The 144,179-nt window shown below is 39.7% G+C and overlaps 2 protein-coding genes across 7 annotated transcripts in view; one reads left to right on the plus strand and one right to left on the minus strand.

Annotated features, from left to right (window-relative positions):
* Positions 1–2,119, plus strand: part of LOC113263408 (potassium voltage-gated channel subfamily D member 2) — a 17,982-nt gene extending 15,863 nt beyond the window's left edge. Inside the window, exon 5 of the mRNA XM_044387863.3 lies at positions 1–2,119. This exon is cut by the window's left edge and continues 524 nt beyond it. The gene's annotated coding sequence lies outside the window, so the exon portion shown is untranslated.
* Positions 2,120–30,370: 28,251 nt separating this feature from the next.
* TSPAN12 (tetraspanin 12) lies at positions 30,371–92,836 on the minus strand. 6 transcript variants are annotated; one of them, XM_044387877.3, is made up of 10 exons: positions 92,685–92,836; positions 92,267–92,441; positions 91,190–91,325; positions 78,950–79,032; positions 77,748–77,883; positions 57,105–57,179; positions 52,907–53,014; positions 48,674–48,817; positions 41,078–41,225; positions 30,371–31,982 (listed from the first exon to the last, which is right to left on the minus strand). In XM_044387877.3, the coding sequence occupies exons 3-10, from the start codon at positions 91,253–91,255 to the stop codon at positions 31,843–31,845; spliced, it is 900 nt and encodes a 299-aa protein (XP_044243812.2). In that variant the 5' UTR covers positions 91,256–91,325; positions 92,267–92,441; positions 92,685–92,836; the 3' UTR covers positions 30,371–31,842. The 6 variants fall into 6 exon arrangements, with proteins under 6 accessions (XP_044243812.2, XP_026365867.1, XP_057160178.1 ...); XM_026510082.4 differs by lacking the exon at positions 41,078–41,225; XM_057304195.1 differs by having other exon boundaries at positions 92,267–92,779.
* Between the last annotated feature and the right edge of the window lie 51,343 nt (positions 92,837–144,179).

Here is a 144,179-nt window from a genome sequence, read left to right on the forward strand (position 1 = left end):
CAAAAAAAAATATGGAAAACATTTTGATAAAAATTTTTCCTGTTAAAACCATGAACATTGGCTATGATGAAGATTATTACATCTTAAAAAAAACTCATACGACACATTTGTATTGACTGAAGGAAGCCATCATAATGCATGCTAGAATTCTTTGGAGCAGTGATTTCAGTGTCCTTATGTTGTCTTCAGAGTAGGCATGATAACTATAATTGTAGAAAGGGGGAATTTCTGTGCACTTACAACAAGCTGATTGTTCATGTTCCATGGTGGGCTGTGCAAATAAACTCCTTTTAGAGCTGCGGTATTTCTCATGGGGATGCTCATTAGTAAATCTAAAGTGTTCAGATAGTTCAGTATTAATTCTCGTTTTATCCTGCACCTAGATACTGTTACAACTGCAATAATTCATTGTACACCTGTTGTATCAGGAATCAGGATTTTTTTGTTGTTGTACTTTCCAGATCTTCATAGATACAGTAAGAGCCACGTTCATAGAAACACTTCTGGTGTGGCCAGGTTTTAGATAACTTTTTAATCCAAAACTATCGTGCCATAAATGTTTTTCAGTAATACCCTTTGGTCCGCCGTGTCCCCGTGACAGTGCACTATCTGTTCTCGTACTTCTGTAGCGCCTCTCTATTGGGTCCGTCGTCAGCCACTGGACTAACGTTTTGTAGTTCAAATGACTTTCCTACTTTTTTATTCCCCGACATATTACCTTGTAAGTAGATTACTATCATCAATCCCCTTGTCAAAAATTAGGAAAAAGGAGTTGACATCTACGAATGATCTCTAACCTCTTTGCTGTTAGGGAAAAGCCCAGACACTGGATATATTGCTGTGTGTTTCAGGCCAAGAGTGGCTGGGATTAATATCACAAAATCAGTGATCCCAGAATCTTGCTTGATGTATTATTTATTTTACTTTAGATCTTGAATACATTTTGAGACTAACTAATGTGAATTGAAATGCAGAGATAAACTAGAGTGCTTGATGTAGCAATATTTGATGAAAGCATGCTTTCTACTCCATTGGAGAAGGCAGCACAAATATAGCTGAGAAAGCCTCCTGTACACTGCAAGGAGCAATTTTCTCCACTCAATCAGGAGGGCAGGAGTTTGAGGATGCAAAGTTGATCTCTGTGTACATTTAAGTGAAAAGTCTTTATACCTTTTCACCTTTAAAATATATCAGCAGACATGTCTGCACGTGACAGTGTAAAAAAGTTTTATGTCAAATGAAAAGTTTTGTTCATTCCAAACCACCACTGTAAGAAATAAAGTTTAGCTTCCGTACATGGGAAGAATAATTATCCCTCTACTATAGAGATTTTAAAATGCTTATCATAATTTATCATAAAAAGGAATTAATCCAACCATTCTCAAGTAAAGCCAGAAATTCTTGCTTCCCATTTCTAGAATAGCTTCTAGAGCAGTGCTGTGCTCATGGTAGATCTTAATAAACATTTGCTGAATAAAAGTAAGATACACTCTGCTATCTCTCGGGAAGAACTGGCTTTATTCCTAGTATGTCTTTTAAAAAGTTACTAATCTTCCTGGAGCGTGAATATTAACAATTATATTAACACCTGCCTCATGTCACTTTATGCTTCTAGAGCAAATATAGTGAAACTTCTTTGACGGCATTTGTTGAAAAAACCTTTTAAAAAGTAGACTAAGGAAACCACAATCAGGAATACTTAGGTCTTTTGATTCCCAATGAAAAGTTCTATTTTCATGTTCTTAATACTACATTTTAAAAGATGCAGTTAGATTATTTCAGTTGACAATTCTGCCTCCTTTTCACTTATCATTTATCCCAAACTATTAATTTCTTTAGATTTTTGGAAAAGAAAAAAAAACTTTTTGGTGTTTTAGGTGATTTAAAAATATACTGTGTTGGTGGTGAATGACTATTGATGACTGTGTTAAGTGCATCTGTATTGTAAGTGAAATGTAATTATTTCTGTGTACCATATGGAGTAACCGAGGTCATTGTTTTTGACGATTTTGTTTGAAATTCATATATCTTATTTCAAAGGATAGCATAATATCTGCATTATGCTGGAAAAAATAGACCTTTGGAGAATACTTAAATAAAACACGTGCATGCTTGAACAGGACAACATGGTTGGCTGTTGTTCTTTTTTCTTAGACTGCCTTCCTTTCCAAAATCTAAGGTGTGTCATACCCGTATTTGGGAGAACCTTGTAACATGTGCAAACAGAACCCATTGATTGTGAGTAACACTTGAGTCTGGTCTAAATTGGGAGAGGTAGTAGATTTCTGCCAACAATGGGAATTTAGGAGGAGACTTTTGAAAAAAACAGTTAATACCATTTAAAGATAAAAGAGTGCCACTGCTTTAGATGATCCTTTTTGGAAATATCTTGGCAACTACAACTCCATAGCTACTAACTAATTTAAGGATATTACAAGGTTTTGTTGGTCATTACCCGAAAAGGTAGTATGGTTGCGATCAGTTGTTTCTGTGTATGTGATACTTTGAGATAGAGTGCTCTCTGCAGTGTGCGACCCAGTTTATTAGCCTATAGCCTACATGCCACATGCCTCTTGGATGGTGTGGACCAGAGAGAAGTAATGCTGGTGCATGAACCTTAGATGCTTCTTGACTACCACTGCTTCGGTTACGCAAAGTGGAGCTCTGAGGTAGTAACTCTGGTCAGAACTCAATCAGATTCTTAGTCGAAGATTCTTTCCTATTTAGGGAAACAGACAAAGTGATTTATTTGTCTAGTTGTATGCATGTGTATATATGTATATTTATATATATTTATTCAGATATATACATATAGATTTTTATTCATTTTTTAAAGATTTTATTTATTTATTTTTGGGAGAGAGAGACAGCCAGCACAAGTGGGGCGGAGGGGCAGAGGGAGTAGCAGACTCCCCACAGAGCCCAATGCGGGACTCCATCCCAGGACCCTGGGATCATGACCTGAGCCGAAGGCAGGTGCTTAACTGGCTGAGCCACCCAGGTGCCAGATTTTTATTCATTTTTTAAAAACATGCTCATCTGGTGGTTTCTCTTGAGTAGGAAACAAAAAGCAAGGAAAAGTTAAGAGATTATTAGAAGAGGGAAAAACACGGAGTAAATCATTTAGTACAGAGAGTGATTTTAAATGGTGACAACTAGTGATCTTAGTGGATAGTCTCCTTTTTTTGCTTGTTAATTCTTTTCTTTTATAGTCCTTGATTTATTGAGATGCCAATCCTGCTTTAAAAAGGTTTAACACACCTCTCTATCCCTCAACTGAGTTACAGTGTTGGCTTGAAAATAGCCTCCAGGGAGTTATTTCAATGTCTGCCTGTTACTCAAAAGAATAAAAAGGGTTCTTGATATCAAATACACGACTCCTCAGAGTTTCATAAGAAAGGCATCTCCTCTTCCCTGGAGTGTTATTAGGTGTTTGTTTTATTAACTCATGGGTACAAAAATGGTTATTGCTCTGCACTGTGTAAGTTTCATCAGAATTTTCAACACAATTGCGTAGGCACACTGTATTTTTTTAAAAAAATAAGCGTTTAAGCTGGCCATACGTCAGCTGGTTGTGTTTAGGGTAGTAAAACATTCTCGAAAGACACTTTAGCTTTGTGGAATTATTACTTTTGAACAGCACATTTGCTTAAGACAATTATAAAATGTATTTACTGCAAAAAGCTTTTAGTGGAAATAATATTACCTCCATACTTTCTAATTCTTTGTTCTTTACTGTCCACTTTACCTTTCCCCTCTTTTCTCTTCAAACACTAATCATTCCTTTACTAGATTATTCTCTCCCTTTCACTAATCATTTTCCCCTCTTTTTTATGTGGAAATCCACTAGGTAACTACTGTCCATTCTACATGTAATTCAAATTCTTGAGTGCATCGCATGAGCCCAACATTGTGATGGGTGCTGGAGAAATGGAGATTAAAAATCCAAACCAAATCCTCCTCGAGGAGTTACATACTGGAAAATAGCTTGACATGCTCTCTGCTTTACGCTGCTATTCATAATCTTGCACTACAAGTATTTTTCTCTCTGCCCCATTAACGGTCCTATTTTTTCTACTTCAATCTCCTGAAAACGTGTTTTGAACAGAGGCTACACCGAGGTAGTATTCTTCAAAGTACTTCCTAAAACTCTCTCATCATATGATTAATAGGCCATGGTCCTCTTTCTATGGGGGTGCAGGGAAAGGGCACATGAATCCCCACCTACATGTCTGGAGAAAGATTAGAAAACAAGACAAGGCAAAATAAAACAGGAAAGGAGGCAGAACTTGACATTTACAATTTGAGCATGATAAAAAACTAGACTTCCACAAGTTTCCCTGCTGTCCTTCCTGCCATAGTTTCAGGGATTATAAAGAAAACTCTTAAAATAGCTTTGCAGGAAGAGTACCGCATAACACTGCTGTGAATCCTAATGCCCCACTTCAAATTTATTCATCTGATTAATCCCATTGACATATCTGAGAGATACTCTGACAACAGACCAGTAAGTCTAGAGAGAAAGCTAAGTTTATCAGCAGCAGCACTCACCATAAACGTGGGTCCATGTGGTCTGTGTCAGTTAAGGGATGGGGCTGGCTGAAGAAGGGTATTGAAGGGTGGGTACCAAAGATGTGGAGAGAAATTTGGAGGAAACCTAGAACAAAGATGGGGGTGTTGACAAGGGCTACAAGGTGGTAGAGAGAGGTGGCATCCTTGGGCTTTGATTCCAAGTTCAGCCTTCTTGACTTTTATCAATTTGGAGTTGGTTAGAGCTACAAATTGTAACACCAAAAGGTATTTATCTTAACCTGTGATCAGTTTTTAATATTCAAACATTTTATATCCAGTGGTGCTCCCTGTACAACAGAGAACAAAATCCTAAAAGAACAGAATAAGGAAGTGGTACTGAGAAATGGAAAAGAGATTCGAAAGAGCCATATATCTACCCTAGACCTTGGGTAGATGAATCTTAAATTTCCCAACCAGAGGCACTGGATACAAAATTTTTTTTTCTTTTCCTTTCTTTCTTTTCTTTCCTTTCCTTTCCTTTTCTTTTCTTCTCTTTTTTTTCTTTTCTTTTCTTTTCTTTTTAAATAGAGAGCGAGCATGAGCAGGGGAGGGGCAGAGGGAGAGGGAGCGAGAATCTCAAGCAGGCTCCACACTCAGCAGGGAGCTGGAAGCAGGGCTGGATCCCAGGACCCCAAAAGATCACAACCTGAGCCAATATCAAGAGTCCAACGCTCACCCGACTGAGCCACGCTGGCACCACTGGATATAAAATTTTCAAAAGTTAAAAATGTCATGCATATCACAAATTTACATAGGACTTAATCTGGACTTCATGGCATTATGTTTATTCCCAGCCCACCCATAGTAGGGAGCCAATGTACAAGCCACAGAAGTAAAACCCAAATGTGTCCTTTCCGATACACAGTTTCTTTCTTCTGTAGGTTTGCAGTGAATACTAACAATAATGATTATAACCATCATGAAAAAATAACAATGGTAATAACGACTGCTAACTTTTATTGTGTTCTAAATATATACCAGGCACTGTGCTCGTCACTTCTCATGGGTATCAATCCATTAGGTGATTGCATGAGCCACATTTCTGTTGAGAAAAATTTAACACTAAAAAATGATGGCTTTGGATGTTCTAATTCATATGCTATACATTTTAAATTAAATCGTGTATTTCTATGATAGAGCTCTATTTTGTAGAAATACACATGCTCTTTCTTTCTTTCTTTTTTTCTTTTTTTTTTTTTTTTTGGTGTAAAACAAAACTTAAAGAAAATGGGGGCAGGAAGAAGCCTGATTACATCCATGCTGTATTGGTTGCAATGTCATTACCAAAGACAATCAATATTTCTTCCCATTTTCTTTGTTCTAAATTTCTCTTAACTGAGAAGTATGCTACTAATAACTATTCCTGATTGACTATTGGTGAACTAAAATAAAAATGGAACCTAGCTTGGGAAATATATTGGTGTCCTAGCTGACAAAGATTTTCCCAAAAATTCCATAGTATGGCATGCACACTGAGATAATTTTCCAGTAACAGAGAGAACATTAATTATCAGGGCACCTGGGTGGTACAGTCAGTTTAGCATCTGACTCTTGGTTTCAGCTCAGGTCATGATCTCAGGTTCATAGGATCAAGCCCCACGTCAGGCTCTGGGCTCAGCACAGAGTCGGCATGAGAATCTCTCTCCCTCTCTCTCTGCCCTTCCCACTTGTGCTCTCTCTCTAAAACAAATAACTAATTCTTAAAAAAAAAAAGACTTCTATTATCTCGCCCTTGCTCCCCTTTTTGAATAAGGCCTGCCAAAATGTTCAAGGTCCTCAATCAAGGCTGTAGTGCTAACTGTAGCATCTCATTGGCCCATAATCTATACTCCTAGAGGCTTATAATAATGGAACAGAAACATTTTGGAATTAAGGTCAATAATTCCCATCCTTCGTTATCTTTAGTGTCTTCTTCAGATTCTTGCAGGCAAAAATTCCAGAGGATGACCGTGAAATTCCTATTGACATTTAATGCCACATGCAAAATAAGGTGCAGAGAGATTTGGATAGGCAAAATAACCGCCTCATTCAGTATCCCAAATTAATATGATACAATTTAAAATATCTTTGGAGTTTTACATTCTCACAAAGAATTCCAAATTTTTTCGTAGGTCCTCGGTATTTTTTTATTTGCCTCTAATAAAATAGAGAGCTTCAATAAAGGTGTAAACACAGACATTTGATTTATATAGAACTGTAGAAAATTTAATGTACCTTTTAAAATGGTACTTGGGATATAACTACTTGTCATAAAACTTCTTCTCTGGGCTTCATCGTTTGCTTGTTTTATGTTCCAAAATAACATTGGGCTATTAATAATATCTCTTTACCTTCCATCTCAATCTTCCCTTTCCTACTTCTCAATAGGTAAATGTGTGAGTCATCATAAGTATTAACAGTGTGCTCAAAACTTCTTTTCCATGAAAACTTAACTTGAAACTATGATTAAAAAGAAATGTAAAGAAAATTTAACATTACATATGATTTATCATTGTCAAATCCTACTGAAGATGATAATGAATGGTAAAAATTCTCATTTCTGGTTTTTTTTCCCCAAAGTAGGAACATACAGCAGGTAAACCCTAATATGAAAAAACCACACTGTATTTTGGAAAAGGAGATATATACACACACACACACAGTTATATATAAATAAAAAATATCAGATGGCTCCACTAGTATCTAAAAGGAAGCGCTTTATTCATCCAAGTGTGGGTGGGCCCACTAATGAGAGACTAAAAGAAATGGAGCCATTGGTGACCAGAGGAACCTGAAAGCACATACTGTTTGGAAGATGCAGAGTTTGAAGGACCAAATAAGTTTAACAGCATGTCTGTTCTGTGGCTGTCTTACCTAGTATTCAGTTCCCTGGCCAAGATTCGGAGAATGTAGTTTGATTACTCTGCATTTACTTCCTGTTAGGCATAGATTATGAATTTTGTAGGTTTATCTGAAATTAATTCAAGTCATTTCCCCCACCACCTAGAGCCTCAAATTATATTAAGTATCTCAACATACATTTAGACTGAATGCTAAAATTCGGTGAAGGCCATCAGTCAAAAAGTGAGGGTATAAATCCTCTGTGTGTCTGAGTATCTCTGATTCTTTTTTTTATAATAATAATTTTTTATTATATTATGTTAGTCACCATACAGTATATCCTTAGTTTTTGATGTAATGTTCCATGATTCATTATTTGCGTATAACACCCAGTGCACCATGCTGAGTATCTCTGATTCTAATTAAATATATTTCTATAATAATTCCTGACTCTAGTCAAAATTTAGATACAAATGAACTTTAAAATTACTATTGTTTATTTTTAAATAGTTGTGTTTCCCTTTCTCATACACAGAGAAGAATATATTCGATGCCCAAAATGTATTAGAGGAGCATAGCCTTAACAAATGGCAATTACAATACAAGAGAAAGCCAAACAGATTAGTGAATGCAAGTATCCAACACATTTTTCATGATAGAAGCATGTAAAGTAACATAAAATACTACCATAAAAAATAAGTTCTTAAGAAATGTCTTATACGTACATTTCTATTTATAATCATAGATTACTATATAATTTATGTAGTGGTTCTCTTATGAAATCTCTTTTATGTCGCCGATAAAACTCAGGAGAGAAATGTTAGAGGGAGGGGTACACACACACACACACACACACTGAAATGGGCAGAACGCAGAGTTCCATTTATTGCACTATCTGATGAAATAGAACTTTAAGGACATTTTTGAAAGGATGCTTTCTTGCAGGTAATCATTGTATCTTCTGATGCATTTTTTTTTCTTTGTTGATTGTAGAAAATTATAATGTAGCTATGTCTAGGCTTTTAAATGAATCTTCCTGAAAAGATGGATCAAAAATAGCATTATCTTTTGTTTAAAGCTTTAATGTGTATGCCTGAACCTGCATTAGTTAGTGCAAGGAGGAAATAAGATAGTGGTGAGCTTGAGAGCAGATGTGAAACTTGCAAATGTATTGAGGATCTGTGCCTTTTAGGTTACTTTTAAGTAAAGCAAAGATAGGTTTCCTTAAAATTTAATCCATTTCTTAGCTAAATTTGTTTTAAATTTGAAGATAATTATATCTGATAGTGGGATTGTGAAAAACTATTGGATTTTATTGCCATGAAATGTAAAAGGACACCAAGAACTTGAAATTCCTGTTTTTAAAATGCATCCATGGGCTTCTATTCCCTTTTCCTCCCTGCTTTTTAAGTGGCTAAACCACTTTCTTTGGGTTCCATAATTTGTAAGGGTCACAGAGTATACACGTGCCCGTGGTCTCTGGTCCACGGTAATCATTGCATGTGACACTTCGTGGAGAACTGGGGACACACCAAGGGGAAGGAAGCAAGTCCTTTGATTCAGGGGGGCTGTTAATGCACCCTGAATATTAAACAGTGTTGGTTGCAACTCCAGAAAGTTGTCTTAAGCTCCCTGAATTGGCAGTATAATAATGCCTGCAGCTTAAAATTAAACAAATGTCAAGAGATCTAACGAGAGATTTTTTTTAAAGAAATGATCTTGCATTAAACTTCAGCTATGACAAAAACAGTACTGCAAGGGGGGCACAATGAAGCTCGATCTATGGAGGTCGCCATTCTACTCATTCGCTTTCTGGGTGAGCACATTGTATGTTCCAGGCACTGTGCTGGGTGCTGAGCTAAAGGGATAACAAGGTCCTGCCCTTGTTGGTATTGTAGGGGAGGAAAAATCATTTTCCCTCTACCCTTCTGAGTTCTTGGCTGAGACGCCCTGAGACATGTTCATTCACGTGGATACCTCACATACACATGGGAGATACACAGAGCAAGTGAATAAGCGTCTGAGGTAGCCTAGAATTCGGGATTAGTTACCACGTCAGTAGGGAAAGAGGAAGGATAATGTAGGCCTTTTAGCGGACGACAGTAAATGATATTGAGGAAGGAAGAATAGATAGAAGGTAGGATCATTTGTGATGAAGTTAGTCTGGGTGTGGGAAGCAGATAAGGGGAGTTCAGAAAAGGCTCTTCTGCATTTGCTATTGTTCAAATGCCTGCAGCTCAAAGTCATCGATATACCAAAGTGGCATGCGCTGGGGTTACAAGTCCTGAACTCCTACAGTCAGATTTTGGGGTGGTGGGTTCTGCTACCCTTTAGGATTCATAGTCTACTTGTTGACTTGGACCCCAAACAGGTAGAAATGTAATTAAGCAAACTATGTTCATAGTGAGACGTATTCTAGGAAAAAACATATAGGGTGTTCAGCTCAGCAAAGATGCAGTGTTGGGGGGGGAGGTGAGCAGAGGGAATGGTTACTATGGTGTTCAAGGAAAGGCCTCTAGGAAAAGATGCGTGAGACCTGCGGAAGGAAGAGCCAGCCCATGAGGAGTGCTCCAGGCCTGGGAAGCACACGTAGCTTTGCCATGGGAACATGAAGAACCAATCTGTTCGATTTCAGTGAAATTCATGGGTTTTAATTTTTCCCTTCCATTTCCTGTTATTTCAGGCCTCTGTCTGATTTGGGGCCAAATTTTCCTAGATATTTTAAAGGAATCAACAGTTTATCATTCTTCATTCCTATTTCTTTCCCTTTCACAGTTAAGTGCCAAAACACAGGTCTTTCAGTGAAAATGACAGCTAACAATCAACCTGAGCTGAGCCTTTCACTTCCTTTCAATTCCTCTGTAATAACTTTGGAGCTGGTATGAGGATAACCATTTGCCAAGTGAGGAATCTTAGGTCAAAGGAAGTTAAACTTGCCCATGGCCACAGGACTCCTAAATGATTAAGATGGAATTCAGCCCCAGCTTTGACTGCAAAGCCCATGCATTTCCACCTCTGACAGTCTCCCATTTTGTCAACAGTAGCATTAAATAGTACTAATCTGAGTATAGCACACAACTCTGGATTTCATCACTTAAATGCAAGAAGTTTAGGAACACCTTGTGACTTGCTTGTATTTCTATTCTTGTGTTTTCCTCACGGAAGTGACAAATATAATCCGTGTCATGGCAGTGTTTGCATCTAGTTGAGAAGACTACCATTAGGCAAATAGACACACGGAGACTGTATCCCTGTGGTAAGTGCCACAACGGGAACTAACGGGGTACTGCAAAAGGGATCACAGAGAGGTCCTCAGTTATGATTCAAAGTTCTGAAAAGTCCTCTGTGAGGAAGTGACATTTAGGGGGGCCCAAAGGAGAAGTGGGGATTACCTAAAAGGAGGAGACACACATTCCTGGAAGCAAAATTGCAATCCACAAGATAGAAAAGCTCTTGTAACATCTGAAAACCTGTGAGGAGGCCCACGCACCTGGGCCTGGTGAGTGAGGGGTGGGGTGGCTGCAGATGTCAGAGACACACGGCCAGATGTGTTCGAATTCACAGACCCTGAGCACTGTAGTTGCTTTATGCCAAAGAATGGGTTGGGAAAAAAAGGCACGAAAGGAAGGTGGGAGACCAACTAGAAAACCTTTTCAGTAACTCAAGTAAGTGACAAGGTATAGCTGAGGTAGGCACCTGAGAGGAGTGGATGACTTAGGGGACATTTTAGAGTTAAAGTCTGGGAGACTTGGTAATGATCGCGAGCAGCAGGGGGAAACTCTAGGAAAGCTGTCAATTTCTGATTCGAGTCAGTGAGCGGAGGGAAGTGTCATTTGCCGAGATGATCGGGAGCTCTGCTGGAACATGTCCACGCATCGTCCAAGAGGAGGGGGAAAATAGTAACAAAACGAAAAAGCATTAGTAAATATTTATTAAATGCTGACTATATGCCAGACACAGTTTTTAAGTGCTTTAACTGTATTACTTCATTTATCATCGGACCCTATAAAATGTATACTCTGCTTCTCTAGTTTATAAAGAAGTGGAGGCACAGAAATGTTACATCACATACACAGGGTCTTTGAGCAAATAAATCGTAAAATTGGAATTGAACCCTAGGATTGACTCCAAAGCCTGAAAGCTTAACATCCAGGGACCTCTGGCTTTGGTCTCTAAGTAAGCAGTTAGAGGAGGACACAGCACTCTGTCCACAGCACAGTCCCCTGGGTTTCCTTCCCTGAGCCCCTTCCACGCATTCCTATCTCTGATTGTTGTCAGGCTGTGTGAGGAGGAGCAGGGTCTAATTGCAATAACTCTCAGGAAGATACAGATGATGGATGCAACTCCCAGGGTATTTGCAATTGAGAAGAGACCACTTAAACTTAATGAATCTCTGGAGAAATATTCTCATTGAGAGAGAACATATCTGTGGCCCCTGAGTATTCTGAAGGAAGCTGTTTTGCCCAATCTGCTTATCAATCAGGATGGCCCTGCTTACACAGAGACATACCATGACACACACACAAGCCCGCACCCACAGACACACACGTGCGTACACTCAGGTACACACTAACACAATGTACTTTATACACACCCACACAGCATACACACACACACTCAAAATGCAGATACACATGCACACCCAGTATGTGTTAATATACCCAAGTACTGTGTATTCTTTTGCATGGGATAGACCTGTATTCATAGCACGTATATTACCATCTCTATTTATCAGCCTATCATTCACTAAATTAGAGCTTCCTACTTACTGGTGTGCCTGGCTTATTGATTCCAATCCTCCTCATCAGGTTTGGTTTGGTTTGGTTTTCGGGGGGCTTTTTTGGTAGAACACGCACAAATAGAAAATCTGCTTCACTTTTACAGTGAAACTCCTAACTTCGGGTCTTCTGTTCAATTGTTTCCCATAATTACTACTCTAACTATTCTAACTTTTTGTTACAATTGAAATACGGTTTAAATTCCAGTTAAGCTTCCCCTCCCCAAATTGTGTAATATGTATGTGTGTGAGAGAGAGAGACAGAGTGTGTGTGTGTGTGTGTGTGTGTGTGTGTGTGTGTATGATTAGAATGGCTGGCTAGTGGGCAGGGATAAGGATCTGTACAAAATTCTATATCAGAGCAAAGAGTTTAGGTTTATTATTCTAAGTGAAATAGAAAGCCACAAGGAGTTTTGAATGGAGGAGTAACAGAAACTGATTTCTTTTCCAAAGTGCCACCATGGCTGTCCTATGGTGAATACTTACAAGGACCAGAGAAGAAGTAAAAAACAAAACAGAACAAAGCAACCATTAGGAGGCAACTGGAGCAGTCCAGATGGGAAGACACGTAGCTTGAACTCGAACAATAACAGCAGGGATGAAGAAAGTTTGGTAGATTCAGGAAAGATCACGAAGGAAGTGCTGACAGGACCTGCTGGGGTAGACATAAGACAAGGAAGAGCTTAGACAGCTGGGTGGACTTACTAAGAAAGAGGAAGCCAGGAGAGAAGCAGCGGCTCAGCGTCCTCCTGGCCATGGTCCATCTCCGTGCGTGCGATCTACAGGGAGACGTCGAGGAGCAGCCACGTACTCAAGGCCGGAGTTGCGAGGAGAGGTCAAGGCTGCGGACAAGTCGGAGAACTGTGAGAATAAAGGTGGTGTACAAAGCCCGACACTAGAGGACATCAGCAGGTGAGCCAGTACATAAAGGAGCAGCTGGGAACAGCTGGGGCGCTCCAGCATCTTCAGGCAAACAGAGGAGGCGGGACAGCAAGAAAATAGAAGAAACTCTCACTGAAGGATGAGAAATAGTAAGAGAGTTTTTATCAGTTTTACTAGCATCTGAACCAGCCGAAAAGAAATAAATCTATTTTACGTGCTTTCTCCTGCAAAAGCTAAGAATCAGGGCGAGGCATTGTGGTGATTTTGAAGATAGGTCCGTGAATTCTTTTATATTCCTTCCTCCAAAAAGTGGGGCTGACTTTTCCTCCCCTTGTGTGTGGGCTGCAATTAATGAATCACTTCTAATTAATTGAATCTGGCGACGCAATGCACTATCACTTCAAGATGAGGTTATAGAAAGCCTGCAGCTTTTCTCCCGGATGCTCTCTCTGGCTTGTTCTCACTTTCTCTTGGGTCACCAGCGCTGAGGCCAGCTGGGGGCTATGTGGTGAGGTGATCCATGACAAGAGGACCCGAGAGCCCCGATCCACAGCTGACATCAACTTGCCCGACGTGTGAGTGAACCAAGTAGATCCTTGATCCCCAGTCAAACTCCCAGAAGACTGCAGCCTCACCCCCTGTCTTTACAAGAGACCCTGAACCAGAGCCACCCCGCCAAGCAGCTCTCAGAAACTGTGAGAGAATCGTTGTCTGTTGTTTTAAGCCACCAAGTTTGGGGGTGATATGTGAAGAAGCAATAGGTAACTAATTCGTCAGTATATTGGAGACAACAAATGCTCTGTAACTACGTCTACTAAGGTTCCCCTTTAATATTATTGTTCCTTTACTCCTAAGGCAGAAAAAAATCAAACATGTTAAATGTGTTTGAGAGATAGAGAATTGACATCTTTTCTCCACAAAGAAGTGAGACCTAGTGGCATGGACTCTTGTTTGGCGAACATCTTCCATATTCAGCCATTTTGGTCAAAGAACTGCCTAACTCCATCAGTATTCCTGGTAATGAAACACAATCTCTAGAGGTTAGTGTCAACACACTATGAGTTTTGTGAAGTGTTCCCGAAAAGAATTACTTTAAAGCCTCCCAATCTCCTTGAAATTGGAAGGTCAAGACCAGGAGAACATACAAAGCGTAAGGAGAATGAAGAGTCGGTGAGATATAAACAGAAGCACAGAAGCCCAGGCTCTCCCTGCAACTGTCAGTGAGGACTTGGAAATGTATCCAGCCTTTTTTTTTTTTTTAAAGATCTTATTTATTTATTTGGGAGAGACAGAAAGAGAGAACACGCGTGCATACGAGCAGGGGGGGGGGGCAGAAGGAGAAGCAGAAGGCAGACTTCCCACTGAGCAGGAAGCCTCACTCATGGGGGGCTTGATCCCAGGACCCTGGGATCGTGACCCGAGGGGAAGGCAGACGCTCACCCTACTGCGTCACCCAGGCGCCCTGTATCCAGCCTTTTGTGCCTCAATGTCTGTATCTCTAAAATGAAGTTCTGCCCACTTCACAGACGGATGAAAGGGTTAAATAAAATAACACGTGAAAAGCCCTTTTAATGACAAGGTGTTAGGTTGATCACACCAGCCATCCTGCCTACTCCCTCTGCTATTGGTGTATTGATGGGAATAGCTGGATAGAGGTCACTGGTTTGTTTGAGGATAGAATATATTTATACAGGTGACCCTGAATGTTCCTCTTTCCAACTGTTCATATGTTGTACGAGCTCAGCACATTTTACTCCGAAGCACACATTTCTACCTAAGTGTCCCCATATAGCCCTAAACACCTGATTCAGCTATTCTTCTGCTTTACTTTTCTAAGTGATTATTAGGAATTTGTTCCTTCTCCTCTTTGATAGTTCTTGATATGAGCTATTTTATCTGTATTAAAGACACAGAAAATCTCAGGGAAGAGCTGTAGATTCCAAGTCAGGTTGGCTAGCAATTTTAGCACCGGGTTCCACTCTCATTTCTCTGAGCTGAAATCATTAAAAGGAACCATACTAATCATGGCAGTCAACTTTAAGCAGATAACCCTATTAAAGTTCATTTACAAATAAAACCCACTCTTCGAAAAATCCTTACAGATGAAATGTGTATAAACAAAATGTATATGCTTTTAGTTGAGTATTATGAGAACTGAAGCAGCATCAGACTTAATTTTTTCTTTCTTTCTTTCTTTTCTTTTCTGTTCTTTTAGCTTTTTCCTTTCCTGACATTTCGTATAAAGGAGAACAGCATTTGTAGGGGAACTGTTGGTCTCCAGGAGTGAAGGAATACAGCCATCCTAATGATAAGACTGATCTGCATAACTCGTCAAACGTGCAGAATTGGCATCTCTTCATGAAACATTTCAAATTAGAACATAAATTTCATCTATTTTTGTCTCTGTCATCTTAGAAGTTAATTTGTTTGTAGTCAATTCTTTTTAAGGGCCTTTATTTTAAGAATCACTTTTCTGAACTTTAGCAAATGTTTTGCAATGTGATCTGTGCTACAAACATATTTGCTCACAACTGTTGGCTTTGTCTCAATTGTTTGAGATGTAAAAATATTTTTAATATCAAATATTTTGAAAATACTGAAAAGCAGGGAAAATAAACACTACATTCTCACCACTAAGATGCAACAAATGTTAATGTTTTGACTTGTTTATTTCAGATATTTCTCTTACTTTTTATGATTATTAATATATTTTTAAATACTTTAAAACAGTACAACAGAACAAAGAGAACATTTTAAAACACAGTAAGACAAGGAGATGCTGGGTGGATTTTTAAGCCAGTAAATTGTACGTAGTGAGTCTTCTCTTTCTTGTATTAACTTATAAGCTGTAGGTCTGAATGAACTTCATACTTACTGCTTGACTAAGTCAAATATTATACATAATCCAAAGTTTCTCCAAACAGCAATGAAACTGGTCAAAACAAAACAAACAAAAAGGTGGACAGGATCAAGATGACCATTCTTCTTGGTTTAACAATACAATTTTTTAACGTTAAGGGGGAGAAAAGAGGGGCACCTGGGCGGCTCAGTCGGCCAAGTGTTGGCCCTTGGTTCAGGCCACGATCCTGGGATTGAGCCCCACGTGCGGTGAGGCCGCTTCTCCCTCTTCCTCCACCCCTCCGCCTGCCCTGCAGCTCTCTCCGTCTCTCTCAAATAAGCAATAATCCACCCTCCCCCAAAGTAAAGTTAAGGGGGTAAAAGGCCACATGCAAACCGTAGCCCCTCGGGAAGGTGGCCTCCTACAGTAGAAAGAGCAGAGTCTTACAGTCTGAGGTCACAGACAGGCCCACCGGCTAGCGGGGCTACAGAGTTCCCGCTAACCTCTCCACATTTCTGTTTCCTCCCCCTGAGAATCCGGGTACCAAATTCTGCATCATCATCGAGGGGAAGAAACAAACTTCGCGTAGGAACTGGAAAAGCAGCACAGCCACAGTGGGCGGCAGAGCGCCCTGGAGAGTGAGCCCCGGAAGCTCGCTCAGACGGTCCGCTGTGAGGTCACAGGTCCCGGGCTCCCTGCAGTGCCGCCTCTAGTCACCTCCCCACCAACAAGTCTTCCTCTTCTCATGACAAAATTAGATAGAATAGTAAAGCACTTGATCCGGTATTCTTGCATTTGTTTATTGTTTTAAGATTTTATTTAGTTGAGAGAGAGAGCATGAGGAGAGAGCACAAGCAAGGGGAAGGAGGGAGGGGGGGAGAAGGAGAAGCAGACTTCCCACTGGACGGGGAGCCCGCCTCAGCCTCAATGCCAGGACCCCCAGATCACCTCCCTACCGGAGGGCAGACCCTCAACCGACACGGAGACACCCAGGAGCCCTTCATTTGTTTATTTTAGCCAGATCTTTTTATTACCATTTACAAGTCAATCCTCTGTAAACTACGATTTTTTTTCTTCCTAATTTCCTCTTGAAATTGTTTCATAGTGCTTAATGAGTGCAGAGTTTCTGTTTGGGTTGATGAAAATGTTAGAAATAGATACTGGTCGTGGTGGCACAACACTGTGAATGTAATTTATGCCACTGACTTGTTAAAACTGCAATATTATATTAGACATATCTTACCACACCTTTTTCTTAAAGTTAAAAAAAATTAAATAGAGGGGCACCTGGCAGGCTTTGTCCATGGAGCATGTGACTCTTGATGTTGGGGTCGTGAATTTAAGCCCGACCTTGGGTGTAGAGATTATTTTTAAGAAATGAAGAATGAAGATAACAGGTGAAACATTCCAGATTCCAATTCCCTTCTTTCTTTTCCGCACACAAACCTTACCTACACTGTTCATTTATGTTTTAATAATTGTTCTATATATGTGAGTATGCGAATTAAATGAAGCCGAGATACCAGAATGTCTTTGGTGTGTTGTAGATGAAGGGATTCAAAGGCTGGGAGACAGGCATTTCCAATGTTTTTATCATATGTGACCCACTCACCCACCCAATAACTCTTCTCAAGGAAGTACCTGGAAAACACTACCTTTACCAATGCATTGAGAAATACACTGGTAAAGAGTGGTCCCACATCCTGAAAAGCTCAGGGTGCTTAAAGCCCATGATGATGTCGAGAGATGCTCCCTCTGAAATGGGCTCCCTGACTCTCAGCCTTACGGGACACCTGAGGTGACGATCAGAATGGTCAGCAGGACTTGAGCAGTAAGCAAACGAGTTTAACCCGCAGAGATCTTCGATAGCAGCTAATTGATTATGGTGTTCCTCGGAAAATATATTTGGACAGTCTACACTCTAAGAAAAAAAATATAATCTTTATTTCTTGTGAACAGTCTTGACTTTAATCAACTCAGGAGTCACGACTTGTCACACAAGCCCCATTTCTGAGCCTGATTGTAAATATGGGCTCTTTCAGTGAAGCAAGGGCCAGATCCCTTCAACGATGTGCCTGCCACACTACCCAAGAAGGTTGTGTAAATCTTTGAGTTGCCCAAAGGCACCTGCAGTCTTTTACAGTGTGAGTGTGTATGGCGGTAAGACAAGTACTTAGACTTCTCAGAGATTACTGGACTGGCTAGGAGCGAACACTAATTCAGGGAATTCTGCAAGCCAGCGTGGCCCAGTAGTCAGAATAAGGACATAAGAAGTCAGTGACCTACACTAAATGGAGTTAAGAAGCCAGATTCTTTATTACAATGCAGAGAAAGGAATACAAAATTGGAATCCATCTCACAGTGGACTCAGTGGGTCTATGAACTCACTTATGCTTAACTCTGTAGTTTCTGAATGCAAATCATACATTCAACAACAAGTATGCCCACTTCAGCTCTTTGGTCTATGGAGTAAGAACAGCAAGGCAGGAAGGATCCAATGAAAGGGGCTGGAATAACCTCTCCCTTCAAAAATAGAAAATCACTGATAATATTTCAGAAATTGGTGCCTCTATCAAATTTCAAAGATAGGGGATAGGTGTTTCTGTCCCCTCTTCCAATTAGTTCACCTATGTAGTCCATGCCAAGGACAGATGGATCTTGTAGAATGATTGTCATAAATGTAATCAGGTAGCATTGCCATTTGCACAGTTGTTCAAATAGTATGCCATCATCAGAGCTGGCAAATGCTTTTCCTCTAGACCAGTTAGTAATGATCAGAGAAGCAATTTGCTTTTATGTTCCAGGGACAGTACTATACATTCCCAGTATTAACCCTGTGCTTTGAACACTCTGTGGCTCTTGTGACAACCACGCGCTAGGGGCCTTGATCATCTCACCGTCCCACCAAACACCGTGTTGGCAGCATAATTCCAACTGACCCTGGAATGAAATGTGTGGGAACACTACTACACTGAGTGTGAATTTCTGCACATCATCCCCCACCTTGGCAGACATTACATCTTTTCCTCAGTGTCTTTGTTTTGTCCTTTCACCGGATTAAAAAAATCACGTCTCAATTTTTCCCTGAAGTGACTTCTCTTACAAGATGTGCTCATTTTTTTCTCGATTTTCTGACCGTTTCTTCTCTGTGTCTTTTTACTGGCTCGGTTTCTTCAGCACACGCACAACTAAAGCTCCATCTAGTCAGTGCCCATAATCTCTTTAACAAAATATGCTTTGTGTCAGGATTCACGGGGAAACTGGGAAATATTGGGAATATATTTCCCGGCTCTAGAGCTGTAGGAAGCAAAAGTAAACCCAGCAGGTGGCCAGAAATCGGGAAGTGATTGCTCCCTGGTGTGAGGCCACCAATGAGAAGCCAGACCACAGCTGCCACAGAAGTGAGGACTGAGCCTCGGAACTTCAGGAAAGTGGCCCTTAATGGAATGATCTACCCTCAAACCACATAAGAAGGAAATGCTGAGGAATGAGTTCCAGACTTTTTTCCTATGAAACATGGGACAACGAGGAACCAGAAGGCTGCTGAGTTGACAGAAGGGAATCCAGTTGTTTTCAAACATCTATCTCAAACCAGAGTTTTCCTTGAGAGACCTGTATTGTCCTGACTCTGTCATGATAATCTCAAACTTGAATCCAAAGCAAAATCTTCTTTACAACATTTCCGCTTTCTAGTTTTCTCTTCTGTCTCTGGGGCTGTATATTGTGAATCTCTCTGATTTATAAATCAGAGAGTCAAATTTTATTTCCTCTTCATAATCTGGGAGCCTCATTGTTTTCTACCTTCCAATGATTGGTTTCTTTCTTCCCAGCCCTGCTGCAACATGGTGCTTCAAGTTGTCATTACCCAGTTCCTTAGATTGCCACATTCAGTCCTCTCTGCTTGCAAGTGTTTGCTTTGCACTCTCTTCTGCATGCTATGCAAATGTAGACTTCAAAACTACAGCCCTGCTGATAAAAACCCACGTGGGGCTCTCCATGGCCTCAGAATAAAGTCCAAAATTCATATGAGGCCCTCCGCTATCTGACCCTGTCCTACCTTCTCCAGTCAGAACGGGCTCCTTCCTGCTGGGAACACACACGCCGCTAATGCACGTCTCTTCTGGCTTATTTATAATGACCCTAACCTGAAATATGTTTCTCATTTTTTTCTCCTTAAAATCTGTCCCACCGTGAGCACAATTTTCCCATGATGTGCCAAAACGTCAGCCTGCTTTGATGTCTTGCTTTCTCTGCAACCCTATATCTGCACCACAGACTTTTGCATTTAGCCTTATACAAATTTTCAGTGTCGTTGATTCATTTCACACATTAATGAGCACCTTCAGCGGCCGGAAACTGTACCGGGCACGGGTTAACTAGTCCATATCCATTTGTCTGATCTCTCCAATTACACCGTGAGTTTCTGGAAGCAAGGATCATAGTTTATTTTTTTTTTCTGATCTTCCCAGTGTCCAGCCCAACCTATTCTACATAGCAGATGTTCAGTGAATCTTACTAAATTGAGTTGAATTGGTCTCAAACTTGGCAAGAGAAAGTAAGACGAATTCCAAGGAAAACTAGGAAAAGTAGAAGGGAATTAGGAACCATGATTAGAAATCTGATTGTCAGATTGATTCATAATGAACCGTAAGCAGAATAATAGCACATTATACCTTCATCACAGCAATTTTCTTCTCCAATTTTGTCAGAGCACAGCTTTCCAGAGGGGAATAGATTTTTAAGCTATGCATGTGTGAAGAACTTAACAACACAAGCGCAGTTAAATTCTCACATACTTCATGCATAATATATAAAAGGTAATAGTCCAAGGCTTAGTTTTTAATTCTGGAAAATACAATTTTTTTCCACTTTAACTGTTCTAGCTTCAGGGTCCTGCCCTTTGACAAGCATTTGAACAATGAATTAGAAAACAAAGGGAACTTTCTCCTGCGCCAGTAGGTAACAGATGCCTTCCATCTTCCTCACTAGAGCAATCGAAGATCATTATTTATTGGCCTACTTTGTTAAAACTTTTAAGAAGAGGAAAAAAGTATGTCCTGAGAGCCCAGTAGAGATGCCCTGGTAGGAGTAGAATGAAATCCCTGAGAAATGAATGAGACGCTGCATCTGATTGCCTCACTCGCCGAACCATCGCGAGGCTCTGATGGATCAGCTGTAAGAGCAGGCTCGGCATTTGATGTGTTCAGCTCTGTTCAGGTGAGATCTCCTCACACTAAACGGGAGAAATTTAGTCAAGCACTAATGACGTATTAACTACTAGACACTGAGATTAGGAAGTTGCTCAAATGGTTAATGACGAACTGATACCAGCAAAGCTCAGGCCAGCAAACCTCCCTTTCAAGTAGAAGCAAGGCAAGAGGGGACGAAAGCCCGGACAGGCAAGTAGGGACCTACCCTCGCCTCTACATGGTAAGAGTTTGAGACACATCATCCCCATGATCATTTTAATTTTTTCTCCCTCCCCTTCCTACTTGAGGCAACCACTGATCTGCTTTTGTCACTATCGATTAGTTTGAATTTTCTGGAGTTTTATATAAATGGAATCATGCAATGTGCATTATTTATTGTTTGACTTCTCTCACTCAGCACAATTCTTTAGATTTTTACCCATGTTGTTGTATACATCCATAGGTCATTTCCTGTTGTTGCTGAACTGCTTTCTCTAGGCGTAATTGCTTTGAGACGTATCCATGTAGTTGCGTGTGTCAATAGGCCATTCTTTTTTTTTTTTCTTATGGAGTAATATTCCATTATATGGATTTAATGTAATTTGTCCATTCACCTGTTCATGGACATTTGGCTTGTTTCTAGTTTGGGGCTATTCCTGATAAAGCCTCCAAAAGCATTCATGTATAAGACTTTGTACAGAAATATGCCTTGCTCTTTCTTTAGTAAATAAGTATCTAGGAGAGGAACAGCTGAATCGTAGGCTAGGTGTATGTTTAGCAATATAAGAAACTATCAAACGGTTTTCTAAAGTGATCGGACCCTTTTTCCGTTTGCACCTGCGGTGTACGAGAGTTCCAGTCCCTTGACATCTTCATCAACACTTAGTATTGTCAAACTTTCTAATTTTAGCCTTTCTAGAAAGTGATACATTGTGATTTTAACTAACATTTTCCTAAGGAATAATGAGATTTAGCATTTTTTTCAAGTGCTTATTCTCCATATGCACATCCTCTTGGTGAATATTTTTACCCATTTTTAAATGGGATTTGTTTTCATAGTATAGAGTTATGAGAGTTTTTATAGATTCAGGATACAAGATCTTTATGAAATATATGTTTTGTAAATATTTTCTCCCAGTCAGTGCTTTGTCTTTTTATTCTGTTAATGGTGTCTTTCAATGAGCAGTGTTTTTAATTTTAATAAAATTCAATTTATTATTTTGTTATTTTATAGATTATGTGCTGGTATCATATCTAAGAAATCTTTGTCTATTCTGAGGTCATGAAGATTTCCTATGTTTCCTTCTAGAAATATTATTGTTTTAGTTCTACATTTAGGCCTGTGACTCATTTTGGATTACACCATTTTATCTTCATGTAATGGTCTCACACCTTTTTTTAGTGGTGCTATGAATGGAACAAATTTTGGGCTTTTATTTTGTTTTGTTGTTTTGGTTTTGTTTATGGATATCTAATTGGTCCAGTACTATTTGTTGAAGGGACTATCCTTTTGCCACTGAATTGCCTTTGCATCTTTGTCAGAAATCTGTTGCCCATATACGTAACGTTTATTTCTGGACTCTTCTGTTTCAGTTCTCTGTTTGTCTATCTTGACATCAGTGCCACACGATCGTGAGATCCAGTAGTATTAGCCCTCCAACTTTGCTCCTCTTTTTCAACTTTTTAAATATACTTTAGGTCTTTGCATTTTCATATATATTTTAGAATAAGCTTGCCAATTTCTACAAAAACACCTGCTGGGATTTTGATTGGAATTTGAACCCAAAGATCAATTTGGGATGAATTGTCATCTTTAGACTATTAGGCCTTCTGCTCCATGAGCATGCTCTAAAACTTCATTTACTTAGGTATCCTTTACGTTCTCTCAGTCATATTTTATAATTTTCAATGCACATGTCTTGCACATCTTTCTTCCCAGCTACATCCTTAAGTTTAGTATTTTTAATGTAATTGTAAATTGTGCTGTTTAATTTCGTTTTCTGATTGTTAGTTGCTAGTGTATAGAAAATAATTTATTTTTTCATATTGACTTTCTATTATTCATTTTTACCAAAAATCACTTACTAGTTCTAGTAGTGCTTTTGTAAATTCTATTGCATTTTCTACATAGACAATAATATGGTCTTCAAATAAAGACAGACTACATGTTTTTTTTTTTTTAATTTCTTTTGCTTCTCTTGTATGAGAAAAAGAAAGTCTTATATAATACCCATGTGGTAGCCCCTCCATTATCTTTCAACACTTCTTGTAGTATAGTCTGCTGGTGATGAATGCTTTTCAGCTTTGGTATGTCTGAACAATCTTTGTATTACCTTCATTGGAAAGCTATTTTCACCAGATAGAAAATTCTAACTTGACAATTTTTGGTCCCCTTGCCATCTTTCATGCATTGCTTTTTCCAGGAAGTTGGCTGTTACCTTGGTGCTTGTTCCTCTGTATGACAGGACTCTTCTTCTGGCTGCTTTAAAGATTTCCTATGTATCACTGGTTGTGAGCAAAGTGATCATACTGTGCCTTGGTGTAGTTTTCTTCATGTTTTTGTGGTTGAAGTCCTTTTATGTTCCTGAACCTTTTACAATCAAGCTTGGAAAATTTTCTAACATTATTTCTCCTGGTCTTTCTTTTGCTCCTCTCACTTGAGGACTCTGGTTACATGTGTATTAGACCACTTGATGTCATAGCTCAGTGATGCTTTTTCACTGGTTCTAATTTATTTTTCTGTCTCAGGTTTCTTTCATATACTTTATATAGCTATGTCTTGAAACTTGTTAATCTTTTCTTCTGCAATGGCTTATTTGCTCTTAATTATATGCAGTGTATTTTTTATTTTTCATGTCATGCTTTGTCGTTTTTATCTCTAAATGTTTGATTTGATTGTTTTAAAAATATCTTTCCTATCTCCACTTAATTTTTTTAACACATAGAATACCACAATAATTACTCTTTTAATATCTTCATCTGCTAATGTATCTGTGCCAGTTCTGGATGTATTCCAAGTGATGTTTTTTCTCATTATGGTCATATTTTCTTGCTTTGTATGCATGACTGGTAATCTTTGATTGGATGTCAGACATTGTGAATTTTCCCTTGTTAGGGGTTGGTTATTTTTGTATTTCATGCAGTTATATTACATGGAAGGAGTCTTGCTTTTATGATTTGTTTGGGTGCCAGTAGAGCCATATATATTCTAGGGCTGTTATTCCTCACTACTGACGTGGGACTTTCTGTACTCCACGTGCTGACCTATGAATTATGGGGTTTCTAGCCTGGCTGGTGAGAATAACATTATTTCCAGTCTGCTGTGGGAACTAGGTACCATTTGCTCCAATCCTTTTGAATGTGTTACTCAGTACTCTTCTGAATACTCAAAGGGAATATTTTACGTATCTGTCGAGCTCTTTATCCATGTATTTCTCTTCTCCATTACTCTCAAACTCAACTGCCTTGGTCTCCCTATATTCTGAGATTCATCTTCTAAATATTGAATCCAGGATCTACTTAGATTCTCTCTACTTTTACCATATTCTGGAAGTTCTCTCAAGGAAATAAGTTGGGGAAACCACAGGGCTCACTTCCTTCCTTACCAGCTTCTTAAAGATCACTCTCTTTATTGCCTAATGTTCAGTGTCTTAAAAAAAAATCACTGTTTCAAACTGTTGTTATTGTATATTTCAAGCTGAAAGATACATTTGACCTCTATTATTCCTTCTTGGCTGGAAATGGAAGTCCTATTTTTACATTCTTAATGTTGATAATAAACAGATTTTTAAAAAATTTTAACTCATAGAATTAAAAACAGGATGTATACCTTCTAAATTCTCAGACTAAAATGAAATTGAAAATAAATATATTTATAGGACCCTAGCTTGTCTTTGATACAATATCAAAGATAAATGAGTTCACACACAAAATAAATGAATATAACGTTTGAATATATACAAAAAATTCCTAAAGAAATAGGAATTAGCAGAATTCAGCAATATATTAAAATAACATGTCATGACCAAGAAATTGAGAATAATTTGGGAAATCTGATAAAATAGTAGCTCTCTTGTAAAGTAGTTAAGAGCATGGACTTTGAATTTAGACAAACCTGGTTAAAATCACACTTGGTGTGTAATTTTGGGTATGTTCCTTGAGATCTCTGACCCATAAGTACCTTTTCTTTATTCTAAAACTTACCTCATTGGTACTATGAGAAGAGTAAACGAAATACTGTATTGATGCACTCAACACACAAGTTTTGAATGCCACATATTTTTAAAGTTACTTTCTAGAATTGCATGAAAATTGCAAAATTAGTGGTAATCTGCTACAGTCCTTAACTCTCCACAGAGATTTTTTTCCAGTGATGTGAACTCAGCTTTTACTCTGTACATTCCCAGTTTAACAAATGTAGATTCAAAAGTTAAGGGGTTTGGGGTTAGGCATAAAAGTATTTTATAAATCTAAGACACTATTATATTATTAGACCACAAGTACAATCTGATAGTTCACTCAGACATTTATAAGACATGACTGAGCTCTGACTGCATTCTGCAGATCCAATCTATATCCACTTATAGCTAAATCAGTACTTAGCCCATGATACCCCAGTGTCTTCTATCCCAGCCAAGAACAGATGGACTCCTTTAGAGTAGTTTCTTATTGGGATCATTTTGGACAATAGCTTTTGATCCATTTAACTAACTCATAATTCACGCATGTATTAATTCATACACATAGTGAATAGATATGCACCGATACCCAAGAAACACAACCCAGCCCTATGCAAAGTGTTGAGTGGGATAAAAAATAGCATCTTTGTTCTCAAGAAAGACCAAACATACAAAGAGAAAATAATAATATAAATGAAAAATAGGCTCAAACTAGACATCACGACAACTAATAAATGCTGAGCTTGGAGGAGGAAGGTTTGCTGTGGCCGGAGCAGTCAGGAGAAGCTGCACATAGGAAGTGGCCGCTGAGCTGGGATTTAAAGGCTGAGTGTAGGGGAGCCTGCGTGACTCAGTCGGTTAAGGTTAAGCACCTGACTCTTGATTTCGGCTCAGGTCATGATCTCAGGGTCCTAGGTTCCTGGGATGGAGCCCCATGTGGGCTCCACGCTAAGCAGGGATTCTTCTTAAAGATTTTCTTTCCCCCTCTCCCTTTGCCCTTCCCCTGCTTGTGTTCTCTGTCTCTCTCTCTGAAATAAATAAATAAATCTCTAAAAAAATAAAATAAAAAGGGCTGAGTGCAAGGTGAGCCTGTGGATATGAAGGTATGTCAGAGGAGCACCATGATGTGAGCAAAATCAAGGGGGCCCAAGATGCATTCCCCAATGTTAGAGGCAATGAGTAGACCATGGTTGGCCCATGTGGCTGGCATATACTAACTTGTGGCAAAGTACGAGGGGATAGGTCTGGAAAAATAAGTTCAAGTGGGAGATTTTATTCTGCAAGCATTGAGGAATGTGGTAGAGTTTGTTCACTGACACCTATAATTACTTCCCCTCCTTTTATGGTCATAGAACTTTCTGATTCAACTGGATACATGGGTTTCTGGAACAAAGACTCTCCCCTCTCCCCCTTAGAGCTGTGAGATGTGAATGGACCCGATGTGTGTTTCTGGGTATGCCCGTAAAGGGAAGAAGCGTGTTTCCTCCCATTCCACTCTCTCCTTTCTTCAGCCTGCGTGTGCAAGTGGAGTGTGCCATGTGGGACCACGTGAGCCAGGGAAATGCCTTAGCGCAGCGGAGCAGCAGGAGAGAAGGGCCTGGCTCCTTGGAGATACTGACCTACGACGTTGAGGAGGATTCGGCTTTTCTACCTAAGGCAGCAGCAGAGCTTTACCGCAGGCTGAGGGGGATCCCGTGTCACAAAGGCAGGAGGTAGAGGGGCGCCTGGTGGCTCTGTCATTAAGCTTCTGCCTTCGGCTCAGGGCGTGATCCCAGAGTGCTGGGATCCAGCCCCGCATGGGGCTCCCTGCTCCGCTGGGAGCCTGCTTCTTCCTCTCCCACTCCCCCTGCTTGTGTTCCCTCTCTTGCTGGCTGTCTCTCTCTCTGTCAAATAAATAAATAAAATCTTTTTTAAAAAAGGGGGAAGAGGTAGAGCCTTGCCCCTTATGAGTGAAAAGCACCTCCTCAGTCTCTCTGAGTCCCTCTTCTTCATTTGTAAAATGGGGATCACGATGCCTACAGATTGCAAAAAAGTTGTAGGGAGCCCAGAAAGTCTGTGTAATACACCTAGCACCCTGGGGCCTGGCCCCTGGTAGGCACCCATGAACGCGTGAGATGAAGAATGATTGCAATGACGTGTTCTAAGGGAGAATAAAGGAGTTTTCAGGATGGTGTAACAGACCCTCCCATACATGCTTCTAAGAGATGCTTGGAGGTGAGGAAATAAGAACTCAGTTAATAGGAAAGATGAATCTGCGTGTAAATCACAGGAGGATAATAAGAAGTGGGGTTGGATAAGCAACATAGCGCTTGGCAGTATTTTTTTTAAAGGGGCGGCTCCTTTTGCCACAGAGGATTCAGTGGTATATTCATTTCTCTTTTCTTTACCTCGCTTGACTCGTTCACAAGAGTGGGAGTTCAGACAAAAGGAAGCTCTCGGAGCATCCTGCTTAAGATTCTCCTCATATTAGATTTGGTTCTCAGCCCATTTTCTGTCAGGCTTCCTGAGATCAGAAAGCAATGCATACAAATTCTCAGGCTCGACAGCGAACTCTCTGGTCTCCAGACTGGAATTTACAGCTGCCTGTAGACATCTCCATCTGCATGTCCTGCGGGCATGTCCAACTCAGTCTGTCCCAAACCAAATTAATTACCCTCCCACACACCCGCTCCCCCTCCAATCTTCTATCTAGGTTAATGCCATTGCCAATTTACCAGCCACAAAATCTAGAAATTTCGGGTCTTTAACTTCTCATTCCACAATCTGCTGCCAATTTTTGTGGATTCACCCTGTTGTAAACTGCTGCATGCGTTCCATTTTTTTTTTTTTTTTTTTTTTTACTTCCATTGTCCGGGTGAGGATCCTTCTCTCTCCAGGACCACAGCAACAGCAATCTAGCCAGCCCCCCTCCAGAGTCTGGAGTGTTCTAGAATTCCAGAGTGGCCAGTACATAAACACAGGTAAAGAATGCCCGCCCCATGGGGTTGCATAATAACTGCACCTGTCTCACTGCCATCAGTTTCTCGCGGTTAAGTTTCTGAAACGCAAATCACTTCTTTTGAAAATACTTCAATGACTCCCCATTTAGCTTATGAAATGAAGTCCCCAAACCTAAATTTCACCCATTTCCTTTCCCAGGGTAGCTCTTCAAGCATCCTGTGCTCTGTCTAACCACATCAAAGGACAAGCTCTGCCCCCCAAATAATACATACTTTCTAACTTCAGAGTCATGGAATGTTCTCCATGGGTTAGCTAAACACTGCTCTTCCTTCCTGACTCAGCTGGAAGGCCGCCTTTTTGGTGTAGCTGCCTTACTTCCCCTCTTCTCAGTCTCCTCTTCCTCACCACGACCCCACTCCCTGTGTCTTCTCCTGTGAATTTTGTCTGTGACCAGCGCAAGGGTCTCGCAACCAGATTTCACAGTGCTTGAGAACAGACACCGTCTCCTAGGGTCATTTCTGAATCTCCAGGGCACTCTGAACGGACTCTTAACTGGCCTGCAAATAATCTTAAGTTTTTACTTCAAAAATGTGGTGATTTTTAGGAAAGAAAGCTTTTGAAAACTCCCAAAGAAATACTTAGCAATTTTGTTTGCAGCATACCCAGTGAACTCCCTCAGCGCTCCCATAATCAATACACTTTCTAAAGTCTCTTGCGGTTTTAATTTTTTATAATTTTATGATTTTTTAAAATATCTGTTATTTATTTGACAGCGAGAGAGAGGGAGAGAGCACAGACAGGAGGAGCAGCAGGCAGAGGGAGAAGCAGGCTCCCCACTGAGCAGGGAACCCGACATAGGGCTGGATCCCACGACCCTGGGATCATGATCTGAGCCAAAGGCAGTTGCCTAACCACCTAACCGACTGAGTGACCCAGGCGCCGCTCTCTTGCAGTTTTATGATTCCAGGCGCAGGGCGCGCGAGAGGCCTGTGTGGACCGCGGCGGGAAAGGCCGTCGGTTCCCGTTAAGCCAGTGCCGGCTCTGGTAGGTGGCGGCCTGAATCTATGCTGGCTGACCTAGAGTACCGAACCAGGCGCTAGAGCAAAATGTCTGAAGTCTAAAAATGTAGAAATTGACTTTTATTCATAATGTGAGGATTTTTTAAACTGCGGTCCATACATGTTTGTTCTTTCTGTGCCTGAGACACATCAACAAATAACGCAGGCCGCCAAGGGGCGCCGGGGTGGCTCAGTCGGTCGAGCGGCTGCCTTCAGCTCCCATCGTGATCTCCGGGATCCTGATCTCCGGGGTCCTGGGATCAAGCCCTGCTCAGCGGGGAGCCTGTTTCTCCCCCTCCCTCTGCCTGCCGCTCCCCCTGCTTGTGTTCGCTCACTCTCTGTCAAATAAGTAAATAAAATCTAAAAAAAAAAAAAAAAAAGAAGCAGGCATTTGGAGAATTTGACCATTTTCCAAATAATTCAAATACTACTCATGGCTGTCTCAATTTTAGGTGAAGTTATGGGGAAGTGGGTGTTGAGGAAATTATAAAAAGGGATGCTTTTGGTTCTGATTGAGGAAAGGATTTACTCAGTTTTCAATTCAATCTATGGAAGAGATAAAATCTGGCAGTTGATTTCAAATATTGCATTTTTTAGACTCATTTTCTTTTTTTTTTAAAGATTTTATTTATTTATTCGACAGAGATAGAGACAGCCAGCGAGAGAGGGAACACAAGCAGGGGGAGTGGGAGAGGAAGAAGCAGGCTCCCAGTGGAGGAGCCTGACATGGGGCTCGATCCCAGGACTCTGGGATCACACCCTGAGCCGAAGGCAGACGCTTAACGACTGAGCCACCCAGGCGCCCCTCGACTCATTTTCTTCTAAAAATTACTTTAAGAGACTGGGATGTGAAAACATTGAGAAGATAAACTAGCATGAATGTGCATATTTTTATAGTATAGCAAATAGCCACATTATTTATCATTCAGCTCAAAAACAAACCTGAAAAGTAAATGGGCATCTTTTCGTCTTTTCTCACTGAGGATACATCCTCTTACAGATTAGTTCCAGAGTTTGGAAATCATTATTGTTACTTTACTCGGTCATTTCTTCCCCTTGCTAATCCTGTTGAGTGGTAAAAGTGCTTATAATGTATAAAAATTGGACACAAATTATTACTCTCTAGAAAATATTTATTGACACATTTTAATTTTCTTTCCATTTTCTGAGAAATAAAAGTAATACACAAAATACAGTAAAATGCACTCTCCCCATTTCAAATAAATATATTTTACTCTTGTAAAAAATTTAATAATCTGTGTAATTCACCACAGTATCTTAATCAGTGAAATAGAGCGAAGACTATCTCTGGTTAAATTGTCACTTATTTTAATGATTCTCATGGCATTTTGTTGGAGAAAAGGAACACTATTCTCTGTAGAATTATATTCAGACTTGCGGACTATTGCTCTTGTTTGGAGAAGACAAAGGTAAGCTCATTTTAAAAAGTGTTGAGTGTCAAAAAGAGCCTTAGTTTAGGAGAAAGGTAGCATCCAAGATTTTGCTGAATGAACTACATTATGTGTAAGCTTTCTTGTTAATACTTCCTAGAGACCTGACTGCGTTCTGAATTATAATGATTCCTATGCATCACACAGGCAATTTTTCAAAATTAGTGGTTAAGTATTTAAATTAACAGTTATGTACGTAATATAAGCCCAAGATGGAATTTTAAAGCTCTATTAACAGGAAAGGTTAAAAATAATGGTGCTATACAGGACAAATTTATCCTTTTCACTCACAATTGTTATTCATAACATTATAAGAACTGAAATCTACTGAATTATACAGACTCAACACAGACTGTTATATACACATAGATCCCTGATCAGTTTAAGACAATGTGTTAAACTTGCTCTTGTAAGTAATAAGAATATTTTAGTAACCAGAAAAAAATCACATTTAGGTAGTCACCAGTCTTCAGAGTTTTCTTATGTATAATCTACCCACTCTCAAAAGAATATGTCACCAAGGAACACAGTTCATTAATAGTGCCTAATGTCCTGTGTTCGGAGTTCATTGGTACATGACACACTAGCAAGCTGATGGAAGGAGATCAAACTTTACTGCGGCTCCAAACCCACCGTAGCAGAACGTGTTTGCATGGATTCAGAGACGCTGGTCAGACTATGCCAAAGCATAAGCCTCAAAGCATAATCATGTTCAGTAAAAATCTTATACAGGCTATAAAGTGGGTATTAGATCTGTCCTCCGCATTATAAAGGGCATCGACCCTTGTCCAGGTGGTGACTTATAAAATGGAACTTTTCCCTCTTTATTTTCAAGGGCAGAAAATTATATGCTTAGTCATTCCTTTATGGCAACATTTTTATTTCTACCCATTTCTGAAACAGATAAGTGTGTGCTCAAAAATTCACAAGTCCAATAAAATAAATTTGTGGTTTCCTCCTTTGACATTCTCTATAATTCCTCCATCTCAAAGTGTGTAGTAAAGCTGTTTGCCATAGACGTGTGTTCAAAGATCCTCGAGAGGCTTGGTTTCAACAGTTCTACTGAGTGACATGACAGGTGCTGCGTCGTGTCATTCTTCAGGGACATCATTTGGTCTGTCCCAGGCTCCCTTCTATCATAATAGAGAGCCCAGAGCAGAGTAATGGTGAGAATCATGGCCAAGATTTGTGTCACTCCAATGGAGATTCCCAGAAACCTTAGCACCTGCAGTTGTTTGGTTCCTCTCAAGAAGGAATACATTTTCTTCCCACAACCCTGGAAAAGAAATAACACAGTATTACTTTGGAGGTGTTACAGAAGGTCAAAATAATGAAAACAAACAATCCATATCAGTTAATGGAACCAAACGATTTGAATCATAAAAGTTGAACACGGTGACTCTCAGCCAGGAACGCCCATGAGGAACTAGAGGGCAGATGGAGGTGAACCCTTTTTGAAAAGCCTGCCCAGGTGATTCTGATGAGCTTTCTCCTTCTTCTGTCTTCCTCACAACCGGAAATTGAGAGCCACTGGCATAAAACACAACTAGAGCAGGGGTTGGTAAACTTTTTTTGTAAAGGGCCAGACAGTCCATCTTTTAGGCTTTGCTGGCCATATGGTCTCAACAGCAACTGCTCATCTCTGCCGTTGTAACCAGAAAGCTGCCATAGACAGACTGATCCAAATTTTCAAAAATAATGCTTCCTTATTTATTATTTGTATTCACTGTGAGATGATAGCTCATTTGGTCAGAGATTTTTCCCCAAGGACCAGGAATGTTTGCCCAGTCTACTGCTGAAATATGCTGGTGGGTGGAAGTCCATCTCTTCCCTTTCCCCAACCCCACATACACACACTTCTGCCCACTGTCTGTAGAAGAAATACACATGGGGGGTTTCTGCCATGACATCAAGTTCTAGTTCCACCAGGTAAGCATTTGAAAGAATCTTTAGCTCCCCTACATGCTAAAGACACCTGACTTTGAATGAAAAGTTAGGTTTTTGTTAGTTTAGTTTTAAGTATAAAAAGCTAAGGAGTGCCTGTGATAGAAGAGAATTCTGAAAGAAGGGGGGGGGAGAAGAAAGGAAGAAAAACTATAACCAAGGATCATGGGAGGAGTGGGGCAAAGGGGGGGAGAGAGAATGTGACTAACAGTTGTCGTAAGTCACTTCTCCAGTGAACAAAGCCTGGAGAACATTCCATGTCTCCATTGAATCCACAACAAAGAAATGATAATTCACTCTTCTAAAGGAAAGCTAATTCTAAATGAAGGTGAAAATCTAGGAAAGAATTTTATAATAATAAATTTCAAGAACTTAGAAGATTTTGAGATTTTACTCTATTTGGAAGCAAACAAATTAGCCTGTCACAGTTGCATGGACTTCTGGCAGAAGACAGAGACCAGACGTTATTACTCATAGCAACAGCAATGGCCAGAGTACGAGCCAGCTCCTCGAGATCCAAGGGCAACACGGAGACAGCGGATCATGCCTGCGGATACAGTGGGTTGCATTATGGAAGAGAAACCTCAAGTTTAGGGAACCCTAATCTTTCATAATGGACAGTAAACATACTTGTCTTTGCTTTGGAGAAAGACATTATCTTATTATACTGGACAGTAAATAAACCCATCCTTTCCTCTGGAGGGAGACACTAGCTCTACCTTCAAGGCTGTTTTCTGTGCAAAAACCCTTGAAAAGAGGGGCACCTGAGTGGCTCAGTCAGTTAAGTGTCTCACTCTTGATTTTGGCTCAGGTCATGATCTCAGGGTCATGAGATCAAGATCCCTCTCTGACTCCAAGTTCAGCATGTCCCTCTCCCTCTGCTCCTCCTCCCCCTCGTTCTCTCTCTCTCAAATAAATAAATAAATAAAATCTTTAACAATAAAAAAAAAAAAAGCCTTGAAAAGATAGTCCAAAACAAAAGCATCCAGTGCTTCCACTCACAGGGCATGCAGAAATGCAAGAGACCCATGGAAAATGAACTCCCAACAAGAAGAACTTGACTTTTCAACACTTTTCTTCTGAGTTTTTGGTAACAGTGACTCGGTCTGCTTACCCTATTGAGGCAGCTACTTGAATAAAAGGAAATCGATAATTACTTAGGAAATTGCTTCCTTGTTTTCTTCTCCAGATTCCACAAAGAACTCAACTAAATCAAGGAAAGCAAGACTACCGAATCACTTGTTAATATGTGTGTTATATTGGAGGCGAAGAATGAATAATGAATAATACATAATTCTTAGATTTTCAAAGATACTGATCAGTAACTTTACTCCAGTAAGTCATTATTCTCAAGAAACAAAAAATCATGTAAAACTAATCATAGATATATTTAAGAGCTTTTTCTGGTCAACCACGTAATGCTAATTAACAGCAAAAGATTAGCAAAATGTCATTGATTTCACCAAAAGCAAAATTAAAATATTTAAAATGTAATACTAATTAACACTGGTTTAATAAAATCACTTCTCTGGCCATCTGGCTTTTTTAGTACACACACAAATATGCACGTACATGCGTGCATACACATACACGCACACACATATTTTGTGTGTCACAAGGAAAATTCACCGAAGTTCAGATCCTTTTCAAAGAGTTTCACTCAGCTAGTCCATCAGAGCCAACTCACTCTTATGTTTATGTGTAATTCTAACAAGCATCCTTGCATGACACAGGATAGAATAATAGTTAAACCACAGAGCCAGAATTCTGAATTTTAAATCCCTGCTCTCCTACTTATAAGCTATGTGACTTTGGGCAAGTTACTCTCTCTGTGCTTCAGTTTTCCCATCTGAAAAAGATAATAATAGTGCCTACCTACCTGGGATATTGGGAAAATTAAATGAATAAGCACACTTAATACTTAAAGTGGGGTCTAGTACATGGTAAGAGTCCAATGGGTGTCAGTTCTGATCTGATGTGCTGGCCACTGGGCATTGACGCGACAGCCCTTGCTCATAAGAGCCACGGTGGCTGATGTGTGCTTCAGGATAGTGAAGTAACAATCTAAAAGGATTATTTGCTACTGAGACATTGATCACTAGCCTTCTCACGAAGCAGAGAGGTATTTAATATAGTTTGGAAAGGGTCACATTCAAGACAGTGAAATTTAAAAGGTTTAGCTCCAAACATTTGGAAAATTAATCTATATGGATACATTATTTCACCTCATTGCCGGTACCAGATCACCACATCCATCTTTAGAAAAAAGAAATTGATGTAAAATGGCTGTAGATTATGTTTAGTTAATTCCTTACTGATATTCTCAGTACTAAGAATAAAAATGGATGTTTAATAAGTAAATAAATGATCAGTTAGAATGGACATATCAATAATCTGGCAATAATAAAATGAACTTCCGAATTAAATGTAAACCATTCAAGAAATACAAATAGTGATGTTTCAATCCTATGAAATGCTTTAAGTCAATTATCATTTGATTTTTACCTTTTCAGTAGTCACTGCTACTTAAATTTTACCTAGACAGTTCTTCTTCTTCTTTTGTGATACCATATTATGAATGAGGCAGTGTATTCATGATATATAATTCTTCTTATTGGCATAGATCTCCTACCCCTTTTGACTAATTCATTCTAACTTAAAAACATACAGGAAAGGTAATGTTTCTTTTTCAAATCTGTGAGTAAATTCAAGCAGAGACTGATAACTAAACTACAGTCTATAGTGTTTCGTATTTTGGCTTTGGGGAAAGTCAGTTCTAATTATATTTTAAACAACCACATTTATAAAGAAAGGTATAGTAAATTATACCATCCAGGATGGTTTGGGGGATGGGATATACTCACTGACTGTTCTAGAGTGGGAGGGGACTTTGGAAATTAATGAGTTCAACTTTTTAACCTTTAAAAATAAGGCTAAAAAGCACTTCCAGGACATCAGCAAAACTGGCAGAGACAGGACCTCTAATAACCAAAGCTTGTAGCAATCTGAGGAGCATGAATCCAGAAAAGTACCTAAGTCTCCGTCAGAACAGCGCTCTCTGCCACATTTTAATTACCCCTCTCCCATCCCCTCTCCCCAGCTCTGCAGTAGCCTAGAAAATCCCATACAGCCCATAATTACGGTGAAAACCAGTGGCCTGGAAGCCAGAGGCAACAGAATAGGATTGGAGCTCCTTCAAAGCCCCATTCTCAGAGAATCTTCATTATTTGTCCTATCTCGGGGTGCCCTGGAAGACCTCATTTGCAAGGCTGTTTTTCTTTGAACCTGAATTGGACCTCCACCAGCCCAACAGCCTTTTCCCTGAGGGTGTTTGTCAAAAGCAACCAGAGGAACACTGAGGTTGCCTGAGGCAGTGCATAATAATTGCACACAATGAGCTAGTCAAAAAGCTTAAAAAGAAAATCTGGGGGAATGAGAAGTCCACAGGGGCCTTGGCAGAGCTCTGGGATACTTGTGGGGTCTGCCCAGGGCTGGGTACATGCTAGGGAAAGACCCAGGAAGGCACTAAGCGCTTACCTCTGGGTGACTTTGAGGCTCTGTGCCCCCTTGACAGAGACTGCGAGGCTTACTGGTTCCAGGCATCTTAAGGAAATCTCTGTTCATTCATTAACTGACCCCTAAGTTAACTGAGCAGACTTCAGTGGCCACACGTGACAAAGAACACAGAGTTTACAGAATCCGTTCAGGAAAGTTATTAAGGAACAAGCAAGCAATAACCACAGCAAACTTTGGGGAGGGAGGAGAATCTGATTTCCAGGGCTGCCACACTGTATTATTTAAAATGTCTGGTTCTCAACAACAATAACAAAAGTTACAAGATGTGCAAAGAAACAAGAAAGGATGGCTCATAAACACACAAGAAGAGCCTTCAAGGAAAATGCACTTCTAATGAAAGGATTTCCCTGCCTCACTAGACAATCCTGTCCACACTTGAAAACACGAATTCTTCAACTTTTCCTTATTGGAACGTGTCTTCTTAATAAGATGTGTTGGTCCGGGTTCTGCTTTCAGGTGATCTCTTTTCCATAAGGCGGAGAGCGTATCTGAAACCATGAACTATTCTCTTCTCCTAACTAAATATTCCTAATTCCCTCAACTTTTCTAAATATATACACTGCATCAGCCTACTGAGCTCTTTCTGGATTGTGCTGATTTGGTCAATGTTTCTCTGAAAATAACACTGATTTTTAACTTAAAAAAACTAGAAAATGCAGTAAAATATTAAGACAACCAGGGCTGTTCTGAAGGTTTGGATTCCGGCCAAAAAGCTTTTCAGGTTCCCTGGAAGTGTGGACATGCGGTTGTAGCCTGTGACACATAGTCAGGACCTGGCCTCCTTCCGGATCTCGGGAATGATCCCTAAAGTTTATCTCTGCGTTGAGATGGGCAAGGGTTGTTTATTCAAAGCAAAGATCTTAGAATCTTTGTTTTTTATAACAATATGTCAGCCCTATCACTACCTCATTTCGTTTACAAAGTACATAGATAACCCCTCAAACAAGACAGAGTTTTAGGACTTCGGTTTGTCATTAGAATTCATTAAATACAGGGGCGCCTGGGTGGCTCAGTCAGTTAGTGGCTGGCTACCTACCTTAGGCTCGGGTCATGAGCCCAGGGTCCTGGGATGGAGCCCTGCGCAGTGGGGAGCCTGCTTCTCCCTCTCCCTTTGCCCCTCCCCCTGCTCCTGCTCTCTCTCACTCCCGCTTTCTCTCTCTCAAATAGATAAATAAAATCTTAAAAAAAAATGAATTCATTAAATACAAATCTTTCTATACTGCACATAATTTAATATTTTTTGATGCTGACCCAGAAGGCATTGTAGCAACTTGTAACATATCAAGCATCATGCCGAATATCGGTGAATCATTTACACCATTACTTAAAGTTAGGGATTAAGTTTCCAACAGAACATTCCTCTTCTTGAGGGTACTATTTTCCCAGATTCCTGTGTAAGCACTGTATAGAAGCCCTGTCCTCCTCAGCCACTCTCAACTCTTCACAGAAACAGCTCCCGGGCTGAGGGTTCATTCCACAGCATCCTCATTGAAGGAATTCAATCTGAACACAAGTTGGGAGCTTATTTTCAGACAGTCAGATAATCATGCATGAGGTTTACACTTTCCAGCGAAACTTGGAAACTTTTGTTGAAAAACAAGACACCAGGTCTAGAGAAAAAAATACAGATGTGTCTCTATCTACCCTATTGTACTATTCATAGAGACTCGGTTGCATAAACAAACATTTCTGTTGAGTGAGTCAAAGAGGAAACAGAAATGTTAAAGTTCAAAACTGCATTCCATTTCACAATGGGGGTTTTATGCAGAAGTGGAAAGAACTGAATTATACTTATTTGCTTTCTCAAAATAAAGTACTCTAAGTTGATTTATCTTGAATATTTTTCTTCCTAAATAAAGCTATGTTAGTCCTACATTAATAACTTCAGAAAATTCAAAGGTCTGAATAAGCATAATGGCTAACCTAGTTTACTCACTGAAATATTAAAATTCTGGTCAACTATTAACTGTAAATAATAACTACTTTTTTATCAGAGAAAAAAATCACTAATCCCTACATTTCCTAGAATCTATTGGAAGGCATGTCAGGATTCCTCATTTCACTTGAGGAAATGATATACTTGAACTTATGCTCTGATCTATCTCCAAAATGATTTTCTAACATTGGAAGAACCCGTCGGCTTTTCAGTATTCAATATTCACAGGCCACATAAAAAAATTAGGCAGACTTCTAATCAGCTTATGAAGATAAAGTATAAATAAAACCTAGGTGCCAATACACGCCAGTATTCATATTTTTCTAATGGATGTTTGGTAATAAACATGACTCTCAAGTTTGAAATGACTGTGTTAATTATCAGGTACAGATATATCATCTTCAGCCTTATTTCTTCTAAAATAAAAAAACCTGAATGCAGTTAATGGGTCCATGAGCTTTACACAGGTTGCATCAAATGTTCTCCACCGATAATCATAAATGCTGCCAGGAAAGAAATGTTTCTTTTAAAAAAACATTAAATAGCAAGTAATAAAATTCACTATAGGACTTTTTGTTCTCTTAAGACTAAGGCTAACCAAACCCATGCATAGGAAATTCAGTAGAAAAAGTCTTCCTATTTCTTTTTTAAAAGATTTTATATTTATTTATTTATTCATTCATTCATTCATTCATTTTTGAGAGAAAGAGACAGCAGAGAGAGAGCAAGAGCAGTGGGGAGGGGCAAAGAGAGAGCGAGAAGCAGATGACGGGCTCGACCCCAGGACCCTGAGATCGTGACCTGAGCCGAAGGCAGACACTTAACTGATAAGCCACCCAGGTGCCCCAAGTCTTCCTATTTCCTAATGACAGTCCCTTATATCTTGTTTAATTCTCACAATATCCCCATCGGAGAGACAGAATCACCAATTTAAAAGACTGCATCTACGGAACATCTTTCATTTTTCAAAAAGATGTGGTTGTAAAGAGACTCTAGAGTCAGAAAACGCAGCCAGTGCTGCTCTGGTGTGTGGGGCGAGCTCCAGCAGTGGGCGCTCCCAGACCCAGGGAGCAGAAGCAAGTTTACAAGCTGCTCCTTCAAACTGTCTCTCATTGGGCCCTTTGGCCACCTAAATTTCGTCTGTAAGAAGCAGGAAGGTGTTAAAACAAGCGAAGTGGGAAACCACGTGAAGTTCCCAAACCTTGACCTAAAAATCTACTTTCAGCCAGCACAAACGTATATAACTAGAAAATGCATACTTTTCCTGTATTGACTCGCAAAACTGGGTGCAATTTGGCTAGTTAAAAATCTAATCATAGATCGTTAATTGTTCTATTTACTTTAATAAATACATTAATATATCACAATTATTGTCATTGCTGTCATCAGCTACCACCATACATTGAAGATTAATGTTGATTATGTGCCAAGTGGTTTGCTAAGTGTTTCTCATTAAGAAGCCCGATGTATCTTTGTACTACTAGAATGAGGTAGGTACTCTTATTATCTCATTACACAAATAAAGACATTGAGGTTCACAAGTGAAAAAGAAGCTGCAAACACTCAGCTTGTTCCTCACCGTGTTATTCCACATCTCAAAATCTTTGTGTCTAAAAATATGGGCTTTGGAATCAAATAGGTCTGAACTCAGTCATTGACAAGCTATTACACGGGGTTAGATCACTTAGCCTCTTTGTGCCTCACTTTTCTTACCTGTAAAATGGAGATAACAATACTGTGCCTTAGTAGAAATAGTTTAGGACTTCAATAAGGTCATGCATGTTTACAGAGCTGTACCAACGTGTATCTTATTTGAAAAATCCAAGGTGTACTTTCCAGTCCCTAATTTACTTTACTTCTCAGCTATGACTCCCCTCCACTCCTGGGATTTACTGTAAACAGGCCCTGTTCTAAGGGCTTTACAGATGTTAACTCACTTTCCAAAGGAGGCTGACAGGGGTAATTTGGTTATACGCATTTTGCAGCTGAGAAAAATGAAACAGAGACGTGAAAACCTTGACCAAGGTCACACAGCTAGTAAGGGGCAGGGCGAAGATTTAACCTCCAGAGTCTGGCTTTGGAGCCTAGTCTTAACCTCTGAACCATGCTTCCTCACTAAGGAAACTCATTCCTAAAGACCTCTCCTTCCTTGACTTCTAGGACACTGCTTTCCATTTCTCCTCTGTCTCCAATAGGTGGGTCTCCCCTCTGTCCTTCCGTGGCGCTGTCCCCTGACTTTGTCCTCTGCCGCAGACATCACACCATCTCTTTGTGTGACCTCGTCTCCCCCCATGCATTCATTGCCTCATCTACACTGACAATACCTGTAAACTGCTAGTCCCCCCACCTGCTCCAGTCTGTTCTCCACTTCTGCACAGTAATCAGTGTTGTCTGTGGGAACACAGCCTCCCAGCCAGAGACCACACTTCCCAGCCTCCCTTGCAGCTAAGCAGGGCCAAGTGAGCCCTTGCTGATGGAATGGGAGCAGAGGTGATGAATGTAGCACTGAACACGTTGGGTGTTCTTCCTATGCCCTTCTTCTTCCCACTGACTGGAACTGGAGCAAAACAGGGGCAAGTTTGGAAGACTATTAAAAAAAGACGAAGCTGTCTCACTATCCTGGGTCCCTGGAGGAACCCATGCAGCACAGGTGCCCGGCAGCCTGGCCCCTCTACCTCTTCATGAGAGAAAAATAGACTCCCACCTTATTCAAGTCACTGCGTTTGGAACGAGTGCTTTCCCTGTGCAGTCCACACAAAATCCACCTGTCTAACTGAATGAGGTCTACGGAGTGTCGTCTGATGGCTCACATGGCTCACCTGCAGCAGTTTCCCACCCCTGCTCCCTGCCTGGAGACCCAGCCTTCACCTGCGCTCTGCTTCGCAATGCCCACATAACGATTTTGAAGCACACACCTGAAACTGTTACTTCGTGCAGGGCTTCTTTCGGGCCAAAATATTGTAATGGCTTTCTTCTGTGTAAAAACTCTAAAGGCAACATTTGCAAGTCTTCCTTAACAGAGGACGAGAAGAGATGTGGAACCGTGAATAGGTAACAGGAAACCTACAATGGAGCGATGTCAGAAAGAGAGGGAAAGAAAAGAATACACTTGTATACCTGCAGCAAAACTGGCAGAACGTTCGGAGCCCGATTAGATCAAGCAAAGCCCAAAGATGAAAGGTATTTTCCCCCTACCAAGCACAAACTGGTCCTGCAGGGCTCTGGGTGATAAAACAGACATCACCCCGAGTCAGAGTCGACCCGACCCCCACTGACAGTTGCTGAGGAGATAATGGAGTCTGCCGAGAGGCAGGAGGGAGTGTCTTTGACTTCATATAAAAGAACCCCGAGAAGGGAACTTCTTGGGGATATTCCATCTAAATAACCACTGAGCCTGAAAGCTGCTGACCGATTACTATCCGGGCAGGAGGCTCTGTGTGCATATCTGAGAACGGAGTTTCATTATGAATAAATCAGAATCCCACGACTACTCAGTGCTAAGCCTTCCTTTCATAATCATGCCTCAAATTTGTGAACGTGCTTGCCTTTCTGTTTGGAGAACTACTCACAGACGTTAGCATAAAATGCATGCGGTAGCAGGATAGTCAGGCTCTTCCTAACGTAGTGCCTGCCCTGTCCAGCCCCGTCCAGCCCTGTCCAGCCCCGTCCAGCCCTGTCCAGCCCTGCCAGGAGGCCCTCCTCGCGCCCCCTAATCCGCTGAGCTTCCAGCTCCAACTTTGCACCACGGACCTTTTGCTTGCAGTGCCCTTTTCGGCCCCATGCCACCCAAATATTTGCTGCGTGTGTCTACCCCGGTTCATCTCAACGAATGACAAGCCCCTCTAAGTTCCCACATTGCGCATGTCAAACATAAACGCAATGGTAATTAAAGATTGCCTACCTTGTGTCTGGCTCCTTCTTGTGCCCAATTTAGGTTCATCTAATTCCTGTCTCTTATGCTAGCCACTGATGTGCAGATCCTTACTATGCAGACTTGCCTAACTTTATGTTAATGCAACTGGCCAGCACCTGGCCGGGGGCCTAAACTGTGACCTCTTGAGTCCTGCCCTGCACTTCCCCTTCAACACTCTCCCCTCATTTGTGTGTGTGTGTGTGTGTGTGTGTGTGTGTGTGTGTGTGGTGATTTACTTGGTCATAAGAAGAATCCTACTAGTAATTTAAGAGCCGGGTAACCTGGGAGAAAAATAATCAATCTCTTGGGGCACCTGGGTGGCTCAGTCGTTAAGCGTCACCTTCAGCTCTGGTCATGATCCCATTGTTCGGGGATCGAGCCCCGCATCGGGCTCCCTGCACAGCGGGAAGCCTGCATCTCCCTCTCCCACTCCCCCTGTTTGTGTTCCCTCTCTTGATGCCTCTCTCCCTCTGTCAAATAAATAAATAAATAAAATCTTTGAAAAAAAAAATCAATCTCATCACTATGTAGAACTTGCCAGAAAGCCATACCCCTATCTCCCACCAACTTCTTTTGTATCTACAACCTTCTGTCATGCATCTACCGCAGAGAATTGCTAAGGAAATATTTATGTTTAGGATGTCGTGTGTCAAAATTATAAAAATCAAAGTTGTTTCTATTAGTCGAAACAGATATATAGTATTGACTCAGCTCTCTAACTGTTAACAGGAGAAGAGTGTTAACAGAAAGTGTTGAGGGCTGAGATGTTGCCCAGGAAAAAAAAAGGGGCGTAGACTATAAAGCCAGTACCATTTGCCAACAACAGCAGGGTACCAAGGAGATAAGGAGGAACAGACCTCCAACCTGTGAGGGAGGACAGCATGAATTCATGACCCTCAGCTCGCATAGTAGATAACACACAACAGAGAGAACAAAAACTTAAAACGGACCATCCGAGGGGCACCTGCATGGTGCAGTCCGGTAAGCGTCTGACTCTTGGTTTCAGCTCAGATTGTGATCTCACCATCCTGAGATCGAGCCCCGCGGGGGGGGGGGCTCTGCACTCAGTGCAGGGAGTTGGCCTGAGATTCTCTCTCTCTCTCCCTCTGCCCCTTCTGCTTGTGCTCTTGGACGCGCCCGCACAAAAAATGAACCGTCCCACATGGTTCACTGTGAGCTGCCCCACCTCTAACTGGGATGAGGCGGGGGAGCCTCCCTATATGTCCACGTACCTCCTGTGAGCACTGCAGACCTATACATACTTGTCACCATCTGGGTCCCTCCTCCTGTAAACCAAGGCTCAGAGAGATCTCATCCCTTCACTTCCAGCCCCTGCCCTTCCCTATCACGCTGTTTGTAGATGTTTTCTGTTACTCAGAGAAGAAACAAAGAACCACTTTAAAGAGGCAGAAATGGTTTGGGGCAAAATTACTTGTCACCAAGGGAATCCTAAAGACTATTTGCTATTCAAACCCAACACCACATGGAACCTATAAAGACTAAGGGTCTGAAAGGAAAGTGTTCCGAAGGCACTCAGCTGTGTGGAAACCGTCTCTCTGTCCAGCCCTCGTATGAACTGCTGTGACTACTACCTTTCTGAAGGAGCAGTCAATATCTTTTCATAGCGGTCTTTCTTCTAACTACAAAACAAAGAAATTTGTCTATGGGGGTACACTTTACTATACTCTCTGTTCCTCTTTGTTTTACGTTTTGACGTGGTCTATTTGAAGTAGGGCCTGTCGTGCACCTGTTTACTTCCATGTACTCTCCTTGAAGCGGCATACAGAGGAGGAAAATGGCATTTCAGTCCCTCGGAGGAGATGTTTATGCTTCATTTCATACCTGGGGTAGCAAACACTCAACTATCTCTACAACTGTGGTTCTTCACACTTTTAGGTATGAAACCCCCAGAAAAGCTGATGAAAGCTATGGACGCTAGTCACGGAAAAAAACGCATATAAAATATTGAAAACAATTTCAGCAATATCACCTTTCCCTTGAAGCCCGTCCCACAAGAGCATAGGTCCACGGGCAAGAGACTGGGAGTCCCTCTCTGCAAAGCCTTTTTCTCTGCTAGCCTTTCTTTATTTTTCTGTCTCTCTGTTTTGTTTTGTTTTGTTTTGTTTTGTTTCTCCAGATCAGGTCTAGACAGAGAACTTTAGTAACGATATGGTAGAAAACTCAGCAAGTGAGAGAAGAAAGAGACGCATCCCAGTCCTGTATTCTACCAACTTCAACTTGGTGTCTGATGTTTTGCTGAGGTCAGGTCACGCACCTAGTATTTCGAGAGTGTCGTTACACAAACAATCCCAAAGAACTAGGTAGTAAGCAGTCAGTAATCACTGGTCTCGACTAGCCCTGGGTGGGTTGTGGACTTATAGTTTCTTAGGGTAAAAAAAAAAAGTCTTCAGCGGATCTTTGCATGGCTGCATCCTTCCCATCAATCGCTCTCAGTTCAAATGTCACTTCCTCAAAGAGCGGGTTCCTAACCACTCCTAACCATCCTAAGTAGCTCCCTCGCCAATAAAGCCATTCTCCAGCACACGACCCTATTTAGAGTCTTCAAAATGCTTTTACCACTTCCTGGAATTATTCTTTATTGCGGCTTTTATCTTGCTAAATGTCTATAGTCCTAACTAGAATATAAGTTATACAGGAGAGATTTTTGCCGGCAACATTCTCTGCTATATGCTCAGCATTAACGAAAGCACCCAGAGCCCAGGAGGCACTCACATCACATTTTGACTTAATAAATGTGATGGAACCAAACTGATGATCAGCAATACTTTCATCTGTGATTCTTACATCTATGCTTTATCCAAGTGTGTAGTTCATTACAGGCACTGGAGAACATGTGTACCACATCCGACAGTACCTCTGATGGGAAGGTTTCTAAAATGTGCAATTGTCGCTATATTTTTGCTCTGTCATTTTTCACAGGTTTCAAGTGTGTCATAAAATATTATTGGGTCAGGGACCATGCAGGCCACCAGATGGTTGCGAATGATTTATTTCCTTGATTTCAGACTACTGAAGAAAGATTGCAGGAAGAAAGCCAGTTCTTATCTCTGAGCTTACAGAATATGAAAGATAGAAGGGACCTTGGAGTTCATCTAGTCCAGATCCACTCTTAATTTAAAAACCCATCCTACCCGCCAATGACATGGTTATCTGACCTTGACTTTCATATTTTTAGTGATGAGACACTCATTATTTTACAAGAGAACCTGTGTCACAATTGGACGGATTTTGATGAGCAAGGTCTTCCTTGTATTGATTCAAAATTTCCTTTCTGTAATGTCTGGCCCTTGGAGCAACAATGAGTAAGTCTAGTTCCTGTTCTGAATGAGGAACTTTGAAATATTTGAAGACATCTAAAATATCTCCCCTTAGTATTTGCTACTTCGGAACAAGCAAAGTAAATACCTTCTGCTGTCCCTCTCTTGTTCCTCCCTGTTAGACCCCTCATCTTCCAGGTGCATGGTGTCTGCTGTCCCTCTCTTGGGGACCCTGTTAGACCCCTCATCTTCCAGGTGCATGGTGTGTGGGCACTCTTCAATTAGGAAACATATGTTCTCCAGGGCAAAGTGGAACTAAGTCCTATTTTTAATGATGGATTTAATTGTACTTGTGCCATAAAGCTACTAAGTGATCCACTTTTGTAAGTCAACTATGCATATAATTATGCACTATATCATTACCAATACCAGCATCTGTTATTAATTATAAAATGTAAGAGCAGATTTAGTCTGATATAATGAACCTCTATCTCTGCAGGAAGTCTGTCTAAAGAACATCTCGTAACTGACAATGCCAGCTTGCTACTGAAAGTCTTTTGATGAAAATATGAAAAAGCCTTTCAAGTAATCTGGTTCCTCAACTTGCACTTGCACAATCGTGTGGCTACTTTCAATCTCAAAATTCATGCAACAAGATTTTATAGACAGCCTGAAAGTAAGGCATTCCATGATAAATACTACTAGTGGAAATAATCTAAGACAAACTAGTAAAAATGGATTGCATTTTTACAGCAAGAAAATTTTATCAAATGTTCAACTGAACGCTTTTCAACTAAACAAAGTTCAATTGAAGTGACTCTGCCCATATTCAGACTTTATGGGAAGATCTGATAAATGGATTCATGTTTTGCCATTCTTATGATCAATGTTGGTTATAATCATATTAACAGTATTAATCCCTAAAGAAGGTAGAGATTATTATATATGGTGGTGTAGCCCAGTGATTTCCCATATTGACTTGCCACTCCTAAAAACTAACAGAAGTTCGCACTAGGAAAGTTGGAAAGGTTTCAATTCACGTCTATACTTACATCTATGCTGTAATCCTCTGTGTCTTTAAAACCTAGTAGTGAGTTATAATGTATTTGAAAATCCACAATTATGTTTGCATTTAATGATATCTTGGAAATGTTCGGTACTGTTTTCTGTTTTATGGAATGAACAGCTTTAACTGTTAAACTTGTTAGTTAATCATCCTTACTTCAAACTTTCACCCAGAAAGAAAGATGTAGCATAATCACGGAGAGTTCCGAGACATTGACCCAATAATTCTTTGATTATCTTTTCAAATAAACAACCTGAGTAATTGAGTTGTTTCAACAATTTTTGTTGAGTTGTGTTCCCTCCAAATGTATGTCCTCCAAATGTCCTAATCCCCAGAATCTCAAAATGTGATCTTATTTGAAAATAGACTCATTGCAGATATAATTGGTTAAGACGAAGTCGTCCTGAAGAAGGGTGGGTCCCTAAAGCACTCTGGTGTCCTTATGAACAAGGTGAAATCTGGAGATACACACGAACAGGGAGAATTCCATGTGAAGATGAGGCAGAGATCGGGTGATGCTTCTCCAACCAAGGAACACCCAAGATTGCCATGAAGCCATGAGAAGCGGAGAGACGGGCTCAGAGTCTCCCTCACCCCCCTCAGAAGGAGCCAAGCTTGCTGACACCTTGATCTCAAGCCTTCGAGCCTTCAGAACCATGAAGCAATAAATACCTGCTGTTTAAGTCACTCACTCTGTGGTACTTTGTTACAGCAGAGCCCTAGGAAAGTAATACAGCTCTGAGTCTCAAAAAAAAGTCCTTGGCGCACTTCTCTGTGGCATGTCTGCAGAGCCCAAAGCACTTTATTTTGGATCTGCTTCATGTGGCATAGTCTTGTCCTCTGAGATGAATTTTTTAACAGCCAAAATCTACTCATATCTAAGATATAAAGATGATGGATCATTCGTGTACGTAATCTACCATCTTTTCCCAATAGTTCACACCATAAATTAATGGACCTGATTTTTGTGCATCTCTATAACTGACTTTGGCAGCCTAAAAGATGTTTTGAACAATAATAGTATTTCTAGGGAAAAATGTATAACCTTCTAAGGTAACCATCTTGAAATACATATACATATAAATGCGTGTTTTATAAATCATGACATTCTGTTTTAAAGTTTCATCCTTATAGAGCTGTATTATGTACGTGTGTGTGTGTGTGTGTGTGTATGCACACGTATGGATGATATATTATGAATAGTATGAGTCGCTACTTTATGGTAAGCCAGAGGTTTTCAATAGCGTTGTCTGATACCCAGATGCTTGACTAGATGTTTCTGGGAAATGATCCCAGCCCCTCAGCCCGAGCAGCTCCCCCTCCATCTGATTTACATTTTGAGCTTCCATTCTAGATCAAGACTGCAATAAAATTTTCTGCAATGTGGAAATGTCTTATATCTGCATTGTCTAATACAGAAGCTGCTAGTCTCAAGTGGCCTTTAAGCGTCTGAAATGTAGCTATTTCAACTAAGGAAATGACATTTTAATTTAATTTAATTTTAATTTTAATAGCCACATGTAGCTATTGGCCACTCTACTGGATGGTGTAGTTCTAGATTTTAATTTGAATTAAGATTCCGCTGCTAACAAAGTTCGAAAACCACCACCAAAAATGAAGGAATAGGAAAACTTCTGCTAATAAAGGAATAACTGATGATTCGGATAAATTCTCCTAGAAAACACAGACATGCAACTTTCTTGGGCATGTGATGATTGATTTTAAACCCAGTGAGCATTCAACTCCATTAAACCTGCCAACTAAAACTAACATCGCTGATCATTAGCCAGTAGGGGGAACTGAAGAGTAGAGGACAGCGTTTTCCCTGGAGAGTGGGATTTATTATTTTTTTTCCTACATATGTTTTAGTCTACGTGGAGGCCCTAAAATACATATCCTGTTTGGGAACTCCAAACCCTGTCTTCCCGAATATCCAGAGTTCTTTCCACACCCTGGGTGGATCTGTTTTTAAAGGATCCCTAGGACGCAACAGAAATTGGTTCTAGACGATACAGTTTAAAAGCCAACTGATTCTAAACCTAGTCTTTCCCAATTTGCTTTGTTAACATGTGATAATGGTCAGATTTTTATATTGATTTTTAGCTTTCTCCTGTTTCTCCACATACCAGAGAAAAACTTTAAGGGCCTTTATATTTAGAAGAGGCAAATTTCATTGCCAAGTTGTTGATTCTTTACTTAAAAGTCATTATAAGAAAACTCGTATGCATGATACGTTCACCACGTATGGCCATACCTCTTGATAAAGGTCGCTGAGATCTTCCTGGTGGGCCTGTTTGGAACATCCTGGGAATTCCCTAACACAACAGGAATCCGGGGGCCAGTCCATCTCTGTCATTTCCAGCCAGTCAGTGAAGTACACCACTCCACAGCACTTAAACTGCAAAAGAATGACTGGTCAGGCTCAGAAACTACACAAATATTTTCTTAACTTACAGAAGATTAAGCGTTAGATTTCTTAAATTTTTGTACCCAGAGCTAAACTCACTTCTGTCATCACCTAACGATACGTGTACATTCTATATTGACAAAGAAATGCAGTGAAGGACTCCATCACGGAACAATTCTGAACAATAATGCTCATAACCCGAGAAACCGGATGAGGCATGACCGAGTCTCTCCCCAACTGTGCAGTCCTCTACAAGTGATCAGATAGCAACAGACTCAATATGCACAGTAACGAAACAATTAACTAGAAGACTATAGTTATCATTAAACTTCTAGCCACGAAAGAATAGTTGACCAATCTATTTGTGTATCATCTCGTTACCAATTTAGCTGCTTAAAAAATTCAAAAATTAAATGAAAAGTTTTAGTAATCTCTGGAGAAAGAGTTGTTGACCAAAAGCACACATCACAAAAATTACCCAACTTGACTTCATTAACCAGTAAATTTTCAAAAAATGTTTGAGATATAGGGGCGCCTGGGTGGCTCAGTCGTTAAGCGTCTGTCTTCGGCTCAGGGAGTGATCCCAGAGTGCTGGGATCGAGCCCCACATCGGGCTCCTCCACTGGAGCCTTCCTCTCCCACTCCCCCTGCGTGTGTTCCCTTTCTCGCTGGCTGTCTCTCTCTATCAAATAAATAAATAAAAATCTTTTTAAAAAATGTTTGAGATATAAACACAGGTTTGGCCAACACATTTTTATTTAGTTGAATGGGAGTCTTGAAATAAAGTATCATATTCTCTCACCACAATCTCAGAAGAAATGATGTGCCTTTAGCTTGAATAAAATTGGATTTAAGAAAAACTATGCTGTCTTTTCTTGTTTTTTTTTTTTTTTTTGTCTCATTCCACCAAGTTTTAGCAAAAACTTTCTCTGGTCAAAGTTTAGAAACACTGCTTAAGGACATATGTAGATTAGATTCAGAATAATTAACTATGATAATTTTCTGCGCTTGGGTAGAGGGAGTTACTCTTCCATATAGTCAAAAACAAGGACTCTGGGCAATCACCGAGAAGAACTTTGCCAAGAGTGACTGGCTCTGCAAATTATGTAGCCCAACAGACCAATCTGTGTCCAGGATTAACACCGTATCATAAAATATCACAATCCACCATTTCAAAATCCAACTAAAATCAACTACGGAGCATTCTGAACTTCTTGTGTAAAATGAAACAAAGAAAATACTAAAAATGATTTTACATTTGTCATTTCCCTAAATATCTAATTTTTAAAAAGAAAAAACCATCTTAAGAGTATTATAAATGATGAATTACTGATGTTATGAGTAATACTAAAATTTTCGGAGAAACATTTTTTGTATTTTTAGTATTTTCCTTTTGTAAACTTGTTCTAAAAGCTACAGATATGCCATAAACATCACACATTAACTCACACATAATTTGACATCATGCATTTTACATAAGTCATTGAATATCCATAGAAAACATATGTAGTAAAAAAGACTTCACTTTCTAAAAATCATAAACTACTACATTTCCAAGCCAGGCTTTTCAAGTCCTTGCACTCAGAGAAAACCTACTTCTCTCATTTCCTAAGGACATGTGTTTTTCTATGTTGATGACAAAAGTACAGTTCTTGGAACTCAAACTCCATCCACAATAGAACAGCCCATTTATCTGGCCTTGTCAGGAAATGAGGTGCTCCACAGAAATGACTTTTCCAAATAACTTAAGCATACCATGTTCAGTGCCAAATATTTTTTTTATTTTAATAAGTCGCTGAACTATTTCTCTCTTTTTACATAGTTGTTTTTCTTTGTCAACAGAAGATACTAGATTGGTAGTGAAATTTTCCCTAAAACTCCCCTACACGAACCCACCATTATGCCTCACACATAACTGTGGTCTAGACCTCCTTGCAGGTTTCCCACCTCCTTTAAAATCACATTATGAGATAAAGCCACTCTTGCTAGCGTCATGTCAAATTGGAAAATACCACCACCATTTTACCTACAAAGCAAGTGAAGTTTTCACAGGTCAAATAACTTGTGGAGCCCATAGACTAGCGTGTGGCACGGCCTATTTATTCCAAAGCTTGTTCTCCAACTGTGAAGTTAAAATAAGTAAGGAAATACATTTTTAAAAATCAGTTTTTTAAAAAGATATTAAAGAAAGATCCCTAGGGCTTATGTGAGAGTCCTCTACACTGAGGTTCGTGCCCAGAACTACACTGAAGGAGTCGTCAGGACAACGGGGGCCTGATGATGTCACTTTTAGCTCTACAATTTATTTTGGGAGCAGGGTGTTGTGGGATGAACTCTGTTCTCCCCCTCCCAAAATGCATGTGGAAATTCTAACCCCCAGAATGTGACCATGTTTGGAGATAGGATCTTTACAGAGGTAATTAAATTAAAACAAGGTCGCAAGGGCGGGCTCTAATTCCATATGACGGATGTCCTTATAAAAAGAAAAAATTTGAACATAGACACATATAAAAGGAAGACGATGTGAAGACACAGGGAGAAGACTGCTGTCTATAAGCCAGGAGAAAGGCCTCTGAAGAAACCAACCCTGCACACCTTGATCTCAGACGTCTAGCTTCCCAAATTGTGAGCCGATGTTTTGTTTCAGCCGCCCAGTTTGTAGTTTATTATGGCCACAGCCCTGACAAACTAACACAGGGGGCTTTTAAAAACTCTTTCAGGTGCCCAGAGCTCTTCCCCCTCCTTGTGTAATGAAATAGGCTTATGATATGGAGGAGGGAACTTACCATGCAATAAAGCTAAAAACATATGTACTACCATTTGCAACGCTATACATTGTCTATCAAGATGGAGCCCCTCGAAAAATTTGCTTTGTTTTTTTAACGTGGATTATCATGGTCTACTACAGAAATCCCAGAAAATAAAGAGGCAGCTTCCACCCAGGACAGTAGCTGACCACAGCTTACTATAAATTCCCTAACATCTCACCTATTTTCCCTTCATGTTGTTTTTAGTACAAATGAACAGTAAACAAACAAAGCCAGGAAGCATTTAAATAAATAGGAAATCTGTGTCACAATGATAATTTTCACCATCTCAACAACTGTAACACAAAGAGCCAGATTTGGAGATTATCCTCTGCCCATATCCCAGACAGAGTCACTGAGCAGAGGGGCGGATATCCATCCCGTAAGACACCGGCTCTCACAGGCCTTGTGGCCCAGCTCAAAACAAAAGGAAAGGAAATAGGTATACTTGGTCACCCGGGAATCTCCAATCACAAGGAAACTGCTTGGGAGAGGAGCTTGATTTGAAGCAAGACCAGAGGTGAACTGTAAGTCACCAGATCTTAAACATCTACATAGAGTCCGTGTTTGAGAAGATGAGTGGGCTATATGCAAGTTAGGTAAGAAAATCAAAAAGCACCTACGCTTTAGAACGCTACAGTCAATAACCACAAGCTAGATGAGATCAAACTCATGGTCCCATTTAATCTTCTCAACAACCCGAGGAGGCAAGTACTTGCATTATCCCTGTTTCACAGATGAGCAGACTGAGGCTGAAGGAAGCTAAGTAAATTATAGAAGCTCGTGGAATAGTAAGCAGCAGAGCCAGGATTTGAACCAAGATCTTTCTGACTAGAAAGCTCATACTTTTAATGATAGACTGATGTTTAATTCCCAAACAAGAGCCAGTATTAAAAAAAAATGTTTTAACTGTTTAAAATAAAGACAGCTCTAAAAGTCACGAAAAATTATCTATTCAAATAAAACTTGGATATTTATCAAGAAACACTCATAAAAAAGGAAATTTCATAGAAGTTGAGCAAAATGGCTTTTAAGAAATTCTTCAAATGTATGTGAACCACGTGAGATGAGGGGGAAATGGTGTACACAGGAAGACAAGCAGGGCACGGAGTCACCTAAGGAATTTCTCCATAAAGAATTATACCAGCGGTAACCGAAACACAGGCTTAACTTTTCAGCACAGAGAGAATGACCAAAGGCAAAGCTTTGAACATTTGTTTTGAAAGTGTGCCATTTATTCCATACCCTCGACCTCAGAAATTGTAGCACTTACCTCTCTCTGGAAAAAATTCCAAGCGTGAGTAAGCCATCGGTATCTAGGTAAGCCATAATTTGTCATTCTGGCTTTCAAAGTGACCATGTCTGACCACTGAACTGGGACCTGGAGACAACAAACAAAATATCAACAACTGGAAAATACAAACACATTCAGACACACACACATTCCCACATTCTCAATATAATCACTCACACTCGCACGCATAGTTGGAATGTATTGCCATTAACAAGCACTGTTTTAAATTTATATTTGTTTGCGGCCTAAATTAAGCTCAAGGTTATTAGCTACTCATTGAACAATCTCCATATGTAGATGTTTGCAGTAAACGAGGAAGTTCTTTACATTAAGCAAAGAAAAAAGATTAGATCATTAAATGCCAATGTCAAGCTGAAGGAAATCACACAACAAGCAGTTTACTGTCTATCCTACAGGCCCAGCTGAAGAGCTCCTCCTAACAAATGATCCCTGCCCAGAAATGCCCTTGGAGTTGATTTCCTAATGCTATGGAGTCAGTCTTTGAAGGGACTGCAAGGGCGCCTGGGGGGCTCAGTCAGTTAAGCGTCTGCCTTTGGCTCAGGTCATGATCCTGGGGTCCTGGGATGGTCCTGGCATGGTCCAGGGATGGTCCGGGATCGAGCCCTACATCAGGCTCCCTGCTCAGGGGGGAGTCTGCTTCTCCCTCTCCCTTTGCCTCTCTCCCTGCTTGTGCTCTCTCTCTCTCTCAAATAAATAAATGAAATCTTTCTATAAAAATGAAGTGACTGCAGATTGTAGTACCAAAATAAAGGGAAAAGAATTAAGAAGGGAAAGAATTCAGTTCAAGTCATGCCTCACTCTGGAATAAGTGTGTAAACATCTTTCCAAAAACTGGATTTTGGACACATGCTAGAGATTTAGGAAGAATGCCTCTCAAATTAAAGCACTTTTTGTGCTTCTAGTCTCAAGTCACCTAGCACCGTGTCGTGTCCCTTAATAGAGTGTTTAATCATGACAGACCTTAAGGTATACAACACAGCGGCCCGCTGGAAATCTCGTCAGCCCATCACGCAGTGCTTTATCTGCAGCGCCCCGGGGGGAAATGGACACATACGCATCCTAGTCTCACCACACATGTGCTATTATGTTTAGAATACGTAACTGGGAAACGGGACAGATATCCATATCTGATGTGTGTAGTAATACAGACGAGGCTTAGCCAAGCAAGCTTCACACTAACTCAAGATTAGGACTATTTTGCAATCTTATTTTAAAAATAGCAGTATCAATAGAAGTAGTTTAAAAATTCCTGACCACTAAAGTTCTTTGTTGTTTTCCTTTGTTAATTTTCTTTTTTATTATTTGGAAATGTACATACAAAAGAAAATATACCAACACCTGGGCACACAACTTTTTCCCCCAAAAATGGTCTGACTGAGTGTACTTCACATGGTTTCAACAAAGTTCAGGGAACTAAACCAAAATTCAAGCTACTCACTATCAGTTATTATTTCATATCCCTTTGAGTATGAAATAAATGGAAATGAAGTAAATCTCTAGAAATTTATAATCTGAAACAGTTAATATTATTGACAGATTTTTCTGAAGAAGGAATAATGAATAGGAGGTGGCCATGCATAAACAACAGAAATAACGGGGAAACAGACTGATTTCAAATCTCTTGATTTGGTTATTAGAACAGTCTTATTTTAAATTTTATTTTACAAAATAAATATAAGTCGTTTCCCTCTTGTAAACCACAATCGATGTGAGACCAAATATGGCAAGAAACAGAGGAGATCATTGAGGTTCTGGCACAAAATACTGTGATTTGGCCATAAAGGAAAACACACACTTAACTGGCTTCTTGCAAGGAACAGCTAAGAGCACAAAGCCCATTCTATGCAAAGGCTGGGTTCTGCAAAATTTACCAGCTAATAAACTTTAATGGCACTTTTCATTCACACTGCTATTAGTGCAAAAGCAATAAAAAAATTCTGACAAACTTTTTTTCCAAAGGACTATTTTCCACATTTCACTTCAAAACAGCCCCAACAGCCCTTGCTTTATCCTGGTGACTTAATGGGGAAGGTTTACATAAGCTAACAGTGATGTATGCATTCAACTGAAATGGCAGCATGTACCCATTTAGTACCGCTATGATACCCGGAAGATATTTGCAGATGGCCCCCAACAAAAGAGAAGAAAGTATCTTCTAGAATTAGATTATATTAGAATCAAAACATTTCCTTTCAAATCCCTTCAATTAATTCATTTCATATTTGTTATAAGTTGGGAGATGTATCATATAGTAGTACATATAACATAAAAGCGATTCAAACTGTTTCAAAATCCATAGAAAGTAAACTCATTTCTAAAACCCTTTTAATGGTCAAAAAGAACATAATCAAAAGCTGTGGTGAAGGGATCAGGGATTAATTCTACTACTACTGTCTATTGCTTGAATGTCAAGGAGATACATGTACTTTCTGAAAACAAAAAATTTGAAGCGACCATCTTTTTATCAATAAAATCCAGAAACTGAGTCTGGAACCAACTACTCTTTCACTCTCCGAAATACGCGAAGTTTCTAGGGATGGCGTGAAAATACGATTCTCAAAGACAGCAAGAACATTCCTATTTTAACAGGAGATTTCATTTTGAAGAGAGTTTTTAACCTGTATTAAACAAGTCAGAATCTGCCCTGACTTTTCAATTTTTAATAGAGAAGAACCCATAAATTCTCTCTTCTTACTAAGAGCTGTCAGACATGGGAAGCATGAGTGTTTTCAGCCAGGTTCAGATGTGTGGCAGCACCAAAGCATCGTTTACATGCAAATTAGAGTATGCAAAGCACCCATTAGTCTGTAATTACTGCTTAGTATTCAAAACAGTCTCACAGTACAGTAACACATTCCCCACAGAATCTTTAATAACTGTATCAGTACCGAAAGGACTTCACTTTTAGCACACAACTGCTAAAATGCCTCTGAAACAAATACAAAAGAATCTCCCTCTCTTCTTCAAAGTTCCTACACATTAAAATGTCAAAGGGTTACGTGGGGAACTTGTCTCAAATGCGAGTGCCCCGTCTCTACCCCTTCTTCCTCTGCCTTTCCCTCTATTCTGATTTAGCAGATCTGGCCTCTATTGTGCCTTTTTAAGAACTGCCCTGGGTGACTCCTCCTGTAGACAGTCCAAGGACTACTTGTTGAAAAACATCATCTTCCCGAAACAGAATTTCTCTATGATGCCTGGAGTGGAAAAATCTGGCCGGCCATCATGAGAGCAGCCAGCAACCAGACATGTAAAGGGGCTCAGCGTCACCGGTGATAAATGCACCAACTGTCACCAATGAAGTGGACAAACATTAAGAAAGTAATAACGCCCTGTGTGAGCAAGGCTGAAGCTTGACAAACCCAATATGACTGGTAAAATCTTCAGACTGAGAAACCCTTATCCGTGTTCATTCTCACATAGCTCTAAAAGTTGATTTCAACTGATAAAATGAAAGAGAAAAAATGCTTAAGAGCTGTTTTCATGTAGCCAAGTTTCAAACAGTGTTTCTAGGCTGAAATGAACACACAGCAACTCTTCAAATATACTTCTTAAAGAAAGATGGCTCAGCCTGTTGGGAACCGAAGATTCCTGCTTCCTCGTCATCAGGGTACAGCTGAGGTGGGCATTTTATGAGGCTTACATGCAGATTTCCAAGCTTTCCCAGATCTTGTTGTAAATGCGAATTTTTCCTATTATACATTCAGAAGTTGGCAAAATTATTTTTTGGACGCATATTATTTCTAGTCTATTATATCCATGTTTAAGCAACCTGTGGAATTCAAGACATATAGTACAGCAAATAAAATATTACAAATTATGATTTGGAACTATGCTTTAGACACAGACAAGAAAATGTTAATTTTCAGAAGTATTGGGACCATCATTGTTATCATACAGTATAAACATTCAAATCAGGGGAGCTGGGTGGCTCAGTGGATTGAGCCTCTGACTTGTGATCTAGGCTCAGGACTTGATCTCATGGTCATGAATTCGAGCCTCACATCGGGTTCCACGCTGGGCGTGGAACCTACTTAAACAAACAAACAAAAAACATTCAAAATCATAACCATGTGCCTAAACAACTCCAAAGTATATGGTTCAGAAGGCTGAACTGGATATTGTTCCAGATCATGACTATTTCCCACTTTGGACTCACCATAATTTCCTGCTCATATGTCCAAACACCACAAGCCAGTTCTACACAGAAAATGACAAGCAAACTTCCAAAGTACTGTAGAAGAACAAAAAATTAATGCTGTTAGGATAGAATACAAAAAAATATGGTCATCAGAGACAAGCTAAATATTATTCAGCATCGTTCACTCAATGGACAAGAAAACAGAGGCACATATTTAATAAGCTCCCTTGGGAGGTGTTGAGAAAAGTGTCCACAAATTTAGAAAAATGTACAGACAACATTCGATACTCACCTAAATGGGCCATTTGACTAGTGCTCTATTTATCAAGCACTTTCCTAATTCACTCACTCAAGGATCTTGTGAAAGGGATAGGACTACCTCATTTTACAAATGACAAAACTAATGCAAAAAGTAGACAATGTGAGCTGCTCAAAAATGTGCATAGTAAATTTGGGGGGGCTAGAGCCTTGCGGCTGTGTTCCTTGTGTCGCACCTCCACACCCCTCCAGCTGTGGGGGTACCTTTGCAGAAATAAACAGTAAAAGCGGAAGAAAGAATGGGCTCCCTGAAAGTTCTCTTCACTAATTCCGGCAGAAATAATGGCGTCATGGATCTTCCACTCCTTCTGTGTCACTAGGTCAGGGTGGGGGTACCTGGTAGTGATGATTATTGACTAACCCCCTGTACTGGAATGACATCTCCCTTGAGGGCAGGAACTTCATTGTGACAAAGTGGGTGCTAAGTAAATATTTGTTACATGAAAGGATAAATGAAAACAAAGCAGAGCGATATCCTAGTAGAAGACTGGGAGCTGCCTTGGGCTGGGTGATCTTTACGAAGGTAATTTTTAAGATGAGTCAGTAATGACAAGGAGAAGGCAATGCTGGTAAGATTTGTGGAAAAGCAATCCAGGAACAGGAAATACCAAATGCAAGGCCACGTTTTGGGTCAAGCCAGTTAGTTAAGAACTCAAGGTAACTGGAGCACAGGAGGGGGCGGGGTGGGCACAACCAGTGTAAGTAGATGACGATGAGAAGATAAAGAGCCAGATCTCCAAGGGCAGTAGAAAGGATTTTGGCTTTTATTCTAAGTGTAATCAAAATCCAGCAGCATGTGACGGTCTGACATACATTATAAAAAACATAATTCTGGCTGTTTTGTAAAGAAACAACCTGTAGGAAAGCAAAGATGTGGTCAGGGCAACTAAATAAAAAATTGCTGAACTAGGATGGTAGCAGGGAAATGGGGGGGGGGTGGAAGGATAATAGGATTGTGAGCCGTCAAAATGTGAACGCTGAGTTTCTTTGCTCATGATTTTTGCCAAAAAAGGGGAGGAGGAAATAAAAGATCTAGAAAATTGAGCTTATTTGCTACTACTTTTAGGATATATCCCTATGATTTAAAAATATAAATCACTGCTATTAGTTTTAATTTGCTTCTTTCATATAAAGACATAAATTATATATATATATATATATATATGGCTGCATAATATCTTAGATAAGAACACAGTTTGAAAATCAAAATTGGTTCAAAAGATAAAGTAATATTTCCTTAAGGGTATCCCATTCTAGAAGCACTTTTATTTTCAGTATATGCAGTACTCTTGGTCAGCTTCCATCTACTCAAATCTCATTGCCTTACTTTAAAGATTTTAGCCTTAAAATGATGATTAGAAGAAATTTTGTGAACACAAGTACTCTCAAGTCAGTTTTCCTCCAAACTATCATGGTTTATGTAAGAGATTTTTAAACATGAACAATACCACATGTGCACCTTATGTTACAAAGAGACCAAATATTCAATAACTGTACGCTAGATCCATTTTTTCTACCTTTGATAAGACCCTACAAGACAGTAAGACTTCAGAGAAAAATTACACCATGGGATATTTTTGTTTTCCCAAATCCCTACCCTATTTTTTTTTCAAAATTGATGTTTGCTTATGATGAAAACCAAAGCAGCCCTGAAAAGGCAACACATCCCTAAAATAAAACATGAACATGGCCGCTAGTGCTGGTCAGGAGATAACTTTACCGTGCCTTGGGGATCACCATGCAGATTTCTGCATTGATTTTATACCCTTTTAGGTCCCTCTTGAGTCACTTCTCTTGTTTCTCGCCTCCTGGAGTCACCGGCCAGTTTACGACCTCTGTGCTGTAGGAGCAGAAGGGCCCCGAGCACAGAAGCGAGGGCAAAGTGCCCGGATGTAAGCAATACTCGCAATACCTGAGTAACTCTACCAGGCCTTCGGATCCAAACCGTGTAGTAACCACGTGCACGACAGCACCTCCGATTTCTTACAGCGAGCTTTGCCATGGGTTAGCAACACCGTAACTTAAGCGTCCCCAGGCATGCATAAAGTATATATAACAAAACAATCTCTCATTAAAAACTCAAAACGAGGGGTGCCTGGATGGCGCAGTCGGGCTCCACGCTCAGGGCAGAGTCTGTTTGAGATTCTCTCTTCCTCTTTCCCTCCCCTCGTGCACTCACGCGTGTGCGGGCTCTCTCTTGCTCTCTCTCTCTCTCTTTCAAATAAATAAATAAGTCTGAAAACAAAAACAAAAACAAAAAACAAAAAACTCAAAACTGAAATTACCCTTCATGGGGAGGAGGGTGTCTCCATAAGCTGGACACTCCTTTAACTCTGGGAAAACTCCAAAATGATTTTATCTTTCAGATTTCCAATGATGTCATTTGATGCAAGCTCTTCCGTATGAAACAGTTCTCCTGTCTTTAGTCTACTTATACGCAGGAGCACAGATTATTTGATCTTCAGATTGAAAATACAAGTTCCAACCACGCTGTAAAACTTTCTTGGACCAAATTAAATCTAAACTTTAATTCAAATCATATATATGAATATGAATATATATATTATTTTGCAAACGATGCTACAGCTTCACGGTCAGCTGCCCTTGCTCTGCTGTCATTGTGTTGGCCTCACACATCCAGTCTTCTAATTCCAAGGAAAACATTACCCCAACTTTTTCTTTTCCAGTGAGCTCCGAGGCCTCGATGGTCATCCTCCTATTGACTAGCCCAGAGAATCACTCTGCCACGATTTCGTTTAGGGCTGGATCTGAGTGAGGCATTGATTAATCCGTAGTTTGAACAGAACAAAGCTAGCAAAGAACAAAGCAACAGCTCCCGCTGCCCTCTGCTATGGTACCACGCGCACATCCATATCGTGTTCCATGGCGAAGCCATCCGTCGTCCTCGGCAGTACTGGGAACATGGACGTGTCTGCCCTGACAGTGTCAGCCTGTGTCTCTGGCGCTGCTCCTTTCCCCGTGCACACGCCTGGGTGAGATGGTCTGTGCCAATCTGGTGTGCAGACCAATCTGCCCCTTTCACCTCCTTGGGTGCTGTCCTTCCTGAGTGGTGGGAAGAGCTCAGAATTTGGAGTCGGAAGACTGAAGTTCAAACCCAGCTCTAAACACGCTCTGTGACCTCTGGCAAATCATTCAGCTGGCCTGGCTTCAGTTTGCCCGTCTGTGTCACAAAGATAAAAATAAAGCCCTCTTCGCTATTATGATCAAAGCTGATGTGAAACATGGGAAAGTGGTTTGAAATTTTTTTAATTTTAAATTTGTAAAACATATACAAATGCTGTCCTGAACCATTCTGTGCAATCCAATCCAATATCGACTTGTCCTCTCTGCTCGTACAGACAGGGCCTGCATTCCCCACAAAGCGACGCGGTTTCTTCCTCATCATCGTTCTCCAGCGATTGCCCTCTCGTTCTTTACCACTTGATTTTTCTCCATCCCTCTGTGTATAGCAGGGCTCCCCTGCCTGCTGTGCACCAGGCCTCAGAGGCTTTGGCTTTTAAACCAGTTGGCTGCCTCACACACAGGCCACAGAGCTCACTTAACTGCCAGACCATCGGTTCTGGCTGGCAGGGCTCTTGTTCTTAAGCACTATTTTATCCCCAGTAAGTACCTATCTCTAAGCAGCACCTGTCACACAGCAAGTCGTCAATAAATGTTTGGTGGAAATAATGATTAGTTTACCAACTAAAAAGATTTCCTTGAGATTCTCTAATTTGAACGGAGTTTCCTGCAAACATTTGATTCCCTTTGACTTCTGCTTACACATTTAACGAAGTTTTAAATATTGCCTTTTCTGTTTTACTGTTGTCCTCCTGGCGGATTATTCTATGACAATCCAGTGTGCCTTTAAACATTTGGGACAATTTAATGAAGCTAAAGAAAAGGGGCCGTGTGCGGACTCCCCTGTCTTTCCTCAGCTACTAAGGACTAAACATTTCAAACAAATGAAGGATGAGAAACTGGTGTTTATACAAGGAAATTAGAATGCGATCATTTGCATGACAAACTATTTTATTTGCTTGAAAAATTATTCAATACAGAGTTCCTTAAAATAGCTAAGTTCCTCTACTGTAATTAAACTAAAATTTGTGTTCAACGAGTAAGTTTTTTCTTTAACTATTTGTTCATGAAAATAAAACTGCATCAAATGAGGCAAGCAGACAATAGGACATACCCCCCAAATGATGCAATTAATTAGTGATTTTTTCCCCCACCAAATCTCTCACGCTGAGACTAATTACCTTCAGTTAAAAAATGAGAACCCTCTAGAGGCACCTGGGCGGCTCAGTTGGTTAAGTGGCTGCCTGCAGCTCTGGTTATGATCGCAAGGTCTTGGGATGGAGCCCCCCCCACAACCCCCACCCCCCCCCCCCCCCACACACACACACGGGACTCCCTGCTCAGCGGGGAGCCTGCTTCTGCCCCTCCCTTCTGCTCCTGCACCCGGCAGGTGTGCTCTCTCACTCTCAATCTCTCTCTTAAATAAATAAAATCTTTAAAAAAAAATGAGAGCTCTCACTGGGTTGGATAAAAGAAGATCAAATAAAACATTGTCTGTGAAATTGCTTTGTTGACTCTTTTTAAACTAGACAGATGAGAAGAACATGGGCTCTGACATAAAATAGACTTGGCTTTAGATTCTGGCTCCTGTACATATCAGTTGGATGAACTCAGGCAAACCACTAAGCCTCAGTTTCCTGATTTGTAAGATGAGAACACTAAGAATTACCTTGCGGTGTGGTGCTAAGGATTCAGTCGGGTAGAGTGCTGTTGCGTGGTAAGCACTCCCTAAATAGTAGCTCTTATAACCACATCACAGCATCTGTTAGAATACAAACTCAATGAGGACAAGAGGTACCATTTTGGCTTAAATACGTAGCATGCTGACTGGCGTAGAGCAGGTCCTCGAGGCCCGATCTTGAATCGGTGCGCTGTGATCAGCGGGTGGTGCTAACACTGTTTATCTCCTTTGACCAGGATCAGTGACACTCCCGCTAAGGGACATTTAATCCCACAAGCTATTTGACAAAATCTTTACAAAAATCCCTATCCAGTGAGAATATAGCTGGCATTTTTCCAAACATCTTTATTAGGAAGCCAAGCAGGAAGTGGTGGGTGGGGAGCCTAACTTCTTTTTATAAAGGACTGAAACCAATTTGTATTTTTAAACTAAGACTGGCCAAGAAATGATAAGAAAGGCACAGGTTAACCACTCCGTTTGTCCACTGGAAGTATTTGAGGAGGAAGAGAAGGACATGAAATCCCACCTTCCTCTTTAAGCCCTTGGTGACTTGCAGGTAAATGCATCCCCAATAGAAACAGAGAGGATTTATTCCTCACTATTAAAGGTTATTTCGTCTGATTATATGTATACAGACAAAACAGTAAAATCTCAAGGAGGTCCCTTCTTAAATAAACATTTACTTATAAAAATGATTTGGTTCCCTGATACCACCCACCCCAGGATTTCCTCCTAAAGAAAGCAGATTAATAAACATATGCCCCTATTCCTTCACCCTCCTGAAATTTCGATAAAATTAAAATAAAGGATCTTTTTTTTTAAGGCATAAGCCCAGGGATAAAGGAAAAGGAGACAGCAAGTATAGTTTGGAACGTGCAGATTTCTCAGCAGTCCCCCAAAAGCTGAAGGCTTAACCCGTAGTGCGGAAAGTTGAAAACAACAGAATCCCGCAAATGCTCAGACATTGGCAGCTAGGATACCTCTGGACGTGGACGAAGGTGGGGCTAAAAATAGAATGACTTGTTGCAAACCTTTTCAGGAAGAAATTAGACCCCAGGTCCCTTTCCCCACATGAGGTAGCTGGGTGACTACCCAGACCCATCAGTACAGAAGGTGAGGGTATTTATTCTGTGGAGACAGGAAAACACAGTCGCAGGACGGGGGACCCTAGATACAGTGGAGGGTAAAGCATAGAACTGGAAAAGAGAATTGAAGTTCAAATTTACATACCTTTTCCACAAAGGTTCAAAACTCCAATCAAACCAAAATATGCATTGGATTTCTAGTAGAATACTAGAAGTGAAAGGGCAATGGAGGAACGGCTTCAACATTCTGAGGGAAAAAAACTGATTTCTAACCTATAATTCCATCGCAATTAAAATTATCATGAGAAAGCAAACAAAACCATTTTTAGCCATATAGGCTTTTAAAAATTTATCTCCTCTGCGTGCTTCGTTAGGAAACTACTGGAAGATGTGCTCCCTAAAATGTGAGACTGAACAGAAGAGGACAATGACTTGGAATCTAAAAAACAAGGAATCTAAACCGAGAGACAAGCAAAGGAAATCCCAGAATGGTAGTAATGGGATAGCCCATGATGGCAAGGGTTTCAGCAGGCCTAGACTGGAGCAGGTCTAGAATGTTCTGAGACAGATTTCTTTAAAAAAAAAAAAATCAATATATATTCGAATATGTAAAGAGAACAGTTACACCAGCGTGAGTTCAGAGTTGAATTACACAGAAATACACAGAAAATAGAGTTATGCTAATTCCAAGAAAAACAAAGTATTATTCCAGAAAGAAAAATTAAACGCAGTACTTTCCTTGGCCCAGCTGAGAATAGCATTTACATAGTTATAATCTTAAAGACTGATCTATCCAGAGTTATAACATATCTGTGTTGAGGTGTGATAGGAAGTTTGCACGAGAAGTTGGGGCACGGGGGCAGGAAAGGGTGCCAGATCTCCATCTTAAGAAGTTCTTCATCGTAAGAAGTCAATGGGTAGTGCTTAAAGCTAAACGCTCAAAGAATGAGAAGAATTACATAAATATGAGATTTAGAGATGGGGAAGTAAATTCTAAGGGCATCTGCTAAAACAAAATTGAACGTGGCTGCCTCTTGGAGTGGAAAATCGGAGGGTGGAAGACTACTATTTCTCATAATAAGGCTTTGAGAATTAAATTAACTGTAAATGATGAAGCACTTCGGTAAAAGTAAAAGCAAAATTAGAACAAACAATAGTCCCCCTGAAGCCTTGACACCAAAGAGAAGGAGGTTGGAGGCGGAAGGATTATCTGTGTTTTACACAGAAAAAGTTATTCAAAAGGCTGAGAATGATAAGCGGCGCAATTATACTTCATGGTTACTGGAACTAAAGGGGGTGGGTGGCAACTGGAAACTCTATGCTCAGGCGCTGTCATCCTTTCGCTAAATGTACCTTCCGTAGCTCAAAATAGGAGTGCTGTAATAAAATACAAAAAGTGTATACTTAAATGTGACTTGGAGACCCAACCCGGCGGTATCTCTCGTTCACTCGACCCTCTTTGGCAGTTTGGATCTCTCCTGCAATACTGCTCATTGAAACCACACATGCGGTCTGCTTAAATCAGTGTGGGTTGGATTATTTTCCACGACAGTTCATTTCAGTCACAAAATGATGAAGCTTAGAACTCTATGTTATGGACAATTTCATTCGATGAAGGAGGCCTGGATTTAGTTCATTTTCTGGAAAGAGATATATATGTTCGTATATTCAAGTATGGTGATTATAGAGCAGTAAAAGTATATAAAGTGTATTGAAAGTATGTGAAAATATACTTCTATAACTATATGCTTGAATCTACTATATGTGCAAATATGTGTGAGTGCACAGATGCACATACATGCATGCACAAATAATTTATTGTGCCACAGATTTACATGCACTATATAATGTACTCCTTAAAAAATGTTACAAAAACATCATTATCTCTATTTTTTAGAAAGAGAAAATGGAGTTATAGGCACATTCATCCACAACGGAGAGGCAACAGACCACTAAGTCTTTCAGAGCACAGGCTCTGAAGTCGAGCATCCTAGATTCAGATCCCAGCTTTACCTCTTAATAGTTGGGCAGACCACTTAACTTTTCTGCGTTTCAATGTCCTTATCTGTAAAATGGGGATAACAATAGTGCCAAGCCCACAGTCTGGTTAGCAGAATTTAATGAGCCAATACATGTAAAACGCACAACAGTGGCGGGCCCATTGCACGTGTTCTGTTAGGGATGGGGGGGGTAGCAATACCTCATGAGCCACCATCTCTAGACCCCCAACTTCTGAATATGTTCACGCGTGTTTATACAAAACCTCTCTTACCTTTGAACTAATGGGGAATGACTTAAAACCTTATGTTCCCATCTTTGATCTCTCCTAGTTGGAAAAAAAAAAAAGAATGCCAATAATATCACAATTTTAAGGATAGCAAAAAAATCTCCTTTTTCTTTCCACCTCTGATGACTAGTTAAAGGCACAAATGCTGCTTTAATTGCTATGTAAAATCCTTGACAAGTTATATCAAAAATTCCATCTTTTCTTTTTATGTTTTGAACTTATATTAAGTCAGTCAGACCAGCTTCTTCCCCGTAGTAAAATTAATTTTTCTTCTTATTCACATTTTACAATTTTATAATAAAGTCTGGAGCTATGTAGCCAATGAGGGCTTAACTGTTCATTAAATGGAACTTTCATAAAAGTTCTAATAAATGAAAGTGATTTATTTTCTTTTTACACCTTTAATTCTTCACTGTTAATAACCAATAATGATAAAATTTCTAAGAAAGTAATATTTATTTTGTATAAAATATCAAATAATTTTCACTTTTGGGAAAATAGATTAATTTTTAAATTTTCATTTGTAACTCTTCTCAGTCTAATAAAAACATTTAAAAGCAATCTGTCCTAACAAACAAAGCCAATCAATGTTTGAGTGCTGAAATTCGGAGAGTATTAAATTTTATAAGCAGTTGAGAAATATAGGAAAAATATTTTTGATTACTAAGAGCATTTGTATAAAAAATACATTCTATTAATACAAAACTTCTATATTCATTCTATGCAGCTTTATTGAGAGTGAAAGCATAAAAAACCCCTATATCCAACCTACCACAAATAGACCAGGCACTTATTTTCCAAACTGCTTTTCTATGTAAATGCCAAGTGGAAATTAATTTTTGCACTAAAACAAAATTGTCATGTTTTCCTTGAATACGTTTACCTAAGTCTCTCTGTGCAAGCAAGCAGATAATCAACCAAGCATCGCAGATTACCTTCAGTGAGAACATGTTTCCCTGAGAAAAAAGTAAAAATTATAAACACTGTGGAAGTTATTTTAACCTGCTACTTTATTAATTTATAAGTAAAAACTCAGGTCATTTTATCTTAAATAACATTCAAAACAATTTGAAACCAGAAAGTCAGATTTGCTTATCTTGGAAAATTAGTACAACCTGAGATTCACCTCCCTCCAAATAAAAACGATTTCAAAATATAACGTCCTTTACTGGACATTTTAATATTTTTAAAACACGGTGCCTTTTGACTCCTATCTACATGCCACATACTCAGCACTTTTAATAAACAAAAAGCTTGATTAAAAGCCTGCTTCATGAAATGATAAATGATAAATTCCAGTCTCTACCCTGTCAAATAGTAAACTCTGCAAGCCTTCAGGGCTAAGTACCTCTATGTCAGTTGTTTATTTTTCCTTTCCTGGTGATTGGAGGTTTAAAAATATTATATTACTTATAGTTAGTAAATAAGAGAATTCCAGTGCCAAATATTTGTACAAGATAATGGAACAGCCGACATTCTGTTAAGAATCCGCTGGGACAAAACTACTAACAGTCCAAGAGTACTTGCTGCTTAAAATATACACCCACACAAAGCCTCTGTTTAAGCCTGGTCTCAAAACGATGTCATAGGCTTGGTACTTTCTGACGGCCAATTAATTATTCACCGTGTCCTATGCCTTTCTACAAATTCTTCAAAGAAAAGGCAACATTAAATATTCTTTCTTCTCAGAATCATAAATAGACTGAGAGCAGTCTAACTTAGGAAAAAGCCAGAACTATAAACCCATTTTTGAAGAAACACAGTCTTGTAACTCCTGAGCCCATACAGAAATTCAAGGTAAGGTATAAAAATACGGGCATGCTATGGTTCTTTTTCCTCCTTAGGATTGAATAAATATAGAAGAATATTTCTAATAACACCTTAGTTTATGCTCCCTTTCAATTTCATTTACACTGGTAATTGCTGATCTAATTTCTTTATCAAGGATGTTGCTGAAGTTCAAATTAGTACGTGTTTGTCTCATGCACTATTCAAACTAATTGAGAAAAATGTGTTATACCGCAGTCTGAGGGACTTAGCCAAGGGCTACGAGCTCCCAGGGTCAATGACCTGTATCATGGGAGGTAAAGCCTGAAGGGTGAGGCAGTAAAGGAGTTGGGTATGATGGACAGGTTACCATGTACACAGTTTCTATTGCTTCGTAAGCTAGGTCAGCTCAAGTGCGCATGCTCAGCCCTCACTCCAAAGACTTACAGGGTGTTACTGGTCTCTGAAGTCAGGGCTCTCTTAACATAGTAAGGGGCCATTCCTCAGAATTTGAGACAGGACTTCCCATCACCAGACCCTGGGCAGGAAAGTGCAAACGGGAAGGAGCTTTAGAAATATCCTGATCAACAATTGCCAAATGAACACCAGACTTAATTCTTATCCAGACTGTGCTTCTCACTCAGACGGGTCCAAATGTGGCTAGACCCCTCCCCAAAACAAGAGAGGCAGGAGCTCCTCATCGCAGGCACCTTTGGGACAATACCTTTTACAAGACAACAGGTTAGGAAATTTGCAATTTTAAAAGATGATGTTTTATTGGGCAGAAAGAGAGTTTATACTTTAATATCAGCCAGTAACTTTTGAACCTATCTGTAATTCTATGTCTGTGAAAGTATCTTCTTCTAAATCACAGTCTTTTAATTATTTGACCTTTATTTTCAGACAAGATAGGTACTTTAACTTATTTTTGTATATTCTCCAGAATAACCACAAACCCTATTTGTTAAAAAGGGTATTAAAATAAAATGTTCCCTTTAAATTGTACAAATCCATGTATATAAATATTTATTATAAGTACAGAGGTTTGCTTGTTTCTTGTTTTGATAAATCTATTCAAGTAAAAATACTTTCTTCCTAAACCAAAAATATATTTTCTTCCTTAAAAGAAGAAAGTATATGAGCATAACTCAATTCACAATCATGCTTAATGTTCGGGGAAAGACCATGTGTGAATAATGATAAAATCTTTAAACTCTCATCAAAGTTGTTCAAACATCAATAATTCAGTCTAATTGATAGAAGGAATAGTTGAAGTTAAATTGCATGAATTACAGAACGATTTTAAAGAAATGCACCCTTGTCACAACAAATATTTGAGCTATACCAATGTTGAAAAGTAGAGACCCTCCAAGACCTGCTTTTATAAACAGACCAACGATTATTTGAAGGGAGCGTATCCATTATCTGTGGGTAAATGATTCACACGCTTGAGAAGTTTGTTCTCGAACAAGTGAAGCAGTTCTACAACAATCCTCTGATATCAGTCAGTTGTTTATGTAACTTTTTCCCCCCGAGGCTGGCAAATTGCTGCAGCCCTCCAAAGAACTCCTGTTCTAACCCTTCCCCAGGAGTCCTTGAACCTGGCTTGTCTCCCTAAGGGCATCTTAACCCAGCACCCAGTTTCCTGGTATTTACTTCAGCTTGATAACCATATTTTTGCTATGACCCCTGAACTAAACACATCTAGATTAACATAACTTTTTTAATAACATATATCTGAAAAAAAATTCTAAGACCATAAGATAGACTTCCCCACCTGAGTACCTTTATTTCTTCATCAGTAAAGGCACACTGTTAGAATAAAGCATGTCTTCCATTCTCTCTCCTATCGTTAAAAAAAGGTTTCCTAAGGGGTGTCTGGGTGGCTCAGTTGGTTCAGCATCTGACTCTTGATTTCAGCTCAGAGTCCTGAGATCGAGCCCCATGGTGGGCTCTGCGCTCAGCACAGGGTCCAGCTCGAGATTCTTTGTCTCCATCTGCCCCTCCTCTCCCCTCACCGTGCGCACGTAGGTGCTCTCTCTAAATAAATAAATAAATAAATTTTTAAAACAAACAAACAAAAAAGTTCTCTAAATGCGAAGCTCCTTTAGCCCAGAGTGACAAAACCATGCAGCTATTTTCTCCCAGGTAGATGAGCAGAAGGCTCAGAAACAAGCAAGAACAGACGCTGTTACCAGCATTAAGTAGCCAAAGATAGATCACAGGACTCTTAGGCTCACGGAACTTTCAACTGCAGAGTAGGAATGCGTGACATTCAACACTCTCCATAATTTGGCCCAAGCTCACATAGCCAACTCTCTGCCTCGCATATCTGGCACACATTTACCATATGACTGACAGATGCCTTCTCCAAACACATCAGGAGCTCCCAAGTCTTACCACAATTGCTCTCTCCACCAGCCTTTCAGTTCTTCCAAAGTATCTTCTCCCCCCGCAGGGACCCTTTGTAAACCACTGCCCGCCTCTGCCCCCCAATTCACCCATCATCCGCCCCCCTGAAGAAAATTCAGGGATGACCACTTATTTTAGAATAACTCAAATGCATTGCTCCACAAGTACTAAGTGACACAGTATTTATACATTTCAAATACATTTCAAATAAAATTTAAATCCGTGTTTCTGTCCTGTGAGCTGAGAAGCTCCATTTTAATCTGAGCACCTGACCAGGGCCTGGTATCTGGTTATAAGGGATATTTTATCTGATAAAAGGGGAAAACATGTGGATCACAATCCTGGAAAAGTGTTTTAAATTTACGAAATTTCATGAAAAAAAACCTTAACTTTAATTCATAAGCTATTATGTCGTCGACTTCATGAGACACTGCATAGAAAGTAAATATTAAACATCATTTTTCTAAGAAGTGTATCTGAAAGCTACTTTCCTCATTGGTTGAAACGACACTTCTCTCACCTTTTACCTGCATTCATCTGCCCTCTTGTTTTAGCTCTGTACTTTTCGAGAACCGTCTCCTGACTCATCTCAACCCATAGGATTTAAATGAATGTCCACTGTTTTACATTTGCCAAAGGAGGTCAACCGACTGACAACGTGGAGGCAGATGACAAAGCAAACCCACGGCTGAATTTGCCTCCGAGGTTCGGTTTGCGGCGCCCGCGCTCACAGCGCTCACAGCTAGGACGGACCGTTGAGCGGCCTGTGTTGCCACAGAGACACCTGCCCTGAAGCGCTGTGCAGACTGAAGCCATTCACCAAATTAACGCATGTACACGTACGTGGCTTATACGTAACGGAGGCTATCTCAAATGTATATCTTAAGCAACAACAAAATGTTTACCACGACAGAGTATGCCTACATCATGCCCGGGTCAGAGATATAAAAGCTTGAACCCCGGGGCACCTGGGTGGCACAGCGGTTAAGCATCTGCCTTCGGCTCAGGGCGTGATCCCGGCGTTATGGGATCGAGCCCCACATCAGGCTCCTCTGCTATGAGCCTGCTTCTTCCTCTCCCACTCCCCCTGCTTGTGTTCCCTCTCTCGCTGGCTGTCTCTCTCTCTGTCAAATAAATAAATAAAATCTTTAAAAAAAAAGGGGGGGAGCTTTAAAAAAAAAAAAGCTTGAACCCCAAAGTAAGCAAAGACTCCAACAAGCACTCAAAATCCTGTCACAAAGACCCAATGCCAAGGGCATGAGTATCACACAGTTGTCCAGGGTCCCCATCTCAGACACATGACTCATTTACTTTTAAAGACATCTGCTTCTGTGCTTTTCTGGGGCATAATTAGAGGCAGTCAAACCAACATGACTGAAGAAACCCAAGAGGTCGCGGAACACTGGGCTGGGGTTCTGTGCATACAGAAGCAAGTTGTGAAAACAGAAAGGCCTGCATCATCTTCAGTTTCCTCTGCCTGAGACCTCTTGTGAGTTTAACAACTAAATTGGAAAACTATAGCTTTTAAAGAATTCTGGTTGAAATGTCACAATAATCTGCATGTGCTGAAGAGATGTGTTTTGATCATATGAAAAGCACCTACGCGTGGAGTAATACCATCATTTCCTGATGCCAAGTAATACAAGTATTACTAGCACGTGCAATTAAATGTATCCGAAATTCTAGTTCAGCAGGGGCTACTGGATTCAGCCACCTTCCATCCAGTCCCCAACATCTTAGTTCAGACCCCAGCCATGGCTTTGAAGACTACTGTGTAACCACTAACAGGGCTTCTCTGGGTCTCCAGCCCTAAATGCTAGAAAAACCCATCGGCTCTTCATTGCCCAAGGGACAACATCAGACTCTCTCCCACGAAGATCTTCACAACTGGACTACTCATGTGCTTCTCGCCACGCACTGACACTATAGCCACTCGGAATCTCTAAGTTTTGCCTAAACTTGCCATGTTCCTTTATTCCTCTGTGGCCTGCACACTCTTCGTGTTGTTCTAAAGTCCCTTGCCTCCCCCTCTCCGCCAGAAACCTCTGACACACTTTCAGTATCTTTTCAAAGTAGTTCAAATAAAGACCTTCCTTCAAAACCTGCCAGAAGTCTCCAATCCCTCCTTAATCTGTGTTCCCACACTGACTTATTTATAACTTTAATACTGTATTTCGCTTTGTTATTATTATTTTTTTGTATTCTCCCCTTTGACCTTCTATCTCCAGTGTTGACCGCAGACTGGGTACTTGATATCTGTTTAAGGAGGGAAAAGGAAAGGGATGGGGATGAAGAGGGAAGAAGGGGAGAGAGGAAAGGAGAAACGGTTGGATCCTTTGATAAAAGAAGAAGGAACTCTGGCAGAATTTTTAGAGTTCCTTTTATGATAAGGACATTAAAAGATTATATTTTTAAAGGTTAATTGACTACTGAATGCCTTGGAATTATAAATGAAGCATATTTAAGTCTTACAGAAATAATGCTGTTAATTAATTAAATGCATTGTAACAGTAGCTGGTGGAGAGAAACAGGCATGGGCTCCTAGCAAGGGGGCTGTATTTGAATGCTAATGATGGCAACTAGCGGCTGTGTATCTTTGGGCATCCTTCTTTCCCTCCTCTGCAAAATAAGTCTAACCATATAAAGTTGCTGTATTTTCTGAGAAAATAGGGTAAAACACTGAGCAAATGCTAACTATGCAGTCAATAATATGATGGACCTTGACCGAGGAACATAGTTGCTAGGTTATCAACCAAAATCATAAACAGAAAATAATAAAGATATTGAACTTAATAGTTTAATTTTAACTTAATTGCATATGACTAGCTATATAATTATAAAATGTATAACTACTTGTAAGAAGGCCTTAAACAGAGAATCTGTAGAAAATTACTATTTCAAGATATTCCAGTTTTACATTATGATTTCAACCAACAAAAGAATTTAGGATGGTTAATTTCCTCAGGGCCATTAAAAATTTACTTGATTTCCATTAAGAGAATCATTTCAAATCTGATTCAGTCACTGTATATTTTAAGAAAGCTTTACAAGTGCTTCCATATAATCACTAGCCATATGCGAATGTTCTGGAATAATAACTGGGGAAAAAAAACACCTTCCCTTTGAAACACAAGGTCCTTGGTCTTAAACCTATGAGGTGCTTCCAAGGTTAAGTTCTGACCAGCGCTTGACTAACTGTGGTTTGCTGGACGTGGAACGTATATCAGCATCACACCCTGACAAGTGACGATCTCCTGATGGGGACATTCAGCTGTTGTCGATATTGTAAACATGTCTGCTCAATCTGTTTACATTCCCCTGAGCTGGCACTGCTTTCCTAATGCCTACGTTAATAGCAAGGTAGGACTGCAGTAACAAATGAATTTCATTTAGTCTCCAGCTAAAAGCCTTGGGAGTACCCAACTAAGGCTTAAAACCAATTTCCATTTAGCTTCAATTTCTCTTTTAAAAAGAGAAGGAATTTCTGCTACGAAAATCACTTTGAAAGTCATGGCATATTCAGGTTTATTTTCTTAGTCATGTTTGGCTTGTTTTCCTAATGTAATTAGAATTTAATTACTCTTACAAATACAAAAAATATATTCTTACAAATACATAAAAGTTTCTCTTCTATGACAATTTCATATTCATTAAGAACAAATGTAGTTAGAGTAGGGTTGCCAGATTTAGCAAACAAAATTCCTGGATGCCCATTTAAATCTGAGTTTCAGATAAGCAATATATAATGTTTTGTAGATGTTTATCCCAAATAGTGCCTGGAACATGCTTCTGCTAAAATATTATTTGTTGTTTATCTGAATTCCAAATTTAATTGGATGTCCTGCTTCCAATATGGGTACCTTATATGGGAATCTTGAATTAAGATATTTTAACAACTTGCATCTATAATTCAATAGAAGGGTCAAAGTTCATGACCAAAGTTCACCAGAAATGTTTTCCTACAGGTGGCCTCTTAGCCTGTCCGGTTGTTGGTATTTTGGGGAGTGGTGTGAGGGGAGGGCAGGTTGGTTATAAAGACCTGTTTTGAGAGTCTCCCACTTTGTCTTGATCAGCCAGTGAATAATGTTGTTCTGACTGTTGCAAGAGCAGCGCCATGGCCCAACTGCCAGCTCTTTTTTTGGTAATCATTCAAAAGATATGGCAACCCTCAGTGATACCGGTTGTCTTTTTGTTTTGTTTTGTTTTGTTTTGTTTTGTTTTGTTTTGTTTGAGATACTGGTTGTATTAAACAAAACAAAACAAAACAAAAAGCTTCTTCCCGCTAGTCTTATTTACACGTCTTAAAAGTGAAACAAGACTTAGAATACAGGAAAATGAATGAGTTGGAATGAATGCATCGGATTTCTTTAAATATTAATTAGAATAATAAGCTAAAGGGCACAAAGGAAGAAAACATAAGAGTTGCCTTGCAAATATTTGCCAAAGACCTAACATCCTGTCGTATTTTGCATTAATGCCCCTCTGCTCCTTTAAGAAGCCATTTCCCTTTAAGGATAGAGAACAAACTGAGGGTAAATGGAGAGAGGTGGCCGGGGGAGGGGCTAAATGGATGGTGGGGATTAAGGAGGGCACTTTTTATGATGAGCACTGGGTGTTATACATAATGAATCACTAAATTCTATTCCCGACACCAATATTACACTATATGTTAACTAACTAGAATTTAAATAAAAATTTGGGGAAAAAAAATAAAGAAGTCATTCCCCTTGAAGTGGAGCCCTATCTAAGTGTCAGGCTCATCCTTTATTTCATTTTATTTTATTATTTTATTCTATTTTATTTCTTTTAAAGATGATCATTTCCTATGGGGTTTTAACAATTACACTATAAAGTCAATCAACCCTGGTGTTCAAATAACATCCAAAGATAAGGTGACGAGGCAGCAGTTTATTTCTTGCACTAAAATGAAGATCTGCTTCGATTCCAGTGTAATTCCAGTCTAGTGGGTCAGTCTCCTCCTTGCAAATCTCAGTCTGTTCATGCCTTCCTAGCTCCATCTTCCCTCTGAGATGCTGGCTGCTCCTACTCGCACGGTTCTAATGTCTTGTCCATTATTCAAATTGATAAACATTTATTAAAGCTACAGGCAAAGTGGATAGTTCATATTATCAAGTTGTTTGTAGTCCGATAGTTTGAGCTGGTTATAAAAAATATTTATAACTAGGGAAATGCACAGGGCTTCAAAGGTTGAGAAGAAGCATCTACTAGAGACAGCAGTAAAGGCCCAGTGAAAACGGGCTTGACAATTAGAAACATTGAGGTTTGAATCAAAGCTCCACCCATTATTGCTGAGTGACTTTGGACAAATTACTGAACCTCTCTGAACCTCATTTATAATTATCTACCTTAGATGATTGTTGTCAGGTTGAAGAAATGAAAGATCACAGGGAAAATGTTTTATATAATGTGAGAAACATTTACAAGCACTTAGGAAAAGGCAGCAGCTGTAAAGTAAAATAGCGAAGCTGTTAAAAATAGATTGTACTGGACTGCCATGGTTTGAATAGCACATTCTCCATTTACTAGCTAACTCAGACAGCTCAGCCAATCTGTGCCTCATTTCCTCATCTATATTATGGGAATAACAATACCTATCTCATTAGAATTGTGGAGGAGACAAGACTGATTAATTCATATAAAACTCTTCATATAAACTACTTTATCATCATCATCTGTGTCATTATTATGGTTTCAGTCCCCATGTCACCTTTGCAACATCAGGTTCTTTCCAGCCTCACAAACTAGACTCTCATCACAGGTATCTATGACTCTTCCTGCCTCAAGCAGAGACCAAATTACTTGGTTCTTCATCAACTTGCTTTACTAGCATTCAAGCAGCCTAACGGAATGCATAAATGGTCCTCAAAATGTGTTCTTAAAAGTCTTTGAGGTTCCATGAAATATGCTATCCCACCCCACCCAAACCCACAGTCCAGGGGCCATCCAGAATCGCACAAGTTGGAGACAGGAAAAGACGAGTTATTCTTAAATTGTTGTGTAAATGGGACAGCATTTTAAGATTGTAGGTGTTGTTGGTTTTTTTTAAGATTTTATTTATTTATGTGACAGAGAGAGAGAGGACACAAGTAGGTGCAGTGGCAGGCAGAGGGAGAACTTAAAGCAGGCTCCCCACTGAGCAGAGAGCCCGATGCAGGGCTCCATCCCAGGACCCTGGGATCGTGACCTAAACTGAAGGCAGACACTTAATTGACTGAGCCACACAGGCGCCCCTATGATGGTGGTTTTAAGAATGGGTTCTGAGAGTGGGGCGTCTGGGTGGCTCAGTCAGTTGAGCATCTTGGCTCTGGCTCAAACTGTGATCTCGGGGTCATGGGATCAAACCCCAAGCGAGGCTCCATGCTGAGTAGAGTCTGCTGGGATTCTTTCCCTCTCCCTCTGCCCCTTCTGCTCTCTCAATCTCTCTCTCTCTCTAAAATAAATATATAAATAAAATCTCAAGGGAAAAAAAAGGATTCTGAGATTTTTTTTTAAGTTCAAAATACCTTCTCTGTCCTTTAAACTACAAGTTTCATATAAAGTAAGTCCTTGAGTTTATGTTTAAATTATTGTGCAAACATATTAAACGGCAAAATAAGGTTCCAAACCCTTCTGCCATTCTCCTCACTGTATAACGAAGTGGAGAGAAGTAAGGTCACGGGCATGCTCCCCTTCTCTGAGTGTGGTTTCTTTTCTGCAGCATTTTCTGTTTCCCACTCATGGACTTGAAGAGACCACGAAGCCAAGACTTATCCTCCAAAAAGCCAACTAATACATTCACACAGGTTGTTCCTGTGAAAGTCAAAGCTTTAGTTCAGCTTCACACTAAGATTCGGTTTTAATTGGCTGGGGGTGGGAGCCAGTCAAGCGCTGGTGTGCAGGAGCGGACTCCTGAGAGCCAATTTGTGCGCCTCTCTCCCCAGCTCTGCGTTCAGGGATACCACTTCGGGAGCCGGAAATCGACCATGCTGCAAGTATTTGCCCCACGGAAATCTCCAAATGCTACAAATCAGGATTTTTTTCTGCTCAGATATCCAGCATATTAGCACCCCATTAAAATGTGTTTTTATGTTCCCTACAAGAAATTCATGCACAGCTAGCATTGAGAACTACTGCAAAGAAAGGAATATATCCAATGAATTAATTCTTCCAGAATCTGAGATGTCTGCTATTACATGGTAGCAGCCTCACTGTCTCATGCCACTAACAGGCAATGTTTTATACACTCAGTGTGCATCAGAAAAAAAAAAAAATATATATATATATATATACGCACACAGACACATATATATACATATGCATATATATGTGTGTGTATATATATGTATATATAAGCTGTAATTTAAATGGACTTAAATGCTTAATGTTAAAAAGATTTTACTAATTTTTGAAATAGAAGTCAAATCATAGATTTTAGAATCATAGAATTTGAGTGCTGAAAGGAACTTAAGAAGCAATTTGGTCCAACTCTTTCAGAATCAAAACAAAACACAAGAAAAACCACTAAGATTATGGAAACCAAGACTCACTTTTACCCACTAACCTATGTAAAGGCAGTGCTGGGATTTTAACATCTATCTCTCCTTCACCACCTGAATTTCCACATAGATTTTATGGCAGGTTTGTTAAAAAAGAAGAGAGAGAGAAAACACGAGTGCTGTTGTAACTTCTTTGTTCTAGTCCCGAGGGGCCCATCTGGGTGGTAATAAGGCCCATGACACAAGGAAACAACTCATACTTTCAAATGAAAATGTCAACACGTAGCCTGAGTGAAATAATTAAATAGCGTACATATTTCCATACCTCATCGTTCGAGTACAACAAATACTTGTACTGAAATCATCTCTCATGGAAAGAACGCTTCCCTTCTCACAGGATGTTGAACAATTGCCACAGATTAGAGACCTGCCATCACGGTTCCCTAAGCACGTAATCCTGTGCACTGATGAAAAAATAATACAGTACTGGTTGATCTTTTCACCCATAATAAAGAGAAGATGTAAACACCATACCCATGCAAGAAGCAACAGATTTCTTTTCACTGTTCCACAGTATCCTAACATCCCCACGATGATAAGGAAACAGCAAACAGCAATCATGACTGGATGAACGACGGGAAAATAAGTCAAGATGACAGCCTCCTCTACCCTGAAAGAAGAACAATGATGTCATATTATACATAAAATATAACCAAAATGCACCGAAGACACAGTACAAGACATAACTGAGATTCGTGTTCATAATCCTTTAAATCATCATGCCTCAAAGCTGACGACTGCGTAGCTATTTTCAAAATCACTGATTTGCTTGCTTATTTTTGTTTTGTTTACTTTTTTATACAAGTGGTAGCATTTCTACCTCAACTCATTTAAAATCTCTTACAAGATAGGGGTCCCCAATAAGAAGCCCGTCTACGATTAGCTCTGAAACCCTAGCCTGAGGGAAAGTAACAGGCCCCGCTGTGTCCCAGCTGAGAAGAGTCTCCCTCCTCTTCTCTGACCCGGCCAGCGCCTTTTCTGCACTCTGACCGATCCTGCCCCAAAATGCAAAAGACTGCTGTGTAAAAGGAAATCGGTCTCTATTAAAAGAAAGAGGAAGGGAGGTGATTTCTGCTGGAAAACTATGAAAAAATCATTAACTAGAACCATACTAGTAAGAGTAATAACAAAAATGAGCCATTACTGTTTACTAAGCTCCACCGTGTTAAGAACTTTACAAACATGTTCCTCGTTCATTCTCCAGACATTTTAGAGAGATAGATGTGGGGTCCCCATTCAGAGATGAAGAAATGGAGGCTGGGAGCAGTTAAGTAATTTGCCCCTTGTGATATTAGTGGGCCAACCTTCTGACATTTGAGAAGAATGTGGCAATGTTGAGTTCGGTCTTCCTTAGCTGAGGGATATGAAGGGAAGAAGGCTGGCAGTAATTTTCTTATAGAAAAGTAGCTATGCTGTCCTTTACGCATACATATGACACGGCTGACACACTGTCCAGAGGACAGTGGACTACGGACAACTGGTGTTACCATACCCAGGAATGTTCGCTAGGACAAGTGGCATACCTTAAAGAGAGGGATAGCAAATGCAAATGTCTGTCACAAAGTTATCGATTGTGGAGAAGCACTACCATCTCAACAGCCCAGGGCAAAGCTACGTAGAAACTAGGGTCTAAGGAAACCTGATGAAAGAAAGCAATCGTTAATTATAGAGCCTACCTTGTTTCTGCAGTTAAAGTCAGAACATTATTTAGGTAATCCCTCATCCAAGCAGAAACGGCCAACACACTGATGGACATTAACTGCAATGGAAAAAGATGCAAATGGTGATCAAGGATTTATGCAACATTCTCTGCACGATTAATCATTAAAGCAATTAAGGATTTTTTTTGTTACATAATCATTATGCCTTTTCCCAATTACCATTTAGAAATTCACTATTACTATAAATAGCTGTCTTTCATTTCGTAATCCTGTCATAGCCACTAACCAGAATGTCATCAAATAGGACACAGGTAGCTAAACTGTTAAATGACTGATTCCAGGTTCAAGACAGGAATTGCACAAGACGAAGAGGCCACAGAATGGCTAAATTATCAGATGTACAAGATGAGCCTAAAACATGTCATATACAATAGCAAGGAAGCAATCAAATCCATACTACTGATGTTGCCAAGAAAGTCACAGGAGAACTTGAAAAGGCTTCCATTGGCTCACGGTCAAACAGTTTGAACATCAAAATAATAATAATAATAATAATAATAATAATAATAAAGCAATTATTTGAAATATCAAATATGCTAAAATCTATTAATGCATAATACTTAAAACTCTCTTGTCACCTTTGTAGGATGGTGGATACTCAACTCATTATTCAGAAAACTGGTAAGAATCCAATTTTTATCCTACCTTTCCTATACAAACTAAAGAAAAAGCCAAATACTTTATGAACGTTTTTATAGAATTTCTGCTAATGCATGCAGAAAACATAAAAGAGTATCACTATTTAACAGCCCCTACTGAAATAATGGATCTCTAGGCAAAGATCCTCAACGATCCTCAACGACTACCCAAACTATGAGGTCAGTAGTTCTTAGTCCTGCCTGTGCATCAAAATCACCTAGGACTCCTTAAAAAAAAAAAAAAAAAAACAACCCAGAACCACTCTGGATGAGCCTAGAACCACCCTGGATGAATTCTTGAAAGTAGGACTGACGCATGAGAAATGAGTAAAGGCTCCGCAGATGTTCTAAAATGTAGTCAGGGCTGAGAACCGCATAACGTGCAAGGCTAACTTCTAGAATGGAGAGATCAGGCTGAAGTAAAAGCCCAGCCCCCACTGATGCGTTTTAGTATCACAAGAAGAGACAGTGTGTCTCCCAACGGGCTGCAATCAGAAGTACACAGAGATACCTTTGAAGCATTTTTACCAAACAGTCCAACCTGGATCTAACCAAGCCCCCGCTCTAATGATCTGTTTATAGGAGATACAGGGAATAGATCTGAACTTGTTAGATGCCACCATGGGGACGCGATCAGCAAAATCGAGAATATGAAAAATATCACAGGACAAACGATCTGGTTTCCTTAATTAAAAAAACTGGCCAAGTGGAAAAAAAGAGGGAAGGAGAAACTATTATAAATTAAAAGAAATTTAAAAGATTACCCAAATGCAATATATTGACCTTGTTTGGATCCTGATTCAAACAAAACAGCCACAGGGAGACCTTTATGAGATGACAGGGGATATTTTCACATGACTGGAAACTTGAAAATGTTAAGAAGTTACTGTTTTAGATATGACAATAGTATGAAGATTTTTTTAAAGGATCCTTATGTATATGTTTTAAATTGTCCATAGTTATTTAAAAAAAAAAAAAAACCTTTTTTTAAAGCAACAGCGTAAAACATGTTCAAATAAGTGTTCCTGGGAAGCTTTTCCAAAAGTTGAAGGTTAACCCCTAAGTTCTGAAGGTCTTTCCTATTTAGATGGAAATTTTTCTAAAGTGTGCCTTATACTTATCTTAAGAACTTAATTTGAATTTAATTTGATTTTTAATAACTTCTGGCATCTTAATGAACATCAATTACCATTATATATTATAGATTTAGCTTTAAATACTGAAATAACGAATATACAAGGTAGGAATTGGTCTATACTAACTCAAGCAGTGCTCATGAAAATGCCTTTTTTTTTAAAGATTCTATTCATTTATTTGACAGAGAGAAAGACAGCCAGCGAGAGAGGGAACACAAGCAGGGGGAGTGGGAGAGGAAGAAGCAGGCTCCCAGCGGAGCAGGGAGCCTGATGTGGGGCTCGATCCCAGAACTCTGGGATCACGCCCTGAGCCGAAGGCAGACAATTAACGACTGAGCCACCCATGCGCCCCATGAAAATGCTTTCTGGATAAAGGCTCCAAGGCAAAGAGAACAGGCAGATCTCTGTGACCTCTTGTACAGTGAAATATGACTACCTGCTTGGAAAACCAGGTAGTGAATTCGCTCATTCTTCATTGAGATGCAAAAAGGTATTCGATACCTGCTATCTGTCTCATACTGTGGTACTAGATTTGGAGACCCAACAATGAACACGGGATGCTAGATCTCAGCCTTGGTGAAGCTTCTTGTGGGACACAAGGAATAAATAGATAAGGCAGATAAGTACGGACCATAAAAAGTACCATGAAGCACCGAAAAGTGAAATAATCTGTTCAGGTTTTATAGACTCTAAATGGCAGAGTGGAGATTCAAATCCAAGCCTTTTGTCCTTGGAGCTTTAGGCTTAGTCACTAACTACCTTCCAAGTTCAGAAATGAGCAGATTAATTTCCACAGGGAAGAGACTAGCCTGCACAGCATGCAGGGTTCTTTTTTCTAAAAGGGGAGGATGGGGGGTGGTCAGTAGTGTCCAGGCAAAGTCTGAATGTCTTAACTATATTCTTTGGTGAACAGAGTCTCAGAGGTCAATGGCCTAAAACAAGTTGGTTTGTTTTTTTAACAGCTTTCTGAACCACAGTTCAGAGAAGAGTAAGACCAATTATTCCTATCCTCATTGCTGGTGGGAATAAAAACAGATTGTAAACCTAATACAAGTTACCCAGTGGGTCAGCCAGTTTGTGAATCATGCTTCTAGCTCCTGTGCATTGACGCTCTAACATCTGTTCTGCATGTTCCAGCTGGACACACCTTGGTTTGAACAAACTGATAATGTGCCTGAGCCACCTTGCCTTGGCCACCTGCCCTCTACCACCCTTGGGAGGAGTCCTTCTCCCAGGTTCACACTTTTCATTTTCAAATACAAACCAATCATTCCAGACCCCACATCCCAACCACCTCTTTTATTACTCGCTCTCACTCTGGGCCCTTCTACACCTGCCGTCATCACCCCAAGGTCCAGGTGCCAGACAACCAAGGATAACCCCTGTACTCCAGAGGCTGCTGAACTCATTTAAACTAGCCAATCCAAAACCTACTTACTTTGGCCTGTTCCTTGTTGATGTAGCCACAATAAAATTACATGCCCAGTCCCTTTCTTTCTGCCTTGAGATGGACCCCAGTGCTTCCCCTCTTGGTGATGAGACATGTACTCTCTCTCTCTTGCGATCTGTGAGTAGAATAAACTATCTTTTCAATGGCAGTCCGATCTGTTGGCTTCTCCATACCCAAATAATAATAGAACCTATTAAAACACACAGGGTTAGCAGGGGACCCTGGACCACGTGATTAAATCTGAGCCTACATGTTCTCCCTCTGCTTGGCTATATGTGGACCTTTAAATACCTTGCGGATCTCATGGGGGGACAGGAAAGTCTATTAATGTGACATTTTATTTACCTCAAATTCTTGTGCAATTACAAATAATTCTCTCCTTTCTTTATCATTCTTTAAAGTAATAACTGATCTTGGTTTCTCTATCCTCTAATTTCTTAACAGGCTGATTTTCAATATCATTGCTCTGAGACAGGTATCGGTAAATTATCAGACTCTTCATTTTGGTATCGTCTATTATCAGTGGTCATTATACACTGTTCTTTCATTTATAACAAAAAATGTGGAATTCTTTTAAGTGGTATACTCCAAAACATTTCTAGTAGCATAGAATCGTTAAGTGCATGGGTTTTGAAGTAATTCTTTCATTCAAGAAATATATACTGATCAACTGCTCTTGGCCAGGTCCTTTGTGATGTGCTGGAGATACACGGGTAACAGTATGACAGTAACAAGCACCATCTCAAGTCTGTGGTGAAATTGACTAAGAGGACACACATTAATCAAGCCATCAGTTACATAAACGTGTAACCGCAAACTGTAGTGAGCACTGGGAAGGAATAATACATGTTGCTCTAAGCCTCCTTTTTGTGGTGCCTGACCTATTCCATGGAGTCAAAGGGACTTCTCTCAGAGAGGAAGATCTGAAGGATAATTATCAAGTTCATTAGGGAAAGGGCGGTTGAAAAAGTACATTCCAGTCAGAAAGAAAAGCAAAAATCCCAGGATGGAAGCAACATGACATGTTCAAGGAAGGGAGACTGGCACGTGGTGAGAATGAAAAGCCAAGCAGGGACCAGATAACACAGTCCTGGAGGCCATTTAAGGCAAATGGGTTGGCCATAATGACTGTAAGAAACCACCAAATCCAAAAGCCTTGATTGGAATTCCACCTCTGCCCCTTTTAGCTATGTGACTTTGGGTATCACTGAATCTGTCCTAAGCCTGTTTCCTCACATCCAAACTGTTCTGATAATAAGCCTGACTTCACAGAGGATTTATGTGATGAAAAGACAGAGCGGGATTCTTCTATATATTACCTACTACTACCTCCAGTCACTTTTGACCTCAGAGCTTTCTCTTAATCTTTCTCAGTCAGCTTAAGAGACAAGATGACTCCTAAATCAGTTCAGAAATGGAATCTTCAGATATTTGAAGGTCTAGCAAATGGATAAGGGATAAAGCTCTGTGATACAGCTGCCTATTGGACTTGCATGGCCATTCTCAATTTTGACATCTCTGGAGCTGAACTCATTTCCATTCCTCTCAAAACCTGTGTGTCCCTCCCACTGTGTTTCCTATCTCAGTAAATGGTATAATCAACGCTTCAATCGCAGAAACTGGCAACTTGGCAGACAGCCTGAACCTCTCCCTCTTCCTCAGTCCTACGTCTAATTACTTTCAAGTTCTACAGACTGTTCCCGCACCATGGCTGGTGAAGGCCTCCCTGCTTCCTGCCGCTTCTGGCTAGTTCAGGCCCTCAATCTCTTGCCAGGTAATTACAATCACCTTCTGATGAACTCCCTGGCTCACAGATTCCACCTCAAATTCACTCTTCAGTAGCTTTCAGAAACGCAGATGGCGTTCTTCTGCTCACACAGCTCCCACAGCTGCCCCAAGGGCACCTTCCCGGCTCTCACTTCCAGTACCCTCAACTCTTTCCTAGAGACTCAAGTTTAAACATTTCAGCAGGGCACAGAGGCCCTCTTCAATCAACTTGAAACTGTCTCTTCAATCTGTTCCCTGCCGGCTCCTTCCCACATGCATCCGGTACTCAGATGACAAAGAGCTACTTGCACTTCTCCAACACGCACCATGCAGATCCCCGCAGGCCTCTGTGTCTCTCCCCATGCCGTTCCCTCTGCCTGGAATGCATCCTGCCCCCGCCTCTCCATCTTCAGCAGCAGAGCAGAGCAACCTTACCCTCTGAGACCAGCTCAGATAGCTAGCACGGATAGATCTTCTCCCAACTCCCTCCTTACCTACAGCCCATGTTCTCGGACAGACTTCACAGAGCAATTATCGATTTCTATTTTCACCAACCCATCTCACTCCACAGACCACTGCTTACAGCCCCATCACATAGCAGAGTACCAGGCCCAACAGTGAGGCCCACGAGATATTCAATGAATAAATGAGAAAATAATTAAATTAAAGGGCAATGATTTCAACTTGCTAGAAGAGCTCTAGAAGAACATTAACAAAATTAGGAGATGCTTTCAGAAGAGCTAAGGTTTGTACCACTGGAAGTTTTCCAGGAGAGAGGTGCTTGCTGAATTACAAGATCAAAGATTTATAGATCGGGTCAGAAGCTGGCTTAAGTGTTCTCCAGTGTCCTTTAAACTACAAACTTCTACTGGACTCTACTGTTCTTTTGCACGGTAGTCACCCAAGCATTGTAGCCGTGCCCGGAACATTTGTCCAAATAAAGAACGTCAACCCAAAGCCTTATCTTATGGCGAACAAGCAACTCTGAGACTAAACTGTTTTTTATTATGACATTATTTCCAGCTGCATTAAATGTCTGAGAACAGTTTCATTCTCAAGGAGTGATGTTACTCACTGGGGTTGAGAAAATCAGAGCAGTAACAACATACAGACTGCAGGCCACAGCAAGAAACTAAGCTAACATGAGATGAGGTCACTTCAATACTAACCTTGAAGTTATTAAATCTAGAAGCACAAATTATGCAAGCCATTCCGGACTCCTTACTAGTAATGGTATTTCTTACTAATTTCCAAATTAAAATAAAATAACTCTTCAACTGTCATTCATCGTGATTAAATAATCAGGAACACTGTGACTACTATATGTAACTAGGCATATAACTCCTTATTACGTTTTCTCCAGTATTGCAAAATATTGTTTGTAGTTCAAGAAAATGCTTCGAAAATAACACAAATGTTACTTTAGAGAAATATATTTAATATACTGCTTAGTGGGACATTTGCCACATTCTGTTTTGCAAAACATTTAGAAAATGCTAGCTCTCAACAAATATTTATACATATGAAATTTGCCGTGTTGGAGACATATTCTGGTTTTGCTCAAATCTAATTATGTAAAAATAAGGATTGAATCAAGTTGTTTTCTAAATAAGAATTTTATGTGTGTGCACATTCCCTAAACTTATTATGAAATGTATGCTATGCCTATAGTTTCCACCAAATAGCAAGGGCTTAGTCACAAAACAGACTTTTAAGTCCTTCAACTGTCTCCCATCCATAATATATAGTCTTATATAAGGTAACAGTGACACCAACAATTTCTATTCAAGGCTGACTGATGTTTAAAACCACCTACCTGAACTTTCCTTTTTATGTCCAATCTGGTAGCAAAGAGCAGAATGCAGAAGAGAGATGGGGAACTTAGTTACAGTTCTATCTCTACGGAGACTGTGGACAAGTAATTCAAACTTCTGGAACCTCTGCTCATCCTGAAAATGGAGAATTGGACTAGATGCTTTTAAAATTCCTTTTTGTCTTAAAAAAAAAAGGATTCAAATTGTAATTTATTGAAATATAAAGGTAAATCAGTTCTTAATTATTTGGAGGCTGGCAGCCCAATGCTGGTACTGCTCAGGTCTGCAGCAGGGATGTGTGCAGAAGAACCCCCTGTGCCCTTCTCCGAAGGCTGGTCCTTATGAGCCACGTGATGGCTCATCTTTGCTCAGCTGGGGCCACACTGTATACAAAGCACATATCAGCTTTGCCCCTGAGACTCAAGTTTATTTAAAGTTTATTTTTAAAAAGCACTAACATTTGGGGCACCTGGGTGGTGCCGTAGGTTGAGCACCTGACTCTTGCTTTCAGCTCAGGCCGTGATCTCAGAGTTGTGGGATGGAGCCGTGTTGGGCTCTCTGCTCAGCGTAGAGTCTGCTTGAGATTCTCTCTCCTTCTCCCTCTGCCCCTCCTGCTCCTGCACACACTCTCTCTCTCGATAAAATAAATAAATCTCAAAAAAAAAAAAAAAAAAGCAGTAACATTTGTGGGAAGGCTCTCCCCTATTGCTTAGAATTAAAGAAAACTTCAATGACTTTCAGGGTATAAAGTTAAGGGCATCAATTTAAAAAGTTGTATTTTTAATGACTAAATAAATGCCACGTGAACACAAACGTCCACTTGCCAAGATCTCCTCAGGGTCTGCCATGAGTCAAACAGCTAAGGTTCACTACCTATGGCCAAGGAAAAAGAAACAGAACATTGACTTTCTGCTGTTTCATTTGCCCCGCATTTATACCAAAGTGTGAACTAGATTCCCTGTCCACTTCTTAGGTTTCCCTCTATAAGTTTCTTTTTCTAGCTCATTGAGAAGTTTATCTCTATTGCTACTATCCTTAGTAATGGTAGGTGAAAAGCAATGGCTCTTATTGGACTTAAAAACTAAAGATGGGATATTATATTTTTAGAAAATAGTAAGCAAACATATTTGGTAAATGTTAAGTGTTCATCCACTGCAGGAACTTCCAAAAACAACCATATTTATCCATATTTGTACTAGCAGAACATTACCATCTATGAATGGCAAGGATTCGTATCAGAAAGCCACAGAAGCTGTCTCTCAAATGGAGGAAAGCTTTTATTTACTTAAAATATGCCATTTAAACCGTAAAAATGGGATGCATCTGAAGTAAAAATAACTCATTTCCTTGCTTCTTTGTGGCCAGAATGTGAATCATGGTTTCAAAAGCATTCTCGGGGCGGTTTACTCACGTGCAGCATGTCCCCAGTGACTTCTCCCGTGACAAACCCACAACAGTCATGAGAAACCTAGAAGGTCCAGTATCTGTGTGCCAACTCCCAGTTCAGCTGTACTGGGATTATGCTTCTTCAAAACATGGGAAAGCCACTCAACAGAGGGCAAATCAAGCTGACCGGAACCATGGCAATAGAGAGAAAGCAGTGCATTTGTGATCTGCTTGCGTCCTCTTAGACGGGTCTATGCCTCATATTTAAAAACATACTCAAAAAACAAAACAACACCCACTCTGTTTAATTTTCAGCTCTCAGAACAGCAAAACAAAACTGTATAGGTCCTCAGTTAAGATTTAATTTTCTTTTCCCTAACATTCTTTTGGGTAGAGAAGGGGAGATGGTAGCAATACAGTAGAAAATAGACAGGGAAAAAAGAATTTCAAAAAGCCGAGTGAAGAGTAAAAGCCTACAGCTTTTGATCCCATGTTATGAGGGCAGGTTTCTCAGTCTTGCAAAACTAGAGGCAAGAACAATCCCTCTCCACACTCCGAATGTGGTCTATTTACGTAGTTGGGCTTATACGTTATACTGGTTTATTCTGCCTCTGATTCCAGGGAGAGCTCATAGCAAGGACCGCAGCCTTGTTCTTCAACACGTGGCACTCAGACCCACAATATCACAGAGGAGCTTTTTAGAAAAGCGGAACTCCAGGCCCTACTCCCGAGGTCCTGAATCAGAATCTGCCTTCTAACCAGATGCCCAGGTGATTGGTTGGAGAAGCACTGCTCTAGCGGACTTGGAATGAGGAGGTGGACAGCTAACCTTCCACGGAGGGTGTCTGCCTCTCCGCTGCGAGTACATTCACCACCGTGTCCAGCAGGACAACTTCTATCAAAACTTGGAGAAAAAAATTGAACCTTGAGTCCCTGTTCTGCCACTTACTAGCAAGTTACTGAACTTGCTGAGTAACCTCTCTTTACCCAAAAAACGAAGAAACAATTTTCCAGGACTGTTGTGAGAATTAGATGCGTGAGTAGTGTAAGAACGCCCAGGAATGCGCCTGGCACAAGGTTGAAAACTACATCTGACTCAGTAAGGAAATACAGCATCAGCAAACACTGTCTTTACACTGAAAGAATAATGCCAATTCCCCCAAAGTTAGATATATAGTTCATACAATTCCAGTAAAAATCCCAGAAACATTTTTAATTATATAAAATAAGCTTAAAGTCCACAGGGAAAAAGAAACCCTAATGAAAACAAGAAAGGTGGGTGCCTTGAAAGAACAGAGAGTATGAAAGAATATTTAAAATCCTAGAGAAAAATTCTATTAAAAACAGCAAAATTTGTTTAACTACTGTATAGTAACAGCATAAATGAAATCAACAGGCAAACAATAAGGCAAACCTATATGGTAAATAGGAAATATTTAGTGAACATGAATTATGAAATGAAAGAATATATATGAAATATATATAGGGCTAAAGAAAATTATGCTTATGCTCAACTGGGAGGGGAGGAAAAAAAATAAGCAACAGTGAAATAATACTTTAAACCTTTCCAACTGACAAAAATTAAAAGGTGCCGTAACACCAACGAGGTGGCAACAAACATTTGTGCGCATATAATGGGGTGTATTTGTGTTCTTTCTAGGGAATAGATTCCCAAGACCGGATTTCTGGGTCAAAGAAATGTAGCAGTGGCAGGGGTATTAATCACAACAGTAGCAATTGCTGCTATTACGAACACAGGGGTTCCTTTGAGCAATCCACCTCCTGATGATCTCCTTGAGGGTCTTTACTGTCGTAAGAGTGGTCGCGAATACTCCTACCTACCGTTACTACTGCCACAGAGCGACCACCATTACCTGCAACTGTTCCAAGCACTTTGCAGACAGTAACTCTCATCCGCACAACAACTCTAATAAGGAGGAACTTTCATCCCTGTTACACAGACTAGGAAGCTGAAGCACTAACTGTGCCCGGCCAGCGTAAGAAGAACTATATAAAGATGAGCTATTTTGCTATTGTCGCTATCACCTATCCTCCAATGTAGCAATCCCACTCCTGTGACTACATGAAAAAAAAAATTTAACAAAAAAATATTGTGAATGTACATATAAATGCCCATGAATGGGTATATGTGGACAGGTATGAGTAAATACATCTTTGTATGAAATAAAGAAAAATACAGAGGGATCCACATGAGGCGGTTAACGTGGATTATTCTGTTGGAGGGGGAGTTGGTAGAAGAGGGCTGGAGAAAGGGGGAAGGGATCTTAACAAATAAATATGTCAGAACATGCACACAGAAAGTACAGGATAACAACAAAGACATAACATTTTACATTCTTTGGGGATAGAACGAGCCCTGAAGGAATTTAAGGAATAAGTTTTTTAAAGCAAATTCATTACTCAGAAGGGCAATATTTTTTGTTAAATGATCGGGGTTTCCCCCCCACACACACATAATACAGATTATTAAGAAAATCCAAATCATTATTCTTTGGACAGCAACAAAAATCCTAGGAATTCCAAGATTGAGAACTCAGTAATTATCCACGTAAAGGCATTATCTAGGAGCAAGAAAACTGAGTGGGGCTCTTGATTCTGTCACCATTGGGCCATTTAACCTCTGGCCAGTCACTAACCTGCACTTAGTTTTCTCATTCACAAAGTAAAGAAGTTCAACCAGGTCATCTTTAAATCCCCTTTTAGTTATAAAAATGTGATGATTCTAGAATTAAAAAGCATAAAGTCAAAAAGTGAAATACTAGTAAACAGAAGTGATATTATACATTTAAAAAAATTCAAAATCTTAACCTTATAGCTAAGCAGGTGATTTAATGACCCATTGAAAAAGGTACGTATTTAGAATCAAAAACTGCAACAAGATCGGTTAGTGATTTTACATTTCCAAGTGGTGAATTTAACTATTCGATGCTTTTTAATTTTCATGTAGAGAAAAAAGTGTTGCCGGTTTAGGCATCTTTCAGATTACTCGCTGAAGTAAGGCTTAATTTGTCACTTTAAAATGGAACCACCCATAGACCCTAGTTCAAACCAAAATGTCATCCTCTAGAGACCACATGTACCCACCTTACGAAAAGAGGCTGGCAAATGCCAGCCAGTCAGCCAGATAAATAAATCACACATTAAAATTTCTAATAGAAAATGATGAATATAAGTATTAACAGAATACAAAATTTGCAAAAAAAATGATCCTCTTAAGCATGACAGTTTCTTGAAGCAACAGTTTGAATTTTTATACTTCCTCGTAAGTTTTATAAATAATAATGTGATTATAAATAACACTTAAAGAAAATTTATGTCTGGGTGCAAAGCATAGAAAGTCACTAGCTCATACAGCATACAGATTTCCATGAGCTTGTTAAATTTTATGTATTTTATTTCCTTAAATGGTTACGGGATTTTCCAAAAGCATACACAAAATTCCTTAAAACTTCGCCAACTTAGAAATAGTTACATGAAAACCACCTTTTCAGGCTGTATGGAATCTCATAGAAAAATTTACCCAGTCTTTTGATAGGATATCTGTGTATGAATTCCTACAAAAACACAGTAAGACTGCTTGCCCCAACCCGATTTTATAGGCTAGTATGAGGTAAGGAAACAATTTATGGCTTGGACGGTTATCTGAAATTCCTGAAAACAAGCAGTTCCCTAAGTAGCATGTCATAATTTTCTTATCTACAAGCACAAGCACGTGCATTTATTTATATCCCTAGATTAACTTCAAGTCTAATTTTACTGCCACCGGTATCCAGGCGTCGATTTCTTTTTTTCTAATTACGAATGGCACTTGAGCTAGATCAAAGGCATTTTAAGGTCAAAATTTACTTCTCTGAAAAATACAGGGTGCGATCTTATGTAATTAATTAATGCTTAGCCATGCCCTTTGGCGCATTAAGTGGTGGCTGTAGGAAACCGAGTCCAGCCGTCCCCACCTGTTGGTGCAGTGGAACTGTTCGACTTACCCAAAAGAGCAGATTGAGGGCGTAGAGAAGGCAGCGCAGGCACTTCACGGAATCCTCTCTGGCCATTGTGAGCCCCGAAAGGGAAAAGCCCCATCCTTTCACCACATCCTACTCCCGCCGGCAAAGTAGCAACGATCTGCAGGGGCAGAGAGAACAGGGGACTTATCACCGCTCTCCGCACCCCCAGCCCATCCCTCCCTCCTCTGCCGGCCCTCAGCTGGGTCTCGGGTCTGGTCCGAAGCCTAGGTCATTCGAGACATCGATTCATCCAAGATCATTTGTTAAAGTTGTCATTGTAACCTCAACTCCCCTAAAGTTCCAGACCGGCTTCAGATAACACCTGCTGAGAAGAGAAAAGATTGACTCCCGGATGAATGAAGGCACACAGTAAACTCCCGTTCTCAGGGGACGTGCGGCGGTGTCCTCTGCATTCTGATGAGACGCTCTTTAAAACCTCCCTCAGTCCACGCCCCTCCTCGGGGTCAGCTCAGCTCGGAACTGTCCCGAAGGTTGGAAACCACACTACCCCCGGGAGACGTCACAGGCGCCGCCGGCGAGTCCGCGGGTGCAAGTGTCCCTCTCATTAGGACAGCTCCTGGGCCCCCCTACTCCGCATCCCCCACCCCATTCGCAGTTCGAGTGTGAACACGGGGCACTGGGGGGCGCGGCGCTGAGCTGGGATTCCGCCCGGCGACTAGGGTTTCTTTGGGAGAACGTGAGAAATGGTGCTTCGGCCCGGAATGATGGATTAGCCCGGGGCGGGGGCGGGGAGGGGCGCAGGGGAATTAGGGCCGGTGCAGCTGTGCAGACGCCGGGTTAGTTACTCACATCCCCCTCCCCCGGCCCCGGCCGCTGCCGCGACCCCGCGCTCCCGGCCGCCGGAGCAGCACAAAGCCGAGCGCGGTCCCCCGCCCCACCACCGCGGCCGCGCGCCCCCGGCAGGGCGCGGGGGGAAGCGCCGGCGGCGGGGAGCCCCACCGCCAGCCTCTAAGTAGTTTAGCACACAGCGCCGAGGACAGCCGCCGGCGGGCTGGCGGGACAGCTGGCTGGAAAGACGGGAGACGTGCGGCCACTCACCGTCGGCGCTGGGCTCCGTGCCCCACTCCCGCCGGGGGACGGCCGGGGACGCACTGCGGGGGCTCATCAGGGCAGGGACGCTCCTCCCGGAGAGCCGATCGGCTGCATGGGCTCGAGCAGGAGACGCTTCCTTCTCTTCCTCTCCCCCCGCCGCCGCCGCCGTCGTCGCCGCCTCCTGGGAAAAAGAAAAAAAAAAAAAGAGTCCTGGGCAGCAGTTGCTGGAAAGTCTCTGCTAAGCCACCTCCCAGCGCCGCTGTCCCTCCCAAGTTCTCGCCAAGTCCGGACGAGGCAGCGGCGGCAGCCAGGGCCAGCTGCACAAACTCTCAGCGCATGCTCCGGCCGCTGGCTGCCCGGGTTGGATCCGAGTGGGTGTTTCTTGTCCCTTCACCCGGCGTGAGCCCCCGAAGGGACGCCTCACCTCTGCAAGACACGGTCCAGAAAGAGAGAACGCCTGTGGACTTTGGGAAGGTCCGCGCAGTAAACCCCTTTAAAATGGTGGTGTCCGAGGAGGGGAGGCTGGGTTATAACCATAGGGAAACAGGCTTTTATTATATGAAAATATTTGTGTTTGAGAAGGGGGGGTGAAGGAGTGGCCCAACCCAATTCCTGCAATGAGAAACTAGTTTTCACAACCTTTCTGGAACCACCTCCTGTGATTTGTCACTAATATGGTGCCCTATGATCCTTCTTACTGCTTTGTTGCCCTCCTGACTTAAAAAAACAAAAACAGTTCTTTCCCACTTCTATGGTGCACTGATAGAATTTATGTAAACACCAGTCTAAACGTGTCTGGGTCTGATATCCAGAATAGAAAGAAAGAACGTTTTTTCACTCTTTCACAAGTAACCCAAAGTTTCCAAAATTTTCTCCCAATAAGGTTGTCTGAGTTTTAACTGGATGACTTAACTTGAATTGTGTACAGAGTAATGGGTCTTTGAATTTGTTTTTACACTGGAAATTCAGGAAGCACTAAAGTAATAATAGGAGACTACCCTTCCAAAATACCTTCCCTTTTGGAAGGAAGAAGTTTCACACTTTAAAAAAATCACTCAATCATAGTCCTCATAAAAAATTTTGATGTTCTATGCCTCATGATAGTCCACATTTCTATGATTACTTCTGTGCACGATGTGTGGCAAATAGAACTATACTAAGAAATACAAATTCCATGAAATACAAGCAACATCTTTGAGAAAACCTAATAATGGGAGGCCTCCCTAAATTTCTTAAGGGGAAAAAAGAAAACTGGAGTTCTGTATCCATCATCGCCTGAATGGAGTCGGTTGTTGCATGACCAGAGTGGCAGTGAGACACACACTCTCATTTGGGTAGAAGTAAAATCAAGACTAAAAGAGAACCTGAGAGTTCTGGGTTAGGGTTAGGAAAAATCTTGGTAAGCAAGTCCCTAAGCTGAATGTAACGCAGCAAGCCCAAAAGAACACAAGATAGACATCCACACAGAAGACCAAGAAAAACCTGCAGTAATTCATCAGATGACTCTAACTCTGGCAATAAAGTATCTTCTGGAATCATGGAGAAGAGTAAAGAAACCCATTTTTTATCCTCTATCAGTGTGTGCTCAAATTAGGCTGTACACCAGCTCTCAGCAGAGGACTGCTGGGAAACCTGCCGTCTGAACACTGTTGGTGCGACACGTTCCTCTGAGAGGTAGAACCATGCCCCTTTGAGGGGAGTCTATGACTGCCATTAGAACTGACCAAAAGAGTGCAAAGAATTCCCACGTCACTGAACAGAGATCCTCCTCTACTTTGAGAAAGTAGTTAAGTTGCCTTTTCATAATTCATTAACATTAAAAAATATATTTCATTTATTTATTTGAGAGAAAGAGCACGACTGGGGAGAAGGGCAAAGGGAGAAGGGGGAGAATCTCAAGCAGACTAGGTCCTGAGCTCAGAGCTCGATCCAGTGACCCTGAGATTATGACCTGAGCCGAAATTAAGAGTTGGTCACTCAACCAACTGAGCCACCAGGTGCCCCATAATTCATAAACTTTTAAGGGCCCCAGAATAATAAAATTTCGGAGGACAGTGCTTTAGAAATATGTATATCCTACCTCCTTTTAATAAATAAGAAATATGGAGCCAAGAGAAAGAAGGGAAAGAAGTAGCTCAATGTTACATCTCTGGTTAAATCAGATTCCAAACTAAAATCCAGAGTCCTAATTCTCTACTATGTTAGTGCAGTGATTCTCAAAGTTTCTGTACATTCGAATCACTTGGAGAGCTTTGAAAAAATCCTAATACATAAGCCATACCCCATACCAATTAAATCAGAATCTCTGCAGATGTGGCCTAGGTATCTAGATTTTTCCAAGTTCCCAAGTTAATTTTACTCTGCCGTGAAGTTTGGAAACCATTGAGTTTTACAGATGCTGGAAAACCAGCACAGGAGTCTGCTCAGGCTTGGCTGGATCAAATCCTTCCCCTCTGAGCTGATAAATTGGGATTAATATCTCCATTTTACAAGTTCAGAAGAACAAAGCTGCTATAATATTCCTGCTAAATGGTCATCAGAGTTCATGTCGACACTCCTATAGAGGAGTCCTCCCCACATTGGAGGCATTGCCCTCCTGGGCAGTTCTGATTGTTCAAACCTGACCACGCCTCCTCCGCTTATCTTCTCCCCTTCAACTCTAGCTCTGCCTTTTGGAGTCCACAGCATGAGCAATCGTCCCATCTGACAGCCCTTCAACTCCTTAAAGGCAGCTGCTATTCCCTCCTTCTCCAATTCTTTTCTTCACCAGGATTATAAAAGCAAGGTAAGATTCTCTGTGAGAATAACTTCTTTTGTGCACAAAGGGAAGATAGAAAAAATACCAAAGGGGGCATGACAATCTGAATATAGAGGAACACATTAGAAAGATTGCATGGTCTATGCATTGCCCATGAGGTAGGAGCCCAATCTGCTGGTCCTGTATGCTTCGTTATGTATGTTTTGAGTGTGTGGCACTACTGTGCCCCATGCTGGAGATCCTAGGGAAGAGATGGGTCTCTATCCTCCAGGAAAAGGAAAAACTGTTCTTTTCAGTTAAAGTACTACTAACAGCTACTGTTTACGAGCAATCTCATATGTGCCAATCCCAGAGTTAGGAGTAAAACTCAGCTATGCAAATAAATACATACGTACGTAAATGAAAAAGAAAAAAGAGTAAAACTCAGCTATGCAGTAGGGTGATACAAGGTTCTCGCCCCACAAAGCAACTCATTTGTCCACATCTATCACGCTCACTCTGCTCACGTTGTGCAGAGGGAAGGAGCAGCATAGGTACTTGGTAGGAAGCATGAACTTCTAGTATCAGATTCTTCCAAGTGCACCTCAGAGAGCTCTTTACAATCAATACAAGAGGGAGACTTAATGCGTTTTAAGTAATATGTGCCTGACATAAATGGGGCTTCTCGAAATGTATCTTATTAATTCTTCATAACTACATAGTGAGATACTGAGACTCAGATGGTTGATTTCTCCAGCTCCATACAGGGAGTAAGTAAAGAAACTGAGATTTTAGGATCTGATTCTTTCCTCAGTTAATCTGCATTTCAGTAATATTTCAAATTGGGGTAAGGATTCATTGACAAGTCTCATGAAGAAAAAGATTTTAGACATTCTGTTAGCTCTTGAGAATATGAGGTTGAATTCTATAAATATGTATGCTCAAACTATAATTGGTAACTCTATTTTCACCTCTAAAAGAATGTACCCAAATGGACTGAGAAAAGCCTTTCGTTACTGAATTAAGTAAATTCACTATTAGGTAAATTGTTCTCAACTACAAGCCTAATGTTGGCAAATAAAATACAAGGTGCCCAGTGAGACTAGAATTTCAGAAGGACAACAAAGAATGTTTTGGTGTAAGGGTGTCCCAAATACTGCATGGGACAAATACCGCACTGAGCATACATATACTAAAAAACTATTCATTGTTTATCTGAAATTCAAATTTAGCTATGCATCCTACATTTTTATTTGCTAACTCTGGCAGCCCTATGCAAACTAGAGAATTCAGCTGAAAGTGCCGCAGCAGTAAGGATGTAAGTAAATATATTACTCCACATAACAGGAAGTCCGAAAAGAGCAACTCATCCACTTGATAATGACATCAAGGAATCAGTTCTTTTTCTACCTTACTCTTCTGATATACACAAGGTATAAACTAGCGTCCTTGGGCTTCCTCTTCTCATGACTGCAAGATGGCGGTGCAATTCCAGACGTTGCATTGAGTTATTACTTCTTCTAGAGGAGGAGGAAACTGTTCCCTTCTATGGGTCTCCCTTGGGATCAAAGAAACCTTCCCAAAGTTTTGTAGCAGGTCATCCCTTGTGATTCATTAGCTAGAGCCCTGTCTCATACCCATGAATGCGTCAATTATTGGCAAAGAGTGTGAGCCTGCCGTGACTGATTTAAAACAATCAGAATGCATTCTCCGTGTCTCGGGTAACACTTCTCTGGAGCACATGGCCAGACAGAGGAGGAGAGATAACTGAACAGAGGCAGAATTCTGGTTGAACTTCAGAGTGGAGAAAAGAATGGATGCTGCCATCGTCTTTCCTATTCACTGCTGAAACAACCCAGCTCTCAGCCAATTATTTCTTGGCAGTACTCAGCAAAGGCCCTTAGTTACTGAGAGAACCACTGAAGCAGGAACTTACTGGCAACAGCACAAGATCCTAAGAGAACCCCATCACATCATTTCCATCTTATGACATATGCCTGCATCTCGCACCTGTATTTGCCTTTGTACACCATACTATTGATTAAAGGATTGCCCAAATCAGCACCCTCATAAAAGCCCCTGGAAGACTTTCCTCTTGAAGTTTATCCAAACCCAACATCTGTACAAAGTTCAGAGATTTGGACTAATTTCATCAGTTGACATTGGTACAAATAAGCTCGTCTTATTTGATAAATATTTATTGAATTGTTACTACAAACTCAGAATTGTGGTAGGAGATACCAAAACTTCTTACATAGTTTTGACTGTCAAAGAATTTATAACTTCATTAGCATACCTCTCTTCAGAAAGCAAAATTTGTAGAATGTGAGAACTCTTTCCCTTTGTAAGAAGTCTTAATTTACAGTTCTTTGAAACAAACTGTACAGGTTGCATTTACAAACAGCTGCTAAAGCCTACCTTTCTGACAAAGGTCCCTCAGGAATTATTCCATTATCCCACCACATCAAGTTCTTGTCATGCCCATAACAACGAGGACGAAGCTAGCAACCATGGATATTAGACAGTTGTCTTCATCTGCTGTCCCTTCCAATCCACTGGCTGTGCTTTAAAGCCGTCCAGTGTCTCCAAAGGTGCATTAATTAAACATTTAGTTATTTACACTAGATTAAAATATTTAATTTTAGAACCTATTTTCAGTTAGCTAATTGAAACTCACTAGTGTCCTCACCCTACCATGTACAAACCAACCATTTTCTATGACAAAAACAATTGTGGGGGTGCCTGGGGGGCTCAGTCCCTTAAGTGTCTGCCTTAGGCTCAGGTCATGATCCCAGGATTCTGGGATCCAGCCCCTGCATTGGAGTCCTTGCTCAGCGGGGAGCCTGCTTCTCCCTCTCCCTCTGTGCTCTCTTTCTCCCTCTGCCTGCCGCTCCCACTGCTTGTGCACGCTCTCTCTCTCTCTCTCTGTCAAGTAAATAAATACATTTTTTTTTAAATTGTGATTTTATGCTGATAATTCAGCTTTTACAAAAGTTTTACCATTGCAACTTGGACTTTCTGTTCTTATGTTATTATTCGTATGCATGTGTATTCGCTACAGCAGGATATGGCAAGCTAGAGGTGTAGTAAATTCTCATTTCATATTTCATAGTATGAACGAAGAAATGACCAATGAATAAGAAAAAAAGCTAGTGTCTCTGCTTTCTTTGATGACGATCCATTTTGTTCTTTGTAAAGAATTAACAACGGCCATTATGTTTTACTGTATTTGTATTGTCAGTATTCTTTCTTAGAAGGCAGCATTAAATGACTACTATTCATGGTAATAAAGGAAGAGATACCATGTCAGGGACATAAAATATCCATATATAACGTATACAAGTTTTAAAAACTTACAAACATTTCTATCATTTTAATGCCTTTCCTAGCTTTGTCATTGCTGTAACTGACTAGAAAAAAGACTTGGAAGGTAATAGGTTTGATTTAGAAAACTTACACACATTTTCCCAAATGACTAGTAGAAATTAAATTATATGTTTTTTGGTGTGAGTTTCATACTGATGGTGTTTCATGAACCCCTTGTTGCATTAGCACTGGGTCACAGAGGGATCTTTCCGACCTGCCAATGTGAAGATGAGTTGGTTCTCTCTTCGGGGAAGGTGGTCTAAAATGTAACGGCAGCCAACATGGGCTGCAAGGCTGACCATATGTTAACTTAACTAACTAAGTCCCGACAGCCATTCCTCGGATCAGACGTAAAAGCTGAGCCTGTAGCAGCCAAAACCTTACGTTACTTAGGTGTACTCTGTTTCTCGATCTTTTCTTCCTTTTACTGTTCCCAACTTGCACATATACTGAGAGCATGATAAATCATGTCCCCTCTTCCCTCCCTTCCACAACCTCCCTTTCAGGCTAGTGTTGCCAACTATCCCATGAACTCACCACGTTTGCTACACATGCAAAGTTTCACAAACGTGCCTCATTCGGTTATGGGAGTGGGCAGGGATGGCCAGAACCTAGAAACTAGACCAATCGATTAGGGTGTGACTGGAACGTGAGTGAAGACCCATCAAAAGGCGATGTAAATTCAAGCAGCCGAGCGGAACTAAGTATGAGGGGAATGTGTTGGCAAGCGGGAGGTGGGAATCTAGCAGGAAGACAGATGGCGGCATCGGAGAGGCCCAGCAAATGGGAACAGGCAGGCGCCCTGGCAGACTAGCAGAAGTCAGGGGCACAGGAGGTGGGCAGCAGAAAACAGGAAAAGGTTCACGAAATCAAGGAAAGCTGCCCACCTTCATCAAGGTGATTCAGTCCTTCTCTGCCAAGACGCAGTCGGGAAGGCTGGTCCAGGCAGATGCATACAGGTCCTCAGAAAGGCGGGATTCGAGAACAAGAACCCCGGTCCCGGAGCAATTCCTCTAGTCCCTAGTTTGAAGAGTTATAATATTAAGATTAGAAAAGTTTGTGGTGTCCAGATTGAGGAAGATCTTAAATTCTGGGCCAAGGAGTTTGCACCTCATTCAGAAGCAATGACAGCCACAAAAGGGTTTTCACACGAGCAGAAGGATAACAGAAGAAATCTATCTGCTGGGTTTTGAAGTCGACCTGGGTTTGAATGCTGGCTTCACCGACTTGCTAGTAACGTGATAATGAGCAAATGACCTTACCTCCATAAGCCTCACTTTCCTTATCTGTATACTTCCCTCTTAAAGTGGTCATGAGTATTACGTAAGGTGTGAGCGGCCTAAATTTAGCTGGGGTCACACTGTCCTTTGAGGTTTGAATAGAATAGGTGGAACCTCTTTCCGGCAAGCAGTGGGCAAAGTCGTTCTGTTCTCCCCCTTGCAATCCCTCTGGGTATCATTTCGATGAAAAATAAGGGGAAACCCTTCTCCTAGAGTTCTGAATCAGTCCATGGATCATCCTGTCATCCCACACGGGCTATTCTTTCCTCTGAAAGGTGACAGCCCTCAAGGAAAGATACCTTCCCTCTCAGAGCATGGCCAGCACAAGCCTACATTCGTAGCTGCCTTCAGCTGAAATCTCAGAGACCCCGAAGGGATTTCCGTAGCAGCACTACAGACAACTCGAAAACGAGTATCAGAAATTCTCTGGCTACTCCGGCACCACTTACTGCTTCCTTGTCGCCTTTCTCTGAAGTTTCTACGTTGACTGACCCTCCTCGTCTCACTGCTTATACTCCAACGTCAAATTCCTGGTAACTTCTCATGCAGACGACTAGCTATCTATTTTGTTTTATGGCCAACGTTGAAACTACGCCCCAGGGGTCTCGGCTTTCACACAATTCTCTCCCCAAGCGACATTCTGGTGCAAGGCAAGTGAGAAGAGATCCACGGATCTAATGAAGATAGAGTCTAGACAATAGACAGCTAGTTTTCGGAAAAGAGCCTCGGATTAAGACAGTTTGGGGGAGTCATTCTGGAATCGAAACAAAGAGTAAACACGGACCCCAGAAGCTATTCCTTTCAAGAAAAGGCATTTCGATGGTATGACTTTGTAGAGGAACAGAAGCCCAGGGGCATGGTTGGAAACAATACCAAAACTGGTAGGCAATTAGTGGAATCGACCAGCTGGCTGCGGTCAGGGGAAGAGAGGGCGCCAGCCCTACCAGGACCACGGTCACCCCAGCGTGGCTGCGGTACACCCCCCGCTGAGCCTCCTGAGGGGCAACAGCAGACACTTACCACCAAGAAGGGGGGAAACGCACGTCACTAAAATAATCCAGCCAATCGCTAAACAAATAAACGAGCAAATAACAATAACAAGCCCCAAAGTGGGAGGGAGCAGCCAGGACCTAGAGTTGCTATAATGTATTATCTAAAATGTCTGGTTCCCAACGAAAAAAATTTGAGGCCTGAAAAGAAACAGGAAAGTATGACTCATCCACCAGAAAAATAAGCAGACAACAGAAACTGCCTGTGACAGTGACCTGATGGCAGATCTAACAGAAAAAGATTCCAAAGTAGCCATTTTAAATATGTTCACAGTACAAAAGGAAGTGTGGCTTAAGAAGGAAAGGAAGGTGTGATGGCAACGTCACATCACACAGAGAATATCAGTAAAAAGCTAACAATTATTGAAAAATAACAAAAATAACCAAATGTGGCTGTATGTTCTAGACCCAATAGCACACTTTATAAGAACATTTTATATAAACAACTATGTGTGTGTGTATGTGTGTGTATCAATACATTATATATAGTTACACATGTGTGTGTATGAAATGTGTTGTTAAGCCTAGAACACATAGAAATATAATATAATTGTAATACACTTGCCAGTAACAGCACAAAGGATGTGGTGGGTAGGAGCAAAGCTGTAATGGTCTCAGGAAATGACTGTGATAAAAAGGTGATAAAGCAATAATTACATAAAATAGATAAAGACGAAAAGAAGGAAGGAAGGAAAGAAGGAAGGAGGGAAGGAAGGAGGGAGGGAGGGAAGGGGAGAGGAAAGGAAAGGAAAGGAAAGGGAAGGGAAGGGAAGGGAAGGGAAGGGAAGGGAAGGGAAGGGAAGGAAAGGAAAGAGAGAGAATTCCTCCATCTGCCTCTTCCAAAATAAAGATACGAACCCCTATCTTCCTTAGCACTTGCTGGCTAAATTGCCACTGGCCTTCTTCGGCTTGCTCACCCCCACTCCGATGCTGAAACAAGCCCGATGTTGCAATGCAGATGCTATAACAGGAAAGGCAAGCTTATTTGCTGCCAGGGCTTCCGAGAATGCCTTTGTCCTCTAGTTGCAGCCTATCCTTATTGGCCCCATTGGTCCGGTACTAATTATGGGCTCTTGCTTCTGCTTTTCCTACCTGACATTCCAATTTAGAATTATATTTAGAATCAGAAATGCTTCCCCAAACCCCTTCTTGGTTAGGCCTCAGTACTAATCTTAATCTCTCCCTCCAGAGGCTAGATCTTGTTCCCTATGTTTCACCTGCTTTCTTACTTTTCTGAGACCTATTGGGATTAGACCCTTAAACCATCACAATGTTACCGCCTGCTTAACTTGGAGTTTTCTTGATGTTGTGTACCATAAGCCCCACCCCCACCCCCACCAACAGCACTCCACACACACACACACACACACACACACACACACACACACGTGCACACACAGTGTTGGACCTCCTTAATTACGAAAACCAGCACAGCACGAAGCAAGTCTAGGTCTTCCTGACCCTTCCAACGTGTCCCTCAAGCCCTTGGGACAGTGTCCAGCCCTTTCCTACACTGACCTGTAGGGATTGTTATGGTTTTTGTGTCTTTGTATTGGTTTTGCTTAAACATGGTCAAGTTTTAACAGTGAATGCACCGGCAGTGTGATCTCACAGCTTTGGGAAGTAAGCAGGTTGTTAGCTTTTCTACTGGGTTTGTAATATTACTTTCTGTCTCCTCACTGTCAGGCTGGTCTTTGCTGGCTTGTTTGTTATTTTTGCTGGTCAAAGTGCGCCTGCAACAAGCTACACAGCTCTCCCCTTCCCTGTTTCCTGCTCTCCTATCAAAAGCAAAGGAACACATTTTCTAATTTACTTTCCGGGAGAAACAAGATGATGGAACGGAACTCAAAATCGTGGAATTATACTCTAATGAAAGTCTAGAAAAGTCCCTGAGCTTTAGTGTAAGGATTTTGTGATGTCTGTTTTTTCATAAGGATTTAATGTAAGGATCGTCTGTATAGGTGTGTATGTTTATGTGTTTTTTACTCATCTGTGTTCTGTGCATTTAAGGTTCTAAGATCGGAGGCCTCTGGTCATGAAAGTATTACTACATTAATCTTTTGAAAAAAAAGACTTTGAGAAAATATTTGAAGGTAATTTTACTTGTCACAGATCATAACAATATTTCCAAGTCTAATTTTGTATCTGAGCTACTTCAGACCTATGTAGTGAGTGAAATGACCACTGAACTGGGAAGCAGAAGACTGAGGCTCTAATCCAGATTTTTCCTGAGCCAGGAAACCTAGAGTTGTTTAATGGCTTTCCATCTGGAGGGATAAGAAAGAATTTAACTTAGGGGTGCTTGGGTGGCTCAGTCGGTTAAGCAGCTGCCTTAGGCTCAGGTCATGGACCTAGGGTCCTGGGCTCAGGTCATGATCCCAGGGTCCTGGGATCGAGCCCCGCATGGAGAAGCCAAACCTGGCTTCTCCCTGCCACTCTGCCTACTTGTGCTCTCTCTCCATCTCTCTGTCAAATAAATAAATAAAATATATTTTTTAAAGATTTTATTTATTTATTCGACAGAGATAGAGACAGCCAGCGAGAGAGGGAACACAAGCAGGGGGAGTGGGAGAGGAAGAAGCAGGCTCCTAGCTGAGGAGCCTGATGTGGGGCTCGATCCCACAACGCCGGGATCACGCCCTGAGCCGAAGGCAGATGCTTAACCGCTGTGCCACCCAGGCGCCCCAATAAAATATTTTTTAAAAAGAATTTAACTTAGTTAATTTTAATAACATAGTTCCAACTTTGAACAATTCAATCACATTTAAAATTCTGTCCTTCATAGTTCTAACAAAAGTTACTACCCATAGTAATTTTTTTAGAGGTAAAACATTCATGACTTCACATCCTTTTCTTAAATCTAAATACTACATGCTGATAAGGGGTGGGGGGGGGATGTCCTTCAATTTTATTGATAACAATAGTTCAGTGATTTGATATTATTATGACAGACCACATCCCAATTGTTAAGGTTCAAAGTTTGGTTTACAATATTAGTTTATATATTGTCTCTAATTTAAAAAGGAAAAACAATCTCCTGTTTCTAAAAGAGCTTTAGAAATGGTCCTTGTGTTATATAAACCAAATACTCATCTCCCTTCTAGGCGTACTTAGGCATTATAGATGTTAGATTCGCTTTCTTTCTTATTCTCCTTTTGTGTTTCAACTTGGAAGATGGCTGTGATTGAAACATACAGTTGTATTATGCACCTACATTCATACTTAGTCCTGTAATTTTTTTGTTCATTGGACAGTCATGGTAGGCATAATTGTACTTTATAAATCTGTGCTAATTCGTAGTTACTAATTTCCTCTGTTAATTCAGATTCAAGACCATAAATCATGATGCGTTTAACCTACTATTCTTTCATTTACAGGATAAAAATGACAATGTGATATGATTTTTATGACTTGACAGTCATCACAAAATAATTAGTATGTTAGTAATCAGTAATAGCTCAGTATAAGTACGTTTGAGATTCTCAATTGAATAGAATGGGGGAAAGGTGGTTTTCAAAAGACATGTTTTCGGCTAAAACTAACAGTACTGCCAAATGTTTTAGAAATTTTTGCAATGCAGATAATAAAACTGCAGTGAATTGGACTAGAAATATCAAACTCATTTCAAACAACTGGCTCATTCCTAAGTCAGACCCCCCACTTTGCACTAAGCGCCCTCTACATGAATACTGACGAAGAAACACTTAACTCGCCCTGATGAATGCAACAATTATAACACAAAAGAAATCATTAATGCATCAGAACAGAAGAGTATGGCCTGTTAGCATCTAATTAGGCTCCTGCTGTAATTATCCTCCATTTGAGAAATTTTCTTAATGTAAAAATGATAAAACAAATCATAAGTATTCACTTAGTTTAATTAGCAGCTCTAAGGCACATTTTTAAAATCTGTATCCTTTTTCCATATTTTGTTGTAATGATCTCAACTATAGAAAAGCTGAATATTTTACCACTTTAAACTTTTGACAATACCCACATCATAAACTCTTTCTTACACACTCTTGTCTCCCCCACAAAACTTACTAGACAAATGTCCAACATTGCGCCTGGTTATTTGTGCTGAGGTGCTAAAGGAGGAGGGAAAGGGTAAGGAAGCATTGTGTGGCTTGAGTTCCAGCAGAAAGGGAATGAGGGAGGGAAGGAACAGGAAAGGGAAGGGACGAGGGCAGGGGAGACATATTGAGAGAGGGAGGACGAGAAGGAGAAGGGAGGGAAGGAGAAGATTGAAATAAAGAAGGAAGGATGAACCAAAAAAGGAAGCGTTAAACAAGCTGGCTGAGATAGAAGCAAGAACACAAAGACTGCGTTCATGTTTCATTGGTGATCCAACTGTGATTTGAAAAATTATCTGTTTAGGGGTGTCTGGGTGGCTCAGTCGATTGAACATCCAGCTCTTGATTTCAGCCCAGGTTATGATCTCAGGGTCCTGGGATTGAACCCCATATGGCGTTCCTCGCTCAGCACTGAGTCTGCTTGAGATTCTCTCCTTCTCCCTCTCCCCCGCTCCTGCTCTCTCTCTCCTCCTAAAATAAATAAATAAATAAAATCTTTAAAAAAGGATAAAAAAATGTTTATCTTTTTTTTAAGATTTTATTTTTAAGTAATCTCTATACTCAATGTGGGGCTCAAACCCATAAACTGAGATCAAGAGTTGCATACTTTACCAACTGAGCCAGCCAGAGGCCCCTGCTTATCCCCCCCCCGCCCATCTATCATCTTTCTCTATTATCTATGTACTTGGCAATGGTTTTTTTTTTAAGTTATCCTTCTTTCTCTGGGAAAAAGCACATGAAGAGAAGACTAAATTCTGCCTATGATTCTCAAAAAAAAAAAATCTCCAACTTCCCCAATAACGTTTTTTCCATTTCTTCCATAACTAAGAAAACTTTTAGCCACCCAGCTGGACCAAGTCAGTCTTGATTCTTGGGATCACAAGTTCTTACTGTCTCCTGGAAAATACGGCCCTTGGTCAACAAACAGAGGGCTCTTAAGAGGGTAGGAACAAACTTCATCTCAGCACCGGAAAGCAACTTAAGGCGCATGCTCTATTTTGGATAGGCAGGACAACAGTCCATCTAGACATGCTGGCTGAATTGAGCTGTAGCCAAGTCAGTTTCGTCCCCTGTTTGCATCAGTGGAAGAAAAAAAAAATCAATCTTTCCTACTAGTAATTTTTTTTTATAATTATGATCAGCAAAGTTTATTTGCTATTCTGATTACATTTTTAAAAACCATGCTTGGAAAGGCTGTGCTAAATGAGTTCTTCCCAAATCTTTATGTGTAATGGTCCTGAGATATTTCAAATGCATACATACATTAAAAGATTTCAATACATGAATGAAATCTTAATTTGAACATATCAAAGCCATTTGATAATAATTCAATTTTGATTATAGAGCTGAGGTATAAAGAAAGTTTCAAAATAAGGAGTTCTAAAATTCTTTCTATCATCAAAATTAATGTCTAGTAAAATAAATACTTGATGAATAATCAAGGAAGCATGCTCAGACTCATTGATTGAAGGAAAACATAAAAAATATGCTGCACACCATTGATTCAAGTTTTTAAGACGGAAGAAACATTTGAGAGCTGTTATTTAACTTCATCAGTTGATATTCATCTGGCAAGCATTGATACTGGTCATTAAAATACTAAATGCTCTGAACTACTTGGTCAATAGTTGCTGCTCTGAGCCCTTGACTCCCAGCCACTCAGTTCACTCTCCCATTATCTTTGCACCATCTAGAAAATAAAGCATTAAAGTTGGGGCAGCATGTGCTCTCCAGAATCTGTCCCAAGGCTTTGGAACATTCATGCTAACTTGTTGCCATCTGAACCACAATGGTATTAGATGTTTTAAATATAACCTCTGAATGGGATTTGTGCCACCAGCTTTCACCTCATGAGAGAATATGTTTGTGGGGGGAAGGAGTGATATAATTACCATAGTTTTTTGTTTGTTTTTAAACTGCAAGCTGTGTACCCTTCTTTCCTTTAAAATGGTCCAGCCTCTTTCATCGAGTGTCTGGATATCATTAGAATTTTGTTGTACAGACACAGGTGCCATTATAGTGCCATTATAGTGACTCAACTTCCGTGGCCACTGTTGAGCTCCGTTTCAGTACCCTGTTGCTCCTGGTCCTGGGCGCAGTCATGGCAGGACCACCTTGCGATTGTGCCTCCTTTCTTCCCACCGTCTTTTCCACTCTTCCCTTGGGTGAAGAGGGAGAGGATATGTATGTGGAGGAGTGAGCTGATCCTTCTCCCACCAGCATACTAGTTCTTTTAATAGGTTCATGATCAGAGTGGTTTGGGGCCCCAGTATTTTCCTGTATAAATTGTTTAACATGAGTTCTTGATTTATCTTCCCCGGGGCAAGCGTCCTTTGGAGGTGGGTTAGAGGTGCCACAGCCAATGGAAATCAACCCTTCTCACTAATAATTACATTCTCAGGTCTCAAATGAAACACCTTTACTTTCTCCTTTTCAAATTGAGCTCCCCGGGACTAGGACCACTGTGGAGAGAAATCCATCTCTGCTCCGGAGGCTCATCCCCAAAGCCTGTTTTCAGCTCTGGCATGTCCAGACATCACATCTCCTCCAGGTGGTAAATAAAACCTTCGGGGCGCCATCTAGGTGTGAGATGATGCTTGCGAGATAAAACGCCATCTGGATCTCCACTCTGTGACATAGACACAATGCAGTGGGCTAAAGAATGTACTTCCTCTCTCCATCTTCCTTACTACATTTAGCATCTTCTTTTTAGCTCCTGTCCTAATATTCCATCCTAGTCACAGAAATGTCCAAAATAATTGGGGGGCTTCTATTTCACATGAAACGCGACAGAGGCGCTGAATAAAATAACACCATCTCTTCTTTCCGCATTTGGTGAGAAGAAAATATTTTGCTGATGTAAACTCTCCTCATTTCAGTTTCATTATTTTGTTTTCTCCCTTTTCTCTGAGTTAAAAGGGCCTCAGGTGAGAAGTGATCGAACGTTGATGTGTCACATGAAACTTTCTCTTTTCCACTCAGCACTGATGAAAATATTTGCCTTCTACTTAACTAACAGGCCTTTTCTTTAAAACTTGCTGAACTTGTTTTTTAACCAGGTAACTTCAGCACAGACCATGAGAGGGATGCTTTAGATTTTCATCTCTTTCTTCCCTCAGGAAAAGAAAAAGAAAGGTGGGGGGGGAGTCCCGAATTTTACAAGCTGAATAAGAAAAACAAAGACAAGCTTCTTAGTCTTTAAAATAGTAATTTTAAACTCTCATTGGCTTATTAAATTATTGCTTTCCATTAAATACCAACCAAAAATCACTAACTATCCCCAGCATAATATATGTAAATTGTCGAGGTACTTTAATTGTATATAATAACAATGTGGAAAGCACAAATAGAAATGAGCATTCATCATTAACAGGTATATATAGTGCTTTAGAATTTTAACAGTGATGTTTGTTCATTGAGCTAACTCAGACTTAACATATGGCATAACTAAGTGTTTTACACCTTAAAAACATCTCCATTCTACCTAGAAATGTCCTTCTGTAAGTCCGCCCATGCAATAAAGGTATATACAATCAGCATAAGAATATTTTAAACTGTTTTATCTACTCAACAAAATTATTCCACTAAAGCTAAATAAATAGTCATCAAATTACTACCCAGAAGACTCAGCAGCTGCTTCTATTTAAGGCTTTCATATATGTCTTTACTGTCCCCTCCCTACTCAGCCAAATTAACCAGAGAAAGAGACAGTCGGATTAATTTCAAGAGCTCTTTCTCCCTGCAGGGCACTGGAGATGATGGAATGGGGAGCAGCTGCATTTCCTGAGCCATTTTGTCCCTTCTAGTTATTTTTCTTCCTTTTCTTGCCCGGCACAGTCTTTCCCTTCCCTTATACAATCTCAATGAGTTCTCAAGCTTTAAATTACATTTCTATTTTGATGACAACTGTAAGTCCTCTGGCCCAGGCTCCCTCTACTGGGAACTCCAGATTCTAGTATTCAACCAACTACAGACTATCTCAAACTTCATGTGTGCAAAATGGGGCCCGCGGAGAGGGAACACCACACCACTTCTCGATTAGTAAGTGGAATCACCGTTCATTCATTTTTCAACCAGAAATACAAATTTTATCCTTGATTCAAATTTCTCTCTTATACCTGTTCTTAATTCACTCTGATGGAAAGTTCTATTAATTCTACTGCGAAATACACCCCAAATCCAGTTCGTTCTCTGTCTCCATTGCCAACAAACTATGCAAGAAAATGGCAATCTCTCAATTGGACTCCTTTGTCAGCTTTTGTCACATCAATATTTGCTCTTCTCAATTCATTCTCCATAAAAAAAATAAGAATTATTTTCCTCTTGTTACAAATAAGAAAACTGAGGACCCTAACGGTAAATGAATTAGCCCAAGTTTACATGGCAGTAAAGGATAGCACTAGAATTTTAAGCCAGGTGAACCAGCTCAAGGTTCAACAATTTATTCAATTTCATGCAACTATAAAATGGATCTAGCTAGTTCCAATTTTGAGTTCTTTTTACGAAGCTATAATGATCCTCTATATGTAATAGAGTAGTGACCAGAGGAATACTTTTTATGTCTCTCAAATTAAAATGGACCAGGAAACTCACGTGTGTGTGTGTGTATGTGTGTGTGTGTGTGTGTGTATACATATATTGTAGAAAATGTCAAAATGCTAAGAGACATTAAGAAGGGAGTAAGAGAGAGGTCCAATTATGATTAATTTATTTTCTGCTTCATAATTTTCTATTTCTGTATTTTCCTGAATTTTCTACTAATAACATATACCAGTTATAATCAGAAAATCACAATGAAGTTTAATATAGGTCTGGATATAACTAAAATATATATTTTAAGTAAACTAAATTAAACTGAAACACTTGACATTTTATATTGACTTTAGGACCAAATTTTCATTGCTTTCATAATTTTTATGACAATTTTTATTAATTTTATAAATTGTGTTATAGGGATTAGTCAAAATGTTCTTTGCAAGTGAGATTAGAAATAATAATTTCTTAAGACTTTGCTTCCTTTCTGTATTTTCCTGACCAAATCTATCATCAAAAATCTTTGTTAATTCTTAAGCCACTCTAAATAATACCTATGCTTGAATGGCATTTTCACGTGCGCTTGAAGGTAATCATAAGGAATAGCATAGCATTTACATATGAGTGACAAATGCTTCTTAGAGGCCTTTGGCTTTTTCATGATTGTAAATAGTCCCTAGAGTTCCATCTAGAACCTTTGCTTGCTCCAAAATTGCAACACCACCCTTCCAGCTTCTATTGACAGCTTGCTCGCATTTTCAACACAGTACACCCAAAGCTGAACACTTTGACAGCCCCAGGCTGAATTAAGTGTCCCTCATTGACGATCCCATAACACCCTATGTAACCTCTTGTAACACATAAATTGTGTGTCATAATTACCTGTTACTTTACATTCTCCACTAGATTGTAACCTCCTTAAGAGCAGTCTCGATCATTCATTCCCTCAGTGTCTAAAACTCATCTATAGGGTTGCTGTAAACCTGTTTTTCAAATTAAAAACTTAACTTCTCTAAAATAGTGTAATAAAAATAGTTCTACTCAACCGAAATCTACATCATGACAAGAAGCACAATGAGCTCTTGAAGGCAATTTAAAGTTAGTCAATCAACATATATTTCAGTGCCTAAAAGATTCAGTTTCCTCTAGGGCAGACTGGGAAGGGTTTAAGGAAACGTTTTATCTGCTGGAAAATTTTGGCTTTTGGCATACTAAGGAGAAGATAACAACAAACTGTATTTGGGACGATGGGAACGTATTTGATTTCAATGTTCTTTAGTTCACGGAATTGGTCCTCAGTTTTCCTCTCTATTTCATTAGATCCCATCTCTGTGATTCCATTTAGGTGTCTGTAGATATACAAAGACTTCATTGAAGAATAATGAATTTCAGTAAGGCTGAAATAGAGGGGATTGTTTCCCTTTCATACAGCTCTCTACAAAGCCTCGTTTTTCTCTTTTTGTTATCCAAATATTGTCAACATCTTTGCAAGCTCTCTCTCTCTCTCTGAATTCTAGGTCATTGTATTCTATTCTTTTAATGTTGTTTGGCATTAGCCCCTGATATAAAATCCCACTTTCAGAATTTCATCAACCACAACTATGTATAAAAGCCAACCATTTTTTACAGTTTCTACAAGAGTTTCAAAGTCTTATATTTTACATCAAATAATAATTTTTTTTTTATGCAAAAGGACCCAAGCATCCACTGGCTATACGAACAAAACTAACACCAGGGCATTTGGCTGGTGAATGAAGGAGATCTTAAGGAATTAAGTAGGCAGCCCCAAATCTAGTATCTGGTAATTGTTGGTCCTAGAGATTCTTCTCACTCCGATGAATATAGGATATGTGATCTCTGGGAGATTGTATGAGGCCAGAGTTTCAACCCCATGAAGTCTGAAGTTAGAGTTCTTGCAGGGTATCATTTACACTATGCAGATCATTGCCTAACATTGTACAAGGGTCTTTGGAGCCTCTGTTTGGCAGCCAGCCATGATTCACTGCTGCAGCATATTGTCCAAGCAGCTGGTCCTCTGTGTGTACACACACACACACACACACACACACACATGACCCACTGCAGAAATTAACCCTTTCTCACCTAACAACACATTCATACCCTTGACTTCACACTGCCCATAAGAATCATATCTTACTCATTGAGGGCCAGTCGTGTACCAACTCTTTTCATATGATTCCTCTAAGCTTTACAACCCTATAAGGTAGGTATTACTGTCCCCAGCGTACAGATGAGAAACTCAGAGGTTGAATATCTGCGCAAGTTTTCGGAACTAGTATAAGGCTTAAGTTATTTCAAGCCAAGATCTGTCTGGTTCCCAAACTCTCTTTCCATTGAAAACTAGTGATCTATTCCTATGTCACAACGAGACCTAGAGAAGGGGCAAAAGCTTTTTTGAAGTGCCAACTCATGAAAAGCCATTAGGAAGGTAGGTAAATTCTATTATTAAACTTACACGCCTACCTTCATTATTATCAGAGCTGACTTGCTTGAGAACCATAAGAAACTATGATTACTTAAAGTGTGTGCTTTAATCTCAATGATATGTTGTATTTTAAATACTAAAGAAATAACTAATTTTAATAAAGCCCTGAAAAAGTTGTAGAAGTTCCAAAAAAGGAAGGGACTTGCCAATAATGTGGTCAGAACGCAGTATGGTAAAGGTCATTGACCGTCTCCCAAAGGGCCATCAGAGGTTGGCATTCTCTAGTGAATTTCCCATGGCCTAACTGAGGCACTAGCCTCAACTTTATGCTATCAGGAGCTTGATTTGTGTCTGATACTAAAAGTTATTTCTATTAAATAAGAGTTTTGTTTCCTCCAGACTGGTTTTTATGTGGGGGGAAAAATCATTAATAGGCTGTTAGTTTTTTAAATATTCAATTTATTATAGTTACAAGGAAAAAAGGATTAGTTCTTCTTTACTGTTGTCAGTTCGTTTTATAAACCTTATTATCCCATGTAGAAAGCTAGCAAATTTTCACACTTTAAAGGAAGCCTTTATTACTATCTAAAATGAGTTATAAACCTTGTTAATTAAACTACTTTTAACATTTTAAACTGCATTAATACATTTAACACACTCAATTTCTTCCAATACATAAATAAATCATCTAACAAACTTTCTCAAGTATTTAAGCAATACTTATAAAATTAACAAATGAAACTTTAAAAATGGTTTCCTGTAAGTTTTCTTAAATGTTCAAGTACTGTATATAAAATTAATTATATTCTATATTCGGTCTAGATGTGCAATTATAAATCAGTTTTTAATCAGCCATTTTTAAATGGTGTACAGGTTAAAGTCTCATACATTACAATATTTAATATCACAAGTATGCACACTTTAATTAATGTGAAAATAATAATCTTAGGTTTGGATCTTTAAAACATTTCTACAATTAATTCTAAATCTTCCTAGATATGTACCATTCTTTTCCACAAAGGAAACCTACCATCTCACAAAATTTTAGGGGTTAAATCCCCACATAACTTTTGGAGCTGCCTTCTCGCCATCTCAATGAACTGAGGCTAGTCCTGTGATAAGACTGGATCCTGTCTGGGGCAGGGATGGAACATAATGAACCCTGTAGAATATAACAGACTATAATAAGGACTTTAAAAGTGAAAGAAGAAAACATCCTGTGGTTCATAACCATTAGAAGTGAATCACATCATTATCTAATTTTCAAGTCAGGTTAGAGTCTATAAGTCCCACCCAGGTGGCCATGCCTCTTAATTGGATTTCGCTTTCCTTGGTTCTTAAGACAAGTAAAATGTGTTCACATCTAGGTGTAAAGAGATTTGAATGTAAGGCATTCCTGCATTTTCTCACGTTAATCAAACCACCCAACTCTTCCTGGTATTAAAACCATACTGGATCGAATCCTGAAATGTCTTGGAGCTTTCTTCGTCTGACTATTTTGCTCGCAATGTCCAAGGTCGTTCTATTGACAGACTCGTCTCTTAAGGGCAGACGCGCAGTAACTGGGCTCACAAAAGTGAAGCAGCAAAACAACATGCCAGTGTATCAATTTACAAGGAGAAGTAGGACTGGCCAGGAAGCCAGACACTTAAAATCCTCTGGGGTACACATTATCTTCCTTTAATCAGGCCTCACAAAGAGGTGAGTTATTACCTGAAAGTTGCCTGGTGAGTATGAATCAGAACAAGAGAAATTAAATATATGATTTGGATGATTAATGACATCAGCATGAGAAAATCTCATCTACCTGCCAGGGTTTAGAGGAGCCTAATAGATAACATCCCTTCTTACCCCAAAATTTGGTACCAATTATAAGGCAAATATGGAATCAAACAGATGGAGTTCTGATGAAGGCTAGAGACACGGCTTTAGCTATGCAACTAAGTGCATTTGGTGATATTTCTTCATTGAATTAGACCAGCTAGCCCTGTTATTAGTCCCACTGCTTGATCCCTGTTACCCCCATAGCCAGGCCCCTGACTACAGGGAAGTAGAGAGACCAAAATGCATGCATCCTGTGGGAAGGCTGGTTTCCAAAGAGGGAAGAGATTGAGAGAGAGAGAGAGAGAGAGAGAAAGGCAGTGTACCATTTCTCTCTTCCACATTCCATTTACTAGATAAGATGTTTCTTCTGCTGGAAGGGGTGGGTACACAGGGGAAAGAAGAGCCAGGAGTGCTCCTCTTAGGGAATCCTTCCACAGAAAGATTGGGGAATAAACGCTCCCCAAGCCTTGGTGACATCCATCTCCCCAGGAAGGAGTGATCTGAAATGCCACAGGACCAGGAAAGGATTGTTTGTATACCTGGACCAGGACTACTTCTGCCCCTGATGGAGTCAGGCTAAGCACTGCGAGCACATACCTCTGGGATTCTCATCTTCCCATGCTTCTATTGCAGATCAGTCCCTTTTCGCATTTGCTGGTGGTTGGGTTTTATTTTGCTTTTGTTTTTTATTTTTCCTGTTAATATATTAAATCAGGTTGATGTCAAGTTCCATGGGGCCTGGAAGTTATTCTGCCTTTCTAAACGCTCTTTGCGTGTCTCTGCTGTGATCCATTATAACTCAATCTTAATCCTCTCAATTCCAAATTCATGAAGGATGACCTAGTCCCCAGGAAAATCATAATAGATTCTGTGGAGCTAAAACTGCTCTGTGAGATGGAGAGCTTCTTCTCTGTGTATATCCTCCTGGGAACTTTCATTTAATGGCAGTAATTGCTTTCTTTTTACAGATACATCTGCTTTGCTGCTCAGTTTTTCAAAACTGAAAAATAATTGCTTAGGAATAAAGACATAGGTGCTGAATCTATTTTTTTAAGAGAAGGAAGATTTGTATAAAAGTAAAAGAAATGTAGTTACTAATGGGAGAAGAGGAAGGGAAATGCAATTGGGAAGGGGCACAGGGGACTTTCTAAATACTGTGAACGTTCGATTCCTTAATCTGAGTGGTGGGTACGCAGATGTTTATTATTGTCATGTATACATGAGTTATGTGTCTTAATATTTTTGTATATGAACCATACATTTCAAAGAAAAGGTCACTTATGCGTGATAAAAGTGGCAAGCGTATGATTCTATTTATGTAAAATTTTATGTGCGTGCATATATGTATAAAAGGAGAGATGTGTGAAATAACAATCATTAAAACGTTAATGGAGGATTTCTTGAGATAATGAGATTTCACACGGTTTTTGGTTTGTTTGTGTTTTTTTTTCTGAGTTAATGTTCTTAGGTTATGAATATAATTGGAAAAGTCAATAAAGCTATTTTCATTGAGATCCAAAAAGAAACAGAACTGCTGCTCGCAAAAAGTTATTGAATGAAGTTTTGTATGTAGCTGTGTGTTTTGGATTCAATTATTTAATTGCATTTCGAGGCACGTGTTTTTCTCTAATTAATGAAAAGGTGATACTTGGTATACTGTGCGCTGCATGGGTTCAAGCCTCGCTCCTGGTACCCAAATCTGCATGATTTTCCCATTGTTGCTGTCACAAGTTACCGCAAACGAAGTGGCTTAAAACGGCAGCGATTTATTACAGCCCTGGAGCTCAGAAGTCCAACACGGTCTCACCAGATGCTTGAAATCCAGATGCTTGCAGGACTGCATTCCTTTCTGGAGGCTCTGAAGATGGCGTATTTCTTTATCTTTCGTTGCTTCTAGAGACCATCCATACTTGCTTATGGCCCCCTTCTTCTGTCTCTCTCCCCATTCTTCCCTCTGGTTCTCTCCTCAGCCTGCAAAGTCCTAGTAAAGACTCAAGTGATCAGGTTGCGCCCACCTATATAATCCAGGATAATTTCCCCATTTCAAGGTCTTTAAGATTAATCATATCTTCAAAGTCTCCTTATTCATGTCAGGTAATATAGTCAGAGGTTCTAGGAATTAGAACCAAAACATCTTTGGGTGGCTATTATTCTGTCTACCATATCTGTCTTACAGATACAGAAATATAATTCTGTGTTTATCTTTGTATAATTTTTCTCTAATTAAAACATCGAGAGAGAAATTTATTTTAATATTCAAGAAACATATCATCAAATATGGACATAATTTATTTATTCAAAATAACTTCTAAACAAAAAATGGAAAACATTGCTTATGGTAATGACTCAGTTGAAAAGTAGATACATTTTTAAATTATCAAATAAAAATGCAGTCATGTAAATACTGAAAGCCCAAACCTTATAAATAATTTAGGGTTGCAAAAAAATAAGGTTTCTTCAACAAACTTTTAAGAAGTCTATAAAATCAGACTGCCGCAAAACAGGAGTAGGAATTATCATACATATTATGTATATCCCTCATCCAGGGTCATCTTCCCACACATGTGGTAAGACTGCCAGTGGGAGGGGCACCTGGCTGGCTCAGTCTGTACGGTGCATGACTCTTGATCTACAGGTTGTGAGTTCGAGCCTGACATGGGGTGTAGAGATCACTTAAGGGAAAAAAAAAAAAAAGAATGCTGGTGGGAGCCACTTGCTGTGCACAATCCAGGCCTCTTTTGCACCTCATCTATTGCCTGTATTGAAAATTCTTCCAATAAGGATTTATTCCTTCGGGCTCAAATCCTCTATTATAATGCCAGCTCTCAGAATATAAGCTAAATATTGGCAAAAACCTTGGCCTGAATTTGTTAAAAACTAGGATAAAACTTGACATTTGAGGAAGGAAGTGCACCAGAAATCTACCTGAAGCTAGGAACGGGTCATTGAAATGGAAAATACAACAATCTAACTTTCCCTATTTTCTATTTTTTAAATGCACCATCCTGTACCAATAATGACAAGTCATATCAGCCAGCCAGGGACGATAAAATATAAGAATATAGAGGCATTTTGATTAAATTTAAAAAATTTGATGCCCTGCCCAGGGAGGACAGTGACATGGGATTCTTGATGAAATAATATGAAAGGTATATGTAATTTTCAAGAAATGGAAACAGATAGAAACAGCCTATCATAAATCACTGATCATATTTATGCCTAATATTTTATAACATTTTCCTTGCAGTGCCCATTGTTGATTCATATTAACCAAAAATAACCTGAAATTAATGCCGAATGCCCGAGGAAAATATTGCAAAGAAAGGATATTACTTACAAGATTACTTCTGCTTCTGCTCAAAAGAGTTTGAAAGCTTTATATCACTCGGTGGCATATTTCATTTTAAGCAGGCTTGTCTACTTTCATCTCTGTGCTATGTATAGCATGCTGAACTATCTTCATAAGATCAAAGGGAAACTCAGTGTACTTTATTTACAAAGGCAAATTTAATGGGTAACCAAGGTACTTATTTCACTAAACTGACTAGTCCCTTTGAACTAATATCTTCACTGATCCATAGACCATGTTCAAATGTGGAGAAGGCTTCCTTGAATATGGAAAATGATCTTAGCCTAATTGGTGCACTTTCTTTGAACTGCATGCCATGGATTTCACTATGCTGTAAGTGCACGAGAGAGGTTTCTTCTGGACACCTGAGGGCGAAAACCCTCTGGAAAACAAAAAACAAAGCAACAAAAAAATGCACCGACACTGCAAAGTTGAAAATATTTTATTTTATTATCAACGGGTAAAAATACCTCCCTCCAAAATACATGAGGATGTTATTAGGAGTTGTTATAATAATGATTGCTGTTATTTGCATGTGGCCAGCTCTGGAATAGCTTACAATGCTGCATTGATTTAAGTGGAGAATGTGTTCTGTGTGTCACATTAATGTAAATATGAAAGGGAGTGTATGTGAGGTAAAGTCATGCGACGGAGAGAGTAGAGATTGAGGAGTCTGACATTCCAATACCACCATTCTAAGAACACAGTGGTTTTGCCAAAGTTGTTAATATCGCTGATTCTCAAATTCCTCATCTTCAAAATAAGAAGCCCTCTTTCTTGATAGACATCAACGCTCTGCACCAGAACTTCTGGGTCTTGTGCTTTGGGGCACAGTGGAGAATTGCATTCTCTTGCCTGTTGAGGTGATGCAGGGTGTTGTAACTTGCTTTGGCCAAAGAAATATGAGGAGAAGTAACATGTCATTTCTGGGAAGAAGTATTAATTGGCATTGTGAAACTTTACAGAAGAATATTTCTTTTCTGGGGCCATCTTGGAAACATGTATTGAGAGGATATGGGGTCCCAAGTCTGAGCCACCACAGGGAGAGGAGCTGCCTTTGAGAATTACGTGGATCTAAAATCTTGCTGTTTTAAGCCACTGAGTTGTTACCCCAGGAAAACTCACCCTATTCTGGGATTAATGAAAGGATTAAGTAAAATCATATAAATAAGGCACCTCGCTGAGTGCTTAGCACATAGTAGTTGATTCATAAATGCTGGTTCTTTTTTTTTTTCCCCTTTTCCCTAATCTTGTCTACTTTTTTAAACAAGTGAGCCTGCTGTCACAAGCTTACAATAATATAGAGTGAATCAAGTTTTCCCCTCACCCTTTCCATCCTTTCTTATTATCTCTTCACTACTCCTGCCTCTTTTCCTAGCTCATAGCAACCAGCTTCTACAGGCAGAAGTGAAAACAAAAACAAGAACAAAAACAAAACAACAACTTTATAACCATTTCCACACTTCTCATAGTGGCAATCTCGAAAAAGAGACTTTAGAGATTGGTTAAAATCACCTGAAATTACTGTTTTTGTCCTGCGAAGGTAATCTTCTCTGGATTACCTTCCTCTGATGCTATCACCTTTGCCTACTTTCCAAGCACCATGGAAGTTCTGGAGAATATTTCCCATTACATTTCCTTTAATATCACAGTTTCCCTTGGTCTAATTGGTTTGGAAACTAGCTGTATTTCTGTTTAGCTTATCCTGGTCTTACGTTGAGTGTTTTGTTTTGTTTTTTTAATTTACTGCAGGACCTGGAAAATGGAAGCACACTGAAGTCCATCAAAACAAATTTTCTAGTTCAGTGAATGCAAGAAATGGCCCAGAACCTAATATCATCAAGGGCTAACATATATAGACCACTTTGCTAAGCACTTAAAGGCAACCCTTTATGCAATGCTCATGGCCCTACGAAGTAGGCACTGCCATCGCGAATGATAAAACTGAGTTTAGAGAAACTAAATCACCACCATCCCTAGCTACTAAAGAGCGGAACAGGACAGGTGTCCAAGTGGTTTGACAGCAAAGTTCATACCCTTAACCAATTCCCAGTACCCGTATCATAATATCGGTGTTGCCCATAAGGTCATTCTGTAATTTACTAAGTCATGTGGTTATAGAGGTATATAAGCAGATCATTCTAAATTGATTTCTTACGTACCAAGCGCCATCCTTCAATCCCCCGAAAACTGACCACATCCCACATTCCTCCACAATAAATTCATTGCCTGCATATACATACAAGAATATCACATAGAGACTGTATGTATCTGTAAATTTTCTGGAAATCAGAGGACAAAGAGGGGAATACTTTTATTTTCTCTTTGTCATCCAGAGCTCAAGTAGTAACTATTTGTTTATTACACTCTTTGATTATTTACAGAAGACATTCATAAGGAGATATTTTAACCCATATTTATCTAATTATTGAATATGGTAGTCTAGAAGACCCCATACTAGGAATATTTATGAACTACAGAGATCTGATTCTTGCCTCCCCGAGCTCAGTTTTGGAAGAGGAAATGGTTGAAAGTTTCACTAGATTTGTTGTTGTGCAGCTGTGGGCCCTTGGTGTAATGGGGAAGAAAATAACACAGCTCTAGGTTTCTTTGTATAATTTGTTAATTTTGTTCCATATTTAAGTTAATTAAAACTGTTATGGAAAATTACCTCTAGTGCCTTCTGTTCTCACTCCTTTCTGAGAGGAAAGAAAGAGAAAGCATTCATTACTTTACCCACTAATTTCCTCAATGTTAATTTTTTAGTATAAGGAAGCTGCTTAGAATCCTTTAGAAGTTCTGAGGTAGAAAGGAAATATTACATATAATATAACAACTGAAAGAATAGAGGGATAAAATCAAGGAGCAATTGAATAGTTAAAAATATGGTTTGCTAGATTAGCAAACAATACTGCTTTAAAACGGTAACTAGCTGCAATATTTTCTCACATCATCTTTATTTCTATCTCAATTTGCACATATATGTTCCGACTATCTGTACATACATGTAGGAAGAATGAAGGATTCTCAATTTGTGCATATATATTAATTAATGAGAGCTTTCTAATTGAAACTTCCTGAAAGTCTGTCATTCACTTGACTCCATTGTAAATTTCTAATTCTACAGAGACAGAGTTATATGGGAGAACAATATTTGGGGCCAAAATGTGTCATGTAGTTTCATATAATTTAATGTGGATAAGTAAATATATGAATATACGTGTATGCGCAGAGACAAAAAGAATGTGAGAGGACATCTAGTTCATACCATGCATCTAAGTAGAGGAGTCCTTACATTATCAAAGGCAGACAGCTATTGAAAACTTTGCTTGATCAACCATGAATTTGCTACAGGGAGAAGAGCTACAGATGGAGGGATAAGTAAGCTGACACTTCCTCAGACAGCAATTTAAAATCTTAATTTTGATAAATGCCTATAAATTATAACACTAACATATGCTAATTATAGCACCTGAATGAAGCAAAAGGTACACAAAGATAAAGGAAGATTCCCGACCCCATGCTTTAAATACCCTTCCGCCCGCCTAACAGAAATAACTGCATTTCCACGTGGTGGTGCAAACCAGTGCACACACACGCTCACCCTCTCTCCATCTTTCCTCTCTCTGTCTCTCACATGCACACCCTCACTGGTTTTGTCTACCATTTTACAAAAATGAAGTAATATGTTCATCAACATATATGCAATCTGTTTTTCCCTCTAAAAATACATCATATGCATCCTTTTGGGTCAATAGAGTTCATACTTTTGAATAGCTGCATATGGAAATATATGAAATTTATTTACCTATCCTTCTATTAATAACATTCAAACCTTTTGTAGTTTTTAATCATGAAGAAAGTTTCAGTAGAGGTGCTTGGGTAGCTCAGTTAATCGTCTGCATTCCGCTGGGCTCATGATTTCAGGGTCCTGGAATCAAGCCCCACATCCCAGTCCATGGGCTTCCTGCTTGCCAGGGACCCTGCTTCTCCCTCTCTTTCTCTGCCACTCACCCCCCCCCCCCCCCCGCGCTTGTGCTTGCTCGCTCTCTTACTCTCTCTCTCTTTGCCAAATAAATAAATAATTTTTAAAAGTTTCAATAAATATTCTGATGCACAAATACTTACAAAGTGATTATTTTATATTTATTTATTTCTATATAATACGTTCCTTGAGGTGATTTCAGCTTAATAACAATTTTGTGTAATAAATACTCCCAGTATTAGTCGCAGCTCTGTGGACCATGGCTCTCTAAATAGTTCACCTAATGCTAGCTTACCTGTAAGTATTTCCCTTAATGATCAATTTGTCTGAAAGTCGGAATGAGGCACATGGTTTACCATGTAAGCTCATCATTTGTTTCCCCTTCTTTAAATATTTGTTCAATATTAACTTCGTGGGAGAAAATAATTGTCAGTTAATGAAAGTTAAATGCCAACTTTAGGATCAAAAGAAAGATTTAGTGTACATCTTACATATCACAAAGCATCCTAATTTTTTGTAAATGTCTTTCATTTCCAAATTCCTTTCCCATTATTCTTTTAATTGTATTTTTCTTTCACTGTGAATGAATTTCTCCAAAATAATCAACTTCCCAGGAGGTATTGTAAAGGTTTTTAAGCTTACATAATAAAATAAATCACGTGTTCCTGGGCATATGATGTGTCTGAAGAATTAGGGCATGGAGAATTAAAATGGAAAGAAGATAGAAAAATATTTAGTAAGTAAGAATGTGTGACTTATTAATGTGGGAAATGAAGCATAATATGGTACACTGATGTTTCTTTCTTGGGCTCTTGCTGTATATATCTATCTATCTATATCTATATATATACACATATATGCATATTGATGCATTATTTTTTTATTTTATTTTTCATCAGATAAGTGTATGATGTATCATTTTTTTAAAAAAATGTTTATTGAAACCATTATTCATGGCGCACTATTCTACATGACATCAAGTGCATGTAGCTTAAAAGATACAGACGCAGTCTCACATTACTCATCTGGGCAAAACTCTCTGCATTGCCTCACATAATGCTAACTTATTTTCATCTTGGTCAGCTGTTCTTGGAAAAAGAATATACTAGCCTTCTTTTATGTGTCTCTGATCACTTTACCCTTAAATGCTATTTCTCTTAGGTAAGGGTCCTCTGATTCCTATCATTTTGTTTGACTGTTTTTAAAGAGCAAGCATGGAATTATTTTAATAGTTTATATTCATGATATGTAATCTGAGGACAACTGCGTCCCAAATGGGTGAGGATTACACTCTAGGCCTAACCCACAATAGTGGAGAATTCCTAGATGACAAAGATACCAGACAAGAAATACTTACCTATACCTTGATCATAGGTGATATATTACTTTTTCAGGAAAATACCTCCAAAAAAACTGTATTGTAATGCTTTGATAGGAGGGAATTGTTACAACCATTCCCATCCTCACTTTATTTTTTTTTTTAAGATTTTATTTATTTATTTGACAGAGAGAGAGACAGCCAGCGAGAGAGGGAACACAAGCAGGGGGAGTGGGAGAGGAAGAAGCAGGCTCCCAGCAGAGGAGCCTGACATGGGGCTCGATTCCAGAACACTGGGATCACGCCCTGAGCCGAAGGCAGACGCTTAACAACTGAGCCACCCAGGCGCCCCCCATCCTCACTTTAAATGGGGATTTAAGAATACAGTAAGAATAAACTAAATGCTTACAGCAGTTTTATCTACTTGTCAACAATTGGAAACAAGCTACATGACCTTCAGATGTACATCTGTCAATGGAATACTACTTAGTCGTTCAAGGGAATACATTTCTGATACACGCAGAAACATGGGGGAATCTCAAATGCATTATGCTAAGTAAGAAGAGGTTGCTTAGTTGTCTCAAAGAGTTACATAGTATCTGATTCTGTTTATATGACTTTCTGAAAGCGGCAAACTATAAGAATGGAAAACAATTCAGTGAAGAGTTTTGTACACCAGCCACTGAGTATGGGGAGTAAGGATAATGACAAAAGGGACATAAATGAACTTCGGAGAAGGATGGAACTGTATTATATCTTGACTGTGGTGCGTCTTTCAAAATGCAAAACTAATGACTTGCCTTTGATGTAAATTATACCTCAATAAAAAACAAATACCACCACCACCAAAAAGGAACATATTTTCTCTTAACTACAAAATGTACTATGGTTAAGTGAACATATAATCTAATGAAACCGGATGTATTAATTTTTATGGATTTCCCGAATGTGAAAGAGGTAACCATAGTTTGGGACGGAACTTTTTTCGGCATTTAATTCACAAATGCCTATGTGTACGTGATATAAAGCTCATATGTCTGCTTCTTTAAAATGTGTGTTTTGTGTGGCTTCAGCAGGAAGTTGATGGCTTTGCAGCTGTTGGTGCTTGTTCGGTTGTCCTTACTTGATGCACGTGGGAAATCAATCTATTCTTTTGTCAGAAGTTGCAAAGTTTCCAGTTTTATTAAATAATTAGTTTAAATAATATTTTTCAAACTGGAAAGACCAAGAAAAGTTGTGTCATGGTTTTTAAAATAAGGGAATTGATTAAACATTGTTTTTAAACGAAGCATGCATGTACATGTACGTTTTGGTGACATAAAAATTGAATCTTTCAGGACAAATTATTATAAAATGCAAATAATTGCTACAAGATACAAAAGATAGAGACATAAAAGGCCGTCATTTGAGAAATTTATTAGGAAAGTAGAAGGATCACTTTAGAAAGATGAGATAATGTGGAACGAGGCTATCAAGAGTAGACATTCATGGGGAGCCTGGGTGGCTCAGTCGGTTAAGTGTCTGACTCTTGATTTTGGCTCAGGTCATGATCTCAGAGTCCTGAGATCGAGCCCCGATTGGGCTCTGCGCTCAGCGGGGAGTCTGCTTGAGATTCACTTTCTTCCTCTCCCTCTGCCTCCTACCCCCTGCGCTTGTGGGCTCTCTCTCTCTCTAAAATAAAGAAATACATCTTTAACAATTAAAAAGAAATCATCAGATTTCTGGAATTTCTGACCCCTTTCTCTCCTTCTTGAACTGATTGTGTGATCCATTGTTAGCCAGAGCCTCAATCCATACAAATACAGAGCAGTGAATATCGAATTCTATCCTGCGTAATTTTTTCTAGCAAAGCACCCTTAAGAATACTTTAATGACTTCTCACAGTGATATTCAGAATTATACCTAGGCATGCATTTATCTTTTTTTTCTTTTCTGAGTATGTTCTTAAGAAATTTATCAATGAATTAACTTGCTTAAATGAAATAAAATATTGCTAGCATGTAGCTTCATTTATTATTTATTTCTGATTGTGATTTTCAAAAATTTTATAATCCATTTCAAATAAATATAGATCAAGTAAATTATTATGAATCTGTCCATTAGCAAGTTGATTCCAAGGGAACTGCACCAAATCCCAAAGTATGTGATAAATGAAATTTCTTATGTAAATTGAGCTCATTCATTAGATTTTCAATTTCTTTAAAAATAAATTCATAAAGAATGTTAATTCTCATTTTATGACTTCTTAAGCCTACATTTAGTTATCTTTGTTTGGTAATAATCTTTTCAGAAAAGAGAGGATGGTATATAAAATATAAGGAAATGATTCTTAAGGAGACAGTGGAGAGAACGTGGTGATCCAGATAGCCTTTTCTGTGCAACTGTTTTAAATTTAACAACATAGTGAAAACAGGATATATGTAAGTGACTCAGCAATGCCACGTTAATCACAGAAAAGATGGTTAGTCAGTGGTTACTCAGTGGTGACTGAAATTTAGACCTGAGTAATTCATGGTTCACTTAAGGAGGGAGAATCTGTGGAATGTCTCAGTCTCTCAGTGTTTGCAAGTCCTAATACAGCAGAGAAAGTCTGAAGGTCTGCACACAGGAGGTGCAGGGAAGGTGCCCATCGGCAGATTTGGCCCCACTCCACTTAAGTAGAATGCATGGTCTCAGATCATTGTACCAGTTGGAAAATACTGATGTCGGCCAGCAAAATTCAGTGTAAGATAACACTATGAACTTCTGAGTGGCATGGCTCCCTTCTGGATAGAGGTATGGAAGCCATAGTTAAATATCATGGTGGCATTTACTTTTCTTCCCCGAAATATCACATACACAAGGAAATGAGAAATGGGGGGAAATGAGAAGGCTGAGGGAAAGGTAAGGTGGCCTTGGGAAGCAAAGCTAGACACACACACATTCATTAGAAGACTGACCAAAGAAACAGAGATTATGCTTCTAGGACAAAGGTGCCCACAATCCAACAAGTGTTTTTTGGGAGAAACAAAAGCCTCTGGGGTTTGAACTGCATACTCTCAGGAGGGAAGGGGAGAATCATTTGTGATACTATATCTCTCCCTCATCAAAGGTTTCAAAGCTGCGCCAGTGCTAGAGTGGTCCTTTAAGCGCAATACAGGGGTCAGTCCCATGCTTCTGTCCAAGGCTGAGAAAAAACAACTAGAACCCTATCTAAAGCTATTCCACTAGTCCCGAATTCTCAAGATAGAATATCATCTGCCTGAAAGTGACTTTTAATTACAATTAAGGCTGAGGCAAAAGATTGTATTCTTGAGGGTGTGTGATGAGTAAAACTGATCTGAGCTTGTAGAGTTTCCTCAAGGAGGTTCTGATAGAGGCCACTATGGGACTTCCCAGGGACAGGTAGGAATTTCAGTGTAAAGAAAAGCACTTGCCAGGGGGAGTAAAGAGTTCATCTTGGTTAACTAGTTTTCACTTGTGGCAAAGCAAAAACTCCAGGGAATAGGTTTTCCTGGGACTTCTCACAGTGCAGATCAATGAGTCTCACTATCTTCAGGAAGTTTCCATTGCCTTAGAGGATTGAAAAAAGCAAGGATTTCCAACAGCAAATTCTATGTTCATAAAATACACTAGAGATGGAAATTCAGTTAAGTTTTATATCTATTATCAAAAGCTAAAAATAAAAACTTTATCAAGGTTGACATCATGTTTGGGACTAATGGAGAGGGCAAGCTCTGAAGCTGCCCTTGATATTGACCCCTTTTGAACCACATCCTTGAGTCACAGAATATGGATGCAGATACAGATGACTCATCCAGTCTCTACTGACAAGGATTCTGTCCACGTCTAAACTTGAATCAGGCTCTTCTGAGCCCTTTTTCAACTAAACCTTGACTTTGGGGTTTCTGGGTTCATCTCTGCTTTGTCCAATTTTAGCAACATTCTTGTTAAGTTGGTTTAGCCAGAATCACCTCCCCCCATCCCTGATATCTGATCACCCTCAGTATCTAATCAGGCTCCTCATCCTCCCCGACCCCCCCCAGGTGATGTCTGATCACCCTGGCCTGCCATCCCCAAGAGTCCTGCTAGGTCAGTTTAGCCAGAATTCCCTCTTCCTCCTGCTCTTTCCCCTTAGTAATTTTCCTTCCACCAAACCCCAGCCCGCTCCTTGGGTAAAAATTCCCACTTTCTCTTGTTATCTTCAGAATTGAGCCCAGTTCTGTACTGAGGTCCCTTTCCCCTATTGCAATAGTTTTTCTGAATAAAATCTGGTTTTGCTGCTCTATGTACTGTCCAGCTCTGGTTTTTCTTCAACAATACGACCTCTGATAAGACCACCTAGTTCATGAGAAGGCTGCTCTACGCTAGGTGTTGTTATTGTGGAACAGACCTTGTTAATAACTCCGGGTTGAACCTGATCAGGCGCCTCCAAATGGTTGCCTCTCTGGTAGGGCTCAGCCAATGCCAGCTCAATGCTGAGATTCCCCTGCAACATTTTATGGCGTGCAGAGTCTTTATAGATTTGAGATCCAAGTAGCCACAAATAGAGCCTCCGGAAGCTAGGCTCTTTAGCTATAGCTAGGTCTCTTACCAAGTTTACTCAACTCAGATTGCAACAATATTCAGGTCGGTTCTTGCCAGGACATCTAGGCCTTTACTAATTATATTTTAAACCACAGGATCCTTTTTATAATTGCTAAAACCATGAGGCTCACAGAACTGCTATCAATTATTTGACTTTGGCCAAAGGACATGCATTATTAATCTGTCTTATTGCCACCTTTTTAGCTGTGCCAATAAATAAGTAAAGTGTGTGTGTGTGTGTGTGTGTGTGTGTGTGTGTAGGAGAGAGTTACAGAGAGGGAGAGAGAAAAGGAGAGACTGGGGTGTAAAGGCATATCTGTATATATGTCTATTTGTATGTTGATGGTGTGTCTGAAATTTATGTGTGGAAGGAGAGACAAAACTGTATGGTTGGGGCGAGCAATAACATTTATGGAAAATAAAAGTTTTGCAACTCTAATAGTAGTTCCCTAATTGTAGACGTTACGTCTTTGAAAATTCCTGTGTAGGATTATTTAGTTGAGAAAAATAGACTAGAGTAACTGAAGCCAGGAATTAACCGATTAAAGTTGTTACACTTTTATGTTCACTACACAAAACAGAAAATAAACTCTTACCGCTAAGGATAAGATCAATAACGATTAATGAAAGCAAATTACAATTTGTTCTCTACTATTATTTTTGATTTACCACCTAAATCACTACCAAGTCTCCTCTTCATTGCACCTTCAACAAGATATATGCACAGCTGTTCGACGTTTATGGAATCATAGCCCATGAAGTCCAGGCTCAGATCAGCAATGCAGTCAGAATGCAACCAAAGAGATAATTTTAAAATAATTTAAGCCTTTCACATGTATTTCTTAAACTCCACGAAGGAGGCATAATTCTAATGCAATATTTAAAATTCCTCCCTCACTCATCAGCTCCTCTCTCATATTCTGTGCTACTATTCAAAATGCCTCTGAAAAACTTCTGTGAGAGTTTTAATCCTCAAACCAGTTTATACTCAAATTCAGCCCACATTCCTTCTTCTCATAGTTCATCATGAAAACCCCAAAGACAAGTGGAATAAGACAGGACCTTTTTTGGAGATCAGTGGGGGTGGGGAAGCGAGGAAGTGACTAGTTGAAGCCAGAATTTATTTTAGTAGATAGGGGGAGGAGAAAAGCCAGCATCATTCATTGTTTAATAAATTTGCCATCTCACACAGAGAAGACTGTTCCTAGACCCTTCTGATTGGATGACTTAGAGATGCGGGCATCTATGTGCCAGCCCCTCCCCCAGCTTCCCTGCCCCCAGAGCCCCAGTACATCCCCACCAGCTTTATTTTGTATGTGACGCAGCTCACACAGGCCTCCTCTCAGAACTAAGTTTTCTTCCTTTTCACAGTCTTTCTCTTTTCCAAGGCTTAACCGCAAAAAAAAAGCCTTCTCCCCTTTGCATGATTTACCTCCTTTTCCTACTCCTAACTCTAGTTCTTTCTTCTTTAATCAGCAAGAGTGATTTGAAAAATCACATCCGCGAAAATCCTGAGTTGGGTACTTGACACAAATGTATACATACATAAATTAACAAATTTTCTAATTTCACCAAGGAGAAACTTTGACTGAGAAATGGCTACTGTATTTCCAGGTCTGCTTTGGCTTACTCAGTCAATTGTTACCCAAGAAGATTATGTTTTGTTCAAGGCATTATTGCACGACTTGAACTTGGTTTGTACAATTTGCTGTGTGTTTCTTCTGTTCAACGATGGCAAAGACCCCCTTGCAGCCACCGTAACAGCTGCTTCAACATCCTGTTCACAGCGGTGTTGGGTTGCACGGCGGATCCCTGAAATGCCAGGGGACTGGCTGTGGTCCAGAGTCTTGGTAGTGGTGATATTATCTCATTGCGATGATATTATCTGGTCATTTTAGATAAACTATGGCTTCCATTGATGGTGACAAAATAAAATAAATAAGATAAAGTAATTATGACAGATGAGATCCCACAAATATGCAATAGGCCACAGTCGGCCACTGTTCTTTACGCCTTTAGTTGGATTAGGAGTCTGAAGCCAGTACCCTAGACGACCCTGCCTTTCAGCCCAGCAGATTGTGATTGACTATTTCAGTTAGCGCATTATTTCACAATGTGTGCCTAGGCATGTACGTAGTGATAGCTTTAATTTTCATGGGCTAATACAGATGTTCAATACATGTAATGTATCTGTGTATCCAATGCATGCTACACTAACCCTTCGAAGTGGTTGGTTAGCATTCAATGATATTGCATGTGTCACATGCCCGAGGACACCTGGCCAAAGCCTAGTGGATGGTGAATAGATCATTGCCTGACCCAGAGAAGACCTGCCCAGCAACTTCTAAGAGCTCTGCTAATTAGAGAAGCTGTGATTTGGATAGGGACCAACTATGATTATATGACTCCCTCTTCGGAAATCTGAATGCAATGAAGAGCCTGCCGTGAGTAAAAAAAACAGTAAGAGCAGACATGTATGTAGTAGAAGTAATGGAGACATGAAACCATACAGCCAAGTTCAAAGAAAGACCTTGCCGTTTACTAAGACTGCAAGTAGGGAGGAATAAGTGGGCAGCCACGAATTGATGTTCCTTGACTGGCTTTCCCAGGGATTAAGATTTATATCCATCAAAAAGACACCGGATTTTATGTCACAAAGCATGTTGATCATGGCACCATCTATGATGTTGACATATGAAAAGTTTTTTCCAAAAATATAAAAAACTTCAGAAAACCTCTAAAGCTTTTTAAAATGAAATATTTATATGTTAATTATACATTTTTGTAGTAAATATACATAACCTAAAATCTGCTATTTTAACCACTTTTTTTTTTATATATATATACAGGGAGAGAAAGAAAGAGAAAGAGAGAAGAGAGGGGAGAGGTAGGGGCAAGGAGAGAAGGAAAGAGAGAGAATCTTAAGCAGGCTCTGCCCCTGGCACAGAGCCCAGTGGGGCTCCATCTCAAGACCCTGAGATCATGACCTGAGCCAAAATCAAGAGTCAGATCCTTAACCAACTGACCCACCCAGGTGCCCCACCATTTTCACCATTTTTAAGTGTACAGTTCAGGAGTATTAAGTGCATTCAAAATGTTGTGTAAAATGAAGAGGAGCAGGAGTGAGAGGTGTGAGGTTGGTTTGAGTAACCTCCAGCCCATAACTTTTATTGTTTTGTATCCAGAGCTTTTGCTATTAAGCAAGATTTGAAACTGCCACCTTTAAAAAATACTTGTGTTAATTAAGCTACTTATTTATTATTTAGCCTGTGGCCTGTTTTTATCAAACCAAAAATTAAATTTATTTTTGAAGAAAGACTGTGCTGGAAGTTTTGATCAAAAGTGTTTAATTCATATATATTTTAACTACATATAAATATATCCATATAGTCATTAGGAGAAACAATTCAGACTCAAGTTTTTATATTTTTACCAGTAGATGTTTCTTTTTTTTTTTTTTAAGATTTATTTATTTGAGAGAGAGAGTGAACGTGAAACTGAGGCGGAGGGGGGTACGGGGAAGAGGGAGAAGCAGACTCCCCACTGAGCAGAGCCCAACTTGGGGCTGGATCCTAGAACCCTGAGATCAGGACCTGAGCTGATGGCAATACTTCACTGACTGAGCCACTCTGGTGTCTCAGTAGGTGTTTCATTTTTAAAAAATCAAGGGCTTTTTAATTGATTGGAGAATGCCTTTTCAAACAATTAATTACAATTAGAGAACTTGAGATTCCTGAACAACATTTTAATTTTAAAAACTATATTTTTATAAATCATAGTGCTAGAGGGCTCTTTTGAGACACCAAGGCCTGCATCTATAAAATAAAGGGAGCTTCACATTAAAACAGAATGGCTAACATTTATACATATTCAAATTTCAGTGTCTGTTCAATATCCCTTAGACTAGTTGGGGTGGCACATACAGTTTGGAGGCCCCCTTTAAGAAAAATAACAGAAATATTAAATTAAACACAAAAATCAGTATTTATATAAAGTATGTAACTTCACACACTTACACTAATTGCTCACAGTATTACTAAAATTGGGTGCCCTAAACACAGGAATTCTGATAAGGAAAACTTAGCTTAATTTCCATATTGAACAAATATACATTGTGCATTTATAATTCTATCTGTTGTATTATTAAGTATATTCTGGATAAGAGAAAACAACAACTTCTTCTTCTTCTTCCTCTTCTTCTTCTTCTTCTTCTTCTTCTTCTTCTTCTTCTTCTTCTTCTTCTTCTTCTTCTTCTTCTTCTTTTAGACGAGGCATTGATGAGAACTAAATCTTTTGCTCATTGTTTCATACACCAAATAATTGGAAGAAGTTTCCACATATTAACTTCTTGTTTCACAAATTTAAGCCCTCACCTCTTTTATTTGACTTATATGCTTTCAGTGCTGGTTGCTGTCAGACACATTCATGTCATGATATCCTTATGACCCTGCAACTTTGTATCCTGGCACTGTGCGAGTCACTCTGGTGGGCACAGAAGGATTTCTGCAAGCCATCCCTACACCTGGATGCCAGCAATAACTTAGCTGTACTTACAAGTGACTACAAATACATACATATATCCTTCTAGATTCACATTAAACATTTGTCCAGCTCAAATTCCCATCAGATCCTCAAATTGCTTACAACTCCAAAGCCACCTAACACAAGAAAAAGTATGACAAAGGAAACATTGAAGTGGAAAGAGACATAAGCCTCAAACAAATGCATTTGAATCATCTTTTTTTGCAAATTTTGCAAAAACGTACAACCATATGTAGTGGCGCCCAAAAGATATAGCCATGTTCTAACCCCCAAACTTGTGAATATGACCTCATCTGGGGAAAAGAGTCTTTGCAGATGTAATTAAGTTAGAGCTCTTGAGATGAGATCATCCTAGATTCCCCAGGTGGGCCCTAAAACAAATGACAAGCATCCTTATAAGGAAGGGGAGACAGAGACACAGAGAAGAAGCCCATGTGAGGACAGAGGCAGAGACTGGAATGATGGAGCCACAAAAGATGCTGACAGCCACCAGAAGCCAGAGAGGCAAGGAAGGATTCTCCCCTAGAGGCTCCAGAGGGAGCGTTGTCCTGCCAACACCTAGATTTCAGACTTCTGGCCTCCAGAACTGCGAGACAATAAATTTCTCTTGTTTCAAGCCACCAAGATTTTGGTAATTTGTTATGGCACACCATTTCATCACTAGAGTCCTTTCTGCGGCCTTATAAGAGGTCCCATAAGACAAGAGATTTCCTCTGCCTTGAAAAAAAATAGGACAGCTGAACTTCTTGTGTATAACTATTTTGAAGTTTATCCTTCACTCAGATTCCCCAATTGTTAGTATCTGATGACATTTTACCATATATGTGTGTGTGTGCATATATATATATACTTGTGTGTATATATATAAATCTATATATTTATGTGCGTGTGTGTGTGTGTGTATATATATATATATATATATATATATATATATATTTGAACAATTTAAGAGTAGCTATAGACATGAATCCCTCTGCCCCAAACACTTCAGCATGTACTTATTTCCTGAGAAAAAAAAATCACTCTTACATGCCTATGGTACAATTATGAAAATCAGAAAATTAACAATGATTCAGTATCATTATATCAAGATCTTTTTCACTTTTCCCAATTCTCCTCGTAACATCTTAATTAAGGAAAAAATCCAGTGCAGACGTAATCAAAGATCATACGTGGCATGTAGCTCTCATGTATTAGTCTCTTTTAATCTGGAACAGTTCCTCTGCCATTTTTCTTTTGTCTGGCATGACCTTGACAATCGTTGAAGGCTATAAGCCAGTTATTTTGTAGAATATTCTTAATCTGGACTTGTCTGATATCCCCCGTGATTAGATTCGGGTTCTACATTTTTGGCAAGAATACTACAAAAGCAATTTTGGGTTCTTCCAAAGCATCATGTCAGGAGACACATGATACTGGTTTGCCTCATTTCTGTTGATATTAACATTAATCATGTGTGTTTAGGTAATGTCTGCAAGATTTCTCCATTGTAAAATTATATATTCCCCTTTTAACTAATAAGTACTTTGGGAGAGATTCTTTGAGACTACTTAAATATCTTAGTTCTCATCACACTCGTACCCACTTATTCCAGCATCCATTGATGATTGTTGCCTGAACTGATTGTTGTCGAATGGTTACTTTCAAACTCCATCATTACTTCAACATTTAATAGTTGACAGTTACTCAAGAGTCCTTCCTCCTCTGTCATGTATCTTCCCCAGCTTTGGCTAGGAATCTTTAAATTAGTTCCTAAAGAGACTTTAAACTTTTTATGGTGTCTAGTAGGAAAGATATGAGATAGGTAGGTGTGGCATAATAAAAAATACATTTGGTCTTTGTCCCTGGTTCCTGATCCAGAGCTCCTAAAACTCTTGGATTTCCTGAATGATAGGAGATTCTTTTGTTATTCATAACAAACTCCTTTTAACAATACCTGACTTTTACTAATGAGATGACTTGGCAGGCCCCTAGTCAGCTTCAGGATGAGGCTGATTACAAGAAAAATCAACCAGGTAATTAGAGGGTTAGAACTTTTAGCATCACACCTCAACCCCTGGGCAGGGGAGAGAAGCTGGAGATTAAGTTCAATCACCAAGGCCAATGATTTAATCACTCAAATCTATGTAATGAAATCTCAATTTTAAAACAACTACAAAAAGCTAAACAATAAGGCAATCAAGGTGCTGGGAGGGCGATGTGCCCTGAGAAAGTACGGAAGCTCCCTGCTACCCCCAACACTTGTATCTTGACGCACGGATCACTACCATGTGGATGTCCTTGAGTTGTATCCCTTATAATAAACTTGTGAATGTAAGTAAAGGGTTTTCCTTTTAATTCTAGTGAATTCTTGAGGTGAGGTGGGTTGGGGAGTTGTGGGAATCCCATAATTTCTAACCAAGTCAGACAGAAGTGCAGCTAGCCCAGGGACTTGGGATTTGAGACTGGCCTCGGAAGTGAAGGGCAGTTTTGTGGGACTGAACCCTTAAATCTGTGGAGTCCAACGCTCACTTTGAGTAGTTAGTATAAGAATAAGATTACATTATAAGATGCTCAGTTGGTGTCAGAGATTGTAGAATTGCTTGGTGTCAGAAAGACCTCAGAGAGGAATTATCCAGTCTCCCAGGAGTTGGACACAGAATTAGTTTATAACTTTTTGCTAAAACAATGCCTTTGAATAAAAAACAGATCTAGGGTGAAAACAGCCTCAACAACCTAGGAGAGTAGAGGGGAAGCTAGGAGGCTGAAAACAGCGGGGAGTTCTACCTTTCATAGCCAATCCTCAACCAGGTGTTCCCTCTGCTCTTTTCAGGACCTGACGATCCTCCCAAGTCTTCACCAAATGGTCGCGGAAAATAAGCTGACAGGCTCAAATTTTACAGCTGGATGTTGTCAACTACAAGGATGCCAGAATGGAGGAGATGCACACGATGCAACGTGACTGTCCACAAACCTCGGTTGCTGAGTTGGGCTTGCTGATGTGCAGCTTATACTCCAAAAAGAATCAAGGGATTTTCTTTAGGTACAGTAAGTCATAAAGCAAATTGATCATGGCATTTATGCTAACTTATGAGGGTGTGGCCAACTTGGAGAGTTATCGAAAAGAGTGCTGATGAGGGCTGACTGTGCATTGAAAAGAGGCCACAGTATGCTTATCCAGGGAAAGTCACACACACGGATCTTATCAGTTCACTGAGCTCGTAACTACGTACATGCCTATGCAGTTTGTACCATTACAGAGATTGAATTCTTCCTCTAGAGAAGAGAAGAAAGGAGGCTGAGTCCCAGAATGAAGAAGCCATTACACAAAACAGAGCAACTTTTAAGGGTAAAATTACTGTGGTGGTTATTAAGACATAATGTCCGCTAGGGAAAGTGTCCTGGAATGATGTGGACAAGAGTTTTCCTGATAATCCCCGAATCGCCTGCTTCCAGAGTCACAGCCACTAATTTTACCAAAGGAGAACTTTTGTTTAATTTGTTTAATTCTCTCAATTAAAGGGTTAATAATTTATTGTTAGTAATAAATTTATTAGTGTTACTAACAATAAATTACTAAAATAATGTATTCTCTAAATAAAAGGCTTAATTCTCTAAATTAAACCGACCTTTGTTTGGTTATAGGTTTATAACAAACTATTGGGTTAGCATAAGATTACATGATGCCACTTTGGTTGATCAATTTAAAGATATTTTATTGGTTGATGTAGCCTCCTTTTTTTCCACTCTATTCCATTCATACCAGGCTACTTGCTGTTTCTATAGCCTCCTTCGGGGCTTTTTACTATTTGTCTCCTCTGCCTAAAATATTCTTCCTTGACAGATCTGCCTACATCCGTCAGTTCAGGCTGTTATAACAAAAATACCACAGACTGGGGTCTTAAACAATAGGCATTTATTTCTCACAGTTTTGGGGCCTGGCAAGTCCAAGATCAGGTGCTGACAGATTCGGTATCTGGTGAGAGCTCTGTTCTTAATATGCAGATGGCCACTTTCTAGCCGAGTCCTCATGTGCTGGAGAGAGAGAAGGCTCTGGTCCTATCATGGAGTCACCCTCTCATTACTTCATCTAATCTAAGTAACTCCCCAAAGCCCCACCTCCAAGTACGATCACATTGGGGAATAAAATGTCGACATATGAACTCTGAGGGGACACAAACTTTCAGTCCACAGCACAACTTCTGAACAGGTTCTAATTGCTCCAGGTGAGCCTCTTGCCTCCCCTTCTTCACTTCCGTTTCTTGTTTACCTCTTCATGTGATTTTGTTGTTGTTGTTTTCCCTTCCTAACTGTACAGGGCAAATGGTAAAAGACCAGCAGGATGCAGACCGAAAACTTAGGACTAGTGGAAGCGAAGGGAAAAGTATTTCAGTTCCCTTCCCCCAGCATTTTCAATTTCTAATTCTATGAGCTTCAAGAATATTTTCTAGAAATTACCAAAAGTTAACTCATAGAGCTTGCTCAGTGAGCTGTTTCAGGAATTTTTAATGGGAAATGCTATCTCCTGTGAATTTCACTGAGTCACTGATCTATAGTTTAATAATATCTCCTAAGGACACCAACTTTAAAGCAAGGACCTGCTTCTTAAAGAAATGTGTTTTGCTATGTTTTAATGTGTATTAATGGCTTTTAGTTGAAATTCCAGTAAATGAAATTAATTATAGGAATCAATTAATTTAGAATAGCTATCATACATTTATTCTAAAATATACATTTAGAAAAATTTTAGGCCATTAATTACTGCTTGGCCAGGTTTTAAAATTTAATGTCTGCTCAATAAATCTACAAATCTAAATCCAACATAATTAATTTACAGAACCTGCCTTGCGTTGTAATTTTTGCTTTTGAGAATTAAGCAAAACAAAACAAAATGAAGTGATGTTTTGTTTAAAGGTAGTGTAGGAGTTACCACTCTCTTTACTTATGGAATTCTATGCTTATAGGGGCGCCTGGGTGGCGCAGTCCTTAAGCATCTGCCTTTGGCTCAGGGCGTGATCCCAGTGTTCTGGGATCAAGCCCCACATCAGGTTTCTCCACTAGGAGCCTGCTTCTTCCTCTCCCACTCCTCCTGCTTGTGTTCCCTCTGTCACTGGCTGCCTCTCTCTGTCAAATAAATAAATAAAATCTTAAAAAAAAAAAAAGAATTCTATGCTTATAGAATTCTATGTTAACAATGACACTCCTTGGTTAAATCAGTCATAGAATTATCAGTTTGCCACATTCTTGTATAAGTACCCTGCCTTATAGAGCTATGTGCCATTAATTGTTCCACAGTTAGGTAAAATTGCTTCTTACCAAGGGAAACTTACACTTGAATCAATGAGTACCAAAAAACTTAAATTTAGCAAAAGCAAACAATAATTTCCTCCATGAAAGGCTTGTTCTCTCAAGTAAACCTGAGATAGAGAGTCAAAACCTGTAACCCAAACAAATAATTTTAAGGAAAACAAGTGCAGGATTACAGTTTGGAAAAACAAAACGTTCCATATTTATGGCTAACCAGACAATATACATTTCAATGAAGTTAATACTCTTTCTCCGGTTTCCATACGTACTTTATCCAAGAGAAGGGAATTGTGTGAAACCCCAGATGACCAGAAAAAAAAAAAAAGGCTTACCCTGACTGGTGTAATGTTATGAAGCCTGAGAAGGGAACAAGATATCCAAAGCTTATTGGCTAATGATTCACTGGGAGTCACAATGGTTACTAATTCCTGGATAATTTCACTGAGAAGTGTATATCTAGTAGGACGTGGATTTCTTCGGTCCTACTTAAGTTGAATCGTGAAGACAGAAGTTAGGTAAAAGGCCCTGTGTTTCTGCGTGGCTCTCCTGGATTGCTTGTGCTGAGGGAAGCCAGCCCCTCTGCAGTGTGGACACTCGAGCAGCCCTATGGAAAGATCTATGTGGAGAGGAACGGAGGTTTGCTGCTAAAAGCTGCCACCAACTTACCAACGTTATGAAAGAGCCACCTGGGAAGCAGATATTCCAGTCCCACTCAGGCCTTCAGATGACTTGTCCTGGCGGGCATTTTGACTGCGACCTCTTGAGAGACCCTGAGCCACAATTGCTGCCCAGCCGTGCAGCTCCCTAATTTTGACACAGAAACCATGAGGGTTATACATGTTTCTCGGTGTTTTAAGTCACTGAGTTTTAATTTGTTGTGACACAATAGATAAGGAATGCCTACTGCAATCATTATGAAGACAATAAAGAGGCATGCAGTACAACAATAAATCAGGAGCATTCAATATTCAGAACACAAGGGTTACCACAACAATGACTCAGACCTGACAGGGGCAGAGTTCAATTAACAGCAAGAACTTGGAGAAAGAAATGCCTGAACATATCTTATATAAAATGTGCTACAACTAAGGCATTAGAGGGGAGGGAGCACACAGTTGAGAGGCTAGTGGGCCAATTTGTAGAAAGAGGTCTAATGCTCTGCATCAGTCTTAATACATCTAATATGTGCATAGTATAAATATAAATACAAATTATTCTTGCTTTTTCAGATGGAATGCTAATGTGATTTCTGTGAGTCATATTTGTACTGACCTCTAGTCCTGAATTTCGGCTTTTTTTTTCCAGAGGTTATTTTTAACCATTGTAAAACAGGAACTATTTTAAAGTAATGATTTCTTGATCTATAAATTAACAAAAATTTACAATAATTCTAAGAGTGTGTTTACTGATTCCTTGCTGTGTATACAAAATATGAATTTTAAAAAATAACAATTTTATCTTGTATTTTAAGTTTAAAAAAAATTACATCTAACAGTCTTCAAAGGTTGTTGCTTTCTGAGCTTCCTAGGGCCTGCGAAACAGATCACACCCTCCAGGAAATCAGCTGGATTTTTAAAATACGCTTCATCATGTACCCCAGTCAAACTTTATTCTATAGTGCCCTACTCCTCACTTAGCTCTTAAGAGCTAATAACTAAGCCAATTCACAAAACAGACTCCTTTCTGACAACTCCCAAGGAATAGGCATATTTATAAAGAAGAGTATTTTCGATGGTGGTTTATCTGTGAAGAAGCTACTCTAGGGAAGTTGAGCCTCCCCACACAGACATTTGCCAATCCTACAAGAACTCAGGATCAGCATGGAATTTGTATGTGGATAACTGAGGACAGACTAAACAGGCTTTGGACTACGAAATGAGAGACACAGATTTATGTTAACTTGAGTCAAAGGGATTTTCATTACTGTCTGCCTCCAAAGACTGGGACTTAAGGGAGTAATATACTTTATACACCTAAAAATACCATGGAATATAAGCTCCTTCCTTCCTTCCTTCCTTCCTTCCTTCCTTCCTTCCTTCCTTCCCCCTCCCTTCCTCCCTTCTCTCTTCCCTCCCTCCCTCCTTCTTTTCTTTCTTTCTTTCTTTCTTTTTCTTTCTTTCTTTCTTTCTTTCTTTCTTTCTTTCTTTCTTTCTTTCTCTTTCTTTCTTTCCTTCTTTTTCTTTCTTTCCTCCTTTCTTTCCTTCTTCCTTTCTTTCCTTCTTTCTTTCTTCCTCTCTTCCTCCTTCCTGTCCCCTTTCTTTCTTTTTGTTGTTTTTGGCATTTCTTTACCTTACCATTAAAAGTTGCTCTTTGGTTTCTGTCAAAAAAAATATATTGAAGACTCGGGACACTGGAGTCCAACTCTTGGTTTTGGCCCAAGTCATGATGTCATGGGTCATGGGGTTAGGCTCCATGCTCAGTAGGGAGTCTGCCCCTCCCCCCCTCAAATAAATAAATAAATAAATAAATAAATAAATAAATAAATCTTTTTAAACATATTTAGAAGATTTCTAAAACATATTGGGAGTTTCTGGGCCATTAATTGAGTTCTTATTGCATGGTAGGTATCATGTGAAGGTTTTCTTCTCATATGGCAAGATGTGTTATTTACCCTCACTTAACAGGGAAGAGTCAAGCTTGAAGGAGAGAACAGATAAATGCACCGCTAGTGCTACGCTGACATGTGGTCGAACTGGGATTGGTCCCCACGTTTTCCCAGTTCGGGTGTCCATGATTTGAATCACTACACTATATATTGGGGGAAAAATACAGCTAACATAATTGTGGCGCTTATAAATGTCAGGTCTTCCTTTAAGAACTTTATGTGTATCCACTCTTTCAATATTTACAACAGCCCTGTGAAGTAGGAACTGTTATTATCCCCATTTTACAGATAAGTAAACTGAGTAAGGAGAGTTTAAGTAACAGCCAGTGAGTTATGAAGAAGGCATTAATTCCACACTGTCCAACTCCCAAGCACATGCTACTAATCAATATACCAGCCATTTATTTTTGAAAAGCACAGTATATTTTGAAAACAGTGCAATATAAAAAATTTTAAGAAAAATTAAAGTCAAAATGTATTTCTAATATCGCCATAGCATTAAGAGCAATAAACCATTTCTAATCAACAACTTTGAAGAAGAGTCCGTCTTTGGAGATATTTCACTATTTTAATGATGTAAAAGCAAACTTTTAAAATTACGGTAGATCCTAACTCATATAAAACAATTGTAAAGATGGGTCTTCAGAACTTGTAGTTTTTACTGCGCACACACACAAAATGTTAAGTTAAAGATTTTTTTTCTAACTTTCATTTGTCTAAGAATTAATCACTTATTTATTTATTATTTATTTATTAAAGATTTTATTTATTTTTTAAAGATTTTATTTATTTATTTGACAGAGAGAGCGCCAGCCAGCGAGAGAGGGAACACAAGCAGGGGGAGTGGGAGAGGAAGAAGCAGGCTCCCAGCAGAGGAGCCTGATGTGGGGCTCGATCCCAGAACGCCAGGATCAGGCCCCAAGCCGAAGGCAGAGGCTTAACGACTGAGCCACCTAGGCGCCGCTAAGAATTAATCACTTTTAAAGATGTGAGATCTTTGTGCTAACAGGAGTAGATCGTGAGGACGTCAGTTAGTGCAAACAAATTCTTGATAAAATGGAAATAAAATGGTTAATAGCTGCTGATGTTTTTGCAGACTGTGAGGAAACTATGACTAATTCAGCCGTAAATGAAATGAACTAAAAAGAGAAGGTGTGTATTTGTCCAAATCTGGGCTAAAAGTCAAGTTTGAAGATACACGGAAATTCCATTTTCCTGTTGATGAATCAAGTAATTAATCATCTTGATCTGAAATAGATAAGTTACCACCCCAAATTTATTTTTTCAGTTGAAAATATACACATGGTTTAAAGTAAATTTTTTTTCTTAAAAAGTGAGATGTTCGCGGCAAAGCACTATTTATTCACTATTTATCATCATCAAATTGCATTTAGTGACACTGCTATCTCTAAGAGTTTACAATGAACATGGATAACACTCGTGCTTACTACTGAGAAAAGAATGCATGATTGCATAATCCTAAAACCAAGTTGTGTATGAGTGTGTGTTTATAATGTAGACTGGAAAGGGAATGTGGGAGGAGAAAAAAGAGTCACAGTCCCTATTAGAGGTAAGTTTATGAAAGTGGTAAGATTTAAGAGAAGTGAAGATTTTCCTAAATAATTCAATAAACCTTGACTTTAAAGCTCTGAGTGTTAAAAGAAAGGGAGGAAAGATCCATTTGAGCAAATAACTCTTTAAAAAACCTAGAAATATATAGCTCTAAAAACTTAGGGACACACATGGATCATCATGAACTCCTTTTCTAGCAAACTGCACTACGTGGTTTTAAAGTAGAAAATACTGCAAGTGAGAGAGAAAAGAAAGCAGTTTCTTCCCTGCAGGAAAGTTAGTTGGGAACACTCACAAGGAACATTATGCCTTACATGTGATATGTCAGCAGAAAAATACCTAAAATGCCTACTCAAAAGCTAGAGCTGGGAAGCCAGGAAGATTGTACATGACTGGGGATTTGACACTAAGAAAGACTCATGGTTACAGTCTTCCTTAATGTAGAAGAGAAAGCCAGAGTTAAGCAGTGATCATTGCAACTGATGGCTAGGGACAGAACGATTTTTCAATATTTTCATCTTTTAAATTATGTTCTAAATCATTCTTTCTTGGTAAATCATAGAAAACAAAGGAAACAATAAAAACAAAACAATATGCAATTAGAACTAGATCCCCATATATTTGTCATATCGTAAGTGTAATAGAAAACATTAATCTGTTAGATTGGCTGTAAAATAATAACCAACCAGATGTGAGAGACTTATTTAAAATAAAGTGAGGCTGAAAGCAAAAGAGCAAACAAATACTAATCATGTTGGAAAAAGCAGGATTTGCAATATTAGTATTAGGTAATTATTAAGGCAAAGCAAAAGGCATTAAAAAATTGAACACTTTTAAACAACAAAGGATGCAATTCATAGTAAGTATCACTCAAGGATTTTTATGCATCAAATAACAGCTTCGAAATCCAAAAAACCAAAGCTGCAGAAACACACAAGTAGACATAGAAAGACAATAAGAGTACCTAGCTCAGCACATGATAGATCAAGTACATAGAAAACCAACTAAGGCTATAAAGGCCCTAAATAACTATACCGTAGAACACATAGGCAGATATTGAACTCAACATCCTCAAAACAAGAACAACTTTTCAAAAATCCCCTTTAAGCATTTACAAAAATTTATCGTGTATCAAGCCACAAAAATTCAATAAATTCTAAAATATAGAAACAACACAGAACACATTATCTGATCACAAGGCAGTCAAGTAAGAAGTCAACAAAAATACAAAACGACGACATAAAAAAAGTCAGAGAGTTTGAGATAAGCTATTTTTTTATATTATCCTTCCCCTTGGTAATAATAACACTTACACTATTATTATCCTATTGATAATAATAACAAAACTCATAACAAGTAAGCTAGGCAACGACAGCTCTAAACATCGTGGACACGCGTAGAGCATCGTGAATCTTTCTACCAGATGACACTACGTGGCTGTGTAGAAAGTATTGTGAATGGGAGAGGAAATCCCCAGAACCACCTAGAACGCAGTTTCTTCCATGCAGAAAAGCTAGTTGGGAGCACTCACAGGGAACAGTATGTCTCATATTTGATATGTCAGCAGAAAAATATCCCAAACGCTAAATTAAAACCTAGAGCTATTGTTTAAGCCCCTCGGGCTATGGAGCTCTATCATAGCAACCCCAGCAAACCGATAACGGACGATTTCACTGCTTCTTTTTCCATTTTGTACCCAGTTACACGGGGTAAAGCCTCTATAATAACGTCATGGTTCCTGTACCTCTGGGAGTTGTATTTAAAAATTTTTAGTACATCTTTGCATAAAATGTGGTGATTTTTTTTTTCTCAAGAAAGATACGAAATTATTTTCTTCAGCTTTATTCTGCTTCTGTCATTATTTTTGTTTTAGGGATTAGAGAAGTAGAAAAAAAGAAGAAAACCATTGGAGGACAAGTGATAACATAACATAAAAATTTGTTTATCACTGCCCCCTGCTGTACAATTTTCTTAGGCCGACACTACTCGGTATTAAGGGGGGCAATGTCACTAACAGGTATGGAACGTTGACCCAAGAATGCTGCAGTACATTTCAACTAAGTCTGCCTGCAGCAGGTGTTCTCGACCTTGGCATTATTGGTATTTTAGACCCAATAACCATTTATTGCAGGGGCTCTGTCCTGTGTATTTCAGGATGCTTAGGAGCTGCCCTGACCTCTGCCCCTCAGATGCCAGTAGTACTTCCCCAACTCGTGACAACTAAAAGTGTCTCCAGACATTTCTGAATGTCCCCCCGGGGTGAGGGGGCAAAATCACTCCTGGTTGAGAACCACTGGTCTCTAGGTTAGCAGTCATATCTGTAACGTGGTCTCATTACGAATCAAGGCCCTAGGAATCTAATGATGAGTGTTACCCGTTCCCAAGGACCCACTTATAATCTGTGTCTGTATGATATACAGACTTACGTGTTTACCTCATTATTTCAGCCCTACAAACACACTCATGTGTTGAGCGATGGTGATGCCATGAGCTGCTGGTACGAGTGCTCTCAGTAGCATCCCCTCCAGCCTCAGCACAGCGTGAGTAGGTGCAGAAGCAGGACTTAGGCTGTCGCTCAGAGCAGACTCTTTTCTCTATTACTAATTAGTTCCACAACCTGAATTATGTTGTTTCTACTGCCTCCGCTGACCTTTAACTTGGTGTTTTGCATGTTGTCTTGTGTTCCGGGATTTAACTTGGCAAATAATTCTCTCCTCCTTGTATTCTTGACCTCATTTCCTATTTGTGTATCTGCTTCCCCCAGATCCTGACCTTTATGTGTCTGACCCAGGGCCGGCAATGGCACTAGGTAATGAGACTCCAAATCCTGACTGCTTCTTTTGCTTAATGACTTGCCTTGGTATTTTGAAACTTGGACACCTCTTTGATCCTGGTAGCAGTATTAACTCAGCAGGAGTTAACTCAGAACAAAATTGGTTAGTCTGAGAAGAGTTAAGAGATACTGGCTCGGCGTTATAGAACTTGGAAACATTTTGGGCATAGACACAATTCGCTACATAAGTTACCAATCTGATTGCTTTGGTTTCTCATTCTCTCTCTTTCTCTCCCTATATATATTTCTGATTATAAAATAATTTTAAAGCTGGGAAAGATAGAAATTTGCAAAGAAAATGTAGTCATATATAAGTCCACTACTGCTCAGAAATAACTATTGTTAACTTTCTAATGTAGATAGTAGAAATGTTATCTGTATGTATTTAGCCATATACACATTATAAAAAAAAAAGTACTATCATATTTCACACAGTATTTGTAACCGTGTTTTTTTTTTTACTTTATAATGTATTCAGGAGGGATATCTAATAATTAATAACCCAGAGCAGAGGCTGACATTACTAGAGCAGGGTCCTGGTGGCCATGTGTCAAC

Source organism: Ursus arctos, unplaced genomic scaffold (genome assembly GCF_023065955.2).
Source record: "Ursus arctos isolate Adak ecotype North America unplaced genomic scaffold, UrsArc2.0 scaffold_3, whole genome shotgun sequence".
Lineage (NCBI taxonomy): Eukaryota > Metazoa > Chordata > Mammalia > Carnivora > Ursidae > Ursus > Ursus arctos.

Excerpts from the sequence above, each read along its gene's own strand:
- TSPAN12 (XM_026510082.4), bottom strand. The coding sequence starts at position 91,255 with ATGGCCAGAGAGGATTCCGTGAAGTGCCTGCGCTGCCTTCTCTACGCC. Across the intron at positions 77,884-78,949 it reads ACTTTAACTGCAGAAACAAG|GGTAGAGGAGGCTGTCATCT; the intron begins GTAGGCTCTATA and ends TTCTTCTTTCAG. Across the intron at positions 53,015-57,104 it reads CATATGAGCAGGAAATTATG|GTCCCAGTTCAGTGGTCAGA; the intron begins GTGAGTCCAAAG and ends TGTTGTCTCCAG.